The 144179-nt window shown below is 43.2% G+C and overlaps 4 protein-coding genes and 2 long non-coding RNA genes across 22 annotated transcripts in view; 3 read left to right on the plus strand and 3 right to left on the minus strand.

Annotated features, from left to right (window-relative positions):
• The first annotated feature begins 7185 nt into the window (after window positions 1-7185).
• On the plus strand, window positions 7186-20155 carry tbx20 (T-box transcription factor 20). 2 transcript variants are annotated; one of them, XM_088602064.1, is made up of 8 exons: window positions 7186-7582; window positions 8933-9167; window positions 11212-11376; window positions 11907-12015; window positions 14129-14287; window positions 14559-14635; window positions 16478-16590; window positions 16832-20155. In XM_088602064.1, exons 1-8 carry the CDS (start codon window positions 7456-7458, stop codon window positions 17170-17172), a joined length of 1326 nt encoding a protein of 441 aa, XP_088458190.1. In that variant the 5' UTR covers window positions 7186-7455; the 3' UTR covers window positions 17173-20155. The 2 variants fall into 2 exon arrangements, with proteins under 2 accessions (XP_088458190.1, XP_088458189.1); XM_088602063.1 differs by having other exon boundaries at window positions 14559-14634; window positions 16474-16590.
• A 7267-nt stretch (window positions 20156-27422) lies between these two features.
• On the minus strand, window positions 27423-37327 carry herpud2 (HERPUD family member 2). 3 transcript variants are annotated; one of them, XM_088602067.1, is made up of 9 exons: window positions 37190-37327; window positions 35989-36145; window positions 33093-33170; window positions 32225-32347; window positions 31745-31905; window positions 30547-30672; window positions 29649-29960; window positions 29130-29235; window positions 27423-28971 (listed from the first exon to the last, which is right to left on the minus strand). In XM_088602067.1, exons 4-9 carry the CDS (start codon window positions 32330-32332, stop codon window positions 28801-28803), a joined length of 984 nt encoding a protein of 327 aa, XP_088458193.1. In that variant the 5' UTR covers window positions 32333-32347; window positions 33093-33170; window positions 35989-36145; window positions 37190-37327; the 3' UTR covers window positions 27423-28800. The 3 variants fall into 3 exon arrangements, with proteins under 3 accessions (XP_088458193.1, XP_088458191.1, XP_088458192.1); XM_088602065.1 differs by having other exon boundaries at window positions 35757-36145; XM_088602066.1 differs by lacking the exon at window positions 35989-36145 and having other exon boundaries at window positions 37190-37306.
• A 42-nt stretch (window positions 37328-37369) lies between these two features.
• On the plus strand, window positions 37370-38864 carry LOC148651565 (uncharacterized). The gene is made up of 2 exons (XR_015925771.1): window positions 37370-37693; window positions 38637-38864. It is a non-coding gene; the product is annotated as an uncharacterized LOC148651565 (long non-coding RNA).
• A 292-nt stretch (window positions 38865-39156) lies between these two features.
• slc4a7 (solute carrier family 4 member 7) lies at window positions 39157-110015 on the minus strand. 12 transcript variants are annotated; one of them, XM_088602042.1, is made up of 27 exons: window positions 109826-110015; window positions 76062-76143; window positions 71226-71369; window positions 69067-69205; window positions 68137-68297; window positions 67096-67284; window positions 65465-65788; window positions 59716-59870; window positions 58876-58935; window positions 57714-57871; window positions 57202-57289; window positions 56450-56596; window positions 56019-56122; window positions 54727-54901; window positions 53798-53931; window positions 51988-52233; window positions 51584-51689; window positions 50649-50810; window positions 50057-50170; window positions 49502-49663; window positions 48029-48280; window positions 47686-47754; window positions 46987-47160; window positions 46497-46628; window positions 45441-45541; window positions 44046-44153; window positions 39157-43289 (listed from the first exon to the last, which is right to left on the minus strand). In XM_088602042.1, exons 1-27 carry the CDS (start codon window positions 110006-110008, stop codon window positions 43208-43210), a joined length of 3951 nt encoding a protein of 1316 aa, XP_088458168.1. In that variant the 5' UTR covers window positions 110009-110015; the 3' UTR covers window positions 39157-43207. The 12 variants fall into 12 exon arrangements, with proteins under 12 accessions (XP_088458168.1, XP_088458170.1, XP_088458165.1 ...); XM_088602044.1 differs by lacking the exons at window positions 44046-44153; window positions 109826-110015 and adding exons at window positions 44958-45006; window positions 91188-91395; XM_088602039.1 differs by lacking the exon at window positions 109826-110015 and adding an exon at window positions 91188-91392 and having other exon boundaries at window positions 67135-67284.
• Window positions 110016-110174: 159 nt separating this feature from the next.
• LOC148651567 (uncharacterized) lies at window positions 110175-112768 on the plus strand. Its single transcript, XR_015925772.1, has 2 exons — window positions 110175-110948; window positions 111859-112768. It is a non-coding gene; the product is annotated as an uncharacterized LOC148651567 (long non-coding RNA).
• A 29788-nt stretch (window positions 112769-142556) lies between these two features.
• The window catches only part of LOC148651568 (eomesodermin-like), a 7496-nt gene continuing 5873 nt past the window's right edge, over window positions 142557-144179 (minus strand). For all 3 annotated transcript variants that reach the window (XM_088602058.1, XM_088602059.1, XM_088602061.1), the window contains 2 exons: window positions 144073-144134; window positions 142557-143810 (listed from right to left, as the gene is read on the minus strand). In XM_088602058.1, the coding sequence (XP_088458184.1) occupies window positions 143069-143810; window positions 144073-144134 (804 nt within the window). In that variant the 3' untranslated portion in view covers window positions 142557-143068. The remainder of the gene's footprint in view (window positions 143811-144072; window positions 144135-144179) is intronic.

Raw genomic sequence — 144179 nt, forward strand, 5'->3', positions numbered from 1 at the left:
ATCTGTCAGGATCGATTCTTATTGTCAAACAGAATGGCTAAGCCTTCGGTTGAAGACTTCCATTGAGTTCTGTTTCTCCATAAAGAAACATCTGAAAAGAGCAATGTACAGTATAAGACTTTTGGAAAAAAAAATGGGTGTAAATAAAAAGTGGTTGAGAAAACTCCAGTGATAGTTTGTTTTAAAAAGGTTAAATTATTAGAACTGTATCTCACCCATAGAGCAGAAAAACAAAAGGGAGAAATTTCCTGTAACAAACCTGAAATGTCCCAGAAGTGTTAAAGTGTTAGAACTGTACCAATTTCACAGGCGTTGCAAAAATTAAAAGCAATGTACTGTAACAGATAAACAAAATGTGCCATTAGAAAAACACTAAAATTTCATTGCTAACAAATGCAAATCACACATGAATTTGGGTGCCATTAGAGATACTCCATTTGAATACTGTTGCACCATGAAAAAGCATCATGTCACAATACTGGGATGCAAAACTAAGAAAGGTGAGAAGGTGGTGGCCGTTTTCCAACCCTCTGTCTTCAAAACATAGCAGGTGTCAAAGAGGGCTTAATGCTGCCATTGCAGGTGCTGTCCGGCGTATAAGATTTAAAACAGATCAATCACCGAAAATCCTTTACGATGATAGATTGATCAGTTGAAACATGAAGCTCATCTTTGGCTCTCCGAATCATGAAACAATTATTTATTTACTTTTTTACCATTTAAACTCGTTTTAAAATGTTTTTTTTTTACAAAAAAACTCGAGAAGTTTGAACTGAAGTTGTAGTCTAAATGGAAGCGACTGGGGAAAAAAAATCTGTCTTTTTAAAAGACCATCTGAAAGTCTTTTTCAAGTGAAAAATGTTGTCACTGGGTAAAGAAAAAAAATCGGGACCTCGTGTTTTCTCAAGAATATGGAACACGTTGATTCATGTGTGTTTATTTCGAAGCGGGGACGGTTCATTAATCGTGCTGATTTAAAAGCATTTTGAGACAATTGTTGTTGTTTTTTAAAAATAAATTTAACGTCTTAATCAATTTTCGTGCCATTTCTATACAATTTCACTTTCAGTTTCCGGGAACTTTGAACAAGGAGAACATAGATAAATGTATTTTGGCAGCAGTGCAAGGCCAACAACTATTTTTCCCATATTAGACTGTAATTGTCTGTTAAAATCCGTCGTGGAATTCAGCATAAATATTCATGGTGTGCACTTCAGACAAAATGCTCTGAGCACATTTATCACACGCCTGGCGTCTATCTACAGCCTACGCTGGTTTTCATTGGAAGGAGCTTATGAAACCATACAAGTTGAAGGAACCATTCAGACTGAATTAAGAATGGGTTTGTAATGTCAATATTTGGCGATTGGAATTTTAGGATTAGTACTCAAATAAAACGAGTTAGAAGATTTTTTTTTGTTTCAACAAAACAGTCTCACTGAAACTGTACCCACTTCACCAATGTAAAATAAAGACGTGATAGAGTTTAACTCAATTTTACAGTATATTATATAATATTATACAGGGTGACGCCTGACAGTCCCCCCCATGTCTCCCACAAGAATGACAAGGATAATGCACAGTCTGAATTGTCAGTTTCAGGCCCAGGTTTGAAATTAAATCTGTTTTTTTTTTGGCACTTTCATTATAACATTATAGTACTTTAAAAACAAGCTTTAAAGCAACGAGAAGTATATTTTTTTCGGGGGTGGGGGAAATGAATCCGTGATACAACATATCGTTTCATGGATTAGAAATGGAAACTGAGTCTAATAAGTGAGAAAGGACGGTCCCGGTTAATTATTTTATGGACCGTTCAGTTTTAGATATACACACACACACATGTAGATGCAGAAATGCTTCTCGGTGATATTTTTAATGAAGTAATGTCACCCTGCGCCCCCTCGTCAACTCTTAACGGTAGTAGTCTAATTTGATAAAAGTCGACACTGGGTGGAGAGATTAGGCGTCAGGCAGGAAAGCAACAGCCATTTCATTACCCTGGTATTAGCGAGAGATTCAATTCAATCATCCTTTTTTTTTTAAACTCTTCCCTCCCCCAGAGAAACGGACACTGGGTTTTCTCGATTACAGCTGGGAATTACGGCAACGACTTTGATCTATCCGGGTTTTACAAACCCATCCAAAACGAGAGAGAAAAACAAATCCATCAGAAATCTCTAAAACATCTCATGTATTTTAAACATTCTTTCTTATCATACACAAAACTATGAAGCATCAACAGGCATATACTTCGCAAATGTTAATTATGACAAACGCGATAAAATACATTTAAATCAAACATAAATACCGGTTTTGTAGCCTTTTAAGCATTTATTTGGATGAACTTTAATCTGATTTTCAACATACGTCTTCTTGTGACTCATAAATTATTAGAAATAAAAGCAATAAAGACTATTAGGATGAATAATCCCTTTGTTAAAGCATACTAGTTGAACGTATTTACAGACAAAATAACTACACAGAACCTGTGAAATCTAGATTTCCTAACCCGAAAGGATGCGTGCGACATCATCCTTAGAGCACCACGTAGCAAGAAAAAAAAAAGAAAGGTTCATTTGGTCACAGAAAAAGATGCACAGATTATTCATAAACTTTTGTCTTCTGACTGGCACACGGCAATATCCACGTTTATAATCGAATATTCTCTGCGTTCACAGCATATCTTCGTTAAGGAGCGTTTTACCAATTGTTTTTTTTTTAAACTTACACCTTCTTCTACAATTTATTCTCATAAATTGTTTGTAACGATTGATCAATAGATGTAGAATAATGACTTGGACTTCTTATTATTGCCACCGTTATATATTTGTAGTTAAAGAATCGTTTCCCCCCCAAAATTGAATTTTTCCACGTCCCTTGGTTATTAAGAGTTCATTCGAAATGTGTCGGCTCGTTAGAACTTTGTTGCGGTGGTTTAAACAAAAGCCAAGTTTAAAGTTAAGTTAGAAATTTGTGCATGGTCAAAATCAACACTCAACTCTTACAGCGCTAGTATCCATTGGTCATTGGTTAAAAGGTCTAACGAGTCGTTTTTATTTGGTTGTATTGAATGGACGTCTTTCCGAAACACAAGATGTCCAGATGTATATCTGTAAGCTAGAAGTTACATGGCACTTGATTAAAGAAGTTGATGTCACAGTGTTGAAATGCATGCAAGAGCTCTGCATCCAACAACCATTCAAACGTCTTCAAAAGAGACCCCTTTCGTCTTCTGTACACGGTGAGAATCCGAGAGCCCCTTAGGTAACGAAATTATCAACACGCTTTTAAAAATATTTTACCACTCACGAACGTTCGTCTCTGCGACCAAAACGTCCCAGCTACAACCACATATAAAGACGAACCCTAATACTTTCAAGGCTCTGTAAATTAATTCAGGCCAAATAAATGTAGAAACAGTAAAACGTTAAATCCGAATGCAAATAATATGGTTTTTAAAATCAACTTACAAGGGCCATTAACTGCTTTTCAAACTCTCCAGTCTCATTTTCCAGTTTCTGGTAAAATTAGGTTGCATTTAAAATCGAAATTCACTATAATCAAGTACATTTGCTTGCGAATCTCGATTCTCAGAATACTAATCTCTTTCCCCGTTTTTGTTACGCACCATATAAAAATGAGCATGGATAATATGCAGTTTCCATCGCCTCTTTGACAACGGGACAATAATCATTTACAATCATTCAATGATCATTTACATCCATTGCCTCTTGCTATAATCATTTGTGCCAACGCTGTTGTACACGACATTTAAAAAGCATACATGTTTTACATTTCAATTTATAGAATAATCCCGGAATTGTGCCTTTTTAAATTTGTTTGCTCCATTATCTTCAAATTAAGATCTTCCTTGACCAGGTGGATGACGAGGAAATAATGTGGGTTTAACACCTGAACTGATTTTTAATCAGCTGTGGATCGGCAAGCAAAAAAACGCGTCCCACGCCGCACGCATAAGCACGCAGGGCTGGTGACAGTGACCCAGTGCTCTAATTTGTTTTAAGATTCCTGTAGCTTTAAGAATCCCCTCTCCTACCGGCGGTACAGCAGCCCTCAAAGTGTGAATAATTTTCAATAAGGAGTTACACTAAGTGAGAAAGCTTTTAGCACATTATCCGCCTGCAATTGGACGGTAATCTAATTTGCCAGCCCAGCTCTCTTATTATATCTCTGCTATTGGATTTGCATTTTGGAGTCACCTAATGGGTTTAAAATGCTGTAGATCTTTAGCTCTTGCTTATATGAGGATCCACCTTTCGGAGTAGGTGACATTGAGGATAAGAGGTGATACTTCACCCACGAAATACTGAAGTCAGCGGTTCCCTCCAACGCAGCTTTGTAGCAGCTTTGCTGTGGGTGAGAGGATGGCAGATCTGACGATTCATAGACAACACGCCGCAGGGATCAAAATAAAGAATAAAAATTGCCTTTTTTTTGTTTGTCCGTTGTTGTTTAAACTGAAATTAAACACTAAAACACTAAAAATGCTGTTAAGCTATAAAACTCTAGGATAACTTTCTTTTTTGACTAAAACCACTAGTTAGTTCCTACCAATAGCTATTGAAGTGCTCGTTTTCTTAGCATAAGTAACAGTGGATGATTAATATTTTATTTCCTAGTTTTATTGAACGCTGCTGGCATATTTACATTTATCCAATAATAAAATTTTGACTCCACTGTATTTGCGGGTGTTGCTCTTAAGTGCAGAAAGAAATGTGTTATAAAGTTGTCGTTATTCCCCCCCGGTATATTTACTATCGAACATTTCAAATGAAAATCAAAATTTGGAACATTTTTCGGCACAAGTGTATGTCTGTGTCCTTTGAGTGCTAACCTACAACTGTTACATTGTGTTGGGTAGTTATGCAGTTGAAATGCGTCTTCATGATGACACACACCTAATGAAGGTGCTACTGTCACAATTAGACAAAGTCAGAAACTGTATCGGGTGTAGTTCCCCAGTACAGCGGTGGACTGTAGTCTTTGGACCCGATTAGCTCATGCAAATGCTTCTGAGCGCCAGCCAGCAGGCGCAAAACGCAAGAAAGCGAACGCAGGGCTCGGAGTAATTAATTACACGCAAACAAGCGTGCCCACGGAGCCTTGAGGAGGTGTCTAGACGGCACTCATTTCCTTGTCTCTGGGGCTGAAAGAGAAAGAAAAATAGGAAAAATAATGATTCTCACCGGATACCAAAAAAAAAATAACAACCCGTAAATGATTATAGAAACAGCAAGGTCAGCGTTACCTTAAGAAGTTATTCCGTGCGTTTCTCTTAGCTCCCTCATCAAGGCAAAAATCCGTGAAGTGCTTTAATACTTCTGCGTTATTTTATATTTTTTAAAAACTGATCATTTTAGATTCGCAAGTCTATTAAGAAAAAGTTGTTGTTTTTTTTTGCATTGGAGAAGACCAGACGATTCATCCAGTAACCTACTGTTATACTGAAAATGTGACTTTAAAAAATAAAACCGAAAACACAGATTTAACATGCTTTTGGCGTTTAAATGTTTAAATGAACAGAAATATACGTGTGGGCAAATCTAAATATCTGAGAGTGTCAATGGAACAAACACAAAGTTGTGTTCTTCACACGTTGAGTTGGATATATTTTTATTTGTTATCATATTTCGTTTCACCAGGATATGCAAAAACCGATATGCTGGTAGTATTCTTGATAGCGGCGAAATTTTCGTTAAGACAGTCGCTTTTTCCTGTAGCCAGTCTCTCGAACTTGCTCCCCGGAAAATGATGGGCAGAAATTTCATCCATTTCTTGGCTGTTTTGCGGAACAATGAAAAGCGTTAGACTGTGGATGGTAGTAGATTTATTAGTGCTCAATATATTATTTTTCGTGTGATATATATATATATTTGTAGAAATTGTAACCTCAGATTGCTGATGTCAGTAAAAGAAAGACGCGATATGTTCAGACGTTTCTTCATCCTGATAACAGGTTACTTGATCATTGCCGGATCCCGCACTGAAGAGACCGTGTGTTATCCTAAACACGGGCCTGCTTCCCTTGTGGCGGGTCGGGGCACTTAGCAATTGTCCATGATATTTGAATTATTGTGGGAAAAACAGTAAAAACTTGTCTCTGTGCGCATCGCGCAGACGAGGGTGCGACGGTGTGTGTCGGATGCAGGGCATGAACCCAGTCTGCCAGTCTCCGACCACGGGCTCTGCCAGGCAGCCGCATCCCAGTCCGATGAGGAGAGAAACAGACTCGACCACTTCACAGGTCGACCGTTTTCATGTTTCATTTTCATTTTTTTTCATTCAATTTTTTTGTGTGTGTGTGTGTGTGTCGGTTTCTCGGACCAGAAAATAGAAAACGCATGGGAGAACAATAAAAAAGTAGGACAATAAAAAAAAACCTTTGTTCCCGTCCTTCCAATGTACAGTGTCCTGAATGAATGGCAACTTTCTGCAAATAAGGATAGGTCCTTTTTTGTCTGTTTTGTTTGCCCGTTTGCCTTTACAGTTACATTATGTCGGTGGATTTGTGTCTTGAACCTCCAGTTGTACCACGACCTAAACACACGGGTCCGAAATGATTTAACCAGCTGCTAAGTGCGCTAATAATAACAACTTCGTAATGTAGGAATAAATCACGTTCGAATGGAAGCTATTGGTATTGAAATATGCTAATATTGAGTAATGAAATCGTTGGCACGGAAATGATCATTACAAAATCTGGGAGGTAAGAGGCACTAATCTGAATACAATTTAAGGTCCAGGACCACCTTAAACTCCTACAATTCTTCAGAATAAATAACCAACATGCACACATGGTTAAAAGTAGATACATGTCGCCCTTTACAAATGTGGTGTTCTTTGTTGTTATCTTGCATTTATTACTACAGTAGCAGACGGTGGTGGCAGGATATGGTAACTGCAATTAAAATAACACATTAATTGCAACTAGTCGTTTTATACACTATGCAAAGGGCGCTATCTTGTGTGATAGGTTGCCGGGTCGCTGTTGGGTTATTTCCTCGCGTCTTTACGCGATAGTTAAAAATGGTGAAAGGGCTTTTTAATAGGCTGCGGTGCCGAGCTTGAGCCTGTTGGGTAGGGTAACCCGGTGACGTTGACCACAGGGCGCTGATTGGCTGTCGCCGATAGGGACCAGTGGAGGCACTAAAATTAATGGGAGTGCAAAGTGTCCGACTTTTGCAATGCAGGTCCTGCGGTCTAGGTTAAAGAACAGAAACACGGAGCGGAGGAGAAATACAACTATGCTTCTTCATGAGCCACGTCTTCACCATTTCCCAGAGGCTGATTAAGATGTGTCAGTTTGTTCTTTAAACTTAATTTCCGTTTACAGAGTTGCGAAGACTTGGCTGAACGGCAAGGCTGCCTTGCGCGATACGACGGGCATACAGGCGTTACCTACGCACCAGAAGTCCCGTTGATCTCCCCGTCATGGAGTACACTTCTTCCCCGAAACCTCAGCTGTCCTCAAGGGCTAACGCGTTTTCTATTGCCGCTCTCATGTCAAGTGGGAAGACGAAGGAGAAGGACGCTGAAGAAAACACCATCAAACCCCTGGGTAAGTGCTGCGCACTCACGAATGCAATACACCAGGTTCGCGTGTTGTCGGCAGATTAAGAATAAACAGACCTAAACTCGCTCGTCATAGAGTAAATCTGTAAGAAACCCGAAATTGAATGGTGGGATATATCGTTTCTCCTTTATTTATTTTTTTAAAAACGAAACAGCTCTTGGATAGTAAAGTGTTTATTGTACTCGAATAACAGTCTTCTACTGTAAGATCATTCCAATGCGATGCTATTAAACGGATGGGAGAAGCTACGAGGCCCTCTAATTTCACGAGAAGTCTCTGCCTGGTGTTTAAAAAGACAAGCAATGAAAATAATTTATACACACAAACTAATTTTATACGAATTCTATACTTGGAAATCGTCTTCCAAGCATCCCCCTTACAGGGCAGTGTCTTTTAACTCATGTCAATGTCTCGGTGAATGATGAAGCCAGGACAGCTCTCTGTTCGATACATGTATCTCATGTACCTCTGTCAAAATTAAAAACAACATCGTACAACGCTGTCATAATATTCTACATTTTACTGTACAAAGGTAGGCAAAATAGGAAATTACTACCGCTAGTTAATTAATGCTTATTATATGTATTGTGTCTTCACATAGGAGAACCAAAAATGTATTTGTCCTTAGGGATCATTGTCACTGCGGTGTTTTTTGTTGTTAAAATATCTTAAATATATGACACAGAGAAAGCTTTACTGTAATTCAAAATGACAGATTATTAGATTATTTTAAAAAGCAACATATTGAAAAAGAGAATTCACTACAAAGCTAAATGTGTTAGGAGTGGTTTAAATGTTCCTGCAAGACTCCTATCATAAAGCTACCGTAAGTAAGCGTGAATTCGTAGTTCGTGTTGATTTTAGGGGTTTTGAGAACACAGAAGTGGCTTTCAGCACAACTGTTTATCATTTTATATATCCAAACACTTAAGAAAAAAAGATTTTACAGTTGTAATGTCAAGGACAAGCCGTGTAATATTTCCCTACAGAAAGCTAAGGCTGAACACATGATTTAAGATTTACCGATTTCCACGCTGATGAGTGACAGAAGCAAAGTTTAAGTGTAACGAATTGTTCTGTTTCAAAACATGCTGAATTTCAGTACGAGAAAGAGAAAAGTACAATCGATCCCCGTGAATCAGGTCATAAACAAGGACTGTCGACTGCGACGTTTTTCCTCTAAAACCAAGACAATCTAAGAATTGCAACATTTATATGGATATATGCGTCTTCTAGCCTGCCTTTCAAAGGTACTGTCGTAACTGGTGTTCGCTTCCTCTTGTTGGAACTGAGATGACCTGTTTAATGTGTTGATTGTCTTTCTTCTTCACCCAGAACAATTTGTGGAGAAATCGTCCTGCAGCCAGACTCTGGGTGACCTGTCTGGACTGGACCCTCACGGGGATTTCAGTGGGAACCCGCCTCAGATATGTACCGAACCGCTGATCCCCACGACCCCGAGTGTACCCAGCGAGGAAATGGCCAAAATTTCGTGCAGCCTAGAGACCAAGGAGCTCTGGGACAAATTCCACGAGCTTGGCACGGAAATGATCATTACAAAATCTGGGAGGTAAGAGGCACTCATCTGAATACAATTTAAGGTCTTATCCAGGACCACCTTAAACTCCTAGAATTCTTCAGAAAAATAACCTGGTACCGCGAATGAACTCCGTCAGCAAACACCTAGAGCCTAGCTTCTTTGATGATTGTGGAAGCAGAGACGAGAGAAATCAGACGAAAAAAATAACGAGGGTAGAAACTGAAAGAAAATAACGAAAAGCTTCCTGTACACAGGTGACGGGGCATTTTCAGCACCACACTAAAATACAAAAAGTCAGTCACCAAGTGCTGTAACTTTTAAAACGAACTACAGTACTCGACCTGCGCTAGAATTGCGCGGTTTAAGAAGTGTTGCAAATTGTTCTGCAAACTAAACACACGTGATCTATACAGGTAAATTCTTCTAATCCAAGCAGATTTAAATAAACTTTGAAACACGTTTGACAGGTGGAACATTTTTTTAACACTTTCATGCGCAGGGAAATGTACTGTAGATGAATGGGCACACATGGTGTCTTGCATTGTGAAAAGGGTAACCTTATAGACTATACCGCGTATTTCTGAGTATTTTATGAATATTTTGTTCTTTTTTTAATTTGAGAATAGAAGTGACGCTGTGTAGATCAACTATCGATAAAAACAAATTGTTATGGCAGAAAGATTATATAAAATGACCAGGTTAACAAAAAAAAGCTAATGACATGGCATAGGTTGGATCGGATTTGAAGCATTTTTCTTTAAATTTAAGAATACCGTTAAGTAAATGTATATAAGGTAGCCACTAATTAAATATGGTATAACATACCTAATGAAGAGATTTCAGAAGCAACAACAATAATTTAAAGATTAAATTATCAATTTTACATAGTAAACCAGGTATTTTCTGTTTATACTGCTAATCTTAGAATATTATTATTATTATTATTATTATTATTATTATTATTATTATTATTATTATAACAAATAACAAATAACGAATTTAACTTTTAATTAACTTTAATTTAAAACCACGCTTATTGCAAAATAAGTAGAATAACGGCGAAAAATTGGTAACTAATTGAGAAAATAAATGTAAACGGCGAAATCACTAGGAATTTTACGCATATTACGGGTTACACTGTATATTTAGCAGATAGTTACATGACAGAAAAATAAACACAAGCCCTTTGAAACAAAATACATTTTTCCTGCTAATAATTATTTGTTTTGCTTTTAGCTCAGTTCTTATTTTCATATCGATGAGAAAACAAAAACGTTACAAGATCTGGAGAAACCCTTCGAGGAATTCTCTATCATTACAGTATATGCTATGTAAAATATATATATGCTATATATAATATCTTATAATATAACCATTATTTGTTTAGCAATTATATATATATATTATACTACGATAATATCTGTTTAAATTAAGTTTATACAAAAACGTCTGTCGTGTTAAATACAATAATTAAATCTTAATACGAGATCACGATCTTCCCTATATTTCTTCTGTCCCTGTGTACAGTGAATACTTATTGGTCGTTTTCTGTGTTGTTCAAACTGTTGTTCAAACTTTACCAGGTGTTGAGTTTTCTGCTCTGTTTTTACACATTCTGACACTTAATTGCTTTGTTAGTAATTCATCTACTGCACCTCATTAGGCCATATTATCTCCATTAGCACTTCACGTATGTATCAGTAATTGTGTATACGCAGTAAACAATTTGAAGGAATATTTTGTGTACGCCTAAATCCTTTTGGTTGTTATAAACGCGGTTATATTTTTTTATGATGTTTCCCGTTTGATAATATAGTTTCGCGTTTACACCTGTTGCTAAAATACACAACGGAGTGTTAAACGGGTTGTAAATACTAAAAAGCGCTTTTAATATGCTGCACGGAATATCTCATTCATAACCACAGTACGGTCACAAAAAGTGGAGGAAAAAAATCCATCTTTAGGCACCAGTATTCCTAGATAGGCGTGGGTAAGCTGTTCTTTATGTTGAGTTTCTTCCAGGTCAGTCTCTCAACTCGGCGGTCCGTTTTTTTTTACTCTCTCCCTATTGCAGGAGAATGTTCCCGACCATCCGTGTGTCCTTCTCCGGGGTTGACCCGGACGCCAAGTACATCGTGCTGATGGACATCGTTCCCGTGGACAACAAGAGATACCGATACGCCTACCACAGATCATCTTGGCTAGTGGCTGGGAAAGCAGACCCCCCCCTGCCTGCACGGTGTGTGTTCCTCGGCAGTCAGATAAAACTGCTCCCTTTCATTTCCTCTTGCTACCCTGAGACACTCCCAGAGTCTCTCGTCTTGACTAAGGAGGCTACTGCCGCACGTCGGCCGTGCCGTTCAGGCGGTAGGGAGTAGGACACCTGATGAACGCGCAGCAGGGCCACAGCGCCCGGTTGATGAATTTAGCAGACGGACAGGAAGGGGCAGGAGGCGTCCCACGGAGTCCGTAGAGGCTGAGAGACCTCTCGAAGTCGAGGGTTGCGAGCCGTTTGAGAATACCCTGATGACACGAATTGATATTGACATAAACACGCTGTAGTAAAAAAAAAGGGGAGGGGGACCACCAAACCAGACAGTTGAAAAGCATGAAACTTACACTGACGAGAAGCAAGAAATGGTTGTAGCAAATGCTTCAGCTTTGAAACTAATGCTTAAAGAATTAAGTTCCCCATACTGTAGGTGTTGACGGTGCACTCAAAGCACGGGATTTGTATCGACGTAACCTTTGCTATGTGGTGTTTTTCAGGCTGTACGTTCACCCGGACTCACCTTTTACCGGAGAACAGCTACTGAAACAAATGGTTTCCTTTGAAAAGGTCAAGCTTACCAACAACGAGCTGGATCAACACGGCCATGTACGTGGCGGTTGGTGAGGCATGCAAGTGTGCATGGATTTAAAAAAAATCTCTTTTCGAGGTGCAAGTCATGAAAACAAGAAAGTGATATAACCCAGCTCAATATAATGAAATGATGTACGGTATCATAACACTTGCCATTTGCATTTTGTTGTCATATGTGTGCGTATTTTAAAAATTGAATGATGTCTCTATAATTTCTAGCACTTGTTACGTCTACTGTAGGAAGCTTAATTCGTCTTTTAATTAGCTTCTATTTTAAATGTAGGGAATATATTATATTCTTAGGATTTGGGTGCACAGTATCTGTTATCACGAAGCTGTTTAAAGACGGTTAATCTTATTGTCCATCTTCAATCGCCATCACTAGGCTAATACAATATGCAGTATACAGCGTACTGTAGGTCTGCTGCTGGTGTTAACGATTCCCTACTTAATGGCGGACGCGTTACTTCACGGTAGTGTCCCTTAAAAACAACACTTACAAATTAACGTGCCTGAAGAACACACAGGTCAAATTATGTTCCGGTGTTATCGTGTACCCAGATTCTTGCCTGATAAGGCTGTTTTTTTTTATTGTTTGTTTGTTTGCTTGGAAAACGTTAGAATTCCACTTCTGCTTCATCAAGAGCAAAATAATCGAATTTAACTATAGCCCGGTACTCTCTAACGGTTGCTATGGATACTCAAGTAATCAGTGCATTAAGGGAAACAGGATGTAAAGATTAAAATCTTCCTTGGACAGGTTCTTAATGCAGTCCATTGCATTTATTAGCTTACATCTAAAAGCATTTTACTTCAAAGCCAATTTTCCCGTAAGTGCTGATTACTTGACTACTATGAGCAACTATCAAATAGTTTCAAGTTTCCCTGCAATACGTCATATTTCAAACTGCGAGAATATACAAAATCAGCACTAGTTCGTCTTTCGTTTCTGATCTTTGCCGACTCTCTTCCACATCAACGATCACTTGCGTTATCGGCGTCAGGCGTTGACCATTAATGTCAATCATGGATATTAATTACGGGGTGAGATGTGAGGTCATTTAATTGGGGAAGGCCTGTGTTTGACCAAAATGTGCTAGAAATGTTAGCTGTTTTCTAATAATCTGTTTTAAAAGCCTTTATATTTAAATTCAACAAAAATAAAAAGAATGTAAATGATAGTGACAGGTCACTAAGATAACGGCAAAAATGTATCGAGCGGCTTCGTGCCGGTGGAAAAATTAGACTTTACAGGCTATATGATATTATTCCTTTACCTAAGAGTGCCACAATGTTTAAGATGGGAAAGTCCAAAAATTGAAATAAACGCTTTTCTGTGTTTTCTCCGATCGTGTGGATTTAGTTTCTGCTTTTTTATCTCTTTAAGGTCAATGTCACATTTCTTCAACATTGACAAAAAATGAGAAAACATTTCAAATAAAAAAATAAAAACGTTACTGCACTAAAAACGTACTGTCTGACGAAGGAATGAACTTAAGTATTTGTGTTTAAATCTATCAGCTTTAAGTTTTTAACCCCCCCTCCACCTCACCCCTCTTAGGAAGCCTTACAAAAAATTTTAAATGGTGCCCCCTTTCAAGATCAATAAGCTGTTTTGAGAGCAGAACATATCCCGATGAATGAGACAGAAGATTCCAAAGTTCAACGTTTTCAGTAAGCGAGTAGCTGGGCAGCAAAACGGCGAATGGTTACAAAGACGAAACGGGTCATATCTTTGATCTCCTTTCAGACACTTAAGGTGCCTATTTGTTTAAAATCAGGCTATCGGGGAACTGCATTGCAATTGCTGTCTTGCTGGTTGGTAATTTGGCTCTTATTTACAAACCGCAGTCGGTCTTCGGGGCCAGATGCTGTCTGAGGTAGTAATACTCTGAGGTGACTCCTGGAGAGTTTCAGAAAGATGGTACGGTGGCTGAATTATATTTGCTGGATGGATTCTTCTTTGTAACCTTTCTCGCGTTCTTATGTTCACATGAAATCCCGTCCAAAATATTTTTCTCCATCCCGTGGTACAAGATTTGTTCAGAGGCACAAGGCTAACAATGTCGTCTACTTGATTTCATCCGATGAAGTCATTCTCTCTGCTTCCTCTGTTTTTGTTTGTTAGATCATTTTAAACTCCATGCACAAGTACCAGCCCAGGGTTCACATCATTAAGAAGAAAGATCACACGGCCTCTCTGCTCAACCTGAAGTCTGAAGAGTTCAGGACCTTCATCTTCACAGAGACTGTGTTCACTGCGGTCACAGCATATCAGAACCAGCTAGTGAGTCAGCATTCAGTGGATGTTCATCGTTTTCAGGGCTCGGATTCTCTTGTCACGAGCAATCAAATCATTTTTGCTGGATGGCTGAAAGAGAAAGGAAAATGACATTGCCAGTTGCCAGTAACCAAATACCAGAAGCTATTTGCTTCAGTCTGCTTCTGGCTTTGAGAATCGGGAGAGTTTCTAATTTTTTCACGGTTTAGTCTCTGTAAGCATTTGAGAATGATTCTGGAAGGTACAGTAATCCTGGTGTTTTGCTTTTCCCGTGCAGATAACGAAACTGAAAATCGACAGCAACCCCTTTGCAAAAGGATTCAGAGACTCCTCCAGGCTGACAGACATTGAGAGGTACTGGGAATTTCGTGTTTTTCCTTCTCCAGATAAGATAAAATGAAGAGTAAATGGAGAGAGGGGGCTGTTTAAGAAGCTCTCATTAGTGCTGTGAATGTGTGGGCTTCGTTTTGACAGAACCTTGCTGATAATAAGCTGTTCCATCTGACTGCGAATGGCTACTATCCAGACAACCAGTTCCAACATCTGTATGGTTTTATACCAAAAGAAAAGCAGATCTTCACCAAGGCCTCTGACCCTGTTTACAGAGCTAGATACGTCTGGGATGGAGAAGGGTCAGTGCGTGTAACGTGTGGAGGAGAAAAAAGCAACAAAATTAAATCGTTTTCATAAACAAGAAAATATACTGTCCCCCAGCGCTGACCTTTGAACTGGAAACTTCAGAACGTGTTCTCCAAACCAGATGTTAATACACAACACTAACGAAGCTTTCAATAATTGTGGAGAAAAAATTAAGAAATTAATCGAACATAGTATTTTTTTTTTAATTTATACGATCAGGGAAGTATGAGATCCATCTAATTTTCAAATTTCCTCCATAATTTGATATTAGCCAAGAAAGCAAAAAAAAAAAAAAAGCAAAGATAGATTTTGTGGGTTTAAGTCCCACTTAAACGAATTTTAAAAGCTGTAAATCATGATGAGAACCAGCTAGGACTTTAGAGCTAACGTCCACAAGTGAGCTCCCGTCTAGCCCTGTTTCAGAACAAGGACTGTTTAAATCAGTGGGTTATCAGGTCCTCACCGCCACCCAAACTCCCCCCTCCAAAAATAAATAATTCTTTGGGGCTACAAATTAAATCTGATCAATTGATCTTTAGAGACCTGAAGAAATTGTATTAGTCTGGAGTCAGTTACTGCACTAAAACATGATGTAATTCAATTGGTTCCAGTAACTGATTGAAAACAGCTCGTATTGGCTGTCCGGTGAGGCTGTTTTTTGAACAGATCTGAGATAAAAACACACATATTTATATTACATGCTGACAGAAATTGCACTTTCCTAACCTAATTGGGAAGCTAATATAAATGTATGGCTTTAATAATGTAAAACATTCTTGTCCAGGATTTACAAGTCGGCTGTCTCAAAGACTAATCCGGGGGTAATGCAGTTAGCAGGCAGTGCAGTGCGCGCTATGTACACGTGTCTGCGGATTTCAAAGGCTTCAGGAGATCTCACAACCTCATGTTGTTTGTATACCAGATGTAAGAGCGTAAGAGCCTGATACACCAAGTAAATGTGGAAAAAAATAATTGAGAATTCAATTGCCAGTCAAAGGAGTGGTAATTTGACGTATCAAGATTAGTACTTTACAGATGGCATTCACAGACTCTGTTTAGCACTTATGACCACTTGCCATTTGTGCTAGAGGTATGACTGTCATCAATTAGTGCATAAGGAAGCTTTTGAGTATCTCTGCAGTTATCAAGATATTAAGCAATATGTATGAGGCTGAGTGTATTCACTAAAACGCTGCTGTTCTTTTCAATAAATATCTTAAAATGAGCCTACCAAAATCTTGTGTCTGTCTGTGAGCTCCACATCACCTGCAGTCTTTAAACAGGCATCGAAAGCTGCTTAGAGCACTTTTTTTGTGCGTTCGAACAAGAATACCTTGCAGAAATCAATTGACTGTCAGCGAAAAAGGTCTGTGCAGACAAAATGTAGCCCTGGACGTCACAGTGCACCCTGAAAGATTGCTCTGTTAGCTGCCCAGCTGTCAGTAAGCATTCGACCGTCAATGTAAGAAGAGATAGGAAAGCGAACAGGTCTTCAGCGATGGCCTCAGGTGTGTACCGGCAGAAATATTTTGGTTTGTTTTTTGGTTCCTGCTGTAGGGAAAGTGTGGAGAGTTTGATCCACAAGCACTCCTACGCGCGATCGCCGATCCGGACGTATGCTGGCGAAGACGAAGGCCTGGGAGAGGAAGGACACGTGCCGCACAGCAGAGGTAAGGCCGACCCGCTCATACCCCAGCCCCCAGCATAAGAGACACATAACTTCCAAATCATTTCCAGAATCGCAGCAGTAAAGTCAAAATTGCTGTTGAAAATAGCATTCGGATTCCTAACACTGTGGGACAAAGCAAAATGAAATAAGGAAAGTGTTTTCAGCTGATATTGTAAACCCAGGAACCATCTGCCTGCAGCTAGGTGGGTTAGATAATCAAACGTGTGCCCTTTCCCCCGCAGGGTCGGCCTTCACCGCCTCGGAGAACCTGTCGCTCAGCTCCTGGGTGACCACCTCCTCCGGCTTCCCGGGCTTCCAGCCCCCCGCCCCCCTGTCGGCCCTGGGCACCAGCACGGCCTCCCTCGCCAGCCCCCTGCCCCACCCCATCCAGGGCTCCCTGCCCCCGTACGGCCGCCTGGGCGTGCCCCTGGCCCCCGGGGCCCTGTCCGGCTCCATGCAGGGCAGCGGCCCGGCCTTCCCCTCCTTCCACATGCCCCGCTACCACCACTACTTCCAGCAGGGGCCCTACGCCGCCATCCAGGGGCTGCGCCACCCCTCCACGGTCATGACCCCCTTCGTGTGACCCCCCCCGCCCCCGGCTGGACCCGCCGGAGTCCGGGAGACGGCGGGAGACTCGCAGGACGAGAAGAGGACTCTGAACAAGTTTCGGGACGCGCCGTGAACGGCGGGGGGGGCTCGGAGATAGCAGATTCCTTCAGACTCCTGCCGAGGGACCTGGCTGCTGCCTGAACCTTCAGAAAACAGCTGTTCTTCTGCCTTGCTTGCCGGCCGTACTCCGTGGCCTGAACAGGGGACAAGCCGGTGGTGCTTACGGACGCAGCGAACGCGAGCTGGTGATGTGGAGCCATTCCACAGGGTGTACGAGGCGCACAGGAGGGGCTGTTGCCTTTGCCGACAACGTTCCTCTGAAGGATTTCCACCCGTCTTCACGCCGTTAAAACTGACTCCCGAGCTCGACCCACCCCCCCCCCAGAGGCAGCGCGCTGTGGATCTTTCCGTGTTTTCTTTATTTAATGCCGGGGGGTGGTTTGTGTCGCGGGACGTGTGAAACCAAATGCACTACGGAGCACAGACAGTCGGTCCAGCGCAGCCGGAGTCCGACGGGGAGCACGCTCAAGCCTACTGTCTCCAGAGCCCGGCGGATTCTCGATTTCAACCATCTCCCGGTTCGATTCTCCCAAACAGGAAACTAAGAGGTTTTAATATGATAAAAGAATAGGCATTTTGTGCATTGTCTTTCTGTATTCTAGGATATTACATTGCATTGTTATAGGAATGCCAGTTATTGGAATCAGAGGCCCTTAATTCTTTAACATTCCTCCCCCGGTCTTATCATGTTCATTCTATAGTGACAGTTATATTTTCCTGAAGCTGACGCACACGGTGCTAATTTTGGCCCATGTAAAATGTCAGATCATCTTTGAACTACCGTTGTGAGCTGATCCAGCATCTGGGCTCCTAAAGCAGTCCTTTCGCAGATAAGTTTGAACAAGCCTGAATAACTCCTAAGCCCTCAAACGGTAGTAGCCTGCAGATGAACCTGAACGTGACATTGCTGTATGAAAACAGTTCCTATTTTTGATGAGAGTTCCGGAACCTATTCTTTTAGGAATCTGCTGCTTTAATAGAGTTTATTCTCTTATCATAGAATAGACGCTACTAATGATGAATTCAGCCGTTATTTTTTAAGGACGCATTATACCTTAAGGAAACTGGATTCAGCTTAGACATTGTAAACATCTTGCCCCGCTAATGTCATGATTATTAATTTACTTTTTGGAATATGATATGACATCATAAATCATCATTGCTCACAAGCCTTGGAATTTAAGCAGCACCCCCTGACTGGCAAGTCATTCGCTGAGATTCCTTTAAGAATTTCATTATTAAATTGCAATTCAGCAGTGGTTTCTGTTGCAGTTACTGTTCAGTGCCCTAAATCCGTGATGTGAATGAATCTCTACCTCCAACCTGGATGCAGGTAGAGACCCACAAGTGCTGTGCTTGTGACAGCAGCTGTTGGTTTCTGCAGTGTGTTCATCCACTGGGTGGCCTCTAAATATCTCAAGCTGTTCCCAGATCTTCTAGGAGGAAATCTGCACCAGAATTGATTAATCTCAATTGTCTCTTTCCTCAAGGGCTGCGGTTATTCATAATCAGCGTGTTAACCAGCGGGGTTAGAGGATTGTGTGTTTCTTGATTTAGGTTATTTTTATTTTTCTCTGCCTCCCGCTTTCTGGATGACCTCAACATACTTAACAACAAAGCCCCAATGAGATCCAAGTAACTGTGTGAATTTCAATTCCATTATTCCACCATTTTGATGTCAGAGTGTTGCAAGGAAAACTGTTTCTCTATAGAAGAATATCTCAGCCATAAGGAAGCACGAATCTGTTGTGTGCTCTTAATTTAATGTCCATTCTGAAATTGTGAAGTGCTCAGATGCCCCTGTAATTGGCATTATAGATGAATGACTTGTTCATAAGAAGTTTTTACAGTTCGAGATAAACACACAAGAAGCTTGTAAAAACAGTGCCGAAGCAGAGATGTCTGACACCACAGCAAATCAGCAGCACTAAATATCCTATTGACTCCCCAGTTTGCTGGTTTATAGATTTGTGTGAAAAGAGTTTGGCCTCTTTGTAAGACGGCCTTTGAGGAAGAACAGGAACAGCCCTGAGTGCTTCTAGGATTGCTGTTACAGAGATGTTTCATGTTAATTCATCTTGTACTTTATCATAGCTGGCTTTTAATTGATACATGAAATATGTAAAGTACCCTATATAAACCAAAAACTGTACAAGAGTCATGTTTTGGTTCTGTTTCAAGTTAGTTATCTGTTTCAGCTTCACTGCAGGAGCACTGCTGCTTTTACCAAATTGAATGCTGTGACTGCTGTCTACAATTACGGACTATACAGGAAATGTTAAATATTAACAACAGCCCACACCCTTGCCGTATGTGTGAAAAGCATGTAAAATCTGAACAACCCTCGTGATAATTTAATCAATAACTTAAAAAAAAAACAATTCTTAATAAGCTAAAGAAAACTTGTGAACAGGAATCAACCTCTTTACTGCTGCCTTGGTGAACAGCATTTATACCAGTACCATATTTCTTCATTTTGGGTTCCTCAATGGAAAAGAAAGAACATCAAATGAAATATATTTTCATACTGGCTGCTATTTTTAGTGTAATAATAGTGTAAATATCAAAGTTAGAACACTTCAAACCAAAGTTGTTGTTTTTTTTTCAGGTGAAACTGATTTCTTTGAATGCAATGCACCATAACTGTACTGCAGATCCCTGTTTCTTGTACTTTGTGGATAGTGCATTGTGTGAGCAAATCTGTTGCATTGGAAACAGATGTATAAAAACTGTTTTTCTGTACAATATATTCAAAAAATGGAGCAACATCGAATACGATTTTGTTTTTTAAAAGTGCAATATATTTATTTCTGCTCTTGAAATGATAATGCATTGTTATGTAATATTGGAAGCACTAAAAATAGATGTTATTTGTAAGGAATAAAATCACAAAAAGAGGTCAGTGTTTTCTATTGAAGGCCTATGCAGATAGGGGTGTCTTATTGGATTCTGAAATGTTTCATTGCAGTCAACAAATGTTTACAGTAGAATGGACAACAACATTAGAAATCTAATGACTAAAACAGTCACAATGTCATGTCATATGCAAAGTACGTCTGGTTGAACAGACGCTTATTCACTTTTTCAAAAGGCTGACTAATAATTACTGAAAAAGAATGTGTTGCTACTGTGTTTTTCCGGTCAAAATCCATTAGTGATATGGGAAATTTTGAATGCAACTAAAGTTTAAGTGTTCCAACTGCAAAGTCAATCAGGGCATGACTATCGTTACTGACCCAGAAAACAGGCCAATATGACAAAGAGCAGCCCAGCAGTTGATACTAACCAAAAAAAAAAGAGGGAGAGACAGATCCTTTAGTTCAGCAGATTTTGGTGAGATTCATTTCTAGTACTTCTTTGGCTCAATCATGGCTGGGAGTAAAAGGAGGATTCACAACATATCAAGTGACAAGAGCTGAGGACTGTCTCCAGAACATCAGTTTCTAAACAAAAATATTCTACACATACTGTACTTTCTTTGTAATAAGAGCAGACAGCTTCTGAAAAATAATGACCGCAGTTAAAGATGACCATTAGTCCTTAAGAAATCTAAAATGTTGTATGAGGCGTCTACTTTCTGGAATGTTTCTGTGACCAACATGAAAAGGTGCAGCCAAAGTATATGCAAGCTACAGCCTAGTTGTTAAGTGTCTGGCTGCTGTTCCAGTGTGGGGAAAATAATGTTTAAAAAGTAGTCTATTACAGTTGTGAGTTACTTTTTCAAATTAACAAGACTCTGAGGGAAATTCATTTAAAGAAGTCATCAGTGACAGTGATGTAATGTCTGAATAGGTAGAAGGTAAAATAATATATTACCTCCTAAGAATCTACCTCCTGTTTATCTCTTATTTTCAGGTTTTCACGGGACTCTTCAGTCGTCAGTTATCAATATAAAAATGGACACAAAATATCCATAAAGACAAGACTTCGAAGTAATTTTGCAGAATGAAAAAATCTAGCACAAATCTATGGATGTAATTTAAAAAATGTCATATAACTTTATCTTCTTAAGACCTCTATTGGCTTTGAGGAACACGGCAGAAACTGAAGGGTGTTCACCCAGCATCTTTATAAATTTGTAGGTTTATAAATTCTCCTGTCGATTATGGTTTTTTTTTTGTCCATCCATCCCTTTTTTAACCTCGTCATCGAATTCAGGGTCACGGGGTTAGCCGGAGCCTATCCCAGCAAGCAACGGGTGCCAGGTGGGGTACACCATGGGTGGGACACCAGTTCGTCACAGGGCAGGCGCAGACACAGAGACACACACTCACACCAGGGCCAGTCTTCCAAGAAGTCCCATTAACCTACCAGTCTTTGGACTGGGGGAGGAAAAATCCCCTGGAGGAAACCCACACACACTTGGGGAGAACACAAAAACTCCACCCAGATAGCACCCCAGGAACTGAACACTAGCCATGACACAAAACCCAGCGTGCTATACGTGCGCAGCGTTGGGGTGCTCTTCTGCTATCAATCACCACGCAGAGGGAGGAGTGCCACCTACTGGGCCAGGCACTGCACTTTCAGAAACACCCTGTTCATTTTCAGATGCCTTTCATCCACCTATCACCCAGACCCAACCTTTTTCTTTCGGTAGGTGGTCTCTCCTTGTTTTCAGAATAGGACGCTTTTATTATAATTACAGTCTGCTCAAAAAATACTTAGGGACCTTTATCTTCCTGAGACTTTCCACGCATTTAAAAATGTTTTATTTGGTAATAATGTGCTTTTTTAGATTTTGGCTGCTAAAACTATACCCCAGTATTTTTTTGTCTATGTTTTGAAACGAAAAGCTCATTGTTCGTCTGGCGCTTTATTAAAACATTAATAGAACTAAAGCTACAATTCACACTAACATTAGAATTATCTAATGATAGTTCAGTATTTTAAAAGTTTGAAATTCAGTGGCTTACTGGGGTTTTTGCAAATGTTACCATTTGCAAAGCACATTGCTGAAACAAATTCCACTTGATAAGATGAAATCAGACATGGTTAAATAAAAATAAAAATCTGCAATTAGATATAAATAGTGGTTGATATGTACATTCAATATACCTGTTCCAAAAATTAGATTAACCCTCTGTGATTGATGACTATTAAGGTAGAAACTGTTTTACTACCTAATGATCACAAAATCTGTACATTTACTGTACTAAAATCTGTATTTTAGACAATTAAGCCCAGGCTTCTGAAAAACAGTGACGCAAAACTTTCATGATGAATAATTACTGTAAATAAAATAATTCACCCTCCTGCTTACATTTTTCAAGGGCATAAGCAGTTTACAGGACACAGTTGCCCCTCAGCGGAGTCAGAACTGTATGAGGAAATGACAGGACTGACTGACAAGATCCTCCGCAGTTGTTAAGGAATGAGTTAGGGAGGCAGCTACAAGGGTTACGATGGGATGGAGGGAGGTGAGCTGAAGAAGATCCCTGCAAAGAGAGCTCAGCAGGTGAAATGTTTCTGTGCCAGAGAGAGAAGAAGTCACAGAAGTGCAAGATTACAATTTGACCTCCTACTGAACTTCTGTTTAACAACCCCATATGAGTTCCAAACTCCATTGCAACATCTAATCTAATGGACAGACCTTCTCTGTCTCTCTCAACACATACATAAAGCCGTCCCACAAAACACACACTGGGTTCATTGCACAGTGTAAAAAAGAGCTTGTAAGTGCCAGTCAACTAATTAACAGCTGACTTTACCAGCAATAACCATCAATGTTTTGTTTCACTAAACTGCGGTTGTGGGGGAATCATTTTGCTATTTTTATGTTCAGGTATTTTCAACTTTAACCATCTTTGAAAACCATCATATTCAATAGCTGTGTGAGGACGGCAACAATGGCTTGATTATTGTGTAATGTATTTGAGCGAAAGTTTTGATTTTATTTGGATTAAGTCCCACAACTGTGTTTTTATTAATGTGCTGATCTTTCCTAAGAATTAAGCTGTAAGATAGAAAGACATACTATACTTGGTTCTGAAATGTAAAATTCTCATTTTTTCCAAGGATTTGCTGAAAAGCGGAGGATTTTTGGAGCTTTCTGTTTTTTTATGCTTCAGTGTCTCAACTCAAGTCGATACTCTGTTAAGGCACATGTCTACTATTCAATAAGACAATCTATACTCCCGCAATTATGATTAGATTATATGAGAATAATGGACTTTATTAGGATGAGAAATTATTAAACAAATTGGCTAGATGCTCTGTATAGCCCATTTCTGAAAAGCACTGGTCAATTCATCCAGCAGTTTTGCAGTTTGAAGTATGAGCTGAGTTTAATGCAATTTCCATCAATTTTAGGTTGTTCAAAATGGCAATGTGAATACTAGCATGTATTACATTTCCAGATGCTTTAGCTTTTGCCTTTGTAAAGCTGAATACTCAATAATGTCCTGACAAACAGTCCTTTAAATTTATTTGACATTTGCTGTTTCTCTGCAGTGCACGTGCCAAAGACACATGGGGCATCCCTGTTACTGAGGGTCTTTCAAATATACAGTACATGTAAAATATTCTGAGATTCAAGAGCTCCACATTTCAGCTGATATCACAGATTTATTGCTTTAGAGGTATCCAATCAATATTATCAGTCACACCGGGACAAAATTCCTCATTAAAGAGCAGCAAGTTGCAGTTCAGATGCTGTCACAAATACGGGATGAATGTTTTAAATATTTTTGTCTCATAAATATTAAATGTGTTTATGCATTCCCAGTGAAGGTTAGGACCCTCTACTTTAGTCACAAGAACAAACAAGAGGAAGGCCGCCCAGTTCGTTCTGGTAGCTCATAGTCAATCGATCCAAGGATCTTGATCTGAAGCCAGGGATCGGCTTCAACAACAGCGTGGCTGGGCAGTTTGTCTCACACCCCCACAACCCCCTGTGGGGAAAAGCGCCCCCTCTTCTCAGACATTCTCTTTCATCCCAATGTTTCTTTTTTACAAAAACAGTGGTTAAATTACAAGGAATTACGATAATGCACTTTGACAGAGGTCCTATTAAATCTTGATATTGGATGACAACCACTGTATCATTAGAAGAAGACTTCCTGGGTTCCTAAATGCCATTTAGATATTTCAATTTTATTTTCAAATAATCTTTGGAATTAACTAGAGGTTAGGTTTGGCCATTTGTCATTCTGATATTGAAGACTACTATTACTAATAATACACTATTAATACCCTTATTTGATTTTTTTACCATATACATAAAAGTTCTTGTTGCTTGGGTTTTTGTTAGCTTCCAGTCCTGAGGAGGCTTACCAATGCCTAACAAACCGAACAAATTCAGGATTCGCCCACTTTACTCGGGAAAGAATTCTTCAGGAAATTTCACAACTGAATAGTCCTATGAAGTTTATTATGACAAGATACAAGATCTTGTATAAACTGAAATGTCAATATAAATCTGACTTCTGATAAGGTCTACCAACCTTGACCACTATGGTAACCTAATTTTCCCAGTTACTTAGAGGCCCCTTAACGAAATGAAAACCTAATAATGCTGCTGCCATGAATAATTAATTGTACTTGTACAAAGTACTAAACAAAATCCATTTTCATTTGATTAGAGGTTTTCTTGGAACTCTGAAGTGCACTGCATCTCCTCCATTTCCTTCTTCATCCTTATCTCTCTTCAGCAGCTCGGTGGGGAGCTCTGTTACACATTGCCGAGAGATTTAACCTTCCTGGCGAAACGATAAATACGGTCGCTGTAGCAATATCTGATATCCCCTTCCTTTTTTTCATTCATTTGACCGTAGTGCAGGTCAGACGATACGCTACAGCAGAGTCATTTACTACCAAGCTGTGCCTTAAAGGGTGTGAAAGGACAAGGCGACCCTATAACACAGGGAGAAAGGGGATGTACTGTTCTGGAGGCAGAAGGCACATTTCACCTGGCATTGAAACTCATGAGTGCGGAGCAAACCTACTGTGGCATTCAGAGCCCAGCGCTGCACTGTCCGTTCGGGAGGAGTGTGCAGCACCCGCTGGGCGATTGCACCCTCCAGAGCAGCGTTAAACTGCGCCTGGTGTGAGGAGAGGGCTAAACACTTGACCCTAATTTCACCCCTCTCTCTCCTGAGCCAGCATTACGAATGTCGTACTTTCATCCACTGGTCTTTGTCTCGCTCAATGAGACCCTCCAACTTGCCGCAAGGTGTCTGTGTGTGGCGAGCTCTCTTCTGCTGGGGGCGAGGGCTGTCCACTTCCGGTAACAACAGCTGCCAGTGCCAAACCCCTATCCCAGCAGGCTCGGGAGACAGGATCAATTATCACTTGCATTTCTCTTTGTGTATCTGAGAAAAGAACACGAGCACCAACTATAAAATCTCAAATTTCCCTTCCTTCTGAGACAGTGGCAACGTCCTCATTTGCCTTTTAGATATACTGTATAGTTAATATCGGCAACAACAAAAAAGCAGTTAATTATGCTCCAGGGAAAAATATACCCTTGGCTAAATTGCACAGTAATTCATAGCTCATTTCCACAGAGCAAATCAATAGACTCGAGTGCTGGTTCTTCAGCTAAACTGACAATTCACCCTGATTTGCATTAAGCACAAATAATTGTGTAATCAATTCAATCATCAATAATATAAATCATGACCATAACCGACAGCCTTGCATCAGCATTCCCACACAACTCCAACTCTCCCCTGTACGGATGATGTAAGGCAGAGAGCTTCTGGTGTCGCCTCTCCTCATTGTTTTTACAAACGTGTGTGCTCCTCAGGGAGCCGATTCCCAATTAAATGTAAGGAGAACGCCATTGACCTGCATATGTTCCAAAATAAAACATCAGATGTGTTATTTAATGAAATCTAGAGGAACACATCAATACAAAATCAGACAGGAGAAGACCTTGCTCCCATTGAAACTGCCTCAGCAGTCTTGACATAGATCTAGAAGGGATCTACCCTGATCCCCACAGCACAGCAGGGGTGTGATCTAGTGAGGGCAGGGCCTAATGAGAAGGCACGCTGCACTGCACTGGGGGAATAATACTTCCCTTCCGAAAGCAGAAATTCAGATTCCCCCGAGCAGTAAACAGAACGCAGCTCAAAGAAAAGGGCACAAGCACCTCTGACACTGCCGTTTCCAAAATTCTAAAATGGCATTTTAAAAACCAGCAAAATTAACCACAATACCATTGAGCCCATCCAGTTCGTTCTGGTAGTTCATAGATAATCGATCCAAGGACCTCGCCCAGCTGTTTCCTGAAAGAAGCCAGGGATCAGCTTCAACAACAGCGTGGCTGGGCAGTTTGTTTCACACCCCCACAACCCCCTGTGGAAAAAAGTGCCCCCTCTTCTCAGACCCTACTCTGATTTAGAATTAGCTCATGGTATTGAAATTCTTTTTCATCCCGATGTTTCTTTTTTACAAAAACTGTGGTTAAATGACAAGGAATTACGATAATGCACTTGGACGGAGATTCTATAAAATCCCGATTTCAAGACTTTTCTCTTGGGTCTATTTCTTCTAGGAATTGAGCAGGCAGGTAACTCCACCATCCCCTCTTATGATGTTATTTTAGAACCATGAAGAACTTTATTTCAGACACTATTTCAGAGACTCCTCCCCACCCTAACTCCACGGCCATGTCTTTCTCCAGTCTTGTAGCTCCCTCCTGTCCACCGCGAAGCTGGCCTGAGGCTCTGCCCATTCACCTTTTGCTGCTCGTCTTTCCTTGGTCGTGTTTGTATCCTGCTTTAAAAGGGCAGCAGAACGAAGATCTAGCGCCGAGCTCCGGCCAAGATGCAGCCTTCTGACAAGAAGAAAGATTTTTGTTCTGGGTCGTCAATGTGTTGCAGCTCATGTTCACGGCTGGCCACCACCAGACCGTGGTGAGATCAAGCCCTCGGTCTTCCCCCTGCCACTCCTGTCTGCTCGTAAGGGCTCGGCCATTGGACTTGGGAGAATTTCCACAGCTATTCTATAAAGGCTTTACAACTTCCGCTTGCTTCCATGAGTGCTATAGAAACTTTGTATGAACCCGATTGATTTCATTGACTTCAGTTCACTGATTCAAGCTCATCCACAAAAGTGCATCTATTCTAGCTAATATGTAATCGCAAGTAACAGTTTATTCATCCAGCTTTCTCAAATCAACAGTACTCAGCCTGATCATTTTTTTAAAAAGCAACATTTTAGAAAATTATGTAAAGCCTTTATTTATAATACATTTGTTCAAAAGATAGTACTTGTTTTAACAGATTACATTTTTACACTAAAACTTGGATGGCTGAGAACACCTTCTGCAGGCATTTTTAAACCAGTCTTCCTGAAAGCAGGATTGTCTTCCATTACTTGCCCAGACAAGATCATTAATTAAAGTGATTAAAAATCTTTTTCTTAGCAGTTTTGTCAGCTTGTGAAAAATACTGATGCGGAGAAAGACGAGAGGCCTCAACAGTTCACGCTCCTGAACAAGAAATGTCCTGGAGTAATATCACTTAACAGACCTAGATCGCCCTCTACTGGAAAGAGTTGCTTCGCACAGACCAGGAATAATTTAGATTAATGCATGTCTGACAAGCATAGTAAAATAAAGAAAAGGCAGGTTGATCACTAGCATCTTTCATCTCTTACAAAACAACAAATGTAGCAGAATCCAAATGGATGTACTATAATCATGTGCTACATGCAATGATTAAATAAAACTCTTGACCAGAAGAAACTAGCTTGCAACCAATTGTCTCTAATTGGGTAAACTCTCACTAAATTATGCTTTGTGAGCACGTTCCAGTTTAATATCCAGTTGCTAATCATTTGGTTATAAAAAAGCATTTTAATTAACTCTATGCCCCAAACAGTAAACTATCAATGGGCATAAAAACAAAAATGAGATTTTAATATTTCTTACATAATAGAAAGCCACGTTCACTTTTGGGTGTTTGAGTGACAGCTCTGTCCTGTACAATTCGGAACTGGGTTTTGCACGGAGAAGTGTCTTTTTTAACCATCATTATTTACAGATGTGATCGTTCTACTTTACAAAACATGTTAACAAGACCCAGAGTGGACTTAAAACCTCCTCTAAAAGACCCTTAAAAAGATCCCACATAGCTTTGTAGAACTGATTACCTCTCCAGAACGCTCCTAACAGAGTGGTTGCAGCTTGTCTGAAACTGAATAAGCCTGACTTATTCAAAAACGCTTTACCTTCTGCAAAGTAGTGAGGGGGTCTCCTGTACAGTAAATGTCCTAGGGTTTTATCAAACATGATATGAATGGAATCTGGTGTTCGTTTCTGCATTCAAGATCCAGATGTTTTATCTCTAGAAGTGGGGGAAAAAACAACAACCTGACAGCCCTTTTCTTATGCCAGGCATAAGTGAAACTCCCTCCCGCCCCCACTCCACTCGGAGGGAATCCACAACACCACGAGAAAACAAAAGGGTACTTCACAGACAGGGCCGGAGGCCCCCCGTTGTTACAATCCACACCCACGCGGCGGGGTTCGCCAGTCTGGTCTTTAATGCGACGTGTGGGCCAGCGGCCGAGCGGCTCTCCCGCTCCGGGCCTAGTTGGCGGCGTGAGGGGGACCCTCCGGGATGAGGGAGGTGAAGAAGGTGGTTATGAAGGACCAGGCTGAGGCCAGGAAGCCAGGGTGGGGGACGGCGTTCGGGTCCTCGGCGGGGGTGTCGCCCCCGTCTCCCCCGTCCTCATCGAGCCCCTCGTCCATGATGCGTTCCTGATGGAAACACACACACACAGGCGCCATCACCCTCTGTGAGACCCCTTCCCCTCCCCTTTATCTGCGCTCGCTTCCTAGGGGGACGGGCTGGTCTCGACTCTACGCCCGACCGCAGGAAAGGAGGAAAGGCGAAGAGGCAAGCCGAGACCACGCACCATCTCCTGGATGTCCTGGCGGTGCTCGGCCTCCTGCTCGTTTGGGTTTCCCCCTCCACCTTGGTTCGCAAGCTCCCCTCTGAAAGGGAACCAGCCGGCCTGGTGTCTGAGGAAATAAACACAGGCAGCCGAGTTACATCGCTGCCGCCGCTGCAAAGGATCGTTCCAATCAGGCGCGCCACAAGACAAAACAAAACGGATTCTGGTCCCCTGACATCGGCAAAAAATATTTTTCTCCCGGGGAAAAAAAAATTAAAGATGTGCTATTACAGTTCCTTTCCGGACTGCTGCAGCAAGCCAAGACGGTGGCAGCCTGGTAGCGATAGCGCTTTCCACTGTACGGGATTAGACGTGACGAATAGATCACCACAAAACACACAGCTGGATGGGAAACTATTGTCAGGCCCCGTAAGGCAAGCTTGTCTGGGGGATCAAAGGATCTCTCGCAACAGTTTACAACGCCTCGCCCACTGCGCCGAGAGCCCCGCGTTCCCGGCGCTTGGGCTTCGCCGGACTCACAGGTAGACGAGCAGCATGGCGCCCACCACCATGACGAAGCGGCTGAAGGAGGAGTAGAAGTAGACGATGCTGAGCAGGATGGCGGCGCGGGAGAAGGTGTACACCCAGTCGAGCCAGTCGCGGTTCAGGTCCTCCTCGTTGATCACCGCGCCCCCCTGGGCGTTCATCTGCACGTTCGGGTTGGCGGGCCGGTCCTCGGGCAGGGCGGGGGGCTCGTGCGGCGGCGGCGGCGGCGGCTCCGCAGACTGGGGGACCCCGCGCTCCGGCGGCGGGAGGGGACCGGAGGGCTGGGAGGAGGCTGCAGCGGCCCGACTGGCGGACAGACGACAAGGGCCGGTGGGTTTGCGGTCTGGCAGAAGTGTGCCGCTCATTTCCGAGACCTCGCTCTGCCTGCAATCTGTCTTAATCTTCCGACCTCCCGAACATCCTGAATCCCTTCAGTTTCTATCTGAAGATGTTGCATAAACAGCCTAGATCCCAAACGAATTTTAATTGCAGAAAATGACAAAAAGAAGTTGTTACTTTTATGCTAAATTAATGTATTCCTTTAGGAAATACCTAGGAGACCGGCAGGAATACCAAGCGCAGGGCAACTGACTAAAACCATGAAAGTGAACCTAGGCAAAGAGGTGGAGATTATTCTTCCTTCGCTTCCGATTCTTGACAAAGGTCAGGGCGCAAGCTTCCAAAAATTAATGTGCTGATCAAACCCCTTAAAGATTCACTTTGGAAACACAAGGTGTTTATACATCTCAAACCCATCTACACTAACTGGCATGTTAGCAGTACGATGGATTTACGTGATTGGAGTGTGATTTCACGTTTACCGTTAAGACTGTTGGACAACCCCACCTGTCGACAGCTAGACAGGAGGTGCAGCCATACGGGCAACTCTTACTATTGCATGTAGTAGTGCCGAGCGTACATCTGCTGCCACCACAGGACCTGCGCTGGGTGGTAAACGGGATACAAGGGGAAGCCAGCAGGAAGTCCTTGTGGCCCAGGAAACTGGTTCCCCACGTGTCTGCAAGGAGAACAACCACATCCAGCACAGGCTTTCCAACTCTGACAGACCCTGGCCTGGCCCTCCCAACTGCTCGAGTACATGACGTCATCTCGACATCCAGCACTGCCAAAGACGATCTGGAAATCTTTCCATTTTTATCATATAGGAAACTATTAATCTCTTTTGTCCAAACTAAAGGACATGTTCTTTGTCTAAACTAAATTCTAAGTCCGGGTCATAACAAAACAAGATGACATAACTACAATGCAAAACTGCGATTAGTTCACACGGACCACTTTCGTTTCACTGACGGCTGTTACACGTGGTCTTCATGTCTGAAAAAGTCCAGATCTCAGGTTGTACACGTAAATGCAAATAATGACTTTTTTATCTCAGCATTTCCCATCATGAAAACTGTGAACCTCACACACTTTTGACTCCTGACAAGTTGATACAAGTGAGAAAGTACTGAGGAGTGTGAGGGATTTCCTGGATTCTGTCAACATCAATACAAGTGCAGTAAAATTGTTATATCTTTGATTCAGAGCTCAAAATGGAGAAATGCTTGAAAAATCTACCAAACACAACTTGAAGGAATTCTCCTTTCATGAAATACAAGATTTTACAGTTTAAACCTGAATAAAAATGGCACTGTTCACCACGCAGTACTTTTTTCCCCCTGCAAAACTCCTGCTGCTGATTAAAGAGCAGATTCATGCAAAACCCAGTGGAAATCTAGGTGTGTCTCAGCCTGCAAACCCCAAGGTGCAGTTTAACAGCACATGCATCCCAACAGAAATGAAACACCTTGAGGGTGTTCTCATAGTGCTTAAAGATAATAGGGCAGGAAACTCTTATTAACTCGCACAAGGCATGCGGTGCACAGAATTAAAGACCACAAATAATAGATGGAAGATTAGGAGGCATCCTGTTCTGAGCTTGTCCTCTCCTGTCTTAAACAATCTTTCATCAAATACAAAAACATCAAGAGACCGGTGTGCACAGCACATTGTACCCTGCACAATGAAGAGATTACGGGAATATTAAGTAGGCAAGAAAAAACCCTCTGAACTACGTTCACACGACCCACCCTTGCGTGAAGCTGTGAGGGGCATGGTTGTGCTCGGGGCTGGTGGGCTGGCGAGGACTTCCGCGATACCGCAGGCTCTCAGAGTTCACACTGCTGGAGGCCAACGGGGTCTCCAGGCTTGGGGGCGCAGCGGGCGAGGACGTTCCCGAGCTCGAAGAGCCCTGGTTAAAAACCAGCAGAAGTTTTTTTTTTAAATGAATTCCCACCACTTTAAGGCGCGAAAGACGCCCGAGGCCACCTTCATCAAAACACTACTAACAGTTTCTATCAAATTAAGACAACAGGAAAACCCTCCAGATACAATTGAACAGATATACCCATGATTCATGCAACACTGTCAATTACTATAAAGTGAAACGGTTGCCAAGAAAACAATGACTCAAACGATTGATTGATGCACATGATTTATGTCTGTTCTCATCGCAAAAGAATCTTTTCTCCAGAGACTGAGCGCGGAGGACGGAGAGTTCAGTTACTCACTGCGGAGCTGGGAGGGGCTGGCGTGCTGAACTGTGTCTGGGTCCTGTTACTGCCGCTGGGCTCCGGAGAGCCAGGTGGAGTCCGAGAGGCACACACTAAGTGAACCATATGATACTCATCTTGCTACGTGAACGGGGGAGAAAGAACACACACACATACGCGCCCAGCATGAGTAAGGAAAGGACTGGAAGACGGTTTTAAAAAAGACAAAAGTTAACCACCTGCCTGCAATACTTCCACTTTTCAGAACTGTCGGGGAATATATTTAATAAAGACAGCTGACAGCATAAAGAGTTCAAAGCCGTTCTGGCCAATGAAAAGAAACCACTGGATTCAACCAACAATGTCAAATATTCATTCTACTAGAGGTCTATTATACTATAAGCCAGGGGCTATGTACAAAGATTTCTACAGAAATACAGCGCCTTGCAAACATATTCCAACCCTTTCTCTGGTGTCCCACTTTGTGAAAAACGGAAACGATGTATACACATTTTCTAAATATTTTATTCAAAATCTGTACGCTCAAACTGAAGACTTCTCTAAGGGGAAAATAAGTTACAGGAAACGTCAGCAAACACTGAACAGGGAAAAAAAAGAGAAACATGTTGATTGCACACGTATTCAGACCGGTGGAAGCACCTTTGGCAGCAAGTGCAGCCCCAGGTTTTTTGGGGATCAACTTTGCGTACCAGTTTAGTGCGCTCTTTGCCCGTTCCTATTGGCCGATTTGTCCCAGTTCTCTCGTGTTGCATACGAGTTGCTTACGGACAGCAGTTTTCCGTTTTCTTTTCACAGATTCGGAATCCTGATCTAAAGATTCTGATGTTATTCGTGATGTCTAGGTCAAAACCACCACAGTTCCTACCTTTCTAAGGACATCTCTCAACTGCAGATGGTCTGGGAGCAGTCTTCCAGAGTACACTAGTCTCTGATCCTTCGACAGCTGCAATTCAATCAAAAACAAGCACGTTTATACAGTTTATACGCAGAAGTCGTTTCCCGGTTAATGTGCGTTCACAGCAGCGATGATGTCCAAAAGATTACTTAATCATAAAAGAAAGTTTGATCTTCCAAATCTTGGTATTACAATAGCACCTGCAGTCTGATCTGGTCAAATCTTAAGAGTCCTCAAGTCTAGCGAGCAGTGGGTGGGTGACCTCAAAAGAAAGTCACGTTGCTGCTGTTAGGAAGTGGAGGTAGTGTTACAGCAGGTAGAGCTCTTCCTTCCAGGCCGCAATTCCCAAACCAGTGCCCCACTACGGCATCAGGGAATGCTGGTTTCTACAGATCTTGCGGCACTGCTCTGAGAAGAAGGCGTGTCAATGTTGGTGTCCTACCCAAATATCACTTTCGGCTTGCTCTTTCTGGCCTGCCTAAATTCCCCCTCATATACACCTACGATTTATGTTCCCCAACCGATCTGTTGTATGATGGGGCAGCTGGCACATAATGTCTGCCTCACATCAGCTAGATAGGTGCTACACTTCAGAGTAGATGGAAGTAGATGTCTTATGGATCTACAAATCAAAGGTACTGTGCCTATGAGATACTAAGTGTGCACTATTCATGACTAGATCACTGTATGAATCCCTGACTGTGTGGGCTTTTTTCACAATAAAAAAAGGGCTAAATCAAAGCTGAAGCCTTAAAGTGTAAAATGATTTAACGGTGAGTATGGATCACATTAAATTTCATTTAGCGTATTCATTTCACTACTTCTTACTTCTCGTCATACAATCCAACACAAGTCTTTACTAAGAGTTCCTATTTCTCATCTCGGATAATAAACAGGCATGTGACCGATCCCTTTAATCCAGTGTATTCCAATACGTTCTTCTGGATGATCTCTGTGGGATGGGGGTAAGCCGAGGAAGAAAACTGGATGTTCACTTACAACCGAGAGCAGGCGGGACCTGTTTAACCAATGGGGTGAAGGGCAGCGGAACACACACCTGTGAAGCCGAAACCCCGCCTCATGAAACACACAGCAGAGACCTGTGAATCAATGAGCTACTACCAAACAGTCTAGACAGGCTGAAACGGCTGGTTTGATTATGCTCCTACAGAAGTACACGTTAGAACAGTCCCATTATCAAATTAAAACTGAACGAAAGAGCTAACATGCCAGCTCCATGTTATACTCCTGCGCTCATCCAGGTAAATTCCAAAAATGTCTTCCTGACATCATTCTCTACCTGTTTAAGCTGCAGCGCCAGTGAATACCTGAGATTTTGCTTCTCAAGCAGAGATGTCAGAGAGATGACAATTTCTAATTCTTCGACCTGTGGACACAGACACACACAACGGCACACGTTCTGGAGTCCGGCAGGTCTACATAGCTGACCTGGACAGCAATGTACCGCAGTTCGGGTTTGCAGGGAACATTCACATGCTCAACGTCTATTTACAGCTTTACGACTTCACAGCTTTTAAGAGTCGAAGGACACACTCCCAGAGTCAGCATGAAAAGCTGACCAGATACTGACAGCCTGGCTCTGTGAATATTAAGATATATTGACATTAGCATTACTCAGGGTGAATAAGTCATTTGTCTCAAATGTGTTTTGGATACTTTTTAATTCCTCCCCTAATCCACTCACTGGTACAGCTGCCGAGTGCGATTTTCTTTTTTTTTTTCCTGCTTGGATTATCTGCAGTGCACCAGAAAAGGGCTTCTAAACTAAAGAATTCTTCCCCTGCTGGGACTGACTGGCTGAAGTGGCTTCAGCATGGCACCATGGTAAACATACTGTACATCTTGGAGCTGGGGTCCGATCCCAACCGGTGTGCAACTGGGAAGAGACCTGTGCATGTCCCTCATTTTCCCTGGTCGTGGGACCAAACATGCATGCATAATGTATGCAGCAGGTACTGCACCATAGCCTTTCCCAGTGGGCAAACAAAAAGAGGGTGCACTTTTTCCTGTATACACACCCCTAAGACGTACATTGATTCATTTATTCCAATGAGCTTCTTCAGCATCGACACTGAAGCACAATCCAGAGGATGCAAATGACAACTAAGGGGAAAGCACACTGAAAATCGCGAACGGGAGATGTTTCATCGCACAATGGCTGATGAGAATCTAGAACAAGACACCCAGCTATGCAGTCGAAACCAATGCCATCACTTCTTTCATGAACCAGCTGAGCGAGAGACCAGGAGCTAGTCACAATGTCAGGCAGTCCAAATCACTCCTGTGGTTCTGGAAACTGTCCTCATCTTATTTACATAAATCTGCACAGATTTAAGATAAGCCAGCTATGTTTCTTATTTCTACAGTAATAGCCCAGGTATGTAGTAGACTCTAAATGACTGGGAAAAAAAAACATTTCTCCCAGTACACTGGTGAGAAGCGATCACTTTGAGACCCATCCTGTCGAGATGAGCGCATCAACAGTACATCATACAGACAGTTAAAAAGCTCAAAGCCAGGCCTGCTGTAGAAAGCACTAACTTTTGCACTCATTAGCGCACACTAAACAGCTTTTGTTGTTCTGCAGCTTAGCCAGGTAGCGGACCAACTTACCGGTTTGCTGGGATAGACATTAGAAAGATGCGATTTTAGTTTTTCCACTGTCCAGTTCAAAAAACAGTTTATAGTCTGATCATCGTATTTCTGATTGGGTGCCTTGATGACTAAGGTCACCGGACTGTCAACTGCACTTTGGTCCATAGTTCATAATAATGATAAACTCAATCTTCTCAAGCTTTCTCAAGCTCTCACTTTCACTGAGTTATGGTCAATTTGTATTCCTTACAAAAGCTTGTCAAAGGCCAACTTAGCAAGAACCAGTCCAGTCCTGTATCAAAGGCTTGTTTCAGGGAAGTCTCACTGGTGTTTTCCTCTGATTAATCTTCAATCTGCTGTACACAGCTGGTACGGGAGAAATGTAGTGCAATAAACAGGTGTACCCTCTGCAAAACAAAGGAATAAAAGCACCATCAAGCTTTAACATCCATATATGAACAAACTGAGTCACAATAGTCATTACATCATTGAGACAAAATCAATTTGGTTTTAAAACGATTACAAATGTCGAACAGAGATTTAAAACTATAAAGTGATAAATACACAATCATAAAATGCCCCCCTGGGAACTTTCCTATTCAAATTAGTACAATTAGTAGTCAAACAAATCACATTAGCTATTCATTGCTGTTACAGGCACAGTGCCTGGTTTTAGCAACTGGGGAAAGGCAGATCTAGTAGATAAAACCCATAAGTCTATTACTGTAGCATTCAATGACAAATTACTTTTTTTTTTTGTGCTGGCAAAATTAAATATTCTTGGCGTCCCGGATGCAGACCCTAATGACTTTGAATGACCAGTGGTGCAAGGCGGGTGCTGCAGCTGATGGTTTTGAAGCGCACTGTCAACTTTTTAAAGTGTCAGCAGGGGCTAATCAACAGAATGCGACAAAAAGCCTTAGCCCAGGTAACACGGTACATTGGGATGTCACAGCTGGTACAGGCAGCTGTACAGTAAACGGGTCAAACAGTCACTATGCACTACACTAAAGCCAGCTTTACACAGACGCATGGCTTGTTGAAATATTACTGTACATCTCCGGGAAGAGAACAGGTAGGTCATAATCACGGCTTAGGAATTCAGACCTAAACACATGTGATGAGATGCGTCTGTCAGCTGGGTGAGCGCTAGTTCACAACACTGTAACACCCTGCCTCGCCGGCGCGTTTACCGAGTGTATTCGTGTGCTCATCGGGTTCGAGTCACCTTGCCAAAACAAGGACAGACCTCTCCACCCGCCTTGGATAGCCGCTGGGCTGCCAGTTTCCAACTGGGAGAGAGAGAGAGAGAGGCTGGACAGCCCCTTCCGAAAGACAGCCAGCAACAGCCCCGAAACTCCGACCTCCCGAAGGAAACAGCTGCCTGTCCTAGACCGACCGCACGCCGTGGCGCTCGGAACAATTCCCCCCAAAAAAGATGATTTCCTTACCTTCTCAGGGTACCCCTTTACTTTAACGCCCCCAGCATTTTCGAGCGAACCCCCCTTGACAGCTTCTCCTCTCGGCTTGTTGTCTAAGATGGAGTCTATCATAATACCGGAAATACGTCACAATATGCGCACGGAGAGCCACGGCAACAGCTGACCGACAAAACAACCGAACTTCCTGCTTCCGCTCTCCAGTGCGCGACATTAGGTAAAAGTGAAATTCCTGTCGCCTAGGACGACGTATTACTGTACTTTGATCGGGCCAAGACAGAATGTGAAGCGCTCGTTTCAAAACTTCTCTTTTTGAAAGGTTTTTTTGACCCATACAATCGTGTGTCCTATTATCACCCTTTTATACGACTGATCCGATTAGGAAGACTGTATTAACGTGTTGGATTCAGTGAAGCACAGCGCAGTGCATGTCTGCATAGATTCTGAGCATCAAAATAAACGAATCTTCTCACTGCAACGCACTCATGAAGTCATGAGGAGAAGGGCAATATTTGGGTAAGCAGGTGCAAGAAGGTTTTAACTAACCTTCGTGAGTTCCTATAAATTCATGCAGCAATGGCGGAGTCGCGCGTTGTCCAAAGGCAGCGGTTACCACTGGATGAGCCTGCAAGCTGCACAGAACTGCTGCTCCGGTCACCACCCTCCTAGTAGCCCGAAGCTATTGTTCTTTTGTTGAGTGGGGCAGAATCCTTTTCATTTTCGCCTGGTTTGAAATGCAACAGGTCAAATAACCTCGTTGCTTATGCTCAGCTCTCTCGCTGACGAAGCCATTTGGCATTTATTTAAGTCAAAATCCCTTGAGTGAACGGTCAGTGCATGGTCAGTTAAACAAAATGATGCCATAGCTTTGGAAGAGATCAAGGAGGTACAGTAGCTGTGTCAGCATGCAATGGCTGCAAAGGAAGAAGTAAAGGTTTATTCCAGGCTGAAAAAAACATTTCAGCTGTGGAGCCTTCTTCGGGTGCAAGGTCTTCGCCTCACACCTGAAGAAGGCTCCACAGCCGAAATGTTGTTTTTCTTCTCTTTTCAGCCTGGAATAAACCTTACCTTGCATCCAAAATTAGTATACTTCTAAAAACATGCATCCACGAATACAGTGAAAGCTTTGATGTTTAGTATACTAAGCTTAAACTACGCAAATATACATCTAATCTAGCATCTACAAAATATATCAAATTCAGTAAGGCAATTTTCACAGTGGATATAGAAACTATGAATTCTTTTTAAAAACCTTTGACCTCAATTTTTAATTTGGATTTCTGCTTGTACAGTACACCTGGACCACAGCCCAGATTTTCAAAAACCAGTACATATGCTAACAAGCAAAACCACCTGAATGGATTCTGCCCAGTTTTTGTAGTTGTACAGAATGAGACCAATATAATTTTACATTCTGATCAAGATGATTTAGGTATACCTTACCTTTTTAAATCCTCAGGACCTTTACACCGGGGAAACAAGACCCCAGGGTTTCCCTACTAGCCTTGAGATCTGGAGCACCTAGAGAAACCCCCACAACCTTGGGGTCTGGATGAGCATGCAACCTCTACTCCAGTAAAATAAGGTTTACGTTAATTTTTGCTTGAATATCTCTGGCTGACATTTAACCTGTTTGCACATTGCTGTGCATCTACGTCTAATAAATGACATACTGTAACATTTCTAAGATGTCTCATCTCATACAAGACTTTAATTTTTAAGAATTTCAACATTCACCCCATATTGAAATGATAAAAGCATTTCCTACTTTTGTTCATAAACACCCACGAATTTTAATCAGTTTTTTTTTTAGTTTCAGTTCACTTTACTCTCAAGATCGGGGAGAGATGAGAACTGTAATCTCTGTGCTCCCCAACCTAAGAAACTCCACACCACACATCCTAGTGGCCTCTTTCCAGTACTCATTTTGTAATGCATTTGTAATTGAGTGCTTGCATATGAAAAATAAATCAAGGCAGTCATCTTTTAATAACATTTATTGCTTTCATTTAACAATTTAATTTACATTAAAAAAAATATTTCCCCCTAATGTTTACTGAACATATTACAAAGGCAGGATTTTATTTGAAATTTTCACATTTAATCAGAACTAGAGTAACAGACTGGACAGCTGTGAACTAATTTTTAAAGAACCTCGCTTCAGATAATTACAAAAATATGTGACTCGTTTACAAAATCAGCTATTAAAATCAAAATCGACATAATACTACAATACTATTTGTTCTGTGATGTGCATTTGTACCTGCTACCAGATGCTATTTACAATGACAAGTGATATTACAGCACAGACCAAGAGTCTATATTCTATCAGTCACACTGCTGACCTTATCATAGGTTGGATAACTTAAATAATTGTTTGGGGAAAAAAGGCTAGAAATCATGACCCTACACTTGTTTCAGAGAGCTAAAATGAATTATATACAGGATACTGACAGCTGCCAAAATTAAATTATTTTATTTATAAAACAAAATTTGTATGGTGAGTGGACCTTTTTTCAACCTAGGAAAAACACAATTCAGTATTAAAAATACTATATAAAGAAGAGTGAAACATAAAATCTGTGTTCCTCAGTAATGAAATTTAGGGTTAGATGAATTTTTGTATCGTGGTGATAAAAATCAACATTATGAAAAGGGGAGACTAGGTGCAACAACAAAATTTCATAATTTACACATTTTCAACAATTTAACTATTTACATATATTAACAGCTTTACATACACATACTTAAAACAATGTATATCAGATGTTTTAACACCATATTGCTACTGTAGTATTAAATGTATCACATCCCATATGACAAACATTTAAAATGTTCCCATTCTTTCTGCTTGGGAGTGTGTGCATATACATGTAAAAAAATACATCTGAAGAATGGAGACAGAATTCAAAACCAATTTTAAATGAAACTGAAAAACCAAGAAAAAAGTCTGTAGATGCATTTTTAATATATTCATTACTGGTAACATATTTACAATGTGTAGTATTTGATACAACTCTGCGCAGTGTGTCTGCATTTGGAGCCATCCAATTAGATTGGGTCTCATGGATTTCGGTCTGTAAGGTGGAGAAAGCAATGGGCTGAAATACTAAGAAACTTCTCTGATCCCAGAAAAGAAAAATATTAAGACACCTATCCTCACCAATTCCCTGTAAAAAGGGGGAGAACAAGAAATGGTATAATTTCTAAGGGGTCTTCTCAATACTTTAGCGAGAGATCTTCTCTGATCTCTGGAGTACTCTACCTGCGCTGTGTACAGTAAAAATAATATTGGAAGTAAACAGACACCAAAAGCATACGCAAGACATGGGGTATTCATGTTTATTCTTCCACAAATAAAGAATCATGAGGTGAATTCCCCGGTATAAGATTCAGTCCTTTGGATTCAGCCTTCTGTTATCAAGGACTAATCGCTAATTGAGAGTTGTACCCTCTCCTGGATTGCACTGCCTCAATGCTCCTGTTTGGGGTGGCTGTATTTTTGTCTCCTGAAATACTCTTTTCCAGGGTATCTTTCAGTTCCCAAGTGTATTGGATTGGATACTCAGTGACTGTCTTTCACCACTTTATATTGATCTTATACCTGTCCAGTCCTCGCGATGTCGGATGCTGTGTGGCAGCTGATGTCACGTGATGCTGTGACCAGCTCACACTAACGTGGTTCATATTTAATGTTCCTTTTATTTTTGAGCCCTGTCACACTACTGGAACAGCCATTGTACTGCACTGATGGACACACAACTGTGGAGACTCCACTCACCCCGATTCTAAGTATTTTAGAAAGTCTTGCAGATAATTGAGGTATAAATTTGAAGTTGAATTATAGAATAAGCATTAACTGAAATTATAACCTACTTTCTCATATTCATTATTCCTCAGTTTCTATAGTTCTTTCAGGGTCTAGATAATGATAGGGTCTGATCAATAATTTTTGGCTTTCCACGGAGACTTTACATACATATATACATACAGTATTTTCTTATAAACACGCCATTTCATTAATTACACCACAAAACACACTACTGAACCTTTAAGGCATTATTTGTCAAATTTAAAGAGTTGGGCTGGTAATTAAGTACAACAAATAAATACAATTTACAGGATCGCATCTTACTTCTGGAAATCAAATTTATAAAATTATAACCAAAACACAGTGTTCAAAACATTACAATCCAAAGCCATCCAACCTGTAGTCTACACAGAAAACAAAAACAAACAGCATTTATTAGAAAAACTGTGTCTTATATTTGTAAAAGGGGGTTGCTATTCATCAGCTTTATAAATAAAATTTGGGAAATTATTCTGTGCAATTGCATTTATACCAAAATAAAGAAGCAAAAACAGTAAACAGACTTGTTTAAAATACTACTCCACTCTCCAGTGTCAAGAACAGACAAAGAAAACTGAACAGGACAGGTGGAAAACTGAAAATGTATCCTTGATACTCATACAAATCCAAGAGGCTTCAAACAGATCTACAAAAGTAACAGCATGTAAATTCCTGAGATGTTTCTAACATAAGAAAAAGGTTACACTATCTCATTGAAGTGATGGTTCACATACCTAAAGTGCACTGGTACAAAGTACAAGAAATGTGATACAATTACAGACAATACCATTTTCATCGACTTTATCTTATGGCCTCTGACAATCTCAATGATTTTAAAATAAATAAAAACATTTAACATAATGATAAAAAAATCATCAATACAAAACAATCTAAAATATATACTCAATTACAGTGAATATTAAATTATATGTAAACTGTAAATGAAGGAGTTTTATTTCTATGACGGCAAATTTCAGCACTGCTCTGCTTCATTCTTGACGGAAAAACTACGTTTTTTTAAATTATGGCTACTGTTACCTAGTAATTAAAATATTGCAAGAGAAAAGCATGTTAAAGGCATCTGATTATTAGATGAGCTACAGTTGTGCATGACACCTTGAACAGTCACGCAGAATCCAACTATACATAATGAGGTTCTCAAAAGGACAAAGTTCTTTGAGAACACAAATCAACACCAACTGCAGACACCCAAGAAGGTCAGTTTCAAGTTAAATTTGTGGAACTGAGAACATGATTAGTTAACCCTTCCCAAGCTCCAAAGTATGCAGAGCTGTAATCTCTGGAGTCTTTTGTTAGCACGTTCAATTTTGAAAAAGCAGTTAGTATGCACTGAATGGTTTATTTCTGTTATTCTGGAGAAGATACAGACCTCTCCAGTATACCATAGGTTACCTATGTATAGCAGCATACAATTCACACTAAAAAAAAAAAAAAGGCTTTGCATTATGGTTTTTGTCAGGAAATCAGCTGTTTAAGGGGATGGGGAAACATAGAAATAGAGGTGAAAATATTTTTGGACCTTTACTTCAGCATTTACAGCCGTGTTAAAACAAAATAAAAGAGCCGCGAACCACACTAGGAATATGCGGCTTTCTGACAGAGGACGCGTGGAAAAGCAAACTGCAACTCAGCGTCATCAATTAATTGCTTGGGAGACTGTACTGTGCATGTGTCACTGGCTACCAGAGATCAGGTTCTTTGAGAAAACAAAAAGGGTGCACAGATGACACTTAAGTGCAAAAGATCCCAAAGCATTTTAAAGCACAAGTGTTCCTGCAAGATGTACAGTACTCCAACTTGTAATGTTAACCGGAAACCTGATGGGGGAAAAAAAAAAACCTGCCTAATCTCGATGAGCACCTGAACACAAGGGCAAAACGTATTCACCTTAAAAGCTTTCCTCTGGAAATCCTCTTTACAAGTGAACAAACTGTAATTTCCAGAATCTGAATTTCAAGAACTCTCTAACCACAACACCACTGCTTCCCACTGCACTGCTGAATTAGCTACTTGGTTAGCTAGATTAACATAATGCCATGTGGAAGGAGGACTCTAAAATGTGATAATGGCTTAAAATTCTTCTGCGGCACTTTCCACCGTTCGGCGGATAAAATGCAGCTCAAGTAGAGGCTTGCAAAAGCAACCGTTTTGTTTTGCTTTTACAGCGATGTCTCTGCGTCCACATATTTTCCTCCCTGATCATCTTCAATGCTGATTTTAATACACGCCATCTTTTCATTGCTGGGGGGTGAAAACAAGAATGGAAAGGTTATTTCAGCCTTGAATGGTCACTGTTCAATGTGTCAAATGAAACAGAAATATGAGGCGAGCGTGAGAAAAAGCAAATAACACAGCAGCAGCCTTATTCTGCGTGTATCTGGAGGCAAATTCTGAAGTTACTATCTTATTGTTTCTGAACTCATGAAGCATCTGGGACTTTTACCGTAATCATAACGAGAAGTTCATACTAACTACACCAGTAACATCTAAAAATACTCATGTTTTTAAAAATCTAACTTCCCTGTCCCTCTTCTCATTTTAAAGAGTGAGATGAGAATGGTCTTATTAATAACAGCAAGATGCAAGTTCCTAAGCTCTCACAAGGCATAATACACCGTTGCCTCATTTTTTTTAGATCTCTACCTGCCAGATACACCCCAAAACAAGTATAAACCACTCAGCATTCAGTTGTCATTTTAGAAACAGCATCTGAAATGCCTCTCAGTATATACTGTATACATAATGCACGTAATATAACTGGTTTAATGGGGAAAAATCACTAAATGAACATTTTAACACATTTCAGCGAGATGCACACTGAATACCTCAGCGACCTTAGCCACCACATCTGCTGACGGTTTCAAGCTCATATTTCAGTTTCAGGTTAAGAAAAGCTGCAAAAGAAAATTCAGCTCAAGGCCCCTCGCCGGCCTGCAGGAGGAGAAGCGCTGCGTTTTCAGCAGAGGGTGAGCAGGCAGTTAGTTAGGGCTACGGTACCTTGCACTACGTTTCAGTACTTTGGCATTGTCGGCACTCATGGTAACAGCTTTCCACACAGCGGTTTTGGCCATTTCATCAGAAATGTTTACAACTGAAGGGTCAGAACTGAAGGGTAAACAGACAATCCTCGTTTTAGTAAGCAGTACCCCATATCACGTTAAGACAGTCTATTTAATACAAGAGTTACTCTGTGTCTGCCGTTAGAAAATGCAATTTAACCCCTTGGGGAAACACACGTAGGCCCTTCCTCCTTCTGTGCTTTTAAATCAGTCCGTTTACAACGCTTTTACAACGCTTGCGTTTACAACGCTTTCCAACAAAGTTGTTCAACATAAAAATGACACGAGCTTGGGCTTGAAGGCAAGGTCTTTCCAGAGAAATGAAGGCTGAGCAGCAATAAGGTGTGTGTGTGTGTGTTCCAGCCCACGAATTTAGAAATCGACGGGGCATTTCTCCATTTTTCTCAGCTGTTTAGCATACCCAATTTAGAGTTTGCCTTAAAACTACAGCTCACAACTTAGTGAAGGAGTGTGAGCTCAGAGAAGCATCTTTTAGTTTTGGCTTCCAACCAATTTCTCTTCCGTCTGTGAGCAATGTGTTGAACAACTTGGTTGCAATATTAATTCCCTACAGAATTTTAGAGCCTGGTGTCATTCTGTAATGCCAAGCCAAGTTCTCAATTTGCACTGGAATGTAACAGAGTGCCCATTTACCTGCCTTTAACAGGAAATTAGGAACTCTGGTGTGTTTACCGCTTAATGACAAAAGAAAACCTGCAGCGTTTAAACGCACAAATGAAGCAGCACCCATATTTAATGGCAGCTTGTTGTTATTAAAACGTAGGAGCCATGCACATTAATGAACCAATCATTTTCCTTCATACGCAGGCCTTATGTGAGAAATAACCACCTTTGCTTCCTCATCCTGGGAACAGGAGTCTGAAACTATGCTGTCAGATCTGTTCAAATAAACGCATCAAAGAATAACTACAACAACAACAGTACTGCTGGACGTTTCATTATCAGGATTGCATTGCTATCTGAGAAATGGGATGAATTCAGAACACCTAAGAGACAATGCAATCACAATGTTTCAGAAGATTATTGTCCTTTTCAAGCTACTGTTTTTCAATTCAAGCACAATTTGTAACCTTTTGACATCTAAAATTCAAAGAACATGAAATCTTCAATTGTATATGAAAAATACCCCCATAACATTTTGCAATTTAACAAACTCAAACTAATAAAAAAGCTATAGAAAAATGCTGTACTGGTTACAAACTTGTTACTAGTATTGAATAAGTTCCTAAAGTCTTTTGTATGTTAAGTATACACAGCATGATTAATTAAACAGGAATATCAATAATACCACATAAAAAAATCCTTCACTTGCCTGCATTTGAGGGTCTTCACAGGAATCTTTAACAGATTTCCCTCTTCGAAAGGAATCTGTACAGATTCGCTCACTTCCACTTCAAGCATTCTCTCTGCCTCCTGAAAAGGAGGCGAAAGAAATGTCCTGTATTAAACCGTAAAAGGAACCTTTGCACTTTTGCATACCATAATTATTCACAAATCATTCACATTCTGAATTCTTCTAGATGCGTGTACATCTTTATCTTCATGTACATACTGTAATCAGCTTAAGACTATAACCGGTTATTCACTGAAGTTTCTACACTTGAACTCGGCTTGCGATCTGCATACCAGCCATCGATAAAACGAGGTAAAACTCGAAATGCTATGAAGGCTTAATTCATACACAGTACACGTAAATTTCACCTGCTGAAAAACCACGCCTTAATCACCACGCTAACTCTAACAGATTGCAGGAATTTTGAACTTTTCAGTGACGTGCTTTGGTTCATGTGCATGTTGTGCGGAGCCCTCCTTCTTGCTGAAATACATTTAGAGGCCAACTCTCTGACACTATGTTCTGTTATCAGGAGGACAACGCGCTAATGCTGGGGTTAGTACAAGTCTACTAGTCATCAAATGCTTCAAACCTACAAATGGTCACACTTCATCAGTGCCCTGCTTGTTGGCGTGCAGGTATCTCTCGGAATCCCATGAGTACTAAAGTACAGTGTACAAATCTGCTGGCTGTGCTCAAGAGCCCCCACCAAGAGGACAGCGAAATATTTTCAGTAGCGTTTAAATAACTGTAGCACAACGTCCTCTTGTTCTCTCCCCAGAGAACTTGCACAATCACACACAAACCTGAAAATGTACCATGTACCCAGACACTTTGAAATATGAGCTGATAGCAACGCCAAGGGCTCAGACACCATGTGCTACATTTCCTAAATGGCAATAAACACGCGGAAACTGAAGGAGTAACGAAAGTCCTCCAGTTCCCTTATTCCACATGGGATGTAACACAGGAGCCGAGGGCGCGAGTTCCGCAGTTCTTTCCGACGAAGGACCGGATGTAGGAAAGGCTCCACACCTCCTTCTCCTTCTTCTTCTTGTCGTCCTCCTTCTTCTTCTTGCTCTCGGGCATCAGGTCGTCCAGCCAGCTCAGCTCCCGCTTGGTGAAGCAGAAGTCCAGCAGCTTGCGGATGAAGACCAGAGCCAGCACCTGAGACGCACGGGGCGGGAAGAGAGAGCTTCAGGGACCCGAGCGGCGAGCAGAAAACTACCACTTCCTCCACAGGGCCTCAAACACCTGACCACCAGAACGCTGCCACAGGCTCTTCTGTTCGGAGCGTTTCTGCCTGATTCTGGATTGTACGACACTATACATCCCCACGATACTACCGCGGGAGTTTTCGGTTTTCCAAACGGAAGAGCAGGTTATAAATTTTTCCAGGACAACCATCACGCCTTCACGTGGTCGTTCATTTGAGCGCTTCTTGCTTTCGCAAGAAGACGAAAAGACTCCAGACTGCACCCCTGTCGAGCAGGCAGAGGAACGTGGGGGGGGGTCTCCCTCTTACCATCATAGGAAAGACGACTGCGGCCGCCGAGGCCTTGATCACCCACAGGAGGACCAAGCAGGTGAGCTGAACGATGGTGAAGATGTGCACTTTCCACAGGGGCACGTATCGCAGGTAGATCAAGTCGGGCTGGTGCTTTGCTGGCATGCCAAACAGCTTTATGCGATCAAAGAACTGTCCACAGACGGGGGAAAAAAAACGAAATAAGAAATGACTACATCCACCCACCCATGATCAGAAAGCTCCTTACTCCTGGTAAGCGGTGCAGTAACTCCGAACCTATCCCAGAAGCACAAGCTACGCAGGACAGCAGTCCATCGCAGGACGCACGTCGGCGTCAATTTAGAGACACCCAAGGTAATCTCGCCGTCCACACATGTGCTGATGGAAGACAGCACTGAAAAATCCACAGAGAAAATAAAACCCACACAGAAGGCAGCCCCGGTCCAGATCAAACCCAGGACCCTGCAGCTGCGAAGAGGCTATGCTCACTGTCGAGTTCTACGTTTACATTTTCCAGAAAAAAAAGGTCTATTCCAGACTATCTGCTTAATTCATGTAAGGTGCCTTAACTATCTCAATTAAACTCTATGTAACCCGGAATTCTCAGTTGTAGGAATTCCTTGTAACGTGTACACGGCTACAACAAAATGCATCACAATAATGTTTTGATGTTTCTCCCTTGATTTGTGCCCTTACCTGAATGCCTTTCAGTGAAGACGCACCCATGTAAAGAAAGACACCGTATAATACTGGCATGGGAATAAACTGAAAGGAAGAAGAGACAAACAGTTTTTTATACATTTGTACATACATAGCTGACCTAGTCACATCTCTCAGGCCAAGCATATTAAATGTTAAACAATGCCATCTGCAGCTTGTGGTTTGGGAGCCTTGCTTGTGTATTCCTCTCTTCAAATGAAGAAATAAAATATCAAACTCCCCCCCCCCACCCCACTCCCACCACAATCAACTGTTTCCCCCTCCAAAGCGGCGAGCTAAAACATGGCAAGTCAAAACCATTCCGTCGGTCTCCGCCCACCTTCAACACCGAGGTCATGAACACGGACAGCCCCATCAGGACGAAGATCATGAGGCCCGTGACCCGCTGCTCCCTGATCCCCAGAAACTTGGGCTGCTCTCCGGGAGCCGAGCACTCCGACTCCACCTTCAGGCTGTTGACGTGGCTGATGGAGAGGACCGTGGCGGCCACGAACCAGGGCAGGCCCATGATGGAGCAGATCCCCAGCATCACGGACACCACCAGGAGATCCAGGTGGTAGCCACACCCTTTCTGCGGCACAGGGGCGGGACGGGACTCGTGTCAAAAGCGGGCTTCACGGGTTTTTTTAACGTCAGAAACCGGAGAGGTGTTTTTAAAGGGGGGAACCGCAACGCTACTTTCACATTTCGGGGGTTAGAAAGAATCGGCACTAATGAGTGACTTTCAAACCCCCGAAGATTTTTTTTTTTTTTGGAACGCACACTAAACCACCATCTAAAATATCCCTGTAAATGGCCTAATCTACCAAACAAAATGGATGTACTGGGTATTCGGATTCCCCATCGTGACGGTGAAAGAGCTCTTTGTTTGACATCAAAACTAAGCCCCTTGCATTATTAATTCACATAAAACGAGGAACAAAGAGGCATTCATAATTATATTTCAGACTGGCTTATCATGGTAGGTGGGCAGAAAAAGATGATGAAGAGAAAGGAGGAAGAAGGCTGGACTACAAGCCAACTGTAGGCCAAAGGGAGTGAGTAATGTTCCTGAACAAACAGTATATAGTATGTATGGCATTCTTAGCTCTCCTTGTGCCATTTATACATCTGTGATAAAAAAAAAAACATTCAGTGGGATAAAATGAAATCAAGTTTTGCAAAAACAAAAGTACAATAAAGATCTAATAAAACTACTCCTATTACCTTTACATAGATGAGATCTCAAATTAGTGACTTGGGTTTCAATTTTTTTTCCCTTTCTTTAATTTTTCTGAACAATTTCTATTCATCTTGAAATAAAATTATGACTAGGAGGGGACCGGTTGGAGAGACAGGAGCTAATTAAATCATTAAGATTGAGCCCTTAAGATGGGGAGAGAAACAAATCAAGTGGCCAGCAGCTGCAATACAAAAACTCTCAGTCCTCAGTTTGTAAAACTGAATTTCTGGCTGCAGTTAAAACATACACACACAAAAGACACTGTGCCTTGAGACTGCTTACGAGCTAATCGAGTTGCCAGTAACAGCCACAAACACACAACACGCAGAAGCAAGCAGTCACAGGAAGCTCGTATGTGGTGTAGTCCACATGCACCCATGACGGAGAGGGTCAGAGGTCATCTTCATCTGGACCCACCAATACGATGCTTTGACCCCGCCTGTGTACGATGTCTCCATTGAGACGTTAACTCAAATCCCGTCCGCAATGAGCAGCCCAAGACCAGGAGCCACAGGGCCCAAGAGGCGCACCCCGCGCCTGCAGGGGAGTCGGGTGCCCGAGCAGGCTCACCTTGAGCTTGTGTTCCTTCCGGTTGATGATGACGGCGGTGATCTGCTGGTCCATGAATATGAGGATGGTGCACAGCAGCGCGGGGACCGCAGCCGCCAGCAGAGTCCACCAGGGGTTCTCGCCCAGGGGGTCGATCAGCCATCCTCGGTGCTTGGACGTGGGCTGGAGAAAGCAACAGAAAGCCCAGGCTGAAGTGTGGGGGTGCAGGCACGTACTGTATGTTACGCTTACATGCAGCAGAAGAGCAAACGTGACTGCGGTTCCACACTGGGGGAGTGGAAGGAACGAGGCCACAGACGCACACTAAACCACCCGGAAAGCTAGAATTTGACTTTTTTTTTCGGCACACCTGCAAAATCTTGGGCTGGATTTCATTTTACTACATACTACCAATCGCTACTACGTGATGAGGAACACGTGCGTTTTTCTAAAGACGCAAAAACATTTGCTGGGGAACGTTTTCGCAAGGGATAACAAGAACGCGACTGAACCGCAGGAGCATGGATTTGTGGGTACAGGTCTGAACGCCCGATTAAAACTGAAGACATTTCCTACCTCGAAGCGGTCGGGAACGTGCAGTTTGGGAGAGGGTATTCCCACCAGATAATCAACAACTACCATAATCATTATGGTAAGAAACACAGCAAAATCACTGATGGTTGCGCGAACCTGGAGAAAAAACAGAACACATGCGCTCAAATTGCGAAAATAAAAGCTCTGAATTTATTAAACTGAAAATCATGTTTCCATTATCTAATGCGAATATAGGCAGCTTCTTTCCACTTCTATTTTGCTCCAGGTACCAGAATAAATAATGGTTTTCCTTAAAACACCAGACGCTAGAATGAATAGATCCAGCACTCTCAAAACCAATCTTTACCAACATCCAGACAACCAATGCAAACAAGAATATAAAATAAAATAACTGTTATTCAAGTTACAACCAAGCATTCATAGAAATATACATTTGGATCTGGCCTGATAGAAGATGACAGAATGCAGTTCCCAAGACCAGAAAAAAAACACACAGTAGCGAAATCCCAATTTTCCCCACACTGCCTGCAGATACAAGCCTCCCGTGAAACCTACGGGGAAGCCACAGGGTAAGCCGGACTCGTGCGCTGCGATCCAAGGGGTGCCCCGTTACCTTGGTGGGGAAATAGCGCTTCGTCTTGAACTGCTTGAGGAAGGCCGAGAGGAAGAACGTGGTGAAGAAGAGGATGACGGACCAGAAGAGAACGTCAGGGATGTAGGGCCCATGGTGTCCGCAGGCAGCGCCGACAAACTCTCCTTGCAGGCTCTTGCACATCTGCATCGCCAACAACTCGCGTTAGACCCCACACAGAATAAGACTTTGTTTCTGCAGCTAACTACGAATTATTAAGGGGAATGTCTTCATGCATTGCGACCATTTATTGACGGCTGAAACCGCTGTGATTTTTTTCCGTCTTCCGTCGACATTCTCCACTTGACATGTCACTGCTTCTGGCCTCGTTATGTAACCATACCCTGGGGCAAAACTTCAATCAAAATTAATTAAAAATTAAACTTCAATAAAAAAAAAAACTTTTTTTCAGGTGAAGGAGTGGAACATATTATTTGGAACAATCTATTATCTGGGTATTTTTTATTGCATCCCAATATAAAACAACTGATATACCTCAAAATCCAATATATGGACTATACCGCAAGGCTGCGATCTGTGACCTGTCAGATTTGAGCCACAGCTGGAATTCTGCGTGAAATAAGCATGATTTGTGGCATATTGTATTAGCAAAGGAGTGCCAGGGCTGCAGCTCTGTATCTCTGTGCAATAGGTGATGTACTGAGAGCAGCACAGTGGCGCAGTGGTCAGCACTGCTGCCTTGCAGCGCTGGGGCCCTGGTGTGGGTGGGTGCTTGCTTGCGTCTGCCTGTATCTGCCCTGCGATGGACTGGCATCCTGCCGGGGGCGTCTTTCACCTGGCACCTGCTGCGTGCCAGGATGGGCTCCAGCCCCCCCCCCTCCAGACCTCGTACTGGATAAAGCCGTTCAAAAACGGGCTGGCAGATGGCTGACAAAGCCTGAGCGACAGACGCTTACCGAAATGTTCAACTCGCTCCAAGGAATTGAATTTGGTGCGAATCCGGTTTTGTTCCAGTGCTGCAGAGTTTCAGCACTTGCATTGCTTGGTTCAGAACACTGGCATCTACGAGACAGATCAGGAAAAAACCCTTTAGGTCTACCGGCTCCATTTGATATTATAATTAAAAAGTAGGTTCGCGATTTTAAAATTGCCCAAGAACTCGAACTTTGCTAAAAGGTTAAGTCACTGACCGAGCTTCACCTGTCGAAATTTATCTCCCATTTCATTACACCAGGGCACTTAAAAAACTTAATTCCCCGCACAAGCACATCCGTTTCAATGCAATCTGTGAACTGCGGCTAGATCTGAGATTTCTACACAAGCCCCTCTGTGTGCTTTAACAGAAACACGACCGGCTTACGTATAAAAGGTGAGGTTGTCCAGGTCGTTGTGCATGTTGACCGGATACATTTCTCCCAGGTGGAAGAGCTTCTCTAGAGCTTCATAAATAAATATAATACAGATCAGAGCAGCAAAGGCCTCTTCGGTGAAGCGGGTGATGTAGCACACCAGGCTGCTGGCGTCTGTGGCGACCAGGACGAGACACAGGAAGGCCGTCCACAGACCGATGCTGGTGCGCAGAGACAGGTAGGACAGCCCGTAGTCCCTGAGGGGAGACATGCCTGGCGGTCAGTTTGGACTCGCTACAGCATATCCGCTCGCGAAAAGAGCATGGTCACACCCCCCCGCCCCCCCACAGTCTTCATCACTCCTGTTCCAGACCTGCAGACTGAACGAACAAACTCTTGCTCTCGCTCTCGTTTTGTGTGTTTTTGTTCTATACAGACCACTCATTGTTGGTTTTTGATTTTTTACACCGATTCATACCTAGCGTAAACAAGGGACTATTTAGGAAATTCGCCAAAACCTAACTTTAGAAGGATTCAGGGTAAGCGTAATCAGCAGGGCTGTAATTTGAAAGCATCTAATCTAACACGCAGGCCTTCCTTACTTTGAAACATTTGCCCAAAATAATCGCAGAAAAGCATCAATCTGGCATTTTTTTAAAACATCAGTACAATTGCCATTGGAAGTATCTAATCTCGCTATATTATTTGTCTACAATAAAGGTGACCATATGGCTTCCATGTTTACTGGGACACTTTGAGATAGGACAGGATTTAAAAACATATAAATTCAGCATGATCTTTTATGAGATGAACAGAGGCTTGTGTGTCTTCAATGCGTAACACTGTTTTGGACTAATCCTAACCCAAAATGATGCTTTCAAGTAACTTGGCGACATTGTTAACCTGTCCCCTCAACCAGAAACAATGAAGAAACGATTAGCATCACATTTAGTATGCACGGGCATTAATCACCATCTTGGTACAGGAGTAACGCTGAATTGTGTCTTGCAATTTACAGGCAGTTTTAAACCCCTGTCCTGTTTTAAAGTTTCCCAGTGAACACAAGCTCATATAGTCACTCAATCCATAAGAAAACAACACTCTGGGTTACTGTGGTGAAACTAGGCACTGAGTCTTCAGTTATGGAAACGATGCCCTTTTCATAATGTTGTTCCTATGGCAAGAAAAAGTTTTTCAGGGTTTCAGCTTTCAGCAGTTTTCAGGAATCAAAGGCAAGTCCGAAGGCTGCCTGCACATAAAAATACAATACAGCTGTCTCTATCCATAGCGCCCACTAGGGGGCATGTTCACATCAGGGAAATCTTAAATAACACGCCATGGTCTACAGGGGGGAAAAAAAAGGAAGACGGCACCCAAGAGCATCTGAGTAGTTTCCTCAAAGCAGCCTTTTCGTTTTGTAGGAGTATCATAATTAAGTGAAAGAAACGTTTGCTGAACCGAAGGTTAATTGTTGCCTACTGGTAACACACACAGCAATGAGCAAGCGTCTCAATTTCTTAATTAACTAGCTCACAAAAACGTTACTCGACCACAGGAAACGTGGGCAGAGGAAAAACTGGATTCTGAAGTGTATTATTACATCAACTGCTAAAGGGTACCTCGGGTTCAACGTACTGATTAAAAAGCTGGCAATGGAATCTTTTCCACGTGTAATGAGAATCAGATCCTGAGGTTTCCATAACGGAATAGGAATGAAGTGTATATGTAAATCGCAAATACAGAACGGTTTTGCGAGCATGCCGTTTCAGAGCCGATCGTTTCTGTACAGACAGCTCAAATCCTCCCTCAAAATGTACTTACTTGCAAAATTTGAATAAAATCTTTTCAAAAACCAGAACTGGTCCTGTGCTCCCCAATATCGTCAGGGGCTGTCCGGCGAACACGGAGAAGGCGATCCCTGTGAGGGAGGCTCCGAACAGGGACTCTATTGCACTCTGGAACCCGGGGAGGAAACGAGAGAGGTCAATGAGAGAGAGAGAGGTCACTGCTTCACAAAGTCTGGCTCAACATCAGGTCCCTCTATGGGACAGGAGCGCGAGTAGCCGACATGCACATTTACCAAACGGAGGGGGGGGATTCCAAATCAGTCTGGGATGGGGGAAAAAAAAAAGTTTGTTCCTTTCAATGGCAGAATAAATAGGAAATCGCTTCTTTGAGAAAAGAGCATTGTGGATATCCCTATGGTGGTACACATCCCAACAAGTGGAAATGCCCACTAGTACCAGTGAACACCTTCAGATACATTGTCGAAGTGTTGCTTTGAGTTGGAGGACAAGACGTTGTTGGCAGAGGTCCCACTATAATGCCGCCAGGAATACTTCCGTTTTTTTTTTCCCGGGAGTAAAAATTTCAGGGGTGACGTCTGAAGTATCCAAGTGCACTCAGGAGTGCTGAGCCACATATATTCATAGGAACGTACAGCAACACGGACCCCAGGAATGACCACTGGAAGGTTCTGAAAAGCCGCACGCCGTTCCGCCACAAATCAGTCAACCGTTCACTTCACCACTGGAGTGATACAACAGAGAGTTCAGATTGCACAACACACCGAGGACAAATCAAGACCCCCTACAGCTACAGCTACAATCCTGTTCAGAGAAGAGGATATCCTGTTAACTTTTGCTGGCACAGGCCAATCACGCCCCTGCTGCAGCAAATCGGTGAAGATCACAAGACAGCGGGAACCATTTAGAACCACTCCGTCGGTCTTCGGTTGTGCCAGTACTCACTATGTTGCCTTTCGTAGCTTCTCCCAGCAGCCCCCCGAAAGTGATGACCGGGGACATGCAGGCACAGTACAGGAAGAGGATAGAAGCCAGACACTGGAGGCTCAGGGCATCTTTGATATCAGTCCAGTAAAAGGGAGCTTTGCGCTTCACATCAAGGATCAACCCCCCAAACAGCCTGTGCAAACACAAACAAGGAAGCATGAAGCTTTAATAAAAGAAGCCGGGTGTCAGCTCTGCTGAGAGACCTTATCTTCACTGATCTTTTATTGATCTCATTCAGGAGACATTAGCAAAGGCAAACAGAACTTTAATTGGTAGACTGAGGTATAATTACAGGCGGAAACACCGTGGTAATGGTCATAAAAAATACCACGCCTCCACATTATCCTTAAAACAGACAGCAGAAGAAATACTGAAGAAACGAGGCAATAAACAGTTAAGGATCTATAATGCGATTCACAGAATGCATTGTACCTAATTTTAGGAGATATTTAATGCTTCTGTTTGACCTGGATTTACCACAGCAGCTCAGCCCATCGAGTTTCACGCACAGGAGTTGTGCTCCTCAGTTTTTAATTCCCTGTCAAGGACATTTTTGGGCATCCAAAATGACAACCAGAGCGCCCAGCAGCGTGTCAGCCCCAGACAGCCCAGGCCACACACCCATGATATTGCAACTGTGGTTATTCTGTACATGATGATTTCTTAATAATCCAACACGCGAAAGCCAAGTTCCCTGCTTTTGTACCTGCAAAGTCCTTTTCATCTTTTTAATACCTCTTTAATGAGGGTCAACTGTTCAACGTAACTCGGCAAAACAACGCCGGCCTTGTGTTTTCACACTCATCAAAAAAGACTTAAGAAAGAAAATCCCAGTTTAAAGCCCCTGCCTCAAGTATTTCTGACAAGAGCCTCCTGTAGCTTAGCCCCAACATGACGCAGCACGTCAAATTCTCAGGGGGTGGCCGTCTTTTAAGTCCACTGTTTCAGTTCAAACCGTGGGTCGGTCATTGGAAAGCAAAAGGCATTATTAAGGCGCCCAGAGGTTCTTCTAAAGCGCCTTTCGCCAGAGCCAGTCGTCAGGCCGTCACGTGTCAGAAACACTCTGGGAACCTCCCAGCTGCGCAGGGAAGACGACGTTCACTGGGAGATCCAAAAGCCCATGAGGCCACAGGGGGCACTGGCGGCTCTGGGATTTTCCAGTGGACAAGGGCTTCTGGTGGCACCGGGAGGTCAGGGCTCAAACCCAGCCCGGGCCGGGCCTCAGAGAGCGGAACGAGAGCAGAACCCACCGGCCCGTCCGCTGCAGCTCCGGCCCCGCGTGGTGCTCCTCCTCCTTCGCCGCCTCCGGCGTGGGGGCCGAGCCGTTCGGCAGAGCTGGAATCTTCCGCTTCTCCTGAAACACGGCGGGGACGCAGGGGTCAGAGCCGGCGAGGCACGCCGGCGCGTGCCAGCTGGGGGGGGGGTGGCGGCGGGAACGTTGCGGGGAAACGGGACGCGACACAAACCGCGCGTTCTAAACTGGTTTCCGTGCAAGAACAGACTTTCACCTGAATCACCGGTCTCCTCTGCTCCGCTTGGCCTCCACATGACTTTTCTCTTGCTCTAAACTGAGATCCATCTCCCCTGAATGGCCGCTGTCCCAAATGGGTAAGGGGAAGAAATGCCTTCTAAAGATCCTGGGTCTTAAGAAGGAGCAGAAAGAGGTGCCCTCGGCTCTTACCTGGGACGGGACACTCTTCGGGGGCTCAATGCGTATGGTGGGGTCCCATTCCCCAGGAGGCAGCACTGTCACCTGGTCCAGGAACTCGTCTATGCCAGACAGGAGGTCATTTCTGTCTTTCGCCTTATAAGCAACGTCGTGGAAAACCTGCAGGGAGGTCACGCGCGGTGTTGTGAGGGTCTGCGCTGATTTAATCCAAAAAAAAAAAAAAGCTTCCAGCTCTGGGGTGATGTGCAAACAGCGGGGACAGCCAACCGTCGTGGGTTTCTTGGAAACTACACACTACAGAATCGAGCCATTTTGATAAATGGGAGACTACGGTGGCTGGACCTTTACAATCAAAGATAGCACACCTAATGCAGACATTACTTATTACCTTGCTGAGTGTTTCACAGTTATTCAAACATCCCTCAGGAACGTGAATGTTCATTTTCCACACCACGGGAGGAAATATCACTAGCTAGATGTCAATATTTCATTATAAATGATTTTTTAGAGGATTTCTGCTATACGTTGCAAAACCTAGCACATTCCTTCATATAAACCATATTCATAAACTGCTTTTATAGACATCGGGCACATTTTAAATGTTCCGAGAAGAGATTCATTTTTTTCCATAGATTTCTCAGCTGGATCATGCTACAGGGTACATTTTCTCACTACAGTGTAGTAGCGCGTGCTGATCCCACACAATGCCAGCAGGTCAGGAAGCCTGGGAGTATCCGGCTTTCACACTGGGGAACAGAAATTACCTCATCGGTCATGAGAGTGGCGATGGATCTTCCAATCTCGTGGTACTGCGGCCCTTTGCCGAATGGACCCAGCAGCAGAAACAAAAACCTGCCCGCAAAAGAAAAGGCAAATGTGTTATCGTCAACCCCAATAAAGCCCAGCAAGCCTGAAGCATTTCTAAAACCTTCACTGTCTGAGAACTGCACCCTCTGAGGATTGCTAGAGTAATAAAAGCATCTTTCAAAACAAGAACGTCAATCTGCAACCCCATTATTCCCTGACAGCACGTTCAGAAACGTGAAAAGGTTTGCATCTCTGTGCACCCAGCCTTTAACTTTTGCAGTCTGCACATAAACTGTGGTGTTGCTTTGGCTCTACCACATCCTCTGAAAGATCGGAGCAGAGCGCAGAACAAAGAGACAGGAGGACAGGAGCCCAGCTCCGGACGCAGCTCGGCTTCCTGCCACAAGATGGCAGCGCGTCACAGTTCTGCCTCGGGTCAGATCCTGGCGCCCGGAGGCAGGCGGTGTACCTGGTGGGCACGGGCACCTCCGTGAGGCCTGTGAGAAGCACCGCCGGGGCCAGCCGGACGAAGGCGATGATGGGGCACTCCAGGAAGTCGACCTCCCCCACCAGCACATTGGAGGCCTCTGCTCCAGGGGGGATCTTCTTCATGAAGTTCATGTCAACCTTTGAACAGCAGAAACACGTTGTTCACTAGCGGTCAGAAGCCACAGGCACTCCTCACTGCTTCTGTCACCTGGTGACACTCCCTGGGTGCTGAATGTGCACGGGAAAGCAGTATCTAAGTCTCTATAAACTGGCAATCGCCCATAGGGCTTTTATCAACTGATGAGGAGACTCCGTACAGTATAGCTTTATCAGAACAGACTCCTCTCCACGGTTCTGTACTTAAGTCTTCTCAGAAAGGGGCCCACAAAGTTCTGATGCTGTAGGAGGGAGACGGTTACACACTACAGGTGAGGTCCTGTAGCAGGAAAATATCTTAGCGTCTCAGAATAAAAAGGTTTTGGAAAGACAAAGAGCTCATACTGCCAAATACAGCATCAAAAAAGGTCGGCTCTTGTGCCGAGTAAATATTAAAACAATCTGTAAAAAAATTACTAAACAAACGCCCAGAACGTACAGAAAATACAGAGCACAGTCCCACTAAATGGACACAGAATAATCTTACGAGAGACAGCGATTCATTCACCACAACAGGACCACAACAGTTACAAAACAGGTATTTCAATCAGCGACAACCTTTGATTTGCACATCAATTGTAACAGATCTGCTCAGATTCTCAAGAAACCTAAGTGGCAGAAAGGTTACAAAACTCACCACGGTCAAGCACTGTATAATTACCAACGCAATGGAGTGAAACGCAAATCTCGGCAAGGAAGGAGAGCTTTCAGAACATCAAAGGCTCAGCAATTTTCTTTAGTGGTTCAGTGTTAAACCTTAAATTCAAATACAAGAATGCCGGCATACAGTCCCGCAAAATTTGGATAGTTAAAACAAATTAAAAAAAAAATCACTGAATGCTTGGTGAGATTTGTGAGTCATTCCATGGTTAAAAACACCACTACGCACAAGAGTTCTTTCAACCAAACTACACAACAACCAGCAATGACTGGCACCAGACAGGGATTCCAGACACAGTTTATGGCTTGCCAGATATAAAACTTACTCCAATCTTCTTGGGTCCCACACCAAGTGAACCACAGCTACAGTGAAAGGAGTCAGACTCCTGCTCGGGGAACGGAGTCAGACCAGAGAAACCAAGTAAAACAAACAGAGATCGTGATGCAGACATGCTGATCAAATTTGCAGGAGCCTTTTCATCAAGTCCCCGCAATAAATACAATGCCTCCACAGCGACGGAAGGCATTTCTAGAACACCACAACGTGTCCGTTCAATTTGGATACAAGCATTAAATCGATAAAACCTTCACTCGCCACGGGCAGACCTCAGGCAAGCAAAATTTATCTCCAGCAGCAGCCACGCACGAAAGCAAAATGTAGTGCCTTAAAGATATATGTTCCAGTCCTAATATGTCAAAAGCTGAGCTCATAAGATGCCCCTTGAATTTACCCACCAAGACAAAACCCAGGTCTTACACAGCTCACAGTTCTGAACAGATGTCGGCGACACACACGTGCATTACGATGTTAAAACACGAACATCTGTACCCTAGAGTTGTACGTGCAACGCACGGGTGTGGGCAAAACAAACTGGGCACGCTTTGTAGCTCCGCTTTCTTTTATGTGACAAAAACGCAGCAGGCTTAACGTCGGCGAAGCCCAGAAGAGAAAAGGTCAAGTTTAATTTGTCCTGTGAAAAGCCAGCAAGGCCGTGGTTTAAAAAACCCCGCGTGCAAGCAACAGTTGAAGACCCGGAGTTTGATGTTTTTTTTTCCTGGGGGCAATACCATCAGATCAGAGGTCAGACGGGCACAGTTGACAAGGGCCCAGGACAGGCTGGGGGCGCAGGGCAGGAGCTGTGCGGGGGTGCTGGAAGACGGCCTACCCTGCTGAAGTCCATGGTGCTGTTCTCCCGGCTGCCGCCGCCGCCGCCGCCACCTCCTCCCCCTCCTCCTCCTCCTCCTCCTCCGTTGATCCTGCTCTCGCTGGGCTTGGCGTGCTCCAGGTTTCCCGGGGCCGACTGTGGAGACGCCAGCAGGCCTGGAGGGGGGAAGCACACGGCCAGGGGGGGCTCAGCGCGCCGCACGAGAGACGGGCCGGGGGGTTTCCGCACGCGGAGAGACGAATACCCCCCCCCACCCCAGCTCTCGTGCGGCGGCAGCAGCGCGCGTGAAGGTCAACTAACACACCGCCACAGGGATGGAGGAGAAATATCCGTCGGCTGGTCTTGCTATAATCATCATCGTCGTGTTCCTTGTCCGAAATACACCAGTCAAAATATTCCAAAAACACAGCTCGAATCCAATGGGGCTTTTTATCACTTTTCTTTTAGACCTTTTCCCCATTTGATGCCAACTCGTATCCCCTTCAACAGACAAGGACTGATTAAAATGTGCTTATTTTTCAGACAAGCCCCTTAAACTGGCGTTTGCTTACTTCATTGTTCAGAATTGAAACCGAATCAATGAAACCATGTCTCTGTCCACTTTGTCTTCTGTGCATACTGTGCAATATGACTCGTGCTGCGATGCAGGTGTTGCACAGGTCTGATCACATACACCAGCATGTTTTATACAGCTTTACTTGTATACATTTCCAAGAAAATAGGCAGAAACTGAGCAGCCTAAACTTGTGCCATTTATCACATTTGTGATAAAAGGTAAAAACGCCAATACCCTTGTTTTTAGGTCATGAAATAGTATAAACCCTGATGGGAACTTCCATAAAACTGTATTTAATTTTTGCACTATTTTGTACATAGTGCAGTCTAATACTATATAATGTCATTAATACAGACTGTTGTAGTAATTTGTTTTCAGTTTAAGTTCCTGAAATGCCTTTAAGTTTACATTTACTTAGAATGCTAAAGCAAGTGAGCTGATCAAAGCAGATATCCAATAAGATTGAAGAGGTTAGTTAGGGTTAGAGGTTAATTTCAGCGTTTTGGTTGTGGGGGATACCCAAAGACGATAAAACAGGTATCTTCTCCCTTTTGATTTTCAGCTTGGAAGTAACCTCTACAAAATAATATATGTCATGTAATAGTTGCTAAAGATTCACCTGCTTCAAAAACCATCATCAAAATAATTTGTCTAAAATGTGCAGTTACGTGTTCAGGTTTGAGATAATTTTTTTAATGCATACACTGAGATGAGCTAAAACAGTAGTTGAAGCTCACCTTCCAATTAGCACATGTTAATTAGACTGTGCCCGTTTTAAGGGATACGTGTCAGAATGAAAACAAAACTCTTCAGAAATACAGTTTACCTGATAAGACTTTGTAATACATCATGACACAAAATCATCAAACGATTGACCAATCCTCTTTAAATGTGTCCTGTTTACACTGCAAACTCTTCTAATAAGATTACAACCCACCATGTGCAACATTTTACCCTTTTTGAGCAAATTGTCATGCTCCTGAATGTTTAGATTTTAACACAACACGAGCTGATCAGACTATTCTGATTGACATGATGGAAACCCAGACCAGGATCGCGGAAATCGGGCATCTAAAAGGTCTCGGACCACATCAACGAAAACACAGCTTAGAATCACAGAAATTGTGTTATAAGGCCGGAAGTGCGCCGTCATCGGACCCACCTGCTGCTGCACTCTACCCACAAACATTTAAACAAGGAGGGCATAGGTAACAAAACAAGCAACCTGGAAAAAGCAGAACCGTGAATTAGTTGTCCATCTAAAATCTGGATAGAGGAATGAAGCACCTCAAGTGCCTCGATTTTGCACGACGTCACTCAACTCAAAATAAAACAGCGTTGGAGCATTGTTCTGTAATTTGAGGACTCTTTAAATAGTAGGGGGGGTCAGAGCATGAGGCCCTCACTCCCGTTCGAGTTCTGGCTGTCCAGAGGTCCACGCTGGGGCGTCCGATTCTAGCCCTGAGAAACCACCGGGTCCTCTGGTTTCACAGACATGCCACGTCTTAATTATTTCCTGGAATCAAGTACGGACCTCGGCAATCAACGCGATGCTTAGTCACAGATGACGCCGCCTATAAAACCTTAAGGCTGGGGAGAAGGGTAATGGCCATTACAGCCATAAAGGAAAACTGGAATCGCGCTGCCAAAACGGCGAACTGTTTTATGAGGGCAGCGAAAGCAGTACCTGTTTCATGCATCTCAAAATGTCCAGAACATGCTAAGGAAAAGACTCATGTTTTATCCCAAGTGAGCAAGTACTTGGCAAAGCTGTGCCCTAGAGGTAGACATTTAGTATACAGCTTTTAAACTTCAGCACATAGATAGATCGGGTAGCTCTCCTAAGATACTGAAGCCATGCAAGAAGACATTACTGTAATAATGCAATTTTACAATAACGCAGGATTACATCACAAAATACATTTGAAAGCCACAATAATGGATCTTAATGGTAGAAGGAGAGGATACATAATCCAGTCTGCTTCTTCACGGATGTTGTCAAGCAAGCAGGATAAAAAAAAAGCCGGAACACAAGTTTGCTGACTCAAACATGCATAACATCCGATCAAATTCCAGATCACACACGGCAAATTAAATATTAGAAGCTAGGCGCTGACCTAGCTAAACACAGGGAATTGTAACAGGAAACTGTGGGTGAAGAGTGCAGCCTACAATCTCTGTGTGTGTTCAAAAAGGCATAGTCAGAAGCACTCAGACACCTCACAGCACAGCCACCAATTACAGCCACCAAAGGAAATTCAAACGCAGAAACTGAAGACAAACTGTAGCTAAACATTTAGGCATCTACCATGCAATTATGTGGAAGTACACTAGAATTAAAGAGTTTTTAAACATTTTAAAAACTCCTATAAACTTTTTAGTGAGCTTCCTGGAGCAGGAGCTAAATTTGACCCGAGTGAAATTTAGAATGTACAGGGATGGAGCAACAATTGATTAGTGGGTATCTGTAATGATCATTTTATTGCTTGGACTACTGCAGTCCCTTTTATAATAAAAGCATTCTGGGCTCAAGTCGTTCCAATCTCAACAGTAGCAGCCATTCCAATGGGACAAACCGTCAGATCGATGCGAAGATGAATTTCTGTTGTTGAAAATTTTGGTTTACATAGCTCTACGCCATGTATTCAGCTGACAAGTATAATCATAACTTAACAGCCTAGAAGACTAAGTGTCGACTAAACAAAATGAATTACCACGCAGTCCTACTCTGAAGTCTAAGCCAAACAGGCTTGCCTGGTGGAGAAATACTTTTTACGGGCCTCGCGCCGTACTGGCAGGCTGGCGAAAGCAGCTCGTCCAGGTTCACGTCGGAGCACTCCGCAAGGGAGAACGCAACGGAGAATCGACTCCTGGGGCCAGTCGCTCAGACGTGAGCCAGCCCTAACAAACCCTCTCGCGGGAGAAACTAACAAAAGAGCAAACGGAGGAATCAAATGTTACCACTTAAGCTTCACAATGCAAGCGGATGACGTGCTTCAGTAGCAGGTTTCAAGACGCGCTGCGATTTGATCCGTATGTCTACATTCCAAAAGGTTCAACAACCTAGTCGCTAAGCAGCCAAATACTTTGCACCAACAACAGTGACGGTGGAAAAGCTGTCAGACCATCTGGGAGGGGAGGTTTCACAGGGACCCAGCAGTAAGGAACACACTGAAACCAGAGGAAACAATATTGCCGTCCAGAACAATGCCATTTGGAATTTATCCTGCCAAAGGGGTCCCTTCTCCAGCAACATGCAACAGCGTGAAACGCGTTAAGGGTCTTTGCAACGTGGAAAGAACGAACGGCCAATGATCACTTTACTTTTCGTGAAAACCCAATTCGTCTGTAACGCGTGGAGACCAAAGAAAAGAAAAAACACGTCATTTTAACAGAAAAGGCGAAACACAACAAAACATTTATTTCCGACCACTACAAGAAACCACCATTTAAAGTAATTAAGAACACAAGAATGTTGACTAATGAGAGGAGACTGTCATTCATCCCACCTCACAGTTTCCTAGTAGCCAGGGTGACTGGAGGGTCTCATTCCCTCTTCTAGAAAGAAGCTGTGGTATCCAGTTTCCACAATATGGCTGGGCAACGTGTTCCAAACTCCCACAACCCTTTTGTCAAAATGTGTCTGCTGTTTTCAGGGATCCTCACTGCCTTGTCTGCTCACGGCTACAAAAACACCCTGGCTCCTGCTAGGGAGGAGGGGGTGAGATCTTGAAGTCACCTGCTACTAGCAACCAAACATGAGTGGAATGATCTCTCATTAGCCAACTTTTTGTTCTTAAATAATTTACCGAGAGAACAAAATGACAAACAATTAACTTCCCGCCTATAGGTCTGTATAATAAAAACACTAATTTGACTTCCCTCTAAGTTGCCAAGATCAGATACATCAGCAAGTATAATAATGCCAAACAATCCCAAACCTCTGTTGAATAAAGTCACTTTAATTGGACGTCGCCTATTGACATGCTATGATTTTCTGCCACTTTTAAGCATTCTTGAAGGATTCCTGGCATTTGAGTCGAGGTGGGATTACTGGTTGGGTTTCAGTCACGGCATTAAGTTTCCTGTTTGTGTATTCCACTGCTAGCAATCCCTGAAAATCCACACGCAGCAAAACTAGTCACCAGGAAATCTCCCTGGAGAAGAGGGGAACCAGAAAAGCCATAGGACACCAGCTCTATAGCAAAAGGTCTGATTACCGTTCGCTTCATTCACAGCTTGTGAACACCATTTCTTTTCTACCAAATGTTTTACTGTTTTTGAAGGGGAATATTTACGACCTGCGATAGCAGTAAGCAACATTCTAGCGCCTTCATTATCAAGTACCTGGGTAGCCTGAAAAGTATATTTACTGTGAATAATTCAGGGCCATCTTTTTTTCTCCCCCCTGTTTCTTGCCTCGGGCAAAAGACAGACTAATCGAATTTCACTGGCTAAAAAACAATGTCACCAGTTTTTAAACCGGTGTCTAAAAAAATTTCTCACGGCCTCTTTTTCTATTTCTAGCAGATCTAAGACTTGCCAAACAGAACAAAATCAAAATGTCGCTTTACAAGCAAACACCAAGATCACAGGCCGAGTCCAGAGGGAATTTCACCCATGAAAAAGGCCGATTCGTGTGGCTGTGCGAAGCCGGATCAAAGCCCGAGCTGTGAGAATTTGCACACCCCAACTCATTAATGAGAAGGCCAAATGTCTGGCACGACGTTTGCGCCAACTATTTTTTTTTAAAAAAAAGAAAATTTCAGCGACTGCTCTCCTCGGGAGTATTGTCCGTGCGCTTAACTGCGGATGCAGAGGAATTATAATCGGACAGTGACTGAACAGAGAAGACTCAAATGTCAGTCTTGTTAAAAACAACCTCCTCGGCGAACTCAGTTAAGGCAGCGGGATTATTTTAGGCATAGCCCGAGGTCTAGAACCGTCACTGGACTTCCACCGTGACTTGGTGAAGCTCTGAATGCCTGTGGGCTGCTGAACGCTGTAGGGGCGCAGAGGGAACAGCCCAGGGGGTGCTGGGTGGAGCCATGCACGGCGCCTGCGGAGAGCCCGGGGTCACCCGAGAGGTCACACGGGTGGAATGCCGAGGTGGCGCTGGTGGTCTTTGCAGGCCGCGACTCACGCTGGCGGGATACAGAGCAAGGGCCCCGGGGGGGGGGCCGAGATATTTGCCTTCTTGGGGCGGCGGTCGGAGCTCCGCCCGCTCTTCCTCCTCGTCTTCCTCCGGGGGGTGGACGACGACCTCGGGGATGGGCAGCGGCTCGGGAGCCGGGAGCTGCGGGGGGCAGCTCTCCGAGCGGAGGGGCGCGGCGGGGGTCGGGGGCGGCGTGTTGGGAGGGGAGGGCCGAGGGGTGCTGGCTCTGGAGGCGGCCGGGCTGGCGCCGGGCAGGAGGGAACTTAAGAGGGCGGACATACGGGAGTCCCGCCTCAGAGATGGGCTGGAAGCCGACAGGCCCGTTTGGAGGAGAGTAAGGTAGGAAGCGGACAGGCCCTCCCCTGCCAGAGGGAAAAGTAAAGACAGAGGGGGAGAGAGGGAGGGAGAATAAGAGATGAGGAGACGGACAGTGGGAATAAAAGTACAAAAAATAAATGGATCATTGACATATTTTAGGAACACTGCAACGCATGCAGCAGTCGGGGGGCATGAAGGGATGCAATGGGGGGGTGGTGGTGGTGGCATGCAGCACAGTCCGAACGATGCCAACGTGTGCCAGGCAGGTGAGAAAGCAAGAAGGTGGGGGTGGCGGGGTGGGAAGGTGTGTCCACACGGGGCGACCCACTCGTCCACACGCGGACAGGAACAGGACAGCAGAGGGTGTCTCTTACGGGTGGCGAGCACAGTGAGTGGACAAAGCAGTGCCACCTGCCTCTGTATCCACAGGGCTTAGTACAACATCAGCACTGTTGATGTTAGCCAACACCTCTCTTGTTCTTTGCTGTCAAACAAGGACTAACACCTTCAGTTCAAGAACGGAGAGGCGACAGCTCCTGATCTGCAGTTTGTTCAGGCTGCTTGCAGGTTTTTGCTATTTTCCCCATGATCTATTTTCCATTTGTCAATGATTATCTGGCAAAACCCCCTTCAGAGCCATGAAATTCAGGCCTAACAAAAACGAGCACCTTTTTTTTTTTTAGAAACCTACAGCAACGTTTAATTCCTGACGAGTCTACGCAAAATAAATCTGGACAGAAAGGTTTTGCCTTTTCAGTTTTGCTTCCGATATATCCTCACTAACAAAAATAAATGAAGCTAAATTTAATAAATATAATAAAACCCCCATGAGAAACATACAATTTTCATTTAAATATATCTAATATTCAACAATTCTTTTCTCCAATTTGACCCGTCGAGCTGCAACTATTCCTTTTAGGAAGCAACACGCAGTCAGCGCAACACAAACCAGAGTCAGAAACCCTGCCTTGCGTGCAGGTCTTACCCCCCCATGTCCTTGTACTCGTTGAAAAACCCGGCGAATGCTTGACAATGGGCACATTGCGCGTGTTCATGCATCACACGCAACGCACATGCACGTAGAGCACAAGGCAGCGAGTCGGCCGTGGTTTATAGAAAACGCACTGCTGCAAAGTGTTAATTAATAAAACAACAACAACAACAAAACAACAACAACAACAACAACAACAGACGGTCACTCTCGAAGCCGACAATACGAACCCAGAGGTTTTTACACTGGCTTCGCGCGAAGACGCTCTTCGACCCCGTTTTTTATTTTTTTGTATCCCCCCCGCGGTCGAGAGGGTCCCACGGTTGGACAGATCCCCCGACCCCCGGCGAAAGATCTCACCGTTTTTCTCAAGCAAGTGCGGGTCGGAATGTTTCTTGCCTATGTCCGCGAAGGAGCGCACCAGCGGGATGCGGTTGCTGAGCTTCTTCTCGTTCTGGTGGTGGTGCCTCTTCAGCATGGCCTCCCGGACCTTCTCGCGCAGAGACTCGTCCAGCTGCCCCGAGGCCACCATGCTGTCCATGATCATATCTGCCGGGGCGGACGAGACCCGAGTTAATGGCAATCATCCCTTATACCGCGCTTCTCTGGACGCCCCGCTCCAAGCTCTCTGCAGGTGATGGGGACTCCCCCCTCCACCACCGCCGGCGTGCAGCAAGATGGAGGGGCCTTGGCGGAGGACCACAGCACTCCCCTGCGCTGTCGCAACTCCAGCTGCAAAGCCTCTGGCAGCCTCCTTTTTCATGATTCAAAATAGGCCGCACTCCTGTACAGCATCACTTTCTTAGAAATCCCTGAAAATCCACACGCAGCAAAACTAGTCACCAGGAAATCTCCCTGGAGAAGAGGGGGAACCAGAAAAGCCATAGGACACCAGCTCTATAGCAAAAGGTCTGATTACCGTTCGCTTCATTCACAGCTTGTGAACGCCATTTCTTTTCTACCAAATGTTTTACTGTTCTTGAAGGGGAATATTTATGACCTGCGATAGCAGAAAGCAACATTCTAGCGCTTTCATTATCAAGTAGCCTGAAAAGTATATTTACTGTGAACAATTCAGGGCCATATTCCCCCCTTTTTCTTGCCTCGGGCAAAAGACAGACGACTAATCGAATTTCACTGGCTAAAAAACAATGTCACCAGTTCTTAAACCGGTGTCTAAAAAAATTTCTCACGGCCTCTTTTTCTATTTCTTTTTCATGATTCAAAATAGGCCGCACTCCTGTACAGCATCACTTTCTTAGAAAATGGATGTTACGTCATCTGGCGCCACGCGGTCGGCCACCGCCCTGAAGGGTTTTCGACAGATTCAAGAGAGTCGACCTCCCCCGGTTTTCCTAGAAAGGAGCCGCCCCACGCGGGTGGTGCTCTTCGCCCACCGACCTGCAATCTCGTCCAGCGTGTTGGCTCTCATGTCCAGCAGGACCGTGCCGTTCATGATGCAGCTCCGCAGCTCGAACAAGCTGTGCAGGGACAGCGTGGCCACGTACGGCTTGCTCCACCTCTCCCCGCCGTCCTCCACGTCCTCCTCGAATTTCAGCCACCTGCAGCCGGAAGGAAGCGATTAGGAGACTGTTCGTGTCTCGCCAGCTGTCTCTGTACTGCTGTCTCTCCAGACAGGGGGAGATGGCCCTTGCCTTCGGATTTGGCGCGCCTTAAAGAAGGAGAACACCTCTCCTTGGTAGATGCACATTACACCTCTGTCCCCGCAAGCAAACAGCCGCATAAACCAAGGGAGAAGTCTGCAACCGGAATTTCAGAATCACCTTCCGTGCCTATAGCCTCTATGAAGCTTGCTCATAAGGGCTCATTTAATGACCAAGACACAGTTGAGAATTACGTGGCACAATAGCAGTTCATCCCACGCTGTTCGGTGCTAGGGGTGGAAAGATTAACACTACCGCCCAAGACTACTGCATACTTATTTCTTTGTTGTGCGTGTTGTGTTGTGTTTCTTTGTTAGCCCTATACAATTTCTTGCATTAGGAATTCGTCTTTTCGCATACCCCAGCTTTTCTCCAAGGAGACACAGACACACAGACAGGGAGAGAAGCTGGGGGTCAGAGCGCAGGGTCTGCCATTGTACGGCGCCCCTGGAGCAGTTAGGGTTAAGGGCCTTGCTCAGGGGCCCAACGGAGTAGGATTCCTCTGCCGGCCGCGGGATTTGAACCGGCAACCTTCCAGTCACAGGCGCAGATCCTGAGCCACAGGGACACCGCTCGCCCGTTGTTCATCTGAATAAGGACCCACTTACACCTGAGACTGTAAAACATAATGGGACTTAAATGTGAAAACAGAAAAGAAGTCTCTGACCTGGCTGTCTCTTTCCACTCTGTGGCATGACCGTCTCTGAACGACAGCTCATCCAACTCGGTGAAAAGGTCGTGGGGAATGTGCTCTTCATCGTCGTCTTCTGTGCCCAAGATGAACTGGACTCTCTGGGAGGGGGTGTCTGGGAGGTGAAAGTCAGAATCACAAACACTTAGACAACTGCACCAGCATTCACATACAGAAACGAGTAGCCCTTCTAAAACCAGCCCTGCCTGAGGAGCAAAGAGTTGCAAGAACAGACGAGACATCCGTGACCACCTATGCCATTTTGTTAGTAGCGCGTGTTATAAATGCAAACCGTTATATCAACTGCTGGCATTTGTATACTGCTTTTAATCCCTAGGGATCTACTTCATCCACCTTATAGGAGGGGACCTACATCATCCACCACCAGAGTGCAGCACCCCTCTGAGTCACCAGCACTGCTACACAGCAGACCAAGAGGAGAAGGAAGGAATGACAACAGCTGAATTAAAAGGACATGTAGGTAAAAGCTTACTATACAGGACCAAAGCAGAATTTAGACAGGAAAGTACTGAGGACCCCAAGTTTAAGGTCTGCTAAAAAAAATAAAGGCACCTTCTACAGCACTGTTTCCGGGGATCTTACTAGGGAACTGGTCTGGGCATTCTGGATCAGAGTGCCGCCTACTGGTCCAATAACAGCACCTGTATCAGCCCCCTGGTTTTTCTTGTAGGTGCGCCATCCCAGTATCATCTGGAATCTGACAAGATCAGGCTATGGGGTGGACACTGCTGGTTGAGGCTTTGTGCCCTAGCTGTACTGCACTCTCTGACAGGGTGGCTATAATTGACTTTTTCCATTGGGAAAAAAAAAATATTCTCTGAACAAAATGCAAGTGACACAGCATTTCTCTTACAGTTTCAAACATGCCTCACCGTCTCGGTCTACGTTTTGCTGATGTATAATTAGAACTACTACTAAAGAGGCCTAGCCAAGAGCACAGGAATGCGTGTAAGCAGATAGCTGTCAACAGAGAAACCCCACACCACCCAGAAGAGAATGTGCCCATCTCCACAGCGGATGGAAAGAAAGCAAGAGGTGTCACAACATCCTTTAGCTTCTGGGAGTTTTTCTTCTGGGAAAGCCAGAATAAAACTGTGACCCCACCCGATAATCCCTTCCCATCCTTTCAGAACGTTACGGCTTTCTATTCAAAGGATACCTTTGACTTTTCAAGTCTCGTATCGCAACAAAGGTGCCGGACGGGGTAAGAACTAATGCGATTTTTTCCTTTTTCCGTTTAAAGAAAAATTATAAAGCATTTTTATACAGCTTTTTGATCTTAATTTACTTCCAACGCCAATACACGTTTGATGCTGTGGATGTTCTAATGGCTGTATTGGAGTTTTGGCTTTTAGTTTTTCATTCAATGTTTCGTTTTTGTTTTTTCCTGTAACTTCTATGCGTTTCCTTTATAGGCCACATTGAGATAATTTCACCATGAAAGAAGCTTAAATTAAAGAGATATCCTCGATACCACACAGCCCTGTTTCTTACTTGCAGAACCATACCAGCCAGTTGTTTGTGGCTAGCACCACCTCAAACCATTCAGATGGAAATTTTAGGACGGGATGAACCATTCCAAAACAGGCATGATGTTAATAAAATGACAGATTTTGAAAACATGGAGTTCAATGTTCAGTTTTAAACGAACTGCCCTGGCATACCATGAATAAAAGCACAACAGTGAACCGACAGGATGCGTCAAAATGACCTCCTCGCTGATTTTTTTTTTTTTCCCCTGTTGTGGCCGTTTTTCCTCTATCTGGGTCTTAAATAACCCCCCCCAACGGATGTCAGGAGCTCAGACAAAGCCCGGGTCTCAGACTTCGGGCTTACAGGTGGATCAAACAAGACGGCGACAGAAGAGGCCTCGGTAACTCACGACACAAAGCGTCAAAAGAGTTGAAAAAAAAAAACAAAGGAATTTCAGAGAGGTGGCGGGCGGCGGGTGGTTCGCGGTGAACTCCAGGCGGGAACGAGACGCAGGGGGCTTAATGTAATCCCCTCTGCGCTCTTAAAAGATGACCGCGCCTGACCCCTTTCACTTAAAACCCGAGCCCCTTCTCCCCGGCCACTGGAAGAGGAAGAGGAGGAGCAGGACGGAGCAACAGTACCGTACGTCGGCGACTCCCGGCCATCCTCGCGGTCCGAGCCCCGGTCCTTCCTCCTGCGGTGGTGCCGGTGCCCGCGGTGCCGGTGTCGGCGCCGGCTCTGGCGGCCCAGGGGCACGTGGACGCCGATGTACACCGCCCTGTGGCCTGCGGGGACAGAGAGGAGAGCGTCCCGGTCAGGCCAGCCGGGAGGTCTGACCGCTGCAACACCGAGGTCCCAAAAAGGGCCCTTTCCTGTTCATGCGCTCGGGGATATTTCGGGCTTCCTGCAAAGAACCCAATTAAACCTTCTTTCACGTCCAAACCTGGCTTGAAGAACTCGAGTTTGATATTCCGGAATATTCCGCCTCCTGCCGCCGTCGAAGTGACCTGCCATGGTGATGGCTTTCCAACGGGCTTAAAAATCCCGGTGAACTGCACAAATAGCCTTGATATTCCACAGTTCGGATACACTGCTAGGAAGGGGCTTGGCACTGCACGTCCTAACCGGTTTCTCTGTGAATAACGGAGGGGAAGGACGGTTTAAATGACACAAGACGGGTCACGATCTGTTGCTCGGCGCGCGCTGCACCTCGACTCCACCTCGCGGGTTCGGACAATCCCAGGAACCCCTCGCTGAAGCCAAAAGGGTGGTCACCTGCGCCTCCAGAGCTCTTCTGGGTGCTGCCGCCAAAAGCACAGGAAACGGGCGAGGCCAGCGATAGGGACACCCTTGCCGCTGTACAGCCTGTATATCCTCCACACGCCACTACCCCTCTGATTCAGCTCCCACTGCACGCAACAGCCCACAGCTTCACCCCTGGCACTGCTGATGTCACCAAACCTCCCCTTCCTGCACGGGCCTCAAATAACACCAAGACGCACTGGAAGTGAGCGGGGGAAAAAAGGCAACCAACTTGTCAAGATGGGGGTTACTGTAGTTTACTTCTACAGAGTGCTAATCTACACGCGCACACACACACACTGGTCCCAGTTGCCGGGCAGCTAAAGTTCTGGGTATCAACAAGTAACTGTTTGGAAAGCTAAAGTCAACAAAAAGGCAAGCATACTTGTGGGTCTAAACATCTACAGGAATGGACAAAACGGCGGGTAATTCACGCAGGTCAGGGGAGGCCTCTCCTTGCATGCAAGAAGCAGCTGGTTTGGTTTATCCACAGCACAATGGGTCTCCTCTACTTTACCAACAGCCAGCTTCCCTATCTGAAGTGCATATTTGTTTCGATATGACTCACCACTGCTGAGCGAGAGGATTAGGAAGAATACCTTCTGTCTGAAGCCACCTCTCATTTGACTGCCATCCCTCGGTTGATAAAGACCAACCACTGCAGCACCACCATGTACTTAAACACTGTGATGCTGCGAACGCAGAGGGAGAGAGACTCCAATGAAAACACGGGGTCTCCAGATTCAGCACAGGCATGACTAATCACTGCCTCTACCGCAAGGGAATCAAACCACACAGTCCTGGCCGCGCAGAAAACGGAAGGCCTGTGTATTAATACGGGAAATTCAGTCACTTCTCCATTTGAACATACAGAAAATATAACCAGAGGAAGAGCACGCCAGATGAAAAGGTCAGCCTGCGGATTGCACTCGCGCCCTGTGCACAGAGCAGAAGCCTTTAAGCACCTTTTAGTAGCACCGGCACTGTGGCAATGCAGTAGTGCTGGCTTTGGTGGTGCAGCTCTATGGTACATTTTTGAACTTTATCTCTTTTCCCACAGCAAAGCAGAGCGTAACATGGCGAGGCGAGTTCACTGCAGGAAAACGTCGGATCTAGTGAAGCCCTTTCAGCGTCTGTCTTTGGAACACATCACTTTCGAGCTTTAGATTTTGTAGATCACGTGCTGTACGCGAATGGTCAAAAGCCTAGTCATTAGTAAGGGACGCACAGAACATCTGCTCTCAAGGAGACGAGCTGCCCTCTTCAGAAAGTTGTAGCATTTGGTTCAGTTTCCTTGTAAGGGACAAGAATTGGGTAAGGATTCACAAATTAGTAAAGTTCACATAAAACCTTTCGGCCAACCCGGCGAGATTAAGATTGTGAAGGAATGCATTTTTCCCCTTTATGTATCAGGTTATATTAACTGCTACGCCTCAAAACAAATCTCATTAACTTCCAAAGATTTTGCCCCTTTGTCCACCAAGTGGTACCCCTTCAGCTCAGACCAACAGCCCTGTTCGAAAGGATCTTAAAATCAGTTTCAATCCCCTAATTAAAGCAAGATCAGGATCTGATCGTTAAACTTAAATCTGTTCCCATCTCATAAAATCCCAAAGTCAAAACGTTATTACCAGAATCTTATTAAGAAAGAAAAAAAACTGTATACGTCAGATTGACAAGCACAGAGCATTTATTTCTAATTAAAGCAGTTCAGTGCCCATGATGAAGACAGGAGCACTGCATGTCAATTCTTGGCTTCTCTTAAGCAACCTACCCAACCAGTATGGTTATAGCCTCTGCTTCATTGAAACTGTACCTCTTGCTCTGTTGAAATGTTTATCTCCCTTATTAGTTTTCCTATTGGCCTTCAGTTCCAACACCACCCTCACCCAATTACTGCTCTTTCATTTAACCGTTTTTAATACTTGGGATACAGCCAGTTTCCATTAACACAGGCATGGAAAACCAATCTGCTGGTTTGAAGTAATTAAGATGTACTTCACCAGAGCAGATGACCCAGTTTTCTTAGACTGGATGCCTTCAACACGCATGTGATGAGCAGTCCTGCCTCCTATGCAGTGGGGACCCATTTATAACATTAGAGCCTTGACTATAAATCCTTTTAGAGCTACTGGCTTCAGCCTTGCGGCTCTAAAAGGCATCTCAAACGAAAGAACAACACAGGCGTCTGTGTCCGTTTCCTTGAACGGACAGAAGCTCTTCCCAGCATACAAAAGTAAAGCACTCGGCGAGGCACTTTGAACACCAGAGACGGCTCTAAGAGAGTGGAACGCAAGATCTGAAAAACTATCAGCTGAAAAACAAGAAGTAATGGCCATGCCTAGCAAGACGGCTTAATCCATGACGAATCTGTAAAGGGCTGATTCAAGCAGGAATAAATATTTAATCCTGTACAGATGCACTGTAAGGATTCAGGTTTTAACTCTAGAGGGTCCAGTAATCAAGATGATCTAGTTTTAAGAGGACGCTGCCGCAGAAGAAAACGAACAGGAACCCTTCTCAGCTCTTCTTATGCCACTTCTTCTGCGGTTTTAATCAGGAACCCCGGGCACTTTCAGAGTAAACCATTTTGCCCATTTCTTTTCTACTGCCAGTCCCAGTGCTGCTCATATTCGTATTTGAGTTCCCAAAGCAATAAGGCCATTTCATCTTTTACCAGAAAGATGGATATCTCGTGTAGAGACAGAGATGTTGACGGATAAAATGAAACCAAAAAAGTGCCCTGCAATATTCTGACGCAAGACGGAATGTCCCTTTCGATCATGCCTGGGTTTAAACTAGAAATCTCACCTCACTCATTAAAACCACATTCATTAGATCACTGGCATGATATGCGATACAGAAAAACACTGAGCACTGCAGAACCTCACAGCAGAAGAATGACTGATTTTACTATTACTCACTTGTACATAAAAACAAAAGAGCACAAAATGATCATTTCCACACACCTGCATGTATGTATGTAAAAGTAATGTTTTAAGCACAAAACGGTGCATATTTAATTAAAACCAAACCATATAAAACTGTAGATGTAACTGCTTGGAAAGAAAAGGGCCACTAGGCAAAACTGTGATAATTAGGAACCTCCTTGTGACTTTACCATCCAACAGTTCTTATTTACATCCCTCAATTGACATCTAGGTATTCCCAATGTCATCAGTCAGAGAAGTCGAATGACCTTCTCTCCTCGTGTCTCATCTTTAGAGGGTCAGTGTTGATTGCAGATGAAAAGAATAAAATACACTGTCTATACTCCTCAGACGTCACAGAATGCCATACAACACAAACCTCAGCACATCCTAGAGGAACAAGGACTACTTCAGTGGTCAGTGTTCCTGTGCCACATATTGAACTCCTTTTCTTTATCCTTTGTTTCAGCACTGTTCCCATCCAACAGCATTGATATGGTTCAATACAGACTTAGACAAGTTCACCTTTAAGTGGCTGGCCAAGAGAACTCAGGCTTATCAGGTTTGATGCAATTCACAAAGTTTTTAAAAAGGCTTATTTACCCGGTACTGTAGCTGAATCCAAAACTAAAAGCACCTGAACTAAAATCCAAAGCACTTTTCAGGAATCAGATAAGGCTGCTGATCTTCATACTGGCTAATTGTCTTCATTCTGCTGCTCTAGTGTCAAAGCTCTCTTTTATACGATACTGACATATCTATGCATGTTAGTCGACTTGACACACTGACAGCAGTGTGGAATGTACTGCTGTAAAAACGATTATTTTCAGGCCAATTTTCTATAGCTGGAAACAAAAAAAAAAAGATGTCTTATAGGGCCAGAAGGCAAATGCTCATAACCATGTGCTCATAATAACCAAGATTAAAACCTAATGTATTTTTTTTTCCTATTAATAGCCAACATCTCTTTTATACCTCTGTAAAAGAGGCCGAATGTCATGGAATAACCAAGTCAACCAATCTATAAAATGATTTACAAATTCTAGATTTACAAACATTCATGTAAAGCAGAAAAAAAAGGTTGTAAAAAGACGTCAGGTGAACGGCGCGGTACTGTCACATAGCCGGACGCCCTTTCGAGTTCCAGGAAATGAGCAACAGGCCTATATTCTTTGCTATTTTAGTCAGAAGTGGAATTTCAACAGCAGCTCCAGTTAACTTGAACAAAAAAACAAAAACACTTACTTTCTAGCTCTTCCTTCTCAAAGTTTGTGTTGATTGTGGAGCTGGTTTTACCAAGATCCACAACGGCTTCCTCATCATGACCCTGAATGAGAGAAACGGGGAAAACAGGCTATGAAAATCAAAAAGGACAGCGCTCGCAGAAGAGTGGAGACAAAAACAGCTGGAGGGCAAAAGAAAAACAGAGGCATATATTGACTTATACAACCGTTAAGCTCTGGCCAGCGCAACTACAGTATTTACGTCCACTTGCTCAATTTTAATTACGAACTCGAGCAAAAGCTTACTTGCTCGTTTGAGCTGGCATCCCTGGAATTAAACCGAGTGCCAAGGGACAAGAATGGATTACAGTTTCAGTACAGATGCAAGCCAAACGCCCAAATCATCTCCCTCTTAACTTTACCCGACCTACATACAAGAGCAGGATAAGTGTGCCCAAATCCTCTTTAAGAGGTGTCAGTTTCAGACCTCTGATCAGCCTTGCCACCATGGCGGCATTCGTCCCAAAGAAAGGTAAGACGTTCCTGGCTGTGCTTTTCACTTACCCAGTGGCAACAACCCTCCAAATAAATGACCCAATCATGACCCCCCCCCCCAGAAAAAGTGAGCGCCTAAAAATGGTTACTTTCAACAAAGAGCTATAAATCACTATATTCCAGACACACCAAGATTCCTCTATCACTTGATCGTTTTCTTTCAAAATCTTTCCCATTTTGGTTAATGCCAAAACCCTCAGAAAGTCACCAAGTCAACCTCTGTATTTGCATGGGAAACAAAGGAGAGAGGGATTTAGCCAGGACACCAGGATCAACACTTCTTTTCCTCCCAAAAGGGTCATAAGATCTTTAACAGCCCAGTAGTTTAACCCAAGTTATAACTGACATCTCATCTAAAGAATGGCACCTCCTTTGGTACAGTGTCCTCGGTCAACATGTCAGGACTTGGGTCAGGAAATTCTGCTCCAGTTGGAAAAGTGCCAACTACTGGTCCGCCAGCCGTACTGGTCTCCCCTCCCAGTACGGACCAGGCCTCTCATCACGGACAAGATCAGGCTAAAAGCTGGTAACGCCGATGACAAACGACGTCGCCTACGACAGCACCGAACAAGCTTAAAAGAAATCAAAAGAGAAAATGTGAACAGAGCTCACAGTGATGCTGAAGATGCCTGCGTTATTTCCCATCTTCCAAGAATTTCCAAGAGGATCTAAAAATCACCACAGGTGACAGCTCCCCACACAGATTCGGTGACGTTTGCACATAGTTTATCACTTAGAAAGCCCACCATCTCCCATTAATCCGACGCTGACGCACACAAGCAGGTCTGGAATCCCAGGAAGGAGTTCAAGTATGCCTCAACGGAAAAATAAAGGAATTTAGCGTCATCCTAGTGTGGGCAACACTGCCGTGTGGATAAAGCACAGCAAACCGGGATAAAAAAAAAAGGAAAAGATAAATCAGGCTGAGTTTTTCTTTCTTTCTCCAAACCTACTTCTGCAGGTGGTAGAGGAGATGATTAATCAACTACAGCTCGCACCTGTGCCAAGAAACAGAACTTCTGGGTTCAGCAGAGATCACAAGAGGGGCTTGAAGGCCTCAGATTAACTACTATAAGGGATATTATACCCCCAGCAACAAGTACATAAACAGCTTGGCAAATCTGGCTGACTTGAGAGATCACAGACGTTCAGGCTTGGACTGGGTCATGTCTACTCATCTGAGAGCAGAAGCTATCGCACATCAGAACTGACAATGGACAGAGAGTACAAACACCGAAATAGAACAGCACACACCTTTTCCCCTTCCGTGAATAATGACTTCTTTCGGTACGAGCAGGAATCAGTATCCTTTGGAATTGTGAGATAAAAATGCTTAAAACTGTGCATTTTATGAAAGTGTGGGAAAAGCAAAAAATGATCAGGTATTCCAAAACTGTACAGGTACCGTCAAGACCCACTGATCACTACCTTTTTTTAACAATAGCTTTATTGTTTTGTTAAGATACAAGAATTTGCATACATAAAACAATAAGATAATTATACCCAGTTTATAGCTAACGTACTAGTTACTTTCATCTTTACCTTGGCTAGTACTACTTAACTTCACAAGGCCTTTCTCCATCTCTGTGCCTTCCTTCAGTGATTCTGTAGAAGAACGTCTGTCGCTTCAATGCGCTATGAATTTCCCACTTGACAAAAGCACAGTGCATCAAGTCTTCACTGGACCAGATCCAGTTACAGTCCGTATACTTTTTGTTTTTTTAATAAGCTGGTTGGATACTCAAAATTCAAGGAAAATGCTGCCAGTATTTGTAGGATGACAAACAGGAAGGTGATGAAGCAAAGATAGACCTGTGCCGAGATAAATATGTGACAGCGATTCACCGTCAAGTGAAAAGGTCCCTCTGCATGCGTAAACAGATGTATATGCCAAGGAAGAAGGCAGATTGCAAATGTCTATTTCTACAGGACTGTGTTACCGTGTGGATACGACGTAATGCAGCCTCTTACAAAGCAATCCGATCTGGTTTGTTCTCCACTGAAAAGCCGTTACAGCTCCTACCGAGGCCCTCTGCACACTGGACACGCTGTCGGAAACATTGCTTGCCAAGTCTGATGCTCACTGGCTGTATTAAACCGCACCGGTAATATTCAAAACAGCGTGAACTCTAGAACGAACAGATGTCATAAAGCTGATGAAGAATGTCAAAATGCAGTTGGTTCAAAATAAAAAAAATGAGATTACACACTACTAGTTCTACAATTTAGGTTAAAGCATATGTATATAATTATGTATATGCTATATGCATAGGATAAGAAGCATATTCCAGATTTCTCACTTGCTCTTCTGAATGCATTACCCTCTACTCTCTGGAGCCAGAAACGCCATACAGTACCTTCATATACTTCCAGTCTATTAACGTGAGCTTTTCAGGACCCCTGATTGCTCTTGGTAGTCCTTTGATGTCGCTTTTGTGCTTTTTTCCCCACATCATACTGGGTGGTATTTTTTACGGAAAAGGCAAATTCTTATCTATGACCTTTATTATCTGAAACATTTTTACAAGTGCACATTTTACTTTAACAATGCCACACTGATGAAGGCGGTAGCTTTGAAATTCCAAACCTTACTACATGGGATGAATGGCTAACTCTAGCAACCTTCAGTTGTAAACTGTGCTCTTACAGTTTTATAAGAACTATTTTTCCCCATCTAGTGTCCCTGCAGAAGGAATTGGACAGATTTTAGTATAGACCTTTCCTCTATTTCTTTAAAAACATTAACAGCTGTATACAGGAATGGCAAACCAATTTCTAGTCTCATGACAGTTAATTATCAAAAGATGTTAAATGGACTCAGACACAGAAAAATAAATGTATAAATGGGTCTACTTAAAAGATAATGCAGAGTTAAGAAATCTGGGGAACTATTCTCTTAACCTCTAACCTCTGGCAATAGTTCACTGTCTTTCAATGTAAACATTAATTTTTCAAATCGCCCGATACCTCGATCTTGTACTCGTGATGGCTATGGGGAATAGCACAATAAAACAATGCGCCTGAACTGTGCCAACCGTGCACCAAGACTAACGCTATAGGCCAATTTCATCTGCCAAAAAGTAGATGGAATGAAAATTTGGCTAAAGTGCCAATTACAGTCATCCCCCGGTTTGCAAAGTTTCTCTGCAGCAAAGCCAGCAAACAACAGAACCTCTCCGCAGGCAGAGAACTGGCCGCACGCAGAGGAGTATGTGTTGAGGCTGCGATTCAAGAAAGAAACTCAGATTCGCCAAACTTTGTCGAACCTTTAATGGACGGCATTTTAAGGATATTCTTTTCGGAAATGCTCACGGCAGGAGAGTAGGAGACAGTCTGCACCGCCCGGCGTCACTGACAGACGTGCTCATCCCCCAAAAAACAAATTTTCCTATTCTGGTTGCTGGGAGGAAAGTGTCTCCTACATGGATCCTGCCGTTAGCGGCCTTGTGGTTGACGTGCAGTGTCATAGGACGAGGAAACATCTCAACTGCCTAAGAGCAAGAGTGGGCAGGCAGCAGCACAGTCAGCTAGAGCTCCCTGGCCCTCTCTCTAATCCTCCGCCCAGTGGTGCTGGAGAGATCCGCTCCAGCCTGGCCTCGGCTTGTAACCTCACAGCGTCCCTCCCAACCCTGGAGAGAGAGAGTACATCCACCGTTACTGCGCCCATCCAACCCTGCAGTCTGTCACGCCGGCTGTAATGTCCAGTCGTATAAAAAAAATTAAAAATCTTAAGCTTAAGGTTGGACTCGGAAACAAATGAAACCTTTTTTTTGACCGTTTGAATTAAGCCTCTTTTTTCAACCACAAACTATAATAACATTAAATGTAAGTAAGCAATACAGTTGCACACAATTTTCATACACTGAATTTTCTCTATCAGCAGCAGCGTAAAACTCTCTAGCTGTTTCCATGGCGTGGAGACTACTTTTTAATACCATTTTTACTTTCTGATGGAAGCTGTTTTGGACCCAGTCCTCGATCCAATTATTTTATCCCGTTTCTCGAAAGAAACTAGTATATCAGCTTCAACCACTTAGCTGGGGATTTTGTTCCACATCCCCAACACCAGGGTGGTAGTTTTTCTACTGTTCATCCCATGGTTCTGTAGTGTCATTCAGATCGCTCCTTTGCACACTCACAACCAGCCCGTGCAGAGGGAGAGATCAGCCTGACATCAGTCAGACTTTGGCCCAAACAGCACTGCTTTTCTCTGTTGTTTGTTCCAGCAGAACAACCTACATGCTCCAGCCATTAATGACAAAACAACCTCATCTGAACCGTAACACGGAATTAAAGCCGTTGAGTACCCAGAATACATTACATGAATCAGCTAAAAAGCAAGATTTTTACACAAAGTTTAAACAATCTGGAGTGGATCGGCAATATAAAATTAGAGCTCCATTTGATCGAGAACGCGATACAAAGCTAACTATATAGTTGGCTTTCTACTACTGGCAGCGTTTAACTAAGACCTCATGACCGTCGCAAATTTCCCACAGAAATGCTCGGTGTCATGATGGCTGACCTCTGAGTGAACTGAAGAATGCCTGTCAGTAACTCCCACAGCTCGGAACAGCACCGGGATCACGCCGAGACAGGAGGACCTGCTGTGGCTGGCCCAGACCATTTCTCTCTAGAAAAAGGTTCAAAACACAGGAGAGTCTTGAATCGCCTGGTGACGAGGTCAGACTAGCTTAGGGTTACGGTATGACCCAAGAAAAAGGTTCTTGTTGCCACAGTGACTAGAGCTTCAACCTGTTCTGGTTAAAAAGGAGAAAGCACAGTTTGCGCTGCCCTGTGGTTAAGATGAGAAGGAAGAAGCAGGGCGCAGATCCCCCGTACTTTACGGTTAAATTTCAAGGGCAATCAGGTACAGACCGCGTCAAGGCAGGAAATCTCTGCATGTACTGTTGCAATTCACCCGTTTTGCGGTTGATAGTGCTGAACTCATGCTTCCTGGGCTTGAAGTGTACCTTTTGCACAGTCATGGGGCTCATCTTCAAATGCTCAAGTGTGTCTTACTAGTAAGTGTAGTAGGAAGGAGATTTTTTTTTACACCAGGACCGATCTGTCCCAGTTTCACAGTTACCCACTAATTAAATAAACCGGCACCTAATAAATATAGCAAATAGGGCACAGGGTCCCCCACACCAGAGGGTTCATGTTCTCAGGCTCTCTAGCGCGATGCAGTGGGTTTAGGGAGACCTCTCACGTGGTATGAAAGTAGTGTGTGGAAAGAGGACACGGAACCCTACTACAGACACGGAAACAAATATTCAGGCCAGCGAGAAACTGACCCATACACGACAAAGACAGCCGAGTAGAAAATGGCAATGAGATGGGTTAGTTTCTCAAACTGACACAGCTTTGTGCGTGTAGGGGGGAGCAATGCCTTATTTTCTTGTCATCATTCATAACTGCCTGGCTGGAGGCTGAAAATAGATGCGGATTTCAAGATACAGCAAGGCTACAAGCTGAACTGTCTGACCTTCTGAGCGCCAAACATCTAATTTCTTAAACCACCATACCTGAGTTTCAGTTTCTAAAATTATCTGCTTTTCTTGGCACGCTAATACCTATAATAACAATGATAATAAGGCGCTGTTCCCACAGATACAGTAGACAGGGAAAACCAACTCCCACCAACTTTAATGGTTATTTTAAGTGCCGGTGATGTAACGCAGGAGAGCGTGGGCAGACTATTTCGGGTGCTTCCCCTGCTCCTCCACAGTTCGGATCACGTCCCAGGGCGGATTTAAAAATACCCCCAGGAACACGAGCTGCTTCTGGATCGGTCCTAGTCCAGCTCTCAAGCTGGGCTGGCCAAGGACCCTTTCGTTGCCAGTGTGGTCCCACAGCAGCGCCTGGTGGTCTTGCGTCTGACCAGGAAGTTCTTGCCAGTGTGGTCCCACAGCAGCGCCTGGTGGTCTTGCGTCTGACCAGGAAGTTACAGGGCAAACCTCCTTCTAGGGATCGAAGCGAATCTGACATTCGTGATCAATGATTCTCAACGCATAACCCAGCCCGTGTACCTCGTACAGCTATATACGCATAAGGAACCATGCCAACCACAGGAGAAGCATACTGAAACGAGCATTTTCTTTTCCGATTAAAAGTAATTTAATGCATTTTTAACCAAACGCTCTGGACAAGACATCCAGATCTAAGGCTCTGCAGATTGTTCTAAGCATGAGAAACCGAACTGTTCCAAGTGAGCATTTACGGAATCCTTCGGAGACTTGGATAATGTTCGTGTCAAAATAAGTGGCGTTAAGAACTAGGAAGAATTGCGCTTTTTCCCCGATTCGCCAAACCCTTTAGTTTACCAGAGGAGCGAGAATTTGCCTGGCTTGGGTCTAGCGGCCTATGAGCAGTCTGCTGGAAAAAGCGAAAGCAGCGCTGTGTGCCAACACAGACACTACTGTCTGCAGATGGCATTCCCTGTGCCTGCAGTCATGTGGAGGCAGCGTGTGCTCGGAGATAAGATTACAGGCCGCAGTGCCCTTGTAACCCACCTCACCGCCGTCACAGTCGTCTGATGCAGATGCAGGTCGGTCAGTGAGGAACTTTCCCAGAATAAACACAAAGCCATCAGGGGCTCCTTCCCATGTACGGGCAAGGTTTCGGGAGGTGTTAAACTGTTCCTCGGTTGAGCACGGGGGGGGGGGGGGGACGTTTTGCATGGGCTGATGATGCTGCCAGCACTCAACACCCCTCTCTCGAGGACAATGCCACGAGAACTGTTAGGTAAAAGGCAAAAGCACTTCTAGACAGATGCTACAGGACAGTTCCAATTATGTTTCATGTGCACAGAAATAACCTGCACTGCGAAAAGCACTCTGCAGTCTTGTAAAGTCTTGTCAAGTGCGCAGCAAAGCTTTCTGCCTCTGCTGGGGGCTGGCTAGCCTGTAGACAGCAGTGAGTGAATCAGTGCTGTTCGTCAGCAGTGAGGAGTAAAGCCACTTTAGATGCATCAAGGACAAGTGCCAAGCAGAAGATTATCCTTATAATTCAGGTGATGAAAGCTTTGAATCGTATCAAAAGAAACGCATGTAATGGCAGCAAGGCATAATCGCAACAGATCTCTCAGGGAAAATCCTGCTCATTTCCAAGCAAATGTTTTCTGCCTTTGACATTAAAACCTTCCAAGTCCTCAAAGCATTTTTTTTTTTAGAAATTAAAATCTTAAACAAGACAGGAATGAAAAAGAGTCAGATCCTCTCTGGAAAGATACATCATTTTACCAACAAGATGGTTTTTTTTTAATGAAAAAGGATAAGCAGCAGAAATGCCATCACTCTAGCTGAAGGATAACTTGACAGGTCAGAGAACAGAGTGATCGGGGGTTTAGGAGTCAGACAAACCTGACGAAAAAAAAGTGATTTCAAAAGCACTATAGCGCTATATTCTGAATCAAGGGGAGACTGACTGAAGCTGCACAATATGGACCACACACAAGAATATTACACAAGTTATAATGACACGAACATTAATAAACTATTGCAGGGCGATCTGCAAACTCTGCTCTTGCACAACAACAGAGCTGATGAACACAGCCAGTAAGCCATGGCCTTTTGAGATGTACTGCACTGAACAGATTCAACTCTAAATCTAAACCTACAAAGAAACTAGACCACCCTACACACCAGGTATAACTACAGTAGCAGTTGTACACTTCAGAAATTAAGCGGGACTATTTTAAAGTCCCATTTAATTAAATCCTTCCTGCTGAGTACTTTGCCGATTTTCAGTTACACAAATTGTAACATGTATTGCACATCTAATGCAAAATGGTTATTTATACAAATTGTGTAGAGCTAGACACGTAACATGTATCTATTGTACTTGCAAACACATTTTAGACTGCCCGGTCGAATTAAGGTATTATCAGTCTGTTCATTATAGTTTCCACAAACAGAAGATATCATGTTCTGTGTCCCCCTGTCTGTATGGGCTAGAGCGCACACACACACTAATGGCCACACTGAGGTCACCGTCCAATAACTTGGACTCTGCACTGTATTAGTGCACCTAACAGAAGCAGGTTTACTAGCGATCAAGAGAATTGATTGCGCAAGTGTTTAGTTCAGCAGAAAGAGAAGAAAAAGAATCTTTAAGCACATTTTCAGAATCTAGCCAAGTGGACAAACGAAGGACACACAGACTACCCCAAATCACTACCCATCTGTTTGCAACAAAAACCTCCTCCGTCATGTTTTCAGAAAAACTCTAGACAAGTCAGCCACAAGCCAAGCAAAACAAAGAATTAATCCATAGCTGAACTCAAGGTTTCAGTTTTCATTACGACGTCTTACACCAGACTCTGTAAATACTGCACTTTCTATAAGACAACCACCTGCTGCAAGAGAGAATTCTCTGTTGGGAACATTGTCAGAACACAAGATTACAAGCAGAAGAGTTCTCAGGGTGAGTTACCAAAATATTTAATTACCATATAACCATACATCCTGATTCAACGTTAAAATGATTAAACACTGACAGTTTTAACTCAATTTGTTCACGCATGGAATGTCAACAACATCCCCGGAGCCCACAGGCAAACGCATAGAGTCAGAAAACTGTACCGAGAGTCTCCTCCTGACTTTCAGTGGAAGGTTCCGCTTAAAATCCATCAAAGTAATCTCGCATCCAAGTAACTCCAGCGGAGACTCTGACAATGTAACAGGCAGGGACACGACGGCACCAGTTTTTTTACAGCTCAAGGTCAGGCTATATCAGGAGCTAAAAAAAAAAAATGATTCGAGCAGCCATAGCTAACTGCATAAGAGAAAGCGATGGGGGAAATTCCAGCATTGGCCTCCTTAGCTTTAAAAGATAAATCCAGCAGATCCCGTTATACTTTCTTTTTCGGCCTTCTACAGAAAACAAGATCAAGCTCTATAGGTACCGTGCTTCTGGTGGGAGGAGAACGTAACCATGATTCCGGACTGCTGTCATTGTATCCTGCAACAGAGGCTTTGGGGGTGGATATAAACCCTGGAACTATTAAAACACCAGATTTGATATGAATAGAATGTTCTCCAGTGACAAACAAAACAGAAAAGGTGTAAATGTCTGGATGGTTTGTGAACCTCCGGCAGGCTGCACAGAACAACTTGCTCGGGGGAAAAAAAAGGCACGTGGCCAGGTACCCCTGAAGCTGGGCTTCAGGCGCTTGATTGGAAACACGAACACAAACCTGTGCGGCTGAACACCACTGCAATCATGTGAAAGGCGAGTGAAATTCCTCCTTTCAGGGGACGTCATGAGGACTGACAGCACTACTTAAAGGTAACTTACTTCCCCGTCCACTAAGGATGTTGATTTATTGTATCTTGGAGCCCTGCCTGTACAGCCTGGGTGAATACCCGTGAAAGCCCTCTGGAACAACTCGTGTACGGCTCTGGACAAAAAAATAAATTAAATAAAAATTAAACTGAATGAAAAGGTCAGATGTTACAACATCACTGGACCTTTTGTCCTCCTACTAAAAATACAAGTAGGAAAGCACCGCATTCAGATCTTCCCTGGTGCTTCTCTTATGTTACAACTACTATTTCTTTTCCCCACATTTTCCGACTTTAGAAACGCAACTGGCTTGTAAAGGAAAGGTAAACGGAAATGTTTCTCGAATGTGATCTTTGATATTTAAACCGATCCTGCGATAACCTCTCTTGTAAAACATTCCTTCTTCTAGACCATTATGCTCGTACAAGGGTCTCCTCATCTTTCCTTGCCCACAGGCGCACTCCATTACTGGAGGACATGTTCCCTACGTCCACCACACCTGCAGAAACATCCCAGCACAACAGGCGGAGGAGCTGGGCTCCACCCTTTCGAGAGCACAGACGTCCCCAGCATCGGCGCGTTTCTCTGGGCACAATCCCGCAGTCTGCAAGAAGTTCTTATTCAACCAGGCCTGCTGCCTGGAAAACGTTCCGTCTACTGGGACGGTTATTATCCTGGCAGAATTCCTTCCACACCAACTTGCAGTTGGCCCGACCTGTAATTCTCTGTAAGATATGCTGGATGGTCAAAAGAGTAAATCAGAAGGGATCAGTGTGTGAGCTCTTTGGAGGGTCTGTATATTTCACTGCTGGAGGAGCAGAACTGTAGCAAAACCCTTACAACAGCGAGGCGAGCTCTGCCTCCACAGAGAGCTGAAATTGAGAGGCACTGATATCAGGCTTTACTCACGGCTAAACCAAGCTGGCAGTGTGGGGTAGGTCCCATTGTAGTAGGCTACACTTTTCGGAAATGATAAACACTCATTAACATAACTCTGCCTTTCCAAAGAGATTGGTTTGAAGGAGTGGTTGCCAGACTCTTGTGAATATTTCACCACCACATTTTGAACACGAATCTGTGAACTTCTGTAAAGCTTCACAGTTCACGTAGTTTAAATCCCATTAAAAGTTATAACCTGTCATTAAACAATCTGGTCAGCTATAAACAGAACAAAAGGAAAATGTGATTCTACTCACAAAGAAGTGAATGCTTCTTTACTCTACAGTTTAAAGGGAAAGCTTTTCAGCTATAAGCCATGTCTCCATAAACACTCCAAATGCCCCAAAAACGATATTTCTCAAACGCAAGCAGTGGCAGAGCCATCAGACTGCTTAATTTGGTAGTGCAGACACTCAACTTCCAAAACAGGAGACAAATTAGATTAACATGGCCCACGATCTAAAAACAGCTCCAGTAACATAACATTTACCAGTCTAGCTGTGCCAGGTCCTGCATGCGGATTTCATTGTCTGGGCAGCCCTGTGCAGGATGTACTTAATATCCCAATACATGAATACTTTATACAGCATAAACCGTTGCTAAGTGCATACAATTGATTGTTAAGGTGTATGCGATGAAAGAAACGTATACATTTAAACAAATCAAGCCACAGTAGGTTACATTAAGAGACCACCCAAAGCAATTTAATGTGCTGCGATACAGTCCACATTTTACCTTCCTGCTGGTAAATTAACTAAGCCGGAGAAGAGCCGATTCAGTCACTGAACTATCCTTCCACCAACTTACACTTACGGAAAGCGTGTCTCAACGCTGTTTCTAAGAAGTGCACGACGGCAGCGAGGGTCCGTAAATCCTGCTTATAAACAGATCCCCTCTCTTGAAGCAGCAACAGACCATCAATAGTCTTGGGAGGCTGTTCAAGAATATGCTCGGCACTTGCAGAGACCTCTTTCATACAGACTACACACACCTGCGTAAGAGTACGCAGCATGGATATAGAATATATAAAAGGGCTACAGGCTAGTCAGTGACTATCGGGGTTTCTGCAGAAAGAAATCACTTTACTTTTTTTACTGAAAAGAGTTCTGCAGATTTCCAATGCCAAGTAAAAACCCACAAGGATCTAGAGCTTTTTTTCAAGGGGAAACGGTCGAGGGGCAGCCAGAAGCTGCAGAAAAAGCGACTCCCTTCGTTTCACGACTTCACGGCGATCCAAGCGCAACAGGCTTTTTTCTTCCCGTGGGGAAAAAAAAAACGCTTTCTTTAGACAGGGAAAGTCAAGGAGATGAGAATTAGAACGGAGGTTTTTGAAATTCAATGCCTGAAGAGAACACATAAGAAGAAGGCTCAGCCGCGCTGTATTAGTATTATACACTGACCAGTCATGTCCCACCCTTATTTCAGCTGCACCAGTACATCGCTATAAATAAACCTGGAGCCAAGACACCCCTCGGGATGCATAGAGAAAATAGGCTTGTTTAAAAATCGTATGTTTAAAAATGGAAATGTTTACGATTCGTTATTTCCCGTCACACATGGGAGTTCTCTGAACTGGAAAGAATACTCCCGGGGAATGGGAGGAATGTTTTTTTGTAAAATGACAACAAAAGGTCAGTTATCCGAACCTGTGGCCCTCCAGTGAAACGGAAGGGAGAAAAAGAGAGAGGCTTTTTTTTTTTCCCTTCCCGGTGAACACGAATGTCAAGCAGTTCCCCGTAAACAAAGCAGCTCTTCTGGGAGTAGGCTTCTGGCTTGTGTCCTTGCTATGTAACCGGATAACAGGACGGGCCTTCTTCCCTGCTGGATGACCGCAGCTCACAGGTTTCTTCACTAGTAGAGAGCACCTTGCGAAGACCGTGACTGCTCATCCGCAACTTCAAACACAAAATCAGCTGCGAGTCCCGCAGGTCTCGACCCTGTTTTCCCACATGGCCTGCTCATTGGCCGGGAATACACAACAGGCCACAATATCGGCAGCTTTCTCACAGGACACCAGACTCCACAGTCTTTGGTTGAACGCAACTTTGACACGGGAACTTATTGTATTATAACGGCCTAAATCAAAAGTGTGTTTCTTTGCTCAGCACAAAAAAAAAACATCTAACTTTCCTACTGTAGATCTGAAAACACAAACAAAACCAAGTTCTCAAAGACCAACAAAGACCAACAAAAACCTTGGTAGAAAAGCATAGGAGAAACAAACATTAAGGAAGAAAAGTAGATTCGATTTTAGAACAAACTTCATTATAATTCAAGGCAAGGACCATTACTTAAATCATTTTAATATAGCTAGCAACTTTGTCAGCACATGAAACAGTCTCCAGTGGATCGTGTTGACCTTGGTTTTCCAGGTCATTTTTGTTTCATTTCAAAATGCCCCTCCAGCCTCTTGATGCCCGTCTGCTATAGAACAACTCCGATAACTCAGAACAGTCAAGAGTAAAAAGGAACGAAAACACATGAAAAAATAGAAGATCCATGTGGAAGGCCAAGTTCGAAAGTAAAATGAAGATAGGATTTTTTTTCATTTAAAAAGACCTTTACTTAAATCACATTTCTGATACGAGACCTAGCCGTTCTCCGACTGCGTTATCGGGTACCGCCGAGCCCAGAAGCAATGGGCACAGGGAAGGACACTGGATCTGACACCGTTTGCAGCGTTTCACATTTTATTTTTCAAAATGAGCAGTAGGGGGGAAAAACAACAGTTCTCGGTTACAGCACTACCTCCAGTGACCGAAGAACTAACTTCTCAAGACATCAGAAACAGTACAGGGAGCTTCCCGATTTAATTACGCTCAAATCAGATTTTGAAATGGGTGGCCAAATGCATAAAGATCAGAAAGTCCCCTTAAAGGGGGACAATGACGTCAATGTGGACTCATTAACTACCTTCTCGTCTCCCGATTAGAGACTAGCCCGCTAGTTCAAAAAGAGGCCCCACGTTTCAAAATGCGATTCTGCTGCATTTTAATATTTCTTTAACTTGTTCCAAAAATCACTAAAAGATGCACAGAGTTAATTTAATCCGAGTTTACCAAGCCTTAGTTTTTTTCAAGTCTGAGCTTTTTTCCCCTCTCAAACATAGCCATCGATAAATGTAAGTCTGCAGATCAAAATAGTTGTACATCATGAAAAAACTGATTGCACATATATACACTGAACTCAAACCTTTGCAGATGGGTAAACAACGCTGCAGCCAAAACTAGCATGACATTTCTGCGACTTCAGAATCGTGACAAGGTGCATTTCATTATGAGTCCCGACAGTTTTCTAGGTTACAGAGGATGACCTTCTTATGTTTATCTGCAAGATGGAGGAAATATAATAAGATTACATGGTTGCTGGCAACAAGGGAGGTGTGTTGCACAGTTAAGCCTAAAAAAAAAACTACGAACCCAACAGCAATATAAATGGCTATCATCTAGGATCACACCACAGAATCATTATCATTTAGAAACGTGGATAAACCCTATATTCTTGTGTACTTCCTATCAGTCAGTCAACTTACCTAAAGCTAGGACACTGTTTTGAGACTAGAAATAAAAGAAAATCCGCTTATTCTGAAGGAAAGCACTACAGCACTCATTTTAACTAGCCCACAGTTAATTATGACAGGGATGAGGGAACCCTTCCCGCCCCTCCAAGCAATAGTCAACATCAATATCCCAAATTCTGGCCTTGCCAAGTGTGAAAACAAAAACTCTAGTGCAATCAACATGTAATTTAATAAGGCAATATGAAAACAAGGCACCACGGAACTAGCAGAAAACCTCACCATTCAGCAGAAGCACTGTTGCAAATAAGAAAATAAGACCTGCACAACCAGTATCTCTCACCTCCAGGAGGTGCTCCTCATTTGTTTTGATTCCCAGGGAAAAAAAAACAACAACGCACAGACCACTTCCTGTGGAAAAAGAAAAGGTGCCGCGTCGTCTCCCACAGTAATTACCAGCGAACCGAAGCGCCACAGCTCAGGTGAAAGGAAAACCACAAAATCTAATCTCCCGTTCTGCATCATTTAACACCAAGCTCTGGCACACGAGCAAACGCCGACCTGGGGAAGAAAAGCGGGCACTTTCACTGAGGCACATCAGAAATGTGTCCCCCATCTTCCATCCCACGACACCTCTGAGCTTCAGCCCTGCCGGCTGAGCAAGACGGCGGTTTTATCCCTGCTGCTCCTGCTGCCTCCTCCTTCCCTCTCTCTTCCCCCCCATCCCCCTGCTCTCCTCCACAGAGCCACCCGGCGCCACCAGAGCAATTGTTTGCCGAGAGAGAGAGAGAAAGAAAGGGCTGCTGCCTGCCTGGAAGGACAGAGCGAGAAAGCGATGCACATCTGTACCCGGAACGCGTGCTCTCCTTCACAGCCCCTCTCCATAACGGCGGGCGCTGCGCCGCGGCCAGGCAGGCGCCCGAGGGCCGGTGCGGTAGGTGCACGGGGGGTGTCCGATCTCCACCGCGCGGGCCCCAGCGCGCAGTCCGCGCCCGTCCTTCTGTTGACAGGGGCTGTCTGGGAGAGAGCGGGGCTGTAATCACACGTCCGCCAGCATCCTGCTCCTCGCACGGCAGCCAATCGGGGGGGCTCCAGCAAATCTCTCATCTTCTGAGCCAATAGCGTGCACGCACACACACACACACACACGGGGAGAAAAACAGGGACGGGGGGGGGCTATTGAGCTCCCAGCTGCCGCTACCCGCCGCTTCCAAAAACAAGACAAGTTCTATCAGATTTTGGAAAGCAGAATTGGAGACCCCTTTTTCCACAGCCATGAGCACTCCATGGCAACATATCGCTCCATCGGAAACCCCATCTGGTGCGTCAAGATTTATTTTCACCCGTCCAATGCGAGCGCAGAAGCGCAGCTTTCCTAGAGTCTGGAGTGGCGGCTGCTCTTTCAACGGCGGCATTATAGCACTACCACGGGCAAGAATTAAAGAGCAGACAGCACCGCCAGATTTACCCCTTGGATTACTGAACATGAACCCTTTATAGTTCCACGAGGGTCTATAACAATGTAGCCTGCCTGGTAAATAAAATGCCTCCATAGACTGAAAACTTCTAAAAAATGTACAAAAGAAAGGGTCCTTAATTAATCAAGCAGAAGTAAATTCATGGAGCTTCTGTAAAAAAAAATTTAAAAAAAAGCCTGGTTTCACCAAGTCGAGAATCATTTCATTTTACCGGTGCGCAGAAAACACGTTCCTTTAGATGGAAAGGCTACGTGGGGCACCTGGGGTTTTGCAGAAGCAGAGGATTAAGCTACCGCTCGTGTCTTTCATTATCGGTAGGCGGCTCAGAGATCACCCCCAGGCTCCAATTTAAACGCTATTTATTGCGGCAGACTTCCTGGGCAGCGACGTGCCGGTCGCTGGGATTTTCAGAAAGCCCGCCCCGCGCCCGCCGCCAGAGTCCACCGCTGATTAAATGTCAGCGCGGATGGCGCAGAGGGCTCCTCGGAAGAGGCCCAGACCACCGGCCTTTGTTCCTGGACGCCAGCGATCTGCACGTCCCCGCCTGAAGGAAAACAGTCGCTTCCCCCCTGTTGATGCATCATTTTCAGAAGTTCAAACCGAAAACTGAAAATCCGAAACGAACCAGCTCTTCCTTTCCGGTATCGATTTCAAAACTGTAGAGCGATATGCGTCCTCGGAGGAGGTGGCGTGGAGCAGTGACACCCGCTTTTGTAGCTCCTCTGCGGCCTGGTTCTTCGAGCCACTGAAATAAGTGGAACTCAAATAGAGTCCAGAGATAAAACGAAGACTTCTTTGTGAAGACCGCCCTTGAGGGAAGAAAACGGTGTCTACCTTACTGCAAGGAAGAACCAGCCAAGCCCGCTGGACTCCGACGTGCTCCCACTCACAAAGGCAGACAACAGAAGCAGGCTCCTACGATTTCGGGATCAAAGACTTGGCTGAGGTGTTGGCCTTCCTGTCCCTTCGCACAATGATGAAGCCACAGAAGGAATGCCGAGGTGGGCAAAGACAAACAAGAGAAGGCCCATTTGTCCCATCCTCCCATTTGGAAGTTGGTAGCTCGCTGCTGGCTTCATCACTCTGCTCTCCTCCCCACTGAGGGCTGGGGTGCGGGGAGCGTTCTGGCGCACTCTGGCTGAAGGCACGTCATCCAGGTGGGGCTGCACACTGGTGGGGGTGGAGGGGATCCCCATGACCTGTAAAGCACTTTGAGTGGACTGTCCAGAAATCGTAGGGAATTAATTAAATTAATCATGTTCTCAGATCCAATTGCATGTCCACGTATTTTCCACATGGGACCTACGGTTGGCGCTGCACTGCTGATCTTGAAGAAGTTCGCTGGGTTGACTGTCAGTGCCAGAGAGGATTCTGAAGATTTGGATCAGGTCTCCTGGTAGTCTTCTCTGTAGGAAGTACACCAGGCACGTCCAACAGAACACTACATACCCACAGAAAGATGTGTCACCGTCTTATTTGGTTATGCCAGCACATGCACAAACCCACGGGAGGCTGCACTGAAAGCCCTTGAGATAAAGCTCATCCAAGGTATAAATTTATTTGCAGCTATTTCACATGCCCTACGTTTATAATGTGCCAAGAGGTTGCAGGAAACCCTTTCCCAAAACACTGGAGAACGGACACCAACGTAGGCTTATCTGACTGACCTGTATTTGGTGTTCCCATCATCAGTTCAACACTTAACTGTTCCTATCAGGTGAAGACTTGCATTCAAGTCCCAGGTTATTTGCGTACATTTTAAGTGAAGAATGGTTACTATTCCATTGAGGAGGCTTTGAAAAAAGACTCTTAAAGAGCAAGACGCGGATTTCCAAACCTCTGCTCTTCTCCACACCAGGAGCTGTTAGATCCACCTGTAGCGGGTGACGTTACAAGCGAGCAAGCTGGCATTGTGAAAGTAAGGATAGGAGACGAAAAGGCCCAGACCAGCCTGTTAACTGGATCAGAGATGGGAATACAGACCCATGACAAAGCTGCAAATGGAAAGCGTGCAAAACGCAGAATTCCAGGATCTAAACCTGACACGAGACATCACAATACCAATAACCCGCACTCGTCCACTTAGACTGTGACTCTAGACACACTCGTCACAGGCAATCGTATCGTTATTTTTCACTTATCCTCATATCACCTGGATGGGGATGCCACTGACTGTCGCCGCAGAGGAGGCTGGGAAGAAGATCATTTTCAACAGCCTCACAATGATTTTCTGCCTCTGCAGTTAATGAACAACATTTCGACATGGTAGAATCCCAGAGTGCTTCACAGAGATCACTCACCCAGACACCCATCAGACACGAAAGTTCATTCACCTTCAGAGGGAGGGTTTGTAACCAGTCTGCACCAGCTGCCTCACAAAGGCCAGGACAGCGAAAGGGGGTGCGAGGACAGGAAACACTGATCTTTAAACCAACCAAAACAAGGATCATATTTAGAGGGCGCTTTGTCCATGACCATTTCAAAACCAACTTATTTTGAGGAACCAGCGAATAGAATCTGATTTTCAGCAAAAGGTTTTAAGAAGAGCATGCTTTAATGTTTTACAGACAGGACTGACAGAACACTGCCAAACTAAAACACTTATTCAGGCCAGCACAGCCCACTACCATCTGATGGTACAAGGGTCCAGAGTGTTTGGGTGGGAAGCAAGAGAGGATAAATAATTTATACCCAGCGAATTCAAACCTCAAATTGGTTTCAAACATTTCAAACTTGAGGTCTTCACCAGCGTTGCACTGTTTAGCCTCTACACAGACACCTGCAACTTGCTTTTTTACATCCTGAAAGAAGGGGAAGGAGTTACTGGGGCCTGCCTCTATTTAGAGGATTGTGAACGCCTGAATATCCAGTTTAAATTCAGCTCCAGCACATTTTCATCAGCTGAATCTACACCTTAGAGAAAAGGCATAAAACAGCATTTTTTAATAAGCACCACTGTCATCAAGAAGCCAAATGTCTATGGTCTTCAACACTAAAGAGAGAAATGAAACTATGTACTGCTTTCGTAGAAGCAAATGGATGACAAAAATCAATAGCAAAATGTGTGACTTGTGGAAAGTCTTTTAAAACATAAGCAAGAATGCAACTAACAACGAAACGAAAATGGCAAAAAGAACTATAATAAAGCATTATAAAAATTTTCCATTCTTGGAAAAACACCAGACAAAATGTCATGCTCATCTTTCAAACATATAATTACCATTCCAAGCACTGTAAAGATAACTATCCATGCAAAAGCCCACATCTTCACAGGAAAGTACTTGTACAATTACATCTGTTCTGCTTCCTAACGGAGGAGGAGGCTAGGTAATTATTCCCCGCCTGCGGACGCAGAATTCCTATATTCCAGTTGTTTCTGTCCTGCCCTGACCTCACCTGATCTCTCTCGCAGCTAAGCCCTGGACTTTCAGTGCCCCTGTGAAACGGGAGAGAGGGCTGGGAACTGCGCCCCCTCCAGGAGGGAGAGGAGGGTCTGTGGGCGGGGAAGCCCCAGAACATTTCCACTGTCCCCACTACAACAACACGGGGCGGACCGCCAGCGACCCCGGACACTGCCCTAGAGCCGGGGGGGACACGCGATCAAGACGGCCCGGTCTCTCCCCGCGGGCACAACCCGGCGATCCGGGAGTCCGTGTCGAGGGCCAACGGAGCACCACCGCGTGGGGGGGCGGAACAGAACGCCAGCCGATGGCCTGACTCGCAAACAGCCCCCTGAAGAAACTCCGACGCGGAGAAACAGGAAAAAATAAGAAGCCACGCATGTAAACAGGGGCCGGGTAAAGTACCTTATAAGCACTGTGCTTCATCCCGTCTGCGGCTCCGACGTGGGAAATGCAGAGTAATCCAGTAAAACCTGCTGAATCGACACAGACCGCCATGCAGGCTTACTGTGCCATTGTCTCCACAGACGGCCTCCCCAGCCGATCTGCCGACAGTCACCCTACAGACAATGAGACATTTCCTGCTTTCTAATCACCCTCCCCCCCCCCCAGGGCATGGCGGTAGTGGGGAGTCGAACAAAGCAACAACAACAAAAAAAAATCTACATTTATCACATGAACATGAAAGAGTTTATTATGCGGACCACAAAGGCGCCACCTGACAGTACGGGCGTCACGATCACAATGAACCCGGACCGAGCAGGGTGCCCTGAAAGCAAACACATTTTGGTTTTAAATGCCTTTTTTTTTTTTACACAAAGTCCATTAGGATTTATATGGCTTCTCCAATCCAGTCAGTTCTTCAGAGGAAATAGTGGGAAGCTTAAAAAAAAAAAAGATTTAGCAACTCTTCTCCAACAGTACTCCAAACCACAGTGACGGTTTCTAAAGGGAACTCGTGTCAGACACACACAGCACTTTAGCTCATGAATAGAGCCAGACAAGACAGGGTCAGGGACTCTCTCCACAACCTGAAACCACTGTGGAGTCCTGCTGCAACATCAAGGCTGACAGTCTACTGCACTGCTGTCCAGCAGCACCAAATTTGATCAGGCCAATCGTTTTCCCCCAACTCAATCCTGCAATTGCATATTAATAAAAGGCGTAAACGTGCTACTTCACCAGAAGAGAGAGCAGACTGCTAGCTGCTGTGGCTTAAAGCCAGATGAAACGGTGCCAAGATCAGCAATGTGTCTAGGAAAACACAATCAACCACTGTCGCAAGCTAGACTAATTAATATATACTTAAACACAGCGCTTGTGGGACTCCTCCATTATACTAAAAGCCACAAATGATGATTACAAGAATTGGATTCTCATTACAGCCATCCAAAGGATTAAATTAACCTGGAAAACAGTATTATGAAGCAGCGCAGGAGAGCAATTCATAAAACATTCAAAAACTACCAAAATCAAGCCACACGGATAGAGGTTTTAGGACACAAAGTAAATAAGCTGCCCAGAAAACTTCTAATGCTGACTGAGAAATGACAAGGCATTAAAGCAGGTTTTTGGGGACAGTAATCGACTGGGAAATGGCAGCCTAAAAATAACACATATTAAGCTGTCCTCAGAAATAGCTCCTCCCACAGCAGGTTTCACAGGAGAAAGGTCCTTTTAGGACAATTTAAAAACCATCCGTTTTTCTACACGCAGCAGCGGTTCCTGCGCTGGATTCTGCTCTTGGGGTTTTCAGGCACGAAGCATGAACGTGAAAAGCGAGGAAGAACAGCTAATAGTCACATACGACTCTCTCCTCCATCTTTTTAAAACCCTTTTCAAAAGCCAGGAGCCGTCTGACTTAAAATCTCATTCCCGTCCCTAAACTGAAGGCACCTGTAGCCCTGTCATCGAGGAAGAAAAAAAAAAGCTTACACGTGGCAGAAGTTGCACCTGCTCTAGCACAGATTCTGGAAAGGGAGAAACCGGTGCTTTCGGGGGAATTTTCTGCAGGTGCGAACACTGCCGAACAGCATGTTCCAGAATACTTCCTTTTCATTTTTAAATACCTCATTTCTCCTCCTCCTATTATTGCTGCCCAAAGTTATTTCTTACAGGACGTCTTTGTTCTCAATGCAAGACACTTCCTGGGGACTTTTTGCAGAGGGAACCACTCTGCAAAATCCGTCCCCGAAACAGTGAAACAGCTGAAAAAATATTTTGAGGCTAAAATGAACTATAATCTTTGTTATAACATATATTGCTATGAACTGATACAGCAATGTCTCCTTTAAAGTATTAATATCCGCTGTATGACTCAATATAGTTTTACGGTCTACATAAGTTAACTAATGTACAGAAAAAAAGTTTTATTAAAGAACAAGAGGGCTAGAGCATAAAACACATTCCCAGGAGTAACTGTGAATCAGATCTCAACCCAGCACTGAGAGCTTGGAGTTTGTACTCTCAGGGCGTTTGAAATGAATATAAAATATTTAACGATGTGACACTGTAACCATACATGATTTCAGCACCACAGTGAAACATACCACTGTAACTTCACTGTATTCAGAAAACTAAATTCTGGGAACGAAAAATAAACATTCGTTGGACAGAATACAGAGAGAAGTGGGACTGATTCCCTGAAGAGAACTTGGAGAACTGTGACTGCAATTAGAAATCATCCTTTATAGATGTGTGGAGAGAAACTTTTATAAATAATAATAATCGCTTACACTTATATAGCGCTTTTTCTGGATACTCCACTCAAAGCGCTTTACAGATACACCAAATGTTCCAGTATTTCACTACTACTGCATAAGAGCATTATAACTCAGATCCTCCCAATAAAAAACAACATATTAATATATAAAGGAGAGATCCAACACATAATCGTTTCATATAAATGAATAAGATTTCTATAAATCATACTCCTATGAACCAGTCCAAGACAAAGGAAAAGAACTTTATAAACGACTGTATACAGGAAAGAAAACGAGCAGAAAATGTCTTCACACTGTCTTGGAATATAAACAATGACCATTTGTTTGCAGTGCTTACAACATAGAGATTCCTAAAAGCTTCAGTTTTCCACTCCAAGAATAAATATTTAATCTGCATCCAAACAGCTCTGCCCTACAAGAGTCATTGCACATCTCCTCAACAAATAACTCCAGAAGGCTTAACATGTTACTAGCCGTCACAGCGTAAGGTCTACAACCTATAGCTCCCCAGATTTTTACAGTCTGCCAGAGGTACTATGCTGTAGGGATTCTATACATCCAATTACATATTAATATATGAGAAATCTTTCCATTCCTGAGCAGAGCAAGCCTGTGGGGGGGAAAAAACATCCCTCTATGGTCTACTGTCCAGTTCCTCAAGGGCACAAATCAAGTAGCTGCGTTAATTATTCAGCAGATTTAATCTGTGAAGAACGGCGAAGTAAGTTGGTCCAAATGAGGCTTAATTGGACTCTCTTAAAAAAAAAAACAACAACAAAGAAAACCTGCTGGATTGATCCCCTACAGGATCTTGAAAACAAATGACCTTTGATTTTAAATGTTCCATGCGTGACCTCATTCATAAGATCAAGCCATCATCATATTCTCCATATAGTATAACTCACAAGCACAACATTCGCTGCAAGTGCTATACAACTGCAACACAACTTTTCGGAATATCACCTTTTTTTTTGAGGTACCCATATTATGCAGGACGTTACACTAGTTGCTGAACTGTATTTTCCTGCCTTGAGCCAAGTTCCCATCTACAGCAGTGTTCCACCTCCTAGCCTGATCATGTCAGAACTCAGAGGCTGACCAGAACCGGGCCTGGACAGTACTGGGATGGGAGACCGGTTCGCACTCCTCCTCTCTGGACCCACACACCCAGAACGAACCAAAACCAGCCCAGTAAAGCTAAATCAGACTGAGACGGGAAACCAAGATCTTAACCCATGGTCTGGATCCTAAGATAACTCACTGAACTGAGCCTCGGATGCACCTCTACAGAAGGACGCAACCAGGGAAGTACTGCCTGTACTGCAGTTTCTTTCGTTACTGAACAACCAGTAGCCCCACAAAATCAACAGATGGAAACGATCATTTAGCTGTAGATTTAGACACCGGGGAAAAAAGGAGGTATCGCCTCCATCTTTTCCAAAGAGGGTACGGCTTTAACCCGACAGCACGTCACAAAATAATTTCTAGACCCACTGTATTGAGAGAAGCACACAAGTGCCCGAAACTTTGCTTTGCGATTTCCCCAGACTAGGGAGGAGACCACGAAAAATGAGTCCCAGAAAAGCTGAACACGTAATGTTCAGGTTAACAGATAAGCCCCATTTCCAAAACCTCTGAACCACACCTCTGGCGGGACCTATTGACTCTTTATCATTCCTGCTTCTAGTTCAGGCCTCTGACTTTCTCCGTGTGGCTGCGGTTTCAGCCGCTGACCAATTTTAAGGTGCTTGGGAAGCTTCCTACAAAAACTGACGCCGTTTCTGGAATTCAACGGAGCTATGGCTTTCTCCAAACAGCCAGCAGACTTAAATCAAACCTGCCACGTTTGTCACATTCCGGCAATGTGCTCAGCTCAACTGGTGCTCAGTTTCAGAACATAAACAAAAACAAACTGACTGAAACCATTTACACAGTGCTGTGTCCAGTAAAAAAAAATTAACAGGAGCAATACTGTTCACTCTTCAACAAGATGTCTCCACAACTGAGATTTTCTTTTTTTTTTTTAAAGAGAAACTTCAAAACCCAGGCAACATCCCTTCAGTTAGGGGGTGAAGTCTCAGCCGGAACCCTATTTTATGCACGAGTATTGAGCTGTATGCAACAATGTGGAAGGAACCTACTACTGAGAGAGGAAGAGAAAACAGACACCAAAAGGTAGCAAGTCTACACAAAACATGAGCAAAAAAAGAGCAAAAAGAGCTGGAATTTCTGTGAGGGGTGACTGCATGAAAAACTGTCACTGAAAGTTCAGAGCTGCCTTAGCCCTGCAGCAAAGAGAAACCTCTCTTTACAACAGGTATATCCAGTTTTATGGAAACTTCTGTAAAACAAAATTACCCATTGTAATGTGTTACTGGAGACAGAGAAAAAACCTTCTGAAGTCACCCTTCCTATTTTTCCCCAGGTAAGGAAGAATGAGACAAGTGTCCGAGAAGGATTACTTCAAGTGTTTACACAGCTAATCGGAACAACATCACTGGAGCTCCCAACTGATTAAGGGAGAGGGTTCCAATGAACTTGGAAATGCTCCAGCAGAAATAGCGGTCTAGAATGACACTGTTTCTGTTGAAATGAGTCACTCCCATTAGTCACTTTATACATAAATACTTTCTTGGAAAATCACTTTGCTAGGGTTTTAATGTTCACATAAAAGAATCATACTTCATCAACAATTATTGTTAAGAAAATACAAAAAAAGTCAGTGGATGATTTAGTAATGATTTCAATCCATTCGGAGTTCCTCAGTGCTCAGAACTTGCTTCTGACCCACACTACCACTACAGCCTAATGCTTAAAATACTAAATGATAAGGGGGCCATTATAGAAAACTGTGTCAGAAGACATGCAGAGCCTTGGAGGTGGAGGGTGTAGGTATAATGACAATATATATACACTGTAGAATATGACAAAGTCACGGAATGAGTTAACAACCATTAGAAAGCTCACCTCCATCTCCACCTGTTCTGCAGAAAACCTGTGAAATAATAATAAAAAAAAAACACAAACCAAGTTCCCCAGAAGCCCAAACATTTCCAGGCACTTCAATACTTACTGAGGTCTAGAATTCGACCACTACGAAGGAAAGAAATTAACATACTATATTTTATTAATTGTGTAAAAGGGCAAACTAAATGCTTATTTCATTGCTTTTCCAGATTTAAATGTGTAATTGCCCGCATCTTCCTTCTACATACTTAACGGCATTTCCTAGTGCATCATTCATGCTCTGACCCTGCCCAGCATTTCCATATACATGGCTTGTTGGCAAGGTAGCACCACAACGGTGTGGTGCAGATGGCGATTAACAGCACAACTGTCAGACGCGCCCAGAGCCCCATTGTAAATCAAGTGTCAAAGGACAAACGCGTGGTTCTGCTTACTGGTTTCACTCAAGCCACAATAATGTTTCAAGGTGGGAGAAACCCTTAAGCAAAGCTGATGTAATTGTACAACAATGCTGTAATTTCGTGTTCTTGAGTTACCTAACTGATAAATTGCATATGTCGCTGCATTACTCACAGAGCACTGGATAGTACTGATGATACCAAGACTCCAATACAACTCTGTAAGCGAGCACAAGCCCCTATAGCATCCGGGGCAGGGCATGATGCCCCCGGTTGATTTTGTGAAACCGAGCAATCAGTGTAGTTAATCTTCACTTTCAAAAAGTTTGCGCCAAACCGCCGGCTTAAAACACACAGATGAAAAACCAAAGTTTGTGAATATTGTATTCACACCTCGTCCGCGCCAGACCTCCCAGCTTTTTCGCCCTCCCTCTCTCCTTTCAGAGAAATCTGGAGCCCTGGGCTAGCAGCAAGAAGCGCATCAGTCATGCAAGGGGCAGAATCCAGGGTCTTTGGCTGCCGGGGTTAGGAATATACACGATACAGCTGGTGCTGAACTCCGGCACAAGCGCTCTACACCTCTTCCTCATCCGATGTAGGATGGCTAGAGCCACCAAAAGTTAGGGAGCAACTCCAGATAAGGTGTGATCTTATTCCGGCGCATCGGAAAATGAGGCACGGAAAGATCATATTTCCTCTGGGAGCAGTGTGCCTTTATCGTGCGACGCGGGTGAATGACAGACTGAAAAAGAGCACACAAAGGGTAAAGCCACGAACTTTCCATTCAGCCAAACGCTCCACCGAAAGCTGCACAGAGGGAGTAAGAAAAAGGCGGATATTTTAAAACTCACAACTAACCAAACCAGGTTTCTTCTTTTCTGGGAGAAGTAAAACAGAAACTTATTTTTCCTTAAAAAAAAAAAAGATGGATCTCTTGCCGGAAAACAACGGACAAGCAAAAGCAACCGAAATGCATCCCACAGATAAACAAATCTTCTGAGGAAACTGCAGCCACACCGTAGCGATACAGACCACATGCTTTTCATCTTGGCAGCTTTTCGGTCCAGCTGTCAATCATGATTAGTTCCACTTAATTAGGAGCCTCTCAATTAACCGAAACAGCCACAACTGAAGGGGACTAAGGGCATACTACTGCTAACAGCGATATTACCACTCACGGAGGCCGACGTCTGCATCAGCCATTTAAAACAAAACCGCAGTTTAAATTGAGATTTCAATACTGGATGGTCGCGATCAGAAATATATTGAGGGCCGGACAGCTTTGGGAAAAGCCGAGCCTCAGTTTCCAGACACTGCGGGTGTGAGCCCAGTGTGCGGGGCGCTGTGTGGGGTCGGTCTCACAGCGCGGGGGCGCTCACAGCGGGACAGGCGCGTCTTTCCCAACCCCTGCTGCACTCAGCCGGGCCAACGGGGCTGAGACAGAACCCGGAAACGCAGATGGAGACCCACACAAACAACTCTGCCCTTTCGGACAGTTTAATGATCAAGGCCCGTTGCGCACCAGGACACCTGAGGCTTATTCTGACACCATCAGTTTAGTCATGAAATGCATTACACAAAGGGTATTTTTATTAGGTACCATCAGCGTTTCCTATCTAAACCTCTGAACAAACCGCGTTATAGGCGCAATTACAATCCGGTTCCTACATTCACATGTAGCTGATGACACCAAATGCTGGAGGATAACTTGTCTTTTAGAGCACAAGGGCTTTGTTGTGGCTGTCCATGGGAAAAAAACCTTCACTCAAATTATCATCTGCCAATTAGACTCTCTGGTTCTGAAGAGGTTGGATGTTACAAGCTTAATTCAAGAAAAAGAAATCAGAAATCCAGAGCCTTTTAGGAACCATACAACTTTAATTAAAACACAAATTAGTGTGATGTTGGTTCAATGAAGCAACAAACCTCATCCTGAGTGAAAACAAGAAAACTGGATAACTGGTCTGATGTAGTGGACATTCCAAAATGTCATGTTTCCCATGGATATAAAAAAGTCTATTAGACATTCACTAAAACACGAGACAATGCCTTGTTTGTGGTGTTCCAATATGCTCTGGTATGACCACAGTGCAGCAGAGATGATGAGGATTAACATGCATGCTAAAAGCAGGCAGTTTCAGCTTTTAAACAATTTCAAACTCATGATAATACGTCAGCTGAGACAACTCTATGCCATTTAATCATCTTGCCCCAGGAGCTAGTCACATTGGTCAAATTAAATTTCAGTTATTGTTTGTTAAATACACCAGTTTAAAAAACTATGGCTTAGATCCAAAACTAAAGTACTCTAGAGTAATAAAATCTTTCAGATGAAAGCAAATCTATTACAAATCAGTCTTAAAAAAAAACACGAAATGAAAGATCCAAGTATCCGACTTCAACTAATGCACCAATGGTTATTAACAGTAATTTCCACATTTCATTTTCGCAACAGTAGAATTAGTTGTCAGTTTACTGTGCCTCTCTTTCCATGTTGCCATCAACAAGTGCACTGCCTGAGGCTTCTATTGGCATGACAGTACCTCCAGCAGCAAAAGAAAATGCGGTTTACCACTAAATATGGAATGTATCAGTCCAGTCAGTATGGTAAATAAAGGTATTTTGATATTGTTTTGTAGTGTTACATCAAAAGTGAGAGAGTAGGACCCCCACTTCGGTACCCCTGACCTTCTGCAGGGGTGATTGGCCTCAGTGCCTCACTCCTGCCTTCGAAGAGGAAGACAATGACCACTGGACACCCCTTCTGATGTCCTATGTGATAAAGGTCGATGTGTTAAAGCTCATACAGTATTGGGGGATACCCCTAAGAAAATGGGGTGTCACCTCAGACGCTGTTTGGAGGTAAGTGATAAACTATACCGTGACAGATGAAATTGAAATGAACAGATTCCCCAGTGTTACATTTGCTTTCGCAGCTAGATTCCCCAAAGCCAGTACTTTCTGACTAAACAAAAAAGATCAGCTGGTATTTAAAGAAAAATCAATGCTATTAGCACAAACCAGACAAGCCCTGAGAAATTCTGCACGAAGTGACTGCTCATATTCCAGGACTGGGCCACTTCACTGCTCATTTAACCCCGTCAGTCACGGAGTACGGATTCTCATGCACAACAGGTAAACAGTAAAAAAAGACAGAAGATATCAAATTTAAAAAGTCTTTTCTCAGGTGTTCTAGAGACACAGAACAGTTTGCCAAACTACATCACCGTGTAAGATGTCCTAAAGTCCTTTTCCATCACCTTCAGTAAAATATTCTGAAACCAGGCAATACGCCTACTTGCCCTTCCTCGACTGATCAATACAATACATTCATGCAATTAGTGCGCAACAAAATACATACGGAGCACTGTCTGTGGCCTCACCTCCCATAACCATGGCAACCAAACACTCACTATCGCAGGTTTGAGATTCTCCTCTTACTGCTGTTGATGCTGCCCGTTCATCCAGGCCGGTAGCTACACCCTGTATCCTGTACTACCCATTAAGGTGAAGCTGAAACAATTAGGACAGGAAGGTCTGGGTCTTGAAGAAACCTTCAATGATCATCTGTTACTTTCTGCCAGGGTCAAGAGACAAGTCAATTTATTACACACACACACACACACACACACACACCAGATTTTGTTTTTTATACGAAATAAATCTCTTAAATATTACATGCTCAGCTCCCAATGGTGCTGAGCAATCACGACAACTGTAAAAACAGTAAAAAACTTTGTAGTTTACTACAGATTTCGGAAAGGACCACGTCAGATCGTTTGACGCACCTGCCTCTGTTCCTCCACGTCTTAAAAAAAAACAAAAAAAGAAAAAAAAAACCTCAGGCTTTCAACTACACCGATTTTTCTGTTCGTTTGAGGTATTGTACTGAGAACTGCTCCCGAAGGGAAGTCAACAATCTCGAGGTCATCTTCCTATTCAGTCCAGAAACTGGGCTTTGGAACGCATGACACCAGTCCTTTATACCTGAAAGTCAAAACATAGGCCGTACCATATGAATGTCCTCCCCACCGCTTCGATGGGATATCCTAAAATGTACTGAAACCACAAGACTTCCCCTCAGAGTTGTGCCTTGATAGCCAAGCCAGTCTGCATTCCTTGAGCCGGAACAGGCCGACAATTACAAGCAATCCTGGAATGACACCGAACCCGTCTTGTAACGCCAGCCTGCTGTGCGCTGATCACGCCTCGCACACTTCCTCAGACACCCTTTGGCTTCCTGTAAAAAAGCTTCCTGGCTGTTCTACCTTTCTTTTTCTGTTCTGCTCATCGATGCATCGAGCAAAACTGAAAACGGGTCAAGAGCTGTATCCGCCGAGAATCAAAAGACATCGCTATTTATGCACGTGTGCTACTATTTAGTTTGATGAGAATCATTGGATATTGACTATTTCTGGACTCATTTTGAAGATGCGATCATTCATGACTGACAGAGACGGACGCAGGTGACCTTGATTGTTGTACAAAGCCCTATGTGACCTCATTAGTGAAAGCTTTCGGGGTACCAGTGATGAGGCAATTTGAGCCATTAAAGAACAGCCTTCTGCAAATCAAAAAAGTACACCAACAAACACGCCCTGCTCATCAAGGGAACCCTGGCCTTGTGTCCCCACACATGCCGAAGGCTGGCCGTGGCAGCAGTGGACCCAAGCCCTCTTTCTGCGGACCCCCTTACTGGGCATCAGCGGCTGTGGAGCAGACATGAAGGGCGACACTACGCACTAATTATCGAGCACATCAGACCAATCGACAGATGCTCGGATAGGAGCGTCTGGTCCCTACAGAACAGCACTGGGGGTCCGCGCTCATATGACTCGCTGCTTGTGTAACATGGTCAGCCCTCGTCTCTGGATGCCCAGCTCTCGGGAGCCGAGCCCTGTGTAGCATTGGGCTGGGACACCGCATGGCCTCTGCGGCTCAGAGACCAAGTAAACACACACACGCTTGTCCAGGCCCTGCAGGACTGAATCCCCAAGGGAAGCCTATTAAAACTCAGGCAAAGTGGCAGGTGTCCAGTACAGACCGTTTCCAACAGTGGCTACACACACTACCTACGCTACGACTGTCATGAACAGGCTGGTCTGCTGTGATGAACATGGATGAGCATAATGAATTACATGCATGTTAAATAAAGCAGCTGTGCACCCCCAGAAAACATTCTTCTGATCTGATAAAAACCTTGGAAATGTCTTGCCATAAGAAGCAATCCAACTCTTCCGATGCCCATTATACAAAATTCAGTTAACATCACCCTGATGCTCTTTCATAAACGAGGTTTGATGTTCAAAATAAATTGGACCCTACAGCAGAAGAACCGGAAAGTTCTGACTCCTAAACTTTGCGTGGAGTCAACAAATACAGTCGTTGGGTGGGGGGGAAAAAACAGCTTCGATGTCTCCCAGGAATATTTATGTTAAAAGATTTGCTATGCATGCAGAAAAACATACTTACAACTCTATACTCCAAGCTGACACTGACACCTGCTAAGTGCCTTCTCTGCCTACCCCAAGGTTAAGGAACTTCATTTAAATTGATGGCTACTTACTAACTAGCTTTCTATGGTGTGTGAATTCATCACACATTTAGAGCTGTCTTACAAGTCTTAAAGATTCACAGCTGTGGCGTTTGCACTCCATGTTTCCAGTTAAAATAAGTAAATTATTAACCCCTTCAGATGAAAAGGCTGGTGTTCTGTGTATAGCTCAAACGCCAGAAAGAAAACTACATATTTCATAAACATTGGGCCTACTATGAATTGGCTACATTACTCTGCTCTCCTCCCCACTGAGAGCTGGTGTGTGGTGAGCGTTCTGGCGCACTATGGCTGCCGTCGCATCATCCAGGTGGGGCTGCACACTGGTGATGGTGGAGGGGATCCCCATTACCTGTAAAGCGCTTTGAGTGGAGTGTCCAGAAAAGCGCTATATAAGTGTAAGCTATTATTATTATTACTAGAATAACAAAAGTTTGCAATTGCGCTGCAGGTGGATAATTGAAGTGGATGGGAAGAAAAATATTAATTTATCGCTCCATGCAAATGCAAAGCCAATACATGTTTGCTCATTGCTGATGGGGCGAATACCAACCACTGATCATGTTCAACAAATGTCTTCAGCTGGAGTTAGAGAATACGCAGATAGGCCCAATAGCTTCCACTCATTAGCACATTTTTCTACCATAACATCATAAAAAAAAATTTGCACCTCAACTCCTTTGTTTCCACTCAGTTTACTTCCTGGTACAGAATAGCTGGTGAGTTATCCTAAGACCAGTTCAGGGAGACAAGGCAACTTCCAAACATCAAACCTAACTCTTGACCTAACACTTGTGAAAAATCTGGTGCCACAGGTGAACAGACGGACAGCACTTCTACTGCTGCGCCCAGATTCGCAAGTGTGCCGAAAGATCACTTACAATAATCAGAAACCTCCGCACCAGGTTATAACAGGCAGAAGGTAAGCCCACAAAAGAGAGACTCGTCTATTTAACTGCCCAATCACTGGAATGGATATAGGGAAGTCTCATTCAAAAAGACTGAAGGACAAGGATACCATTGAGGCTATATAACAAGATTTCATTTCCCACTCTGTATTTCACTTGAGAAACAAACTTAGTCCTACAGACAGCAGTTCACATCAAAATAAGAGCTTAAGAAACAGCATCTAAATATGTATCTGATGTAGTTGTAAAGGCATAGGAAGTTAAATACAGCCCACGACACCTACGGCACATTTTATACAAGAAATTGAATTTGCTCATGAGAAAACGTGCTCAGTAAGGACCGAGTAAACGGAAGAAAATTGATTTTAAAATCATTTTTGGAAAAGAATTCAAACTTTTACATAAAGTGTAGCAGTTTATACAAAAACCATGTGTTGTGAAACGGTCTGATCCATCAAGAGGTTACACTGGATGCTATATTATCAAATACCATCTGCAGCGATATACCCGTCAATAAAAGTTTCTTTCGTCCTTTTCACAGTTTAAAATGATGTTGCCTGCGTTTGCAAGGTCATGCTGGCAAGTGGTCATTTTACATATTTAAAACGTGTGACATTACTGTACTCCGGCGCAGTCGTAAACATTTACACACGTGTAAACCGGAAACACGCAGAGCACCCAAGTCACACTGTGGGGATGCTGTTGAAAGAAAAAAGAAACACTGCCTCTCCAACTAGAAAACCACAAATAAAAGTTTAGTTTAGGTCAGCAAGAATAAAAAGGCCTAGAATGACCACTGGCTACTTAGGTGGCAGTGGGTGGCCTGTTGTCGACTGAGCATCTTACTGGGCTCACTTTGTATGTCTGCAGGCTCACACACCTGAAGAAGGCTCCACGGCCGAAACGTTGCGCTTTCTCTTCTTTTTTTCGCCAGCATGGAATAAACCTGTTACTTGTCACTCTGCTCTTTGCGTTTGCCTCACAAGATCGCCGCCTACAAGTCTCGGGAACCTCACCTGCGCGTCGCCGACACGCGTGACATGTGCGTTTGACTGTCAACATACCCCACTCCCTCACGCCTGGGGTGGCTTTCCAACATACAGTGCGTGTGGCAGTTCAGACAGGGAGCTGGTGAAGGCTGATCCCGGCCGAAACGCTGTCTCTTTCTTCCTTTTCGGCACGTCACCTGTACCTGTCCCTGTCCCCCGTCCCCACGCGTGTACATACTTCACACCGGTCACACACCACGCACGACTTTCCCCGCTGCCCAGAAGATGAGCTCTGCAGCACAGGGGCTCTGCCGGCCAGCCCAGGGAGGTCGGAGGCAGCCCCCACCTCCACCCCACGGTAGTGGGACCCCCGGACAGGACGCGCACACACACACACACACACACGTGGGATCTCGTCCGCCCGCGGGGCTGGAAACGCGGCTCAGGAGCTCAAACCGGGAAGCGAGAAGCCGGCGGCGACGCCGATTTGCATCGCGTCTTGCAGCTCGGAGTCAGAAGACACATAAAAGTGTTTGGTTTTTTTTTTAAATTATTTCTGTTTCAAAGCAGCTCTCGCCCCGGGTCTTGGGGACAGACCCCCCTCTCGCCTTTGCCGGGCGGACCCCGGAGCCACCAAGCGCACGGAGACCCTCGCTGGCCCGGACCGGAGCGGCTCGGGTTCGGGGCGGGACGGCTCCGCTCCGCCGGGGGGGTCCGGAACCCGTCCGAACCGCCGCGCACATGGTCGCTCGCCTCGCCTCGGCCACGCCGGGAAACTACTGAAAACAAAGTTTCCGTGCGTGGGTTTTTTTTATTTTTACGGGGGAGGGGGAGAGAGTTGGGAGAAGAAGGGGGGGATTACGATCGGCTACGGCCGGAGATTTCGCTTTTTGTGGGGAGAAAAGAAACGCGGAGCTGCTTAAAATCCACCCCCCCTCCCTGCCTTGTTTCTCTCTCTTCCTTCCTTCCTTTCTGTAGAAACGAGCATTTATAGCCGCACACGTTTATTTCAGAAGAGGAAAAAAAAAAGTCTCGTCGCCTCCTCGCCTATTACATCTTCATCGTTTACCGTCGTCAGAAGGGGTCTCATCTGCTCGCATCTGTCGTCCTCCTCCATGTCAGCGGCGATCGATCGATCTGTCGGTCGGTTGGTCGCTCTCCTGCCTCTACCCGAGAGGATTTCAGCACGAAAATACGAATTGCCCCTTTTTACGTGTCGGCGACACCACTGGCCCCCGAGTTTTACGGGCATTAACACAAAGGACGGCCCGCCCCCCGCCGCCCGTGATCGACCCCTCCCGTCGCCAATGAGAGGGCCGCGGCCAGGCCCCGCGGCCAATCAGGGATGCGAGGGGAGGGGGAGGGGCGTGGCAAGGCCGGTTCGGGGGGGAGGAAGGGGGCGTGGTTTGCGACAAAGACTTCGACTTGAGTAAAAAAAAAAACAATGAGCTGAACTCAGCGGCGCACGTTTCCCCTGCTCGACAGAAAAGTTGTGACAACTAAGTAGGAAACTACCAGGCGAAGGCATCGGTCCGATATTACATTTTTTGTAAAAGCCGGGCAGAGGGGATGCGCTTCGAAGGTGTTGTTCGCGAAAAAGCAGAGAAGCGTAGATCTGCCTGTGATGTGGGGAACGCATCCCTAAACTTTGAACATCCTTTCGATCTGCGTCAATAGTGAACTGCGTGTCGGTCACTGCGATATTTCCTCTTTATCATCACATTATTATCCGTAAAACATGAAAAGGAAACTAAAAAAAAAACAACTAAACCTCAAGTTTAATTTAGTTTTCTAAACAAATAAAAGGTGCAGTTCTGTAACATAGAACCCCCGAGGAGGAGTAATGACTCAGATGCTTCTCATTACTACTTTCCAGCTTCTGTTGTGCTCATCATCCTGTTTCTTAGTGATCTGGCTTTAGACGAGTGACTTTCGAGTGATAATCTCTGTTCGTCCATCCTCCGAATGGGCATAACTGGGGTTGAGCGCTTTTGGTTTGTTAAGTGGTGTTTTTTCTAAAAAAAAAAAGTCCTGAGCAAACAGAAACATGTCAGTCCCCTGTTCTCGTTTTTTGAATGTGTTAATTTTTTTCCAGCTCGTCACCTACTCTCTCAGTCAGGCCCCATCACCCTGTGATGGTCGTGTCGCTGTGAACAGAGGTCTGGCCCTTTACAGATCTTTACAGAAATCAGGTAAGCAGTCAAGCAACATTTTCAAACGGTTTATTACGACTGAAAGAAAACACAAGTATGAGATGTTTGGGATCTTGGCTCAGCTAGCCAGACACGAGATAGATCCATCGTCAGGGATGATTCAGAGAGGTGCTGACAAGTCCTAAAACTGTTTTGAAAGATATTTCCATTTGACTTCCGTATTTAAAATACAAAAGAGTACAGGTAAGCTTTGTGTGTAGAAGCCCATGACCATGTCTTCAGAAGTGTTTGGAAAAATTAATTCTTGTCTAATTTATGACCTTATGTGTCACTTCTACAGGGCCAGTGCAGTAGTCATGTGCATTGCCTTTAAATGTTGCATGCCTTGTGACTTTCAATCCAGGATTCTCTGTATAAATCTTTTCTTCATAAAGTCTTCTTGTTTGCTTCGCATGTCAGTCTTTCTGAGCAGCTTTTATAAGAATAGACACGCTAAAGGACAGCCCAAGGCTTGCAGTGTTACCAGCACGTTGATGAGAGGAATCCAGTCATCACAGCAGTACTTGTATTCTCAAGAATACAGATTGAGACCTCACACAAGAACTTCTATTTAACATTATGAGGGATCTGCCAGCTTTAGTGTAACAAAACCCCAAGCAGTCCAGAATATTTGCACTTTGTTCAATGAAGTTTCCGTGTTTTTCTTTTTTTGGAAACAAAAGAACAGTTTTAAAAGATGTAGTTGTGTAACTTTTAAAGCCATGCTTCTTACAAACCTGCTTAGATCCTTTTACTTTAGGACATAGGTTTTGAGAAAAAATACGATGTTGTTTATATACGGTTTCAACAGTGAACAAATGATATCTCTGAATAACGGTTTAACATTTCTACGTGACTGAAGTACACCGATATTTTCCGATTCACAACGTAATCTCTGTTTGCATTACAGCGCAACCTGAAGGGATGCTTTAGTTACCTCCTGCTCCCTGGATAGCAGTAAGATGGAGACCTCTGAGTGCAACTATACTGTTACTCTAAGCTGGGGGACCTGAATGTAGAACTCCTCCCTCTAGACCAGACGCTCCAAACCAATGTCCAGGCGTGGTGACCGTGGACACTGTGCTATTGGAGCTGTGACCTTCTCATGATGGATCCCATGTTTTTCACAAGAGCTGGGGTGTTAACTCTGGAATCCAGGCTAAGTTCCACTGTGGTCTTGCGCCGGAATGACCAGATATTCCCAGTAAAGCTGCTGGTGAAATCGTCCCTCTTTCTCCCCAAGTCAATCTGCTGCGCAGTGGTTCTGCTGGTTCACAATGTCTGCTGTGTGTCACCCACACAGCTGGAGTGGGACTTTCCCTTTTGTGATCCTTAGGGATGAAAAGTGTTAATATCTAGAAAGCATATGAATGATTTACTAGCTCCAAGCAAGGACAACCCCTGAGCAATGTGGAACTTTGCACTTCATCAGCTCCCTTTGATAGCTTTGGCGCATCCCAGACATGTCTTAAAATAACAACATGGTGTTATACATATCTCTTCCTTTCAAGGATGCAAGATCTGGGAGCTCCAACATCACTTAAATAATGAGTCGACAATGTGCTGACATCGCCATTGTACCTTTGACTCCGAGGACAAGATATCTGTCGGCATCCTATAGGGCTAACATTTCCTGATCACAGTGGAGGCAACAGAAATATTAATAAGAAAACTTTGTAGATATCATGCATATCTGTACATGTTCAAATGTTTAGCTTCAAGCATCCAGTGTGAGAAGCAATCGTGCTTAACGGAATTTTAGAAGGAAAATGTAGAATATTAATCACAAATTTTCATTAAAGCATTCACTTCTGAACTTCTTTAGTGTCACTGCCTGTGGTTATTTGTCACGTGTGAAATGAATCGATGAGAAAGTGCTACCGATTTCATAAGTGTGTTTTAATGTCTTTTATACCGCTTAAAATAAAACAGGACACTCTTAAGTAAAATAATGTTCTTGTATGAAACTGACCTGGAGAAACATGGAGAATATTTTGTAATCCAGGTCCTTCTGACACATAAAGGTCTGATTCCATTCCTCTAATGCTGGAATGGGTATGAGAAATGAGAACACAAGTTCCAGGACTTGATGTTCTGTATCTGCACAGTAAGTGGGTTTTCTGTGCTCTTCTACTTTTGTTATCGACAGATTTGTATGTTTAAATTGGCTGTGGAAGCACTATAAATGGTAATAACTTTCGTTTGTTGTTAGTGAAAGGAGCTTATCAAGATTAACCGATTTATGTTCCTTTTTGATTTGCGGTCCTGGTCTATGCTACCTTCAGGTAATCCAGAAGATTAGTTCAATAATTCACATGCCTTTTTGTTTTATGATGAAGAGTTTGAATCTTCTTAAAATTCACACAGGATTTGCTTAGAATGAAATAATCCCTGAAAGGTATTTCCTTTTCTTCTAGTGTGCAAACTTTATTATGAAATATTTTTACATAGCAACAAGTAATGAAGTTCCCCCAACACAGTACTGTATCTAACAACATTGCATGTTATAAAACAAAAGCTTAAAATTATTTCATTCTTCTCTTGAGAAGAAGAAATGTAATGGAAATCGGACAGCAAAACATTTTTGCGTGTAACCATTGGTATAACCAATTCTGAAAATATTGCTCTTAGAGTACTCTTTGTTTTGAAAATACGCAACACAAAGAGATTGTTTTGTTCTCAGGGTTAACAGAAACAAAAGGCCTGAGCTATATTTGCTGTTCAAAACTTGATTCCATCATTCTCAAAAACCCATGACCGTAGGCTGACTTTCTGCCTGAATATCTTCAGTCATTTGAAATGACTTTATTAGCATACTGGGATGGTAAAGTGGTCAGTATTCTTGCTCACAGTGCTGGGGTCCTGGATTCAATTCAGGACAATTCTATTGTGGGGGCGGTGTGCCTGGGCTGGAAGGCTGCCGGTTCGTATCCCGCGGCCGGCAGAGGAATCCTACTCCGTTGGGCCCCTGAGCAAGGGCCCCTAACCCCAACTGCTCCAGGGGCGCCGCATAAATGGCTGACCCTGCGCTCTGACCCCAAGCTGCACTCCCTGTCTTTGTGTCTCGAAATGTGAAAAGACAAAATTTCTAATCCAAGAAATTGTATCTGACCAATAAAGTGATCTTATCATTCTGGACCTGGAGTGCTATCTGTTTGAATGTTCTCCTGCTTCCGAGTGTGTCTGTGTCAGTGTGTGCCCTGTGGTGGACCGGTGTCCTGTGAAGAGGGTGTCCCACATTGCGCACAGTGCCTGCTGGGATAGGCTCCACCTCCCCCTCAACCCTGAATTGGATGAAGTGGTGAGCAAATTCTTATTTCTAGATGTCTTCCTTCCTGACATTCATTCTGGAAAAGTTACTAATGCGGTATCCATAGTGGTTCGTAGGCTAGGTCGAATCATACTATAGGCCTTCGTCAAACAAAAACAAAAGTGCTGGAAAGGGTTACTCAGCATCAACAGTGTACAAGTGCTGGCTTCTTAAAACCCTTCAGGAATGGCTCCTGGCATCCTGGGACACGTGTGTCAGTAAAACCAGGACAACGCCATGCGAGCGAACTAACGTGACTCATGTCTTTGCCTATAAGACAGTATCACGCATTAAAAGGCCACAGTTGTTCATGGACCCACGTCATCCTATACATAGTTTCCATATTCTAATCATCACACATATATTTAATAATGTACAGAAGCCCAGCAGGCATTTCAGATCTGTTGATTATTAAGAGAGAGACCATATGCTTTAAAAGAAGGCACTTCCAATCTGTTTAAAATATATTTTCCATACTGGAGAAAGGAGAAAGAAACTTGGGAGAGAAAAGGGCAGAGTATTTCTTAACAGTGCTGATCTCTTTATGTCTGAAATACAAAGAGCAACCAGGTCATTTCTTTTGGTGTAACAACACACTGATCCTGGATCCTACATTCCAAGCTTTTCATATACTTACCAGTTGCGAGTGATTACAGAGTATTAGAAAGGCTTACCCACTTTCGACACACCTGTAAGCCTGTGCAGGTTTGATAACTAGGGTGTATGTGTTTTGCCACACACCTGCCACGTACCTGTATTCACTCTAGCGTGAATACAGAGGATCTGACAATGCCGGCAGACAACTGGTAATCACGCCGAAGGGCTAAAATACTTATCTGGATCAACAACCGCGCCGCTGTGTGGTTTTTCAAGAGAGCAGCTAAAGGAAGAAGTTTGTTTTTGCTCTTCGCTGGACTCACTTCTGCTTCGAAGAGCAGCGGTGCGATGCAGAAAGAAGCAGACAACAAGAATACAACCACATTGGCTGTAGCCCCCCAGAACTACCACCCAGTACACTACCGTGAGGAATGGTCCCAAGGATACTGGACTGAGTGACAGACACACACACAGGCAGCCTCGGCTACTGATGACCTAGTGCTCCATTTTAAGCAGGAATATGAAGAGCTAAGCCGATATTTAAAACAGTACTAATGCACCCACCCCAAGAGCACACTGTTCAAGGCGTACAATTGCATCAGTATAATAACAGCTTTACCATTTCTGAAAAATATACTTATTGCCCAACGCCCAGCTCACGTTTCTCTGCAATTAGTCTGTAATATACGTTGAACAGATCGCGAACAGTTTTCCTGTTAAGAGTGCTCTGCAGTTCGACTCCACGCAAAAAAAGGTTGAAATTGTTTTTCCAGGCGTAGTCTTTGCTATTACCCCTCAATAAAGGTAAATCGGCGACTTGGTGGCTCCAGGGACAAATATATTCCACTGTTTGCAGTCTGTTTTTAGAATGCAGATTGTATTTTTAATGGAAGCCTCTGTTATAATAAGGATACTAATATTACAACAGTGGTAATAAAATGTTACAACAGCAAACGAGCTTTGAGGGGAGCAGGTACTGTAGGTGTTTCAGGTGAAACAACTCTGACGCATACCGGGAACGCCAGTTAGCACCATAATAAAATTCGATGGGTTCTTTTTACTGTATGCAAATGCGCTAAAGCCAGCTGGGTAAAAGTATAAAGGTAAAAGACTGACATCATTAAATCAGGCCCTTTCAAAAACCGAAGCCTCTCTCACCCTGACAGTGTGAAGGCTGGTGAGCTGGTAACACCCTAAGAACACTGCAGTGGAGCTTCAGCCTTAAGGTGTCAGATTGCTTGGAACTAGACACTTTCTGTCAGTCACTAAACCGAACGAGACTTAACAAGAAAGAAGTGAAGGCATATCCAGAACAATTACAAATAGTTGCAAAAAAAATGCAGCATAAAACACATAATATAGGACAATCACTTTAAAAATATTCAGAAAGAAAACGTATAGTTTAAATGAACAACAGGTTTACTCCATGCTGAAAAGAGAAGAAAGGAAATACAACGTTTCGCCTCTGGAGCCTTCTTCGGGTGTTCTCATGGAATAAACCTTTACTTGTTCCTTTGCAGCCTACGCATGATGACGCAGCTCCCCACCCGAACTACTTGTAGTTTTAATCGATATTCTGTATGTGGCAAACTCTTTTTCAGCAGTAGGAGCTGATTTATCTGATAGATAAAGCATCTAATTTTTTAAGTGAGTCGAAATAGAAAAAAGCTGGAAAAATTCAGTTGTGCGTCCGATTTAATTATCTTATATTGCTACCTCGAGGTTTGTCTTAAGAGTTCTAGTTTGAAAACAAACCTTTGTTTACTAAAACAGTTATAAACGACTAACTGAAATTAAAAATAGAAGTACCGGGTACTGTATTTACTGCACGTAATTGATCCAACACAAAGCCAAAGTCAATAATATTTCATTATACTGCATTCGCTTTTGCTCTCAATCTGTCTGTTTTCCACCTCGTTTAGTTAGACATTTCATTGTATTGTTCACCATGTAAACTACTGTTACGCTTACTGCAGTACATAGCTCATTTACATGAACCTTTCTATTTGAGATTTATTTTGTTCTCTGTCGGGATACAGCGTTGGGTAAACACAGCAATCAAGTCAATGAGACAAATACATTGATTTTATACTGAAACACAGAAATACATGTTCTTGGAATCGCCCACACAGCACTCTAGTCTTGTAGACAAACCTTCCTTACCTTCAGATGTTTTCTCGTCTATCGTCATTTCTTCATTCTCTGCGATCTCCGCTTCCCTCTAGTGGTGAACGATAAGAATAACAGTCATTCCCGAGTTGTTGGGAAACGTAATCCGCTTTGAGCGTTTCTGCTTTGTGTGTTACAGTAAACATACAATTTTCCTGGTATATATATATAAAATATAAGTATATAATAAAAGTAAAAAGTCAAAACCAACCTCTTGCTGTGGAAAGCCAAAACTAATTTAGATGTACACATTTCCACACAATTAGTTGTGTGCAGAGACCATGGGTCACATCATTTCAGAATAAATAACCCTGTCTCTGTGAGGTCCCTCAGACAGCTAGTTAATTTCAAGCAAAGACTCAAACATGAAGACCAAAAGAGCTTTCAAAACGACTCTGGAATAAAGTCATATAAAGCGCACAGATCAGGAGACGGGTGTGAAGACATTTCAAAGACCCTTGGTATCTCGTTGAGCAGTCACGAAGTAGATCCATACGAAGTGGAAGGAACCCAGATAAACCTCCAAGCCGTGACTCAGAGAAAGGAAGAAACTGTAGTGCCAGAGATGGGAGCCATCCAGGTCCGAGAAATCCAATAAATAAAACCATCTCCAATCCTGCGTGGAGTTTGCGGCGAAGCAAAGTGATCCCGCAAACACGAGGCAGACGGTTCAGTGGGCAGAGAAGATCAAATCTGTTCTTCTTGTTCTGAATTCAAAGTGTTAGTTCTGATGGAAACCCAACATAGTGAAATGTGTCACACAGTCAACACCATCCCTACTGTTAGGCATAGTGATGGCAGCTGTATGTTACAGATCTTGTCATCGGCAGGGTCTGGGAAGCTTGGCAAGATTGTTAGGAACATAGATGGAGCAAAGACCTGCCTAATCCTAGAGGAAAACCTGCTTCAGAGCTAAATCCGGGATGAAAATCCACCTTTCAGCAAGAACAAGGATCCGAAGCACCAGGCCCAAACTGGATTGGAGTGGATTAAGAATAAGAAAGTGCATGTCCTTGAGTGACCCAGTCAAAATCTTCACTAGAATCCTACTGGGACTCTGTGAAAAGACTTGAAAACTGCTGTCCGTAAGTGATCCCCGAGCCGCCCGAGACTGCTCGCGCAGTCCTGCCAAGGAGAGCAGGCAAAACGCCAGTGTGCAAAGTAAGCAGAGACTTACCCCAAAAGACCTTTCTAGCTGTAATTGCTGCCAAATGTGCTTCCATAAAAAAGCAGAGTTCACAGGTCTGAATACATAGGCAATTGACATATCTCACTGTTTTTCTCTTCAGCTTTGCTAACATTTGTGTGTATGCAGGGGGCAGGTTTCATCGCTCTCACTACTGGGTAGTATGGATTAGGAATAGGGTGGTTTTTGGCCCAGATCTCAGATTTGGAGATATATCAATGAAATCCATTGCGAAGGAAATTTACCAGTCGTGTGGAGCTGACAAATCCATATGGAAGCATCACTTGCTTGGCTCTGCATCATGACTTTAAAGTCTTGATGAACTGGCTTAGATAAATAGCGAAACAATCCGGTGTCTGGTCAAGACTGAGGTGGGAGACCTCCAAGGAAAACAAGTTTGCTGTTGCAGGTGGCATTGCTGGACCAGTAGGTGGTGATCTTCGTACTGGACCGGGATTGTCGATCCAGTGTCCCAGTATGTTGACACTGTGCAGGAGGAGGTGTTGTGTTGGGATGAAAATACTCAGACCGTTGCTACAGCCTTTGCATCATTACATAATGATGCAAAGGCTGTAGCAACGGTCTGAGTATTTTTGCAAGGCACTTGATACAGGAATGGACCGACTTATTCTGCTACTAAAGTGCAACACCTACCTGGCCGACACATGTTAGCCATTTTGCATCAGCATTTCCACTAGACAGCAAATCAGAGTGAGAAACTGTTTCAGCAACCGCACTAAGGGGGGAACTTTAGGAGGGCTGGATTGTCCAGGTTTGAACGCAGTGCTGGGGTTAATATGTCTAGTCCTTTCGAAAGTGTGTTGAGATTGTTAATGCCCAGTTTAACTCCTCTCATCCCAACACAACACCTCCTCCTGCACAGTGTCAACATACTGGGACACTGGCTCGACAATCCCGGTCCAGTACGAAGATCACCACCTACTGGTCCAGCAATGCCACCTGCAACAGCAAACTTGTTTTCCCTGGAGGTCTCCCACCTCAGTCTTGACCAGACACCGGATTGTTTCGCTATTTATCTAAGCTAGTTCATCAAGACTTTAAAGTCATGATGCAGAGCCAAGCAAGTGATGCTTCCATATGGCTTTGTCAGCTCCACACGACTGGTAAATTTCCTTCGCAATGGATTTCATTGATATATCTCCAAATCTGAGATCTGGGCCAAAAACCACCCTATTCCTAATCCATACTACCCAGTAGTGAGAGTGATGAAACCTGCCCCCTGCTTCTGCATGTCTCTTGATCCAGCTCCTCATTGCTGAAATATCTGACAAATCTGCCATCTGTCAAGAGGGTGATAAACTGTTCCTCTTTCGTAATTAAATCCACTGCACATTAGCATCTTGACAACTTACTGCAAGTCAAGCAATGCTCGGTCAGACATCTGCTCCGGAGAGGTAAACAAGTGCTAATGGGGATGGCTGGGTGAGAACGTGGTAAGAAAGAAGTCAGCAATACCTCAGGTATGAGTATGAAATGAAAGTGGATATCACAGAAATCATACGTTCTACTGCTGTCAGCATGGTGTATACAAACATTATATACCCAGTGTTTTTATCTCTCGACTACTGTAGACAATAACGAAAATGAAAAGCTTATTATTAAACATCCTTTCCCTGCTTCTGCAACATTAACAAATCATCTGACAGGATGGCCTTGTAAGCTTTCTGCATGGGTGCATTGGTCCCCATTTCAAAAATGGACTCAAGATGATTTTCCCAAAAATGTCCTTCACTGAATCATTGATGTCATTTCATTAGAAGCATAAAGTTATTAGTTATGTTTGTTTTTTTTTTAAAGAAAAAAATGTTTGCACTGGTGTACAAAGCCTTCACAATTTGCCTGTGAGCTTAAAATGTCTGAAGTTGTGAGCTGCAGATTCATGACTAGGTGCACGTCGGCAAAGATGTGATATTTCATATGAAAGCCTTTCACATCTCAAGCTTAGAAAACAAGATGCGTGTTTGGACCATCAGCATAATCATACATAAAAATGAGTTCCAGCTGCTGCCAAAACACAAGATTTCTTGCATATTATACTGAAGAGAAAGACATGTTATCCTTACGATGATAAGTAAAGGTGTTTGTCTGATTTGTGCTTATAACAAGGGTTATTTTGATACTGTGTCTCAGCCAGCATTGCCATCAATGGAATTTTAATCTATAAAGAAAGGGTGAAAAAAAATGAGTTCAATAGGTCAAAAGGCTCTACTGTAGCAAAGGTGGCAAAATGCCCTGAAAATATGACAGACCTGCCCTGAGCCATAGCAGGACGCAGCAGATGTGTCCATGTAATCAGCTTTTATGGAGAATGCTAGTCCTCTCAGTTACACTGCTCGGGGCACACTGAGATCGCAACTGACTCGGGTCTGCTTCAGCAGTTAATTCAGCATCTTTCGAGCCACAAGATCTTCATAGCACTCCCTCAGAAATACATTTGCCTTTGGTCTCTGGGCCTCTCTTCCTTCAGTGCCTCTGAAGGCGATGCTCTCCTTCGTCGAGCTTTGCTGAATGTCCTCGAGAAACCAGTATTACAGACCGTGAAGAACAATTCCTTTCTTTCAAAATGCGTGCACCGCTTCAATTCTTAGAACTACAGCAAAAGAGTTAATAGAAAAAGGAAGGTCAAGTGATCAATAGGCCTCAAAATTAATTGCATGAAGTCAATAAAGTCTAGCTGGATGACCCATGTTAAAGTATTTACCACTAATTCTGTCGGTTGGCGCCATCTTATGTGTTGTGCAACTCATGCATGTTTTGTTACAACACTGCAGCTATTTATAACACTTTTCCCTGTTTTAGATGACATCCCATGGCTAAAAAGAACAAGACTGTTGAGACAAATCAGTGCCAAAGGATTAATTGTCTAGTTGGTGCTTGCAACAATATTATTTCCATGTAATAATGCTAAATTGCTAAAAGGACTAACAATTCTATATGTATCTTGGTGATTTTATAATGTAATGTTTTTTAAAGCTTATTTCTTTTTTTGATGACTGCAGAAGCTTTGAGTTGTTTGAAACCCTTCAAGCTGATTTCCAGTCAAGTCAACCTCTTTCGGAGCTGGGGAGTAGTAGTACGATATATGATCATGTCTCTTCTAAAACATAAGCTGCGTTTTACCCACAAAAAACTAAAACTAATGGTAATGATGATTAACTTGGCTCTGAGAATATTTATAATTATTTTAATTCGTTTTTCTCCTCAAGATACAGTTTACATCAACCCCCACCCCCAGAAAGGAAAGTCATGCTGGTAAAAGTAAAACCGTGCAACTCTGTCCCTTCCTGAGCTCTTCCTGTTTCTCATTCCCAGTTTTGTCTCATGTGATCATTGTTCTCTAGACTCTGAGCAGACTCTGAGAGAGGATCAATCCACATGGCAATGCTCTTTTTGAAATTGTAGATCGAATGATCTCCACCTCACGGTATGCATGGATTAATCTGAGGCGGCATGTGTTGTGTATGCATTCAGGCCAGGGCTAAAGTTTAAGACATCTGATAGGAACGGTATCACCTCTCCTGTAAGCAAGGAAGACAGCCCTCTAAGGATTCAGGAGACACAAATTGCTTCAGAGCTGGAGGGAATTTTCAGCATGAGAAATGGAATGCACAGAGACAAGCCCTATTATGCAGCTTTGTTAAAAAAAAAAACATTTTTTTATAAAAGATTTCAATACTATTTTTAATCCTCCCTGTTGTAGTCTTTCTCCAACCCACTTTAATCCTTTGAGTCAAATTAATTGAGACCCTGATTATCAGGAAATGATGAAGAGTATTATGAGTCTCCCTACTAAATAAGGCCTAATGTTGAGCTTAGCAATATGATGTCTACTGCTGCTTTCATTACTGTCTTGTCCTCTGAGACAGTATTAGGCAAATCCGTGTGAACTCAGAAGTCATGAGCTACAAGCAGATGACTGAGGTATGCATTACAATACCCCTGGCTGAAGCTGCCAGCATGATAATCATTGCAGATGGATGCGCTTTGAGTTCTTATTGTGAAACGTGTATCTGAATTTCATGGCAGTCTTTGTGTTCTTCTCTTTCTGAAAACAACAAACAGAATCTTGGATTTCAAACATGTTTACCTGCAGAAGTGTGGTCCTGTGCATTATGTATGCTCCTGTTGTCGGAGCATTTCATTAAACATTATCAGTCTATGGATTTTTATCAGTTTTCCTGAAAAAAAAAAAGCTTTCAGCACATAAAAATGTGAAACATCTATGAGATGACTCAGACAGCAATGGGTAATGAAGATATTTGCTAAATGTTCTAAAGCAAGTTTTAATAAAAAATACACAAAACGAACCTTCATAGCTTAGGACAAAAGTATGTCTGAGTGTGAGTTTGTACCTGCTATTTGCTTTTCTTATGTTGTTGTTTAACTGTGGCATGTGTCATTGTGTGTTTATTTAGATTGAGTACTTTTGTATTTACAGGTCTTTTTTCTGGTGTTGCTAAATGCATTAATGACATATGAACAAAAATAAATATTCTGTGCAAAGCTAAACTTTGAAAAGTAGTTGTATTTGGCTGTTGTATTTGGAAAGCACGCTAACCATCAAAACATTAGGAAGAATGGAGGATTAAACAGAACTAACAGGATATACTGTACAACAAGCGTGATATGCACTGAATTTCACAAGAGTAGCTTAGAACTTCCTCTCTTTCAGGGGTGTAAGGACAGACAAAGCAGGCAAGCTTCAAGCTGAATGCCCAACCTCTAGTCAAATAGAAAACTGCAGCCATTAACAGCTAAGCATCTATCATGAACAAATGGCCACACCAAACATGTAAGCAAATCGACATACATGCGGTTAATAATTTTTAAAATGTCAAAGTGAAGCATTAATACAGATAATGAAATAAATTGAGAGACAAAGGCTGCAGTGTTTAATTTATTATTATATTTAATTACGAACTGAACAGGGAAAATAGCTTTAATTAAGGAGGATCACAATGCCCAAAACAATAAAAGCACACCATTGTACTGTACTTTGATTTTAAATAACATTTTTAAGAGCAAAAGTTGAATTCGATTGTGCATCTGTATGAATGCCAATTTCTCTGCCCAAACAGAAACCAATATCATGCACATATTTAATTAGTCATGCAGTCAAAATCGTTTTGAAAAAGGCTGACAGCAGAGATTTTTTTTTCAGTCTGTGTCTGAATGTTTCTCTCTCTGTGCGTCAGTATGGTTAGGTCTTACAGGGGCTTAAGATATGGACTGGAGAGTTTTGAAATTCATCAATTCCAATCTTTTTTGGAATTACAAACACGTAGCTGCAAATATGAGTCAAATTCTTTTTGCAGTATGTCATTACTGTGGTGAAAAATAGGTCTGGGTTTTATTATCTCACGCCACAGGGACTACAACCTAATCTTGACGTGCACTTTCCAAGCTGTCTGCAGTCCTCGGAATGTCATCTCCTTCATGTGAAGTGATTGGGGAAATTTAAAGTGATTTGTGTTATCCACGGTATCGTTGCACCAACGTTACGTCCCATGTTCTATAACAAGACGGTGATTTATGGTCACTTCTGATTTTTGTTTGCGCTCCTTTACAAATACATTCTAATTTTCACAAAATAATTGGCCTCCATCAGGGAACTGGCGTATTGCACAAGGGAAATGAAGTGGAAATGCCCAGGTATTATTATTTTTGGACGAGGGGGCTGCGTCAGCTTGTGAGCTGCAGAGGAAATAGAGGAGGTGAATTCCAGACTAAAAAGATGAAAGAAAAACACGTTTGCTATAACCACTTCAAGAATACGGCGCATGATTTCAGTCACCACGTTCCAAAGCGAGAATCCTTGCTCTAGAATCAGTCCAGAGAAGAGCAGTCAGATACGTTCTAGGCTTGAACGCCCTACACTGACAGGCAAAATGTACTAAATCTTTGTGGTTTTGATCAGAGGAGAGAGGGACCTCAGTGTTCAAAGTCTTCAAAGGCATTGACTAAGTCAAGCCAATGGGCTTCATCAGAACCAACAATCGTGAACCACGAACCAGAAGGCAGAGGAAGCATTTCCTTACAGCAAGGCTTGTGGGAGACTGGAAAAGGGGACGCAGCCGAGCTGTGAAACTGACACCCTGGGGCCTTTCAAGAAGCGTCTGAATGAGATAATTGGCTCAAGACCTCAAAGTGGGCGAGATGGGATGAATGGCTTCCAATTGCTTGGACTTACAGTATGTTCAAGTGTCCCCCCGAAAAAAGGAAACATCATTGGTGGCTAATTCTATCTCTGTTACATCTTACTTGCCTTAGATGTTGCAGCTGTTTTCCGAGAATCAAAGATAAAACCCAACAATGATTTAAAACCATGTAAAGTGTATCATCACCTTTTAGGAACACACCCCAACACCAAGATACAATGCTGTACCTCAAAAAAATACCATACCCGAGAAACTGAGTCTACCTCAAATTTGATTAGAGAACTATAATAACATGAGCACAATCGGCAATTACACCAAGGTTACTGAACATAGTAAATTAACTGCAAAGTGGAATATTAACAAAAAATGTGAACTTGGCGAGAAGCTGTGAACTAGCTGAAGATTTCTTTTTTAATTTTGGTGATTTTCATTTCATTTACGTCTATCAAATAGGAATTCGTTGCCAAAATTATGAAAGTGTCGTCTTTCAGCTTTTTTTTTCTTTTAAGCAGCTCTGCTAACATTACTTGATATAAATATGTTAAGAGCATAACTTAATAAAATTAGCACAGTATGTCAGTTTGTAATTACATCTATTCTCCCGTCTAAAGGTTTCTCTCCAAACTTTTTGTCTTCACCTTAACTATTAGCAGCATCCTGTAGGCAAAGAGAGAGTCTTTTCAAGCTAAAAATAAGTCCAACACCACTGCTTGTTGCCATTCGCACTTACAAATCTGATGTTTCACCCAGCATGAACATATGTTCCTGTTACGGAGGTATCCTTTACAATTAACTATACCGGCCTAATAGTCTGCAATAAACACTTAACATCTGTGGCATTAGATTATCCGTTATCAAAACGTGTTTTTGCTTTCGATTTAGCCTCAAAATCCTCCGTAAATAATAATACCTGAGGCACAAAGATTGAAGTAGGCAGCGAACGGTGGCCGATGAGTGTTTTTGTTTTGTTTTTTTGTTTTTGTTTTTTGCTGAGGAATTGACCATTTAAAACGTTTTCTATACCACTGCACCAAATCCATTGTCTTGTGGTTAAAGTAAGGTAAGGAATGAAGCAGTGTGCTCAGTAATTAGATAGAGACGGACTAGTTCTCAAGCCAGGGAATTTCGAGCCCGGCTCGAAATCGTCTAAAAACGGGGGGAAGTCTTGGTGAAAACTCCACTGTGCGATTCTTTATTATAACCACTTGGTGTCACACCAGTACAGCTTCTGTTCCAAGCTGCGGCGCACAAAAGGATACTTGGTTAGTCCCAAGGTTAAAGATCTAGCTGTACACGTTCCTTTGTGAACAAGTTTCTCTAGATCGCCCATACAGGTGATGTATTATCTCATTTTAAATAACTTATCGTTAATGATCCTTTCATGCCGATTTAAAGCAAAGCTTAATTAACGGGGAAGTTAATGTCACTGAGTCACCATGAAATCTTATAACATAACGCAATTTATTACTTCAGCAAGGCTAGGTACAAATGCTTAGAGTTGCGCCACTAGGTTAAATATTTTTTTGTGTGTTTTAAAACTGTTCAACATAGGAAATCATGCCCAAATTAAAATATATTTAAAATAATGCAGAGGGGAAAATAAATGCATCGCTTCATAATTGTATCTGTCATTGGGGTGTGAGGAGCCCATTAAATATGCTGTCCAATTTGCATAAACAAGCAAAATTGCAGCACGAAGACTATTAGAAGCTCATCTATAACAAAGCCACCCAGAATAGCACTGGGGCAAAATCTGCCAAACTGATGCAAATCGTTTCTCCACACTCTGCTGTGCACAGAGAATACGAACCTCCAGTTACCAAGTGAGAGTCTTACCATCTTTCACACCTAAGGTGCTATCTGTATGGGAGATGTGTGCATATCTGCAAAACAGTACTTTTAAATTTGCCTTCGTTTCAGGACTCTTGTTGGTTAAGGATACCATTTTGTCAACCACCATGAAGGAGTTATGACTGTAATTGAAGGAGAACACTGTTACACAGTGGGGATCGTTATGCTCGCTGCTTGTGTGCTTATTCCACTTTATCCTGCAATTTCTCCAACCAAGGTATTTCATTTATGTCCTTTACAGACACGAACAGCAGGTTCAATAACAGGACGCAGTGAACATTTAGGATACCCCAGGTGCTGTGTTTGATGTGATAGTTAACCATGTCCCTCAGAAACAGTAACGTTTGCTCCTGGCGCTGGAAACTTGTAGCTTTATGGATTTTACAGGCAACTACAGAAACCGCAGTGGTTAAAGATTAGAGAGAAGACGGTGGTAACATCCACCAATACTCAATTCGGTGAAGTCGTGAAGAGCTCAGGCAAAATCAAAAACAGAGTTATCCAGGAGCGTCAGTGCTGGAAACCAAATACCTGTTGTGAAATAGAAGCTCTGAAGTACCGTGTGCTGTGAAAGTCTAAAATTAATATAGAAAAAAAGGACTGAAACAAGGAGGGCTTAGCAGACTGAGCAGCCACAGTGAAATGACCCAGGCAAATGAGAGACATGACAGCAGCAAGGTCAGGAAACGTGAAGTAGAAAAGATAACAACTTCAACAGTGAAACAAGAAATTGGACAATAAAAACGACAGAATCCTTTTACGATATACCAAAAGTGTGTCCGTTTTCTGCATGAAGGGCCTCATAAAATACCTGAAGGTTCTGAGCTGGCTGTCCAAAAACCTAGTGAGTCAGTCTTGAAAGCTAAAGTAAAGAAGTCCACCTTTCAGGAGACAGTGAGGGGAAGTTGCAGGTAGTGTTATACAGTACATACTCCATTCCGGGAGTCTACATCCCCGGTCCAGGAGAGACCTGCTGGATCATGGTCAGGGATGGGACTTCCTGTATTCCACTGATACAAGAAATACAGTAAATTCTGGGATTACCCAGATGTGGCTTTGGAAATGTTTTTTTTTTACACGAAGAGGGTCCCTGCTCTTGCTGGGTCCTCTCACTCAATAGTCACAGCTGTTTGGGCTTCTTGTGAGGATGGGCAGCAGGCTGATCTTAGTGCACCTCAAAAGATCTTGGCAGTGTGGTGTGGCCCTTCACACATCCTCTCCTGGCTGGATTCAATATACTCTTCCACTTTTTGTGGCTGGCAGGACGGTTTTCTGTCGTAGAGCAGCTGGGAATAATTCTGTCGGCGATGGCCTCTCCACCCCTCTCACCCCTCTCACAGACATCCCACATGCTTTTGCTGCACAGTAGGCCCACCACTACTGTCACAGACGCCCATTCGAACAAACACAAGTCTCTTATACAGTAGATGTAACATCATCTTCCAGAGACAGGTGGGGTTGCTAAAATGCTCAGGCCTGAGAGGGAAGAGTTTGACTCATTGTAAACAAAGGCAAGATAATTTATTGCATATATTCTGACATTGTTTGGCTGTGTTTCATTTCATTTGAATGTTAAAATCCCTGCCAAATATTTCAGAATCAATTAAACAATATCCTGTAAAGTGTATATTTCTGGAAGTCTATACAGTGTATATATTCTGCCATTCTCTAATTTTGTAAATACTGAAACATTTCGAAACCACAGCACATATTTTCACTCTTAATTAGCAATTATACAATTTGAGCGCTTTAACCCTTTTGAGAATGATGGTGTAAGAGGCTGTGACGAGCTGGCAATAATTAATAATCCACTCCCACCCGTTTTCAGCCTTTCCCAGCGCCTCCCGAGTCTGAAATTGCAGAATCTCTGGTCGCACACACTCATTGTATTGCTTGTCATGCGCAGACAAACGTGATGTTTTAATCACAGTCCAGAGACGCACAGGATCACTTTCCTGCAACACTGAAGAAAGAAAGAAAGAAAGAAAGAAAACACAACCTTTTGGCCATGGAGCCTTCTTCAGGTGTGAGAAAGACAGGGCAGTAAGCAAAGGTAATGTAGCATTATACGCAGCTACCCACCTGAACTATGTCAGTGTTGGTATACTTTTTCATTTACAATTTTGAAAAAGTTCTTAGAATGTTTGAGACCTAACAACAATCACACGTGACTTATGGGAGATGCAGATTTCCCCTTTATTACTGTTTCTATGAAAAGGAATGGAACAATCTGCTCCTTTTAGATATATTTTAAGTGCTGATGCTTAAAACCTGAGAACTGTTGGCCTGTCCCTAAAGGACAGAGCAGGTCACTTTAATCCTGGAGCTCTCCAAGGTCCTGAACCTTCGGTATGATTCTGAAAATCCCAAATCTGAGGGAGGTGTCCTCCAAAGTGCCGAGGCATTGATTGAGCCCCTGATGTCCTTCCACATGGCCGCGTTCTCGGCGCGGTCCCTCCTGACTGCTTTCCGTCGCGGCGATAGAGCTATAGTGCTCCCTGGATCTTTCTTCGGGACGACCGCTCAGTCTCCAGAGCGCTAATAGAGGGCTTTCAAGACACATTGAATCTGAATCATCCAAACGGACAAAAACAACAGCATGAGGTAGAGGAACAGCAGCGCGGGGTTCCACGCAAAACCCCTGGGGTGCTATTGTGTCTAATAAGTTCGCTGCTAAGTGCACCTCTATAACAGGATATTTGCTCCTTGATTAGTTCCGCGTCAGTGAGTACAGTCTTCCACACCAGTATATGCACCCATAACCACAAAGCACATGCCTTTGAGTGCTTGCTTCAGCGAGCTGAGGCTAGATTTCTTCCAGCTGAAGCAAGTCCTGAGCATCCTCAGTGTTTGGACGGCCCAGCACAGCGGATTGCTTGCGTTCCAAGAATGAATGAAATGTGTAACGTATAAGAAAGAGTTTGTGAAACATTCCCGGCATCCCAAAAAATGACTTTATGTGGAATACGCTGTATTCCAAACTCTGATGTTAGAATTCATCGGTGGAAATGTGATTTAGTCTTCCAGTTTCCAATTCCAATTTAGCCTCTTTACCTTACTGTTTTTTAAACTATACACAGGGGTAAAAAGAGGTGTGTTTCCACCTCAAATAACCATGTTCTGTGTCATAAAAAAGACAAAAACGAAATCAAAATCTGATGTGATCTCTGAGCTTCTGTTCGCCAGTACAAACATTCAAAATGAGAAAACGGAGAATCATATTAAACTGATAAGTGTGCAAAGCGTGGGACTTGCATTTCTATTGTAGTCATGTCACACGGTGGGTAAATTCATTTTAATAATTAACATTCATCATCAACAGGACTGACAACAAGGTGTCTGCAATGAAAGTCACAGGTTAGCAGTGTGTGTAGCCACCCTTGAAAGCAGGTTTTAAATCTTGCATGAGATTTGCACCAGGTCATGTAGTCATGTGTCATGTAGAACCTGTTTTTTTTTCCTGTTTTTATTTTCTGGTTCTTAATTTTCATCCAGGTTTGGCAATGAAAAGGTTGAATCACCTCGTCGCCTGAACCCTGTCCTCTCTCTCACTAATAAAGTGATGTAGTACCCATGCACAAAGTCTCTTGAGTATATTACAGGCAAGAAAGACACCAAACACATCTTATCTATAGCCCAAAGTCTAGTTTAAATTTATGACAAACACACAGGCACATGTATGAACAGAGTGATGTTTCTTTTGACACTTAGTTTAGCCGGTAATTGCTCTGAGTTTGATGTTCTTGAGAGTAAAACTGGGTTTGAATGCAAGGGTAGAACTTCAAGCCTTTCAGGGCAGCAGATCTAACCACTAGAATGAGTGGGATTTTCAACTACGATCACAGAGTGATCAAAGAAAGATCTGAAGTGCAGATATATGTGCTGAAAGTGGCGTTAAACAAAAACACCGTCCCATCTAAAATGCAGTATTCTCTAAGGAAAACGCATGTAATGGAATTTGCAACACAGACAAAACGTCAGGTGCACACATTTGTATCCCTGGAATTTGGCTCATTAACAATGTATACTTTAAATCAGAATGTATTATACTGCTCAGGAATTGAAACAGACAAGGCTAGGTGTGGGCAGCAGGGTGGGGCAGTGGGCAGCGTTGCTGTCCTGCAGCACTGGGGCCCTGGGTTCAATTCTGGACCTGGGGTGCTGTCTGCGTGGAGTCTGCATGTTCTCCCTGTGTTTGAGTGGGTTTCCTCCGGGTGCTCCGGTTTCCTCCCACAGTCCAAAGACATGCTGGTGGGTTAATGGGCTTCTGGGAAAACTGGCCCTGGTCTGTATGTGCTCTGTGATGGACTGGGTGTATCCCACCTTGTGCCCATTGCTTGCCAGAACAGGCTCCAGCTCCCCCCAGGACCCCGAATGGGATTAGGAGGATTTCAAACTGGATGGATTCAGGGTGTTAACATTCCAAGTTGTGGAAGTACCATGCCTGTTTTAAGGCCTACAGATCTACAGTATATACAAGCGCAAACAAAGAAGATACATACAAAAAGAGCCTGCAGAAAACGCAAGGTGTAAATGTGCTGTCACTGTGTCGTTTACAATCAAAGCTATGACATGTGTCTGATGCTGGAAGAGGTGGGGGAATGGTCCTGTTTGTACTGCTGCAGAGATGCGCGCTTTGCATGATAACATCTGTGTTTGTGGTCAGCCTGGAGAACTCGGCACTGCAGAGCTGCACGTGTGGTGTGAATCCACTTTATCAGCAACAAAAAATAAATTGAAAGAGCCTTTCGCATCACCTGTGTGCACTTTCAATGTCATTGGAAGGTCATGGTTACTGAAGTGACTATTGAGAACATTCAAAGCTTGAAATGGTTGTTCAGCTTTATCTGTGTGAAGTTCCTCCACCAGCACAACCATCTCCTTATTAAAAACTCTGTACAAACGCTTATCAAAGCCATGGCAGACTCTTTCAATGTACTACACAATCTCTCTTTAAGCATCGTGGCAACCAGAGATACTCAAGATGAATAAACCTCAAAATGTCCAGCGCTATATTATCAAATGATCCGAACAGGAGATGCAGTGTAGAATCCTCAGACACAACTCTTCCAACAGGGCAGGGTAAGTACTCATGGACTGGAGAATTGCTAATGTAGCACCCATCCATAAAAATGGTGAGAAAAGCAAGCAAGTAATTATACACTCACACGTCTGGCCTCTATTACGTGTAAAATGATAAAAATGACTATAAGAACTAAGCTGGAGGATCTCCTACTATATATGGAAATCAGGTACTAGGGAATTGTGATCAGGGAGTCAAGCCATGTAGATCATATCTGACCAACACCCTAGAGCTATTTCAACAACCAACGACAGAACTAAGTACACACATATGCTATGGTGCATAGAGATTTTCCAAAGACATTTTAATCAACTTCCTGGGAAAACGTTTATTTTCAAATTACAAGCAGCAGGAGTGAAGTGCTAGGATTGAGAATTGGTAAATAGACAGAAAAGAGAGAGTACAGAAAAGTGGTGACTGTAATTAGTAGAGTGCCCAAGGGAGAAGTAGCCATTGCTCTTCTTAATTATCAGTGACCTGGATCCTGGTACAGACACTAAACTAGAGTATGTACCATGCTTCTTGAAGACTGTAAAGACTGTAAAGAAATAGCAGTCAAGACATGGTCATCAATGTGCTGTGCTATAACATCTATATCATCTATGAAGCATGATTGTTGCTGCATGTATCACAATACCAGACGACAGCAAGGCAACAGCAGACCTGTCCAATGTGTCAATTCAGACACCTTCAAGAGTTTAGGCAGTGCTTGGCCGATAAGAAAACCATCATCACAAAGTGTGATTCCAGCAAATGGCTGCTGCTGAACCAGAAGGTTAGACAGCAGATTTCACATCTAATGAGAAGATCGCTGATTGGCCCCTATATCTTTACAGACATCTGTAATTTTTTACTGAAATCAATTATTCAAATTGTTGCAGCTGTAATTGCCTACTGTTACGTCCCCGTGCGTGTCCGCATTTCTGTTTTGTTTTTTCCACTTCCTGTATTCAGGTCCCACCCCCATTGGTCCATCACTACACCATCATTTCAGTTGTGACATCATCATCAATCAACTCCCAACCAATCAGCAACTAGATCTACTGTCTGTTCTTTGTGTCCTGTAATACGTACCAGTCACTTATTCACTTTTTACATTGTAAATAAATCTTTTGCACCTAAATCCCTTTTGCACCAAACTTGTTGTCATGCTTCCTAAGTCCCTCACCAAAAGCCCACCTGCATCCAACCCCATCCTAAATGTTACACCCCTTTACCCCTAGACACCTGGGGTCGTAACACCTACGCAGATGAAATAGGACAGTAGATAAGTATATCCATATATTCCAACATTCATTTCTTAGACAATCACTTTGGCATACACGGCTTGTAGATCAGGATTACTTTAAAATAATAAAATGGTATCTCATACTCATTGCATTTTGTTGGTTTCTGGGCTTTTTACAGCTGCCTTTTTCAGTAGACTAATCATGGTCTTTCTCAATCTAGCTGCTCTTTTTCCTGCTGTCTAACTTGGCAGTGGAATCGCTGTGGTCAGGGGGTGTATATTGTGAAAAGCTGGCAAACTGTTTTTGCATGAGGTTTGAATAAATTCTAACACGTACAAAAATAAACTCAACAACTCTTCTCAGGAGGCATCTTGAGATTTCTAATTTAAATCCAAACGAATATCTACAGTATATGCAATTCTAGGTAAAAGTATTTTTACCTAGAATCAGACAATATTTATATTGTTAAGAGGTTCCAAACAGGCGGTAAAAAACACCACTGTGTCTGATCTGAAAAAGATTAGATTGCAGTGTAAAAAATGGGTGATAACCATAGTGACCCATTTTCTCAGTCAAAGTAACGATTAGTTAAACAGTTTTCTAATCTGTCAAAACCACCAGGAGGAGTTAAAAGAATTTTGTGGCAGCATATCTACCTACCTTCACACTTTTGAACCATGTGTGTGTGTTTGGGATATGGTATCACCACATTACGATTGAAACAATATCACAATATAGGTTATCCAACTTCCGTCAGAAAGCAGCTTACTGATGACAAGACAGTAAGGCCTATCCTGAAACCACAGAACAACACCAGATCAACATGGGGTGTGTCTGTATACACATGTACACATTCATAGACTGCACCAAACCAGCATCTCTTTGGAATGTGGAAGGAAACCAGAGAAAACCATGTGGACAGGGAGAAATCCACACAGCTCGGACCCCTAGGTCACCTTGCTGCTCAATATCTTATATAAGAACATTTAGGTACAAATAACACAGAGCTGTGTGAACACGTCAATACATTTTTATTAATGTTTTGCCTCCTGACATGATCATTCTCAAATGATGTATTAAATTCGGTTAGGGATTGTGGTTAAGAATTGTTTGCTTTAGGTTTTGCACAGGAAGAAAATATTATGACATTTTTAAAGATTTTCTTACTTGGGTTATATTCTTAGTGCAGCACAGTGGCACAGTAGTTAGCACGGCCCTGGGTTCAGTTCTGGACCTGGGGTGCTATCTGTGTGGAGTTTGCATGTTCTCCCTGTGTTTTCATAGGTTTCCTCTGGGTGCTGTGCTCTTCTCCCACAGTTCAGATGCTGACGTCCTGGTAGGTAATTTGGCTTCTGGGAAAACTGGCCCTGGTGTGAGTGTGTGTGTGTCTGCAATGGACTGGTGTCCTGTCCAGGGGGTGTCCTGTCTTCCACTTGCTGGGATAGGCTCCAGCTTCTCCATAATACTCTATTATGATAGAGCAGTTAGAAAATGGATTTAACGGATGTTGTATTATTATAAAGTTGATCAATAACACTGTTTTCCCCTTGAATGATTTTTTAACTTAAATGTCCACTACTATGACTGTGAGTTTGCAGAGTCTGCCGAGTTTCACTATATGCAAATAGTAATCATTTTAATGAATATATAATTAAATAACGACAAAAAGTGGTTAAAGATGTCAAAAAGGAGAGCTGAATTACATTTAGCACAGTACACAAACTGAATAAGAGGCAGGAATCCATAATTGTACTTCAAGAATGAAAGAAATATGTTATTCCGCTTTGCTTCCTGGCCTGTCCTTTTTAGGACTTCATATTAATACTAATTTAACGTGTTAATATATACATGATACAGTTAGCAGGAAGTAATATAGGTGTGGAAAGTAAAAATAACATTTCCATTAAAGCATTGTTTTGGGAGACTCTACGTAGGCCCCATTTGGAGAGAATACAAAGAGATTTAATGATCCATTGGTCAAATGATTTAAAATGTGTCCTGTTCATTGAAATATGATTAGTAGTTAAACAAGGTCCAGATAAATGTGGAGGAAATTTCGCAGTACAGGCAATTCAGCTGCAGATAGTTTTTTTTGTCAAAGATGCTGGAGACACGGTTGGCGGCAAATGATTTTAGAGAGGACTGTGAAAACGGCACTTTCTGGTCAGAGTTAGAAAAGCCTTTTTGATAACATTGCTAAAAATGTAAAACTGTGCTCAAAACTCCTTTAACATTAATACATATGGAGGGCCTTGATTTAATTATATGGTATGGAAATTAAATAGCGATCCTTTGCTTTGAATGGTTCATGTTGTGATACATAGCTCACAATTTAAATACTCCTATAGCCTGCCAAGGGATGTGAAGAATTTGCAAAAGAACAAACAAGCAATCAGGGAAGGCTTGTTCTTTTCTTAGGCAATGACTGTGCAAACACTCCGAGACCCTTGAAGCTCTCACTGTGTCATGGATGTCACTATGTTTACATGCATATGCAAATGACATTTTAGCTGCAGAAGCTTAAAAAATGAACTCTGATAAGAACACCAAACAAACAGGGGGCCTTTGCCTTGATCTCCACCTCAGGATTCAATTTTGGCAAGCTTCCTGAGAGGATTAATTAGATACATTTATGCAAAATTTAGTGTCTCACACCAAAGTATAGAAACTCTACCTAATTAGAAGGTGTTAATTGGAGTTAGTGAAACACTTAGTTTTCTGTCAAGGAGCGTGACTGCAGAGTTAACTAAAAATAAAACTGCACGGCTATAAAAATTAATTCAAACACGAAAAAGCTTCTTCAAATGGAAATGTTAAAGCAGTCGGCTATAATGAAGAGTGACGCTTCTGTATGTATTCTGTCCATCACGTATGCAGTTCAATGCCAATAATTCGATTTAAATTTGTCCTGACTGAGCATTAATTCTTTCATTGGAATGTATAGAATTTTCCCAGATAGTCATGAACAAAAACTAAACATTTTAAAATACTGTATAGGTCATGGTTTGCCTATATTTGCCATTTCTGAACCATCATGGTTTGAGTTACAAGTATTGGAATATTGCTTTAGCACTGTCACTAATCAATAACACCATCCTCAGCAATGTACATGTGGCCTTCAAGGTTATTTTGTTCAAGCAATGCATGGAAGATCCTACAGTTCAAAGTGAGCCTTTCAAAAGGTTAAGTAATGGTGGTAAAATCCAATTACTAGACAGATAATAGGGAGATTTGGTTTGTGTGTTTGGAATATGCTAATTTTATTCTTATCTGAAAAGAAAATTATTCCCCAAGTTGAACTATAGTGACCACGATATTAACAGAAGTGCTTACATACTCTGTGAGAACGCCGCAGAACGTATAGTCCTACCTCACAGAGCCCTAACAAACGGTTAACCCAACTGTCATCGATCTTTGAAGATGTTACGGATCTAAAAAATAACGCAACACTAAATTCGAGAATTGCTGTATCAAAATGGCTGAGCAAGTGGGTACTACAGACTCTGTTCCTTGGTGTACCGAGCGCTAAACATTTCTGTAAAACGAGACGAGTGTTAATTGCATTAGTATGGGGATCCTTGAAGGCCACTGGGTCTTCCGCCTCCCTCTCCTTCCATCTCAGCTCGGGCCTTAATTAACGAGCTCATAGTTTGAGCTGTGCCTCGGTAATTATCGAACTGAATCCCGGGTAGCAGTCCCCTCACACAGCCGGAATAAAGTTCCTCTGTGTGCAAGGCCACTCAGCCCAGGCTTCTACCCACTCCTCCCTGCCCGGGTCTCTTAGCCCAAGCATGAGATAGTGTGTGCGGCCTCTTGCATTTTTTTAAAAAAGTAAATACCACGTGCATTAATTACGTTAGCTACCTCCAAATCACTGGAGCAGCCCTTACGTTCTGGGAGGTAGTGTGTGTTCATACTGGCAGCGGTGAATAGCAGAGGTTCTTAGCTGAAGCTCGGGAGGGCTAACGACAGACACGGTCAGTTTCTGCCAGCTCTTTAAAATCACCACCATCCCTGGCTTTTGTATGTATGTCTTGCTCATTGACTTCTTGGGTCTTTCTCGCCTCAGACCCCATCTGCACCTTGGTGAGCTCCTCTCTCTGAACGGGATTCTCAGCCCAGCGAGTTAAACCCAAACTTATACTTGTACGCTCAGTAAACATTCAGAAAGCACCTGATTCTTGGATGTTACGATTCCTTGTGAAATTTAATAGAAGACGGTGTTGCCATTAATGTTAATAAGAAGACACATATATATGTCATTGTTTCTTTATTTCACAGTGGATTTCCCATTGCACACTAGCTGTTGAATTATAGTGGTAACTATGGAGATTTATAGACCTGCCAGCAAGAATGTACGAATCACCAAAAACTATTGAAAAGTTTAATTAATTTTTTTTTCAGCTCTTCAGTTTGAGCCTTTTGAGAAAATGTGACAGAAGACATGTCTCGATCTCATTTTATTGCAGGTTTGCATCATCAGAATAATCCTCGTTAGCAATCTCGGCTGCACACGCACTAGGAGTTGTGCGACAGGCTCAGCGCTCTCTTACCATCTGCTGTTGTCCATTCGGGGGTTTAATCATCGCTCCTAACACATTTATCCTGGTGGCTGTGTTTTTTTTTATTCGCCTGTCCGTCTCTTTCTCCACCATTTCGGCGGAGAAACAGGGTCAGGGTACTGTTTGTGTGTGTTTAGTGTCATTATCGTGTTAATTAACAGACCCTTCCCCCTGTAATCACCTTGTTAATGGTATTGCGGGATTCAAAAGACTGGAATTAAACTGCACCGTTATTGCATCTCCAGTTTGTACACCAGGAAAACAACTTCAGACCTGTGCTCAACTGTAGCACAATAGCACAATATTTTGACAGTTTCTTGCCTTTTTAATTTTTCGCAGTTTTTATGTAAAGACTTCTCAATATTTCTGTCTGGGCACTCCAGCATTTTGACCAATTAAATGCCAGTTTTAGGCATTTGGTGTGTTGGCCTCAGTCTAACAAAGCTTTTCTTTGTCCTATCAGCCTCTCACATGCATATTTTATTGGTTCTTGCAGTAATTAATATGCGAAAGTAATACTTGAAAGAAAGTCATATTTATTGTAATATGCACAATATTTGAGGTGCATTTGTTTGAATTCCATTAAAAACCTTTGAATAATCAATCTGCACTTTTCCTGGGAATTCTCTTTTCTTCTTTGGTTCTTCTTTGAACTTCATTCCAGAATATTTCAAATATTGACTTTCTTCGTAAAAAATAATTATGAATGCGTGATTGTCGATAGATTTTATCTCCTTCCTTTGAGCCAAGGTAAATCCCCTTCTGTTAAAATTTGTAAATGGAATTCATCGTTCAACTTTAGACTCTCTCAGTCAGGAAACATCGACTGTTCATCTGCTCATCATGCAGCTACAGCCCCTGAATGAGGAGAATGAAAGCCTGCGTCTGTACTCCTCCAACACTCCTGACACCCATTTGTCATTCGACATGCTGCAGATTCCACAGCGCCATAAGAGAGAGTTAGCACCTGGTGGAGGAGCAGTGCACCTCTCCCTGAAAACACGACTATCTCAGAGTCCAGGCCTGATCCATGCTTTCTGCTGCAGGAGAGCTTGAAATGACCTAGGCCAATTCGAGCACTGACGTTGGTCGTGATCCACCAATTGCGCCTCACTGTCTGGGAAATCCTGGTCACAGTTCCCTACCGACGAGGTATAAGTCAGTTAAATATAAACTGTAGGACTCCCCTTGTATGAGCCTTTCACTAGCTGAGCTGCTTAGTAGCCCCCTGTGTACTTCTGTGGACATACACTCCCATGTTGTGTCTCAACACGTGTGTGATTGTGTGATGTTTAATGACTTCTTTAACAATACACAAACAAGGCATCCAGTAAAAATATATGGCCCATTTCTCAAGGCACAATGTGATTTTGTTCTTCACTGTTGAGTACTGTTCTAAAATGACCTTAAATACGTCTATTGATCCCTACTGCATCCTAATTAGTTCAGTAAGAAAGAAAAACGAAAAATTTTACTCTAGGTATGGTAGTTTTGCCATTGCCACAACTGGGATGTCCATTCTGGATCCATGAGTCCTGTGTGTTTGCGGATTTTCAATCTGGTGCTTAACAACCTAAATCAGTTCACAGTGTTGACAGTATTTATAAGTATAGACTTCCGAGAGTCTTCAAAAGGTGGGGTACTTCCGAATTGCATGCATTTGGATGAAGATCCACACTAACCGTTCTTTACAATAAGTCTAAAATGTGTGAAACCGTGATCCATGAATACTGCAGGAAAGCGTTCAAGGAAAACACCTGATAGAGAAGACATTTTTTTTTAAAAAAAGGGCAATATTTAAAACTACTCACTCACGCCCAGGCTGAATCACATGCTATAGTTTCTTAATATCTTCACAGTATATCTGATCTCAAAGATCCCTTGTACACCAAACTGCATCATATTCACAAAAAAGGTCGTTATGGACACTGGAAGCAAGGGACCTAATGCATTTTATTTTCATCTGTCTGCGCATTGTAGCGTGAATATAGCAAAACATCAGCTTCTGGTCATACTAGGAAGTCTTGGATGTTTTTATTGGTACTTTTGATGAAGGCCTGTGTCAATGAAATTTTCATCTGGGCTCTAAACACTGTACTGTGTTACTTGAAGAGGAAATCGCGTTATTGGCGTATACATGGTTATTACTCCATCAGTCGCAAGAGCCATGAAATCAGTGCTGTGACTGCACCAAAACACCTCCTCACAAGAGAAATACACTTTCCTTTTCAAAAACAAAAATCACAGGGGTTTTTTTTACGGTGTAATTGAGGTGTTTGAAATTAAGGAAGTGTTTAATAAGTCAATTAGAACTACCAATCGAAACATTTTGTATGATCATAGTTATATAATACTCTTCAATACTTGTACAATTCTGAAGTACGTTGTTAGTTGTAGCTAGTTGTTTAAAGTTCCTTTAATTCATACGTTTACAGCCCCATGCAAGCAAAGGATGTTAAAGGTTTTGAGTAAGAATAATCAGAATGCCTCTAAACACAGTCCTATAAAAATGATACAATAAACTTCACAATTTGGCAGAATAAAGTCATTGCTTTCGGAATTTAGACAGTGGCAGTTAAAAGCATAATCTTCTATGATCAAAGTTAATAGTCTTATTAATGCTAATACGTTTGTAATTTTTTAGTTTTATAAAAGGAGATATATACGTGTATTTTTTATTATTTTTATGTCTTCAGTGGGTTTATTTAAATCTACTCACCCTTTATAGCGCTGATTTCTGTAAAGACGTCTCTGATTTCTTATTTCAAGGTTTAGCAGGCTGATTTTAGAATTGGCACGCGGAATCGTTTTCGAAAAAATCTGGACCGACAAATCCTTTTTCTGTTCATTTGCGTGTTCTTACATAAAATTGTGTACTACCTTTAAAATTCATGAAGAGTTTTGTTACTATCCCAAATTGTGGATTTTGGTTTGCCTTTCCGCGTCATAAATATCGTGTAAAACAGAGGAAATTGAAATGTTCTATTAAAATATGTGTCAAGATGGTTTATAGGAAAACTGAACGCTATTTTTCAGAAACGCTGTTTTAGATGTACTTTTACATCTTTTAGAATCACAGTGTCACATTTTGGACAAATTTCGTGACTACAACCACACGTTAGATTCCATTCATTTTAAATCGTTTTGGGGATTTTTTTTTTTGGTGTATCGTTTGAATACGAATGTTTATAGCCTGCAGTTTTAAAAAATCTGTTTCTGGGTCTTATGATTTCTTGGAAAAGAATACATTTAAAGAAAAGGTAGGTGAAATACACGCGGCTCGGTAGGGCACAAACCGCGAGTCGCGATGACTAAAACTATTTTATTCCTTTGATGGTGTGGCTGAAACACTCTAGGCTATGAGTAAGTGTGTTTATATCAGAAAATGGGGGTTGGGAGTGGGGTTAGGGAGATATTTTAAAAATATTATTAAAATACGAACACTAGAAATACAACATAATAAAAATACGAAAAGCAATTGGAAAAATGTTACTTTTTTATTAGCGTGTTATCATGTAGTGTGCTCTGTGCTATATTTTTCCTATAATTATCAACTAGTTTAATTATTAATCGGATTTTATGTCATCTTTCATATTTCTAAGAAGTCTGATGAATTATATTTTTAATGTAACGGTGTGCGCTGTTGTTCCCATCTGTGATGTTCTCCCCCTCTGTTGCTGCTCATTTACTGTAAAATTATTATTATCAATTACTAAAAAAATTAGCCATGACATATTTATCGTGAAAATATTTTCTTTTGCCTTTTAGGGAGGTATTAGGTGGACGCCGAGAGAGAAGTTCGATATTCGTGTTAGCCTGAAGAAATATACAGGTATGTCCGGTGAGATTGCGTTTTTTTTTTACCATAGTATTTTACCAAAATTGTGTAACCCACCCCGTTAATGCTAACTTAATGCCAAAGCCGTTTACAGTCTTCAGGGACAATGAAGCACTCTAAGTTTCTTTTCATTCCGGTGTCTGCAAGCAAGGCTCGACTAGAACTATAATTAACAAACGAAAACAATGATACCGACACGGCGAGATCTGAAAGGGAGATAGGTTTTCTTGAGTGTTAACCGTCAAGAGATGGGCTGGAGATACAGAGCAAAGAGGGAATGGGGAGGCTGCAGGCTAGTCGACCGCGTCTTCCTGCAGCAGGCGCTCGGAGACGGGCTTCTCGGCTGACTCGGGCTTCTTGCGGGTCAAAAGCGGAACCAGGCGGACGTGCGGCCGCTGCTGACCCACGGCGGCGCTCCCGACGGCATCGAGCAGGCAGATTTCTCGAGAAATTTCACAGGTTCAAAAGAATCTTGAAAGAACCAATGAAGTTACCAGATGGAGCGATAAAGGCGGCAGCGGAAACAATTAATTAACCTCCCTCTGGCATCAAGACTCGAGAGACACCCAGAGCACATTAGTATTTACCATTCAAGACCGATTACGGTCTCTTGTGCCTGTAATTGTTCCCCCATGCTTACAGCACACGATAAATAGCTCACAAACACGGCTACAAAGAGCAGTGAAATGCTAGAGAAGCCGAGGAGCGCTGTATAACCTAGCTAATTGCAATGAATTTATAGTGCCATAAAAACATTACAGAAGCCTGTACTACCCCCTTAACGAAGTGTTAAACGCCGTTCTTGACCACTGAGTGCAAGAGTACGTCGTCTCCTAAGTCCCACTTGCCTTTATGTTCTAAAAACACGTTCTCTTGCCGAGTAATATCATGAAAAACAGCCAATAACTAAACCTAAGCGAGGGGCTACTAGGTTAAAAAGTTATAAAACTGGGCACTTGCGCAGTGAATGCAAGTGAAAACTCCGGTTTTAAAAACATTCGGATTCAGGCCTATTCATTATTATAATGATCCGTGAAACCGATAATGATTTCCAAATGATAAGATTCAAATTGGACTGAAGGGGCGTTGAAAACGAAAACGTGTCAACAGGAAAGCGAGTGACGCGTTAACACCCGGTCCAGTTATATACCCGGTCTGTACCCAGACAGCCTTAGGCAAGAGTTTTTCCGGACCATGTGAGGGGTTCATCGCGAAGCAAATGTATAACAATCGTTTTGTAAACGACCCCCTCCCATTTTTACAAAACCAGCCATTTTAAAACAAACACCTGCTTGGTCTGACTCATAAAGCACCCGGTCGCATTGGTAGGATAGAAGTAAACTTTGCGCATGAGAATCGATAGCGTCACACACAAACCCGCACAAGGTATGCGCACACAACACATTACAGCCCATTGAGCAAGGTAATAACAGCGAAAAGTTCCGTGCAAGTCTGTATCCACTCCCGAACCCACAGATATTAAGACCCATTAATTTCACAAAATGGGCGCAGGTTTGAAAACTCCATATCCCCCCGCCCAATATATTTTAACAGTTGCTTTTCGTGGCTAAATGTGCCGCTTCAAGAAAGAAAAAAAAAAAGCCTTTTAAAATTGAAGGTATTTAATGCTGCGCAGATTTATTCAAGATTCACCGTCAGGAAACCGGAACAGGCATCATCCCATTGTCAAAAGCCAGAAAAATCCGATTTTCGGAAAACATGAAGAGGATTTTATTACCGATTTTCAATAGACACTGGCATGGAGACATTTTGTACAAGATACCTCACATTCTACAGTGCACATATACTGTACATTAAAGACAGCTTTCAATAAATAAGATCACAGATTTGTAAAAAAAAAAAAGAAAAATAGCATGCTTATCAAAAAATGTAGAGCTTTTAAAATACTGTCACGTTAAGGGCAGATATTGGCACAACTGCTGCTCTGAGCAATCAAAAGCTTTGGCACCTTCAGTAAGAATTACACACAATAGCACACTTCTGAAGAAAACAGGGGAGGGGGACTAATCTGGGACTGTAACTCCTCAAATGACCTGAGCACAAAAGAAAGTTAACATTCAAACATTCAAAAAAAAATAAGAGGCGAAGGGGTTATCTAAGGGCTTGTATAGAAGGCATAGTACCCCATGCCTTTGGAGTTGTCTTTGCTGTAGTCGTCGGTGGTTATGTCCTCGCATTTGATCGTCGGAGAGTTTTCAGTGCTGGAACTGCTCGGGGAGACGCGTCTCCTCTTGCAGACCATGGAGTAAACGCCCGAGTCGGAGGAGTCCAGGGATTTCAAGGAGGGAGGGGTGTCAATCCAGGACGACGTGCCGTTCTCCTCCCTTAGCTTGTCCTTGCTCGACAGGTGGTCCTCGGGGAAGCCGGGGGGGCTCGGCCGCGGAGACCAGGGGAGGCCCGTGGTCATCTTGCGCTGGTACGTGCCCCGCGAGCCCCAGCCAGCAGCCATCGAGGCGAAAGCCGAGTCCGGGTAGTAACCGAGGGCGTGGGAGGTCTGGAGGGGCAGGGACTTAATGCTATAGGGCAGCAGGGTGCTCGTGGAGTAGTCGCCCTCGTAAGACGTAAGGTCCAGCTTATTCGAGCCCGCTTGCTGTACTGGGGTCACAAACCACCTCTGTGCAGAAGGGGCTCCTGCTTCCTCAGTCTGTGGTGAAAGAATGCCATTAGTCTGCGGCACCGTTCTCTCACCGTTGTAGAAGCGATTCTGGGGCAGGTTGCTAAACTGGTCCTGGAAGAAAGGCTGCATGGAATACCGGGCACCTGGGACAATCTGGTGGGATCGGGGCGAATCCGTCGGGGAAGGAGTGAGCCGGTCATTCTCCGGAGCGGTGTACATTCTGCAGCAAGATAGAAGGTCATACCACTCTTACTGACGGGCAGCTAGGCAGGAGGTCGTTACATAGCCAAGCTACTGACTCTGGGTTCATTACTTAGAGAAGGATGCATCACTATTACATTTCTCCCCCCCCACAAGCACGTATCCAAATAACTGTTTCCTGAATAAAATCAGCCAAAAAAAAAAAAAAAAAAAGAGACGTGCAAGTTTCAAATGGTCATTCATCTGATGGACTCTTCAGGCAGGGAATGGTGGATACTCACGAATCATAGTTGTCCCGGAAGCCTTTCGCAAAAGGGTTGTGATCGATTTTAAGCTGCGTGATCTGCCAATAAAGAAGAAAGATCTACTTTTAGAATCAGTCACTGGA

Source organism: Lepisosteus platostomus, chromosome 12 (assembly GCF_059453375.1).
Source record: "Lepisosteus platostomus isolate fLepPlt1 chromosome 12, fLepPlt1.hap1, whole genome shotgun sequence".
In the NCBI taxonomy this organism is placed as follows: Eukaryota; Metazoa; Chordata; class Actinopteri; order Semionotiformes; family Lepisosteidae; genus Lepisosteus; species Lepisosteus platostomus.

Excerpts from the sequence above, each read along its gene's own strand:
- slc4a7 (XM_088602042.1), bottom strand. The coding sequence starts at position 110,008 with ATGCCCGTAAAACTCGGGGGCCAGTGGTGTCGCCGACACGTAAAAAGG. Across the intron at positions 65,789-67,095 it reads GCACTTGCTTGAGAAAAACG|GGGAGGGCCTGTCCGCTTCC; the intron begins GTGAGATCTTTC and ends TCCCTCTGGCAG. Across the intron at positions 59,871-65,464 it reads CCGACCGCCGCCCCAAGAAG|GCCTGCTGGCGTCTCCACAG; the intron begins GCAAATATCTCG and ends TCCCCCCTCCAG.
- tbx20 (XM_088602063.1), top strand. The coding sequence starts at position 7,456 with ATGGAGTACACTTCTTCCCCGAAACCTCAGCTGTCCTCAAGGGCTAAC. Across the intron at positions 11,377-11,906 it reads GACCCCCCCCTGCCTGCACG|GCTGTACGTTCACCCGGACT; the intron begins GTGTGTGTTCCT and ends GGTGTTTTTCAG. Across the intron at positions 16,591-16,831 it reads ACACGTGCCGCACAGCAGAG|GGTCGGCCTTCACCGCCTCG; the intron begins GTAAGGCCGACC and ends TTTCCCCCGCAG.
- herpud2 (XM_088602065.1), bottom strand. The coding sequence starts at position 35,903 with ATGGACCAAAGTGCAGTTGACAGTCCGGTGACCTTAGTCATCAAGGCA. Across the intron at positions 31,906-32,224 it reads CAGCCCCTCCCAGCTCCGCA|GGCTCTTCGAGCTCGGGAAC; the intron begins GTGAGTAACTGA and ends GTTTTTAACCAG. Across the intron at positions 29,961-30,546 it reads CGGCACTACTACATGCAATA|TCGGGCCGCTGCAGCCTCCT; the intron begins GTAAGAGTTGCC and ends TCTGTCCGCCAG.